Source organism: Varanus komodoensis, unplaced genomic scaffold, assembly GCF_004798865.1.
Source record: "Varanus komodoensis strain SLA01 unplaced genomic scaffold, ASM479886v1 scaffold15, whole genome shotgun sequence".
NCBI classification, from domain to species: domain Eukaryota; kingdom Metazoa; phylum Chordata; class Lepidosauria; order Squamata; family Varanidae; genus Varanus; species Varanus komodoensis.
The window spans coordinates 16,387,261-16,530,452 of record NW_025335440.1 but is presented as its reverse complement, the minus strand read 5'-3'; the positions used below and the strand labels follow the sequence as shown (position 1 = coordinate 16,530,452).

Genomic DNA, 143,192 nt, shown 5'->3' with positions numbered 1-143,192 from the left:
TCCTCCATAGGATAGCTAATCCCAAGTAGGTCCCCCTGCTTCAAGGGATCCGAGGAATCAAGTTTCACCTAGATAACATACAGTCTTGGTTTCTGTTTTCCAAGGGGGCCTCACCTACCATGCTGGACCTGCTGAGGGTTGCCATGGTGTAAAGGAGGGACTTGTCTGCTGGTCTCCACCGTGCGATCAGGCAGCTCTGAGTCCAGAGCTTACTATGCTTAATGCAACCCTTAAGGCGCAGAGGTTTCCCAGACTGCAAGCACTGAACCTGTGGGGCTTCAGTGTGACAGAGAGGGGGACCACACTTGCCATACACTCGCTCCCACTGGGGACGGCATGGCTCAGGTTAAACTGGCCCAGGACCGATGGCCAGCTGGAGAACCAGCTCCTGCTTTATGTTGGGTACTGATGACATCATGGGGACATGGCTGAACCCTGGGATCTTTACATCTCCTGGCCCGTGGACTGCTGGGTGGAGAGCATTTGTCGGCCAACACATTCTCAAATTGTCTCCCCTGCTATAGAGAACAGCCTCTAACTGTGGAGCTGTCCATGGTTGGGACAATTCTGCTTGCAATCCAAACTCTGTCTTTGCTATCTCCCTTCCCGGCAAGTGGCCTTCAGTTCCTACAATGCAGGCACAGTTCCTTGGTTGCACAGACACACCGCCTCCTGCATGTCTCCTGCTTCCATCCCCCACGAGTCAGACTTGGGGCTCCACACCTGCTATTCCAGCGGAGCAAGGAGGAAGGAGAAGGTCAAAGATGAGCTGCTGAGAGCAGGGAAGGAAAACTGGGAGGGGGAAAGGGCAATACCATAGTCGGGAGCTGCAAAGGTAAAGAACTGGATATTGATTGGAATTAACAGCAGGTTCCTTCCCTCTGGGCCTGCAATCAAATGTGGAAAAGGGAGGCAGAACTATTGCAGAGTTGGAGCCCTGGTAACCACCCTTCGCGTTCTGTTCGTTTCTCTCACCCCACACACCCACACGTCCCTTTTGACTTGTCTTTTTACATTAGAAATGACAGTACAGCAAAATTGATTGACTGGAGGAAGCTGCACCATGGGCCTCTGCTTCTGCTGCCGAGAGGGTGGGGAGGGGGGGCTACAATATACTCTCCAGTAGTAGGACAGCCAAATCCTTGAGTGAATTACTCTGTCTTCAATCCAATCATGAGCGAGTCTCACTTTATATATAAGCTCTCTGTGTAAACAGCGAGCGGCAACCAGGATATTAGAGGTGACTACTTTTTAATAACCTGTCCTTTCTACTCTTTCTCTCCCACTGCATAAACAGATGGAAGCAAAGCCAGGAAAAGTGAGAGCGATAATCCTGTAAACACTAATCTCAGATTCAATTACTATCCAGCAATACATTGCGTGTCAGAGAAATCTACTGAAGCCTCTCAAATTCTTGTTTCCTGGAGTAACAAATATACCTATGAAAAGTCATTAAGGGAGAAGTGGCGCTTGGGTGATCCTTTGCCTCAGTGGTGCCACGTCCCTAGCTGGTGACGTAGGCAAGTGCCACACCGGGGGGCCTGCAGGCCCAAGGAAGAAGCGTTAACAAGGCGTGCTTCCACCTCTACGGATTGTTTGGCGCATTATCATACTTGACAGAGAGGCAATAGAGTGGGGGAACATGTAATAATGCACATTTATGGAACTCTGTGTAATGCAGCACAAGTGCTGGATCATTTGAGGAGCAGACTGGTCAGGAGGCCAGTGCATCCAGAGTTTATGTACTCATCACAGACGCTGCATTCACACAACTCGACAAGCAACTCTAAGTGGTTGCCATGGTTCACTTTTTTAACCATAATCTACCCAAAAGATGAAGAAGTGCTTTTTATGTAATCGCGGTTTCCATTCTCTCGTCTCTGTCTGCACCAGCACCAGTTTTGAAACCAAAGCTTGGTTATTCATGTAACATCCAGCAAAGTTTGTTTTTAAATCCAGGAACGATTCGTAGCACTTAGGATGGACATATCTCCAAAATAAACTTTGAGATGCAAGTGGCCAGATGTTTCCTTTACTCCTTTAGCCCAGTTTCTAGAAAAGGCCCCTGTATGAAAAAGCCTTTGACCCACTTCTGTACTGGGTCAGTTGTTCCAAGGTGCAATTTGCCATGTTTTTGTATCTCAGTCCTGGACTGTAAACCTGTCGCATTCGTTTACCTCTTCTTTGCCTACTTCTAGTAGCAATAGCTTTTAGCAGCAACTGCTACTAAATAAAGGTGATTAAATTCATGTCACAGAACAGGACTCCAAACTGTTATCCTCAAAGGAACCCAGCACCTTGCCCTCAGAACTGGAGGCTGCAAATTTGAAGGGGAAGAATTTGACCCTGGAAAGACCTCACAAGGCTTCCATCTGCTCTGCCTCAGTTCTCCAGAAGGACTCTGGAAGCAGAGCATACATTACTGTCCACAGACTCTGAAGACTCTATCCATAAGAGCACTGGTATGATGCAAGCACGCCCGCATTGTCACAGACTAAGATTGCTAGAATAAGCTGGTGGACTTGAAGACACAAAGTACACATGGATACAGCACCAACCAGCCCAAGAGCTGCTAAACTCTTGCTTAAGGCTTCCTCTTGCTCTGCAGCTTGTTGAACCATCAGATAAACAAGCCTGTCTGGCTTCTAGCCCCAGCATCACTCAAAGCCTTCCATGCAGCTGGTCTATCCCCATTCTTGCAATGTGACTTTTCTGGCCATTTCTGACACCTGCCCTTCCTGCAAATTCCAGTGTACAGGAACGCTAGCAAGCTGGGCTTCAGCAGCACTCAAATGATGCTAAGTCCTCATGGCAGTAGATGCAGAACAGAGTAGCTCCTTATGCGGAATCAGCCATGAGATCCACTTTCCTCTGCTTTCTGTCGGTGTGCACAGTTATGTTGACCTTCAGGCCTGGCCCTTTGAACCAGATGTCATCAACCACATCCTGTTCCCATGAGGTCAGCAGTTTGACACATTTGCATATTGATCATCGGATTTCCACTGATCTCAAAAAGTGGTCATGTAAAGCATAAACTTTAGTATTCAGTCTCAGCTCCCTCCAAAGGACACTTTTCAATGGCAGATATTCAATAATTATCCAGGCTGCAAAAGTTCAATTAAGAGCATCACTTCTGAACGACATTCTGTTCCCAGAATGTTCTGGTTCTGACCAAGCAGACTGATAACCATGCAAGTCTGAATCTGCATGATCATTTTAGTCCTCGGCCTCAGTGTCTGTTCATGCAGCCACAAAGTGGCTTTCGGGCTTAGAGGCAGAAGTAGACCACAAATGCGTAAACACGTCAAAAACTAGGCTGCATTAATCCCAATTTTATTGCATTGGCACTTGAAGCAGTGACTGGGGAAGGCAAGTACGCCTGGGGCTTGGGTTACAGAATGGCCAGACTGAATGCACATTGATATACACACCCAGCCTGTACACCATGGCCGTTTGCAGAGGATGCTGTTAACTTCATGTCAGCCTGACCCTGACCGACCTTCATCGGGTGCCCCGTCTCCTGAATTGGTTGACATCATTCTTTGCAAGACAGGTTTTATTATCAGAGTCTGGTTTGGGTGGGTGTGGAGACAGCGTGGTGCAATTTTGGCTCAGAAATGAAAGAGCAAATGCAGAAGGGAGGGGGGCAAGAATCAGCAAGGAATTTGTGCTTCCGAATATAAAGCATCAACAGAAGGATTGATCTTTAATATGCCCATGCCTTGTCTGCCATAGCCGATTGCAGAGGATTAGGCACTGCATAATAATCATTAATAGTCTGATTGATAGAGGGCTGATATGGAGTGGATTTAATAGAGGAAGTGGCATGGTGACCACTTCCTGCCATGTTCCATTTGCATGACAGAGGACCTGCAGGACAGCATAATGGATTTAAACAAGCCTTGCGAAGCCTGAGGTTAGAAGACCTGTACCTGTACTGCACCAGCCCTTCCCCTTCGTGGGCTAATGAAAGCTTGTGGGTGGAGGGTAAGGCTGATCAGAAAAAGAGCGCAGAGGGGAAAGGAACCAATTCCCCCCTCCCTCTGTCTCCCTTGAGCTGTTCCAAGCAAAGACAGCAAGACATGGCACTGCGTGCAGAGTGCTCCTAAGTAGGCCTGCTCTGCTCTGCTCTGTTGAGCTGTGCCTCTCAAAATGACGGCCATCATCCCCTTGGGAAGGTCCACTGGGATCTATCCCAGGTCCCACACAGCCACCGCAACCAGCAACTTCCGTGCTACTTGTTTTTCCCTGCTGGACACAAGCCCTGAGAAATTGTCCTTGCTCAGCATCCTGTAGGTCCACAGCCTGGGTTGGTTGGGACTCAATATGGAACATGTTGCATGGATCTGTTGTATTGAAATCCAGGCTACTACAAGAGATGTTAGCAGTGGAAGGTAGTTCTCGTGTGGAAGAGTTGGTGCGATCCTGAAGATCGTGGGGCAACTCACAGCTGTTGCACTTGACAGGAAGGAGAAACCAAGTGACACACATATCTGAGTGAGAGCGGATCTGTGTATGCAGACCCGCGAGGGTGGGGGGAGTAGGAATCGGTCATTTTTGAGAGTGCCACGTGACCAGTCTGTCTAGCAAGCCGGCTGCCCTTGCAGTTTAGTATAAGAGTTTCACACTGTGGTGAAGATGGCTGTGAAACACAAATTGCGCCAAAGAGGGACAGCGTTCTGCCTCCAAGGCAGAAGGTATGCCTGGTGAATGAATTCATCTCTGCATGTGTGCTCAGTATGGGGACAAAATTCTCTCCCACAGAGTCATCTGTGAGTGGATTGAAATGTTCAAAAATGGCCATATTAGTGTGGCGAATGAGGAAGATTAAGGAGAGGATTTTCACGTGAGGATGACGTGAAAGCAGCAGTGCATCAGTGGCTACATGTTCAACCAAAAACATTTTTGGCTGATGGCATTAAAAAATTGGTATGACACTGGGGAAAATGAATTGCAAGGAAAGGTGACTATGTAGAGAAGTGATGTGATTTGTTTTTGAAATTATTAATAAGAGTTTTAAAAAGTGCGAAAACCTTTTGATGAACTCTTGTAGCTGAAAAGTTTCTCCAGGTTTGGGGAGATGGGCTGAAAATTGCTCTCAGAAGGCCAGCTGAAACCATTCTGTTTATTCAGCAGGAGTCCTGCTACAGCCTTGAAGGTCTGGAAGCCGGAACAGCTCGAGATAGAGCATGTAGATGGTTTAACATGGACATGAAATCAAATTTTTATAGGCAACTGGAACCTAAACAGAAATAAAAAATGGACTTCTAGAAAATCTCTGACCACTGGCCATGCTGGGTTAGAGCTGATGGGAGGTGTAGTCCAAGATGCCTGGAGGGCACCAGGCAGGGGAAGTCTTACAATTCCTCAGTGAGGTAGCCAATATTATCATTACCATCTCCAAATGATGCAGGATGCACAGGCTGACTGATATAAGCCCATAGATTACTGCTCATGAAAGAAGTAAGGGGGGGCGGGTAGAAGAATTTTATGGATCTTTGTGTGACCCCTATGAAATATTGGTACGGCCCGAAGGGGTGGAGCTATGAAAGAGCAGGGCTGTAAGAAATCCGAAGTGAAAAGAGTGGAAAAGCTGAAGAGGCGGGCGCTGCTGTTGCCACCAAGGCCCTTGCCAAGGTGGTTTAGGTACCATTCCTACATGTTTGTGTTGGGGGGCGAATCCACATAATGAATTCATGTATATACAATTGAATGGGCATTTTATTTCAGGGTTTTGAGGTTTCTGCACCTGCAGCCGACTCTTCTGTGTTCAGACCGTCAAAGAGGACATTTTGGATTCCTTCATTTGTGTTGGATTCCGAAAGACGTTTGAACTTCGCTGCTCTACAGCCAGCTTTATTTGTATTTATTTGTTGCCAGGGACTTAGGTGCATGGGTAATAGGATTGATGATGATGATGATGGTTATAATTGTATGTGCTGTTTTGTTATAAAATTGTTGATAAAAGCAGGTTCATTTTGTATGTTAGGTTGTGTTGCAATGTTCACTAGGTAACAAATAGCCCCATAGAATCTACCAGTGGTACATTTGCAAATCATCTGAAAGCATCATGTTCACAATCCCAGATGTGAGTGCAAGCAGCAGATCTTTTGAGACATCTTTGCAAACTCATGGTTCAAAAGAAGACGTGTTTTTTTCCTGCTCAAAATCCATACTTTTCCTTTTGCAAAAGACAGAAGAGGAGCAGCAGGAGAAGGAAACCAGAGTGAGGCAAAATGAACTTGAATCTGCATTTTGGAGAATTTCAGTGAGCTCAAAACTAGCTGGTTCTTCATTCTTCCTGAAGATTCAGACCAGTGGGTTCGTGAATTGTACCTCAGTTGGGTGTGGTACAGTACCATGTGCACATACTCTGAAGTAAGCTGGCCGTTTTCACTGGGGCTTACTCAGTGCTTCTTTTGTAAAAAAAAAAAAAGTGCCGAAACTCACGTCTTGGGGTCACACTTTTGCACAATGGTCACCACCGGCAGTAAGCACTCAGTGTGCGACCACATGACCGATCCCAAGCCGAGCAGCACCCTCACAATCAGCACCAACACACAAGCAGCCCGCAGGCACTATGTTAATGATTTTTGCCACTGATCTGCCACGCCCAACAGGGCGATTCACAATCACTTGGGAAAATCCGTCAAAAAACGGATGTCGGACAGCCATTCCGGTGCATTCTATTACAAAAGAAGCCCTGGGCTTACTCACAGGTAAGTGTGCAAAGATCATTAGCCTTAGCCACAACGCATAGTACATACGTACATGGCATAAATTCTTACAAAACCATTTGAGCATCTCGACTCAGAGATGTTTTTTTCTTTTCCTACCACTTGTTCAGGATCACTGTGGAAGCAAACATACTCGGTCTGATCACAGAAGATCTTCCTTACCCCTTAAAGAAAGAGCGCCACAATATTTTTAAAACTTGTAATTAACCCCGCTGCCAGCAGAACTCAGCAGTTTTTTGAACCCCGTTTGAAATACAACTGCCTCATCCTTTTATTTTGTTTTGCTGCACTGTTAGAGCGACAAGCAATTGCTTTCCACATGCAAGTGCGGCTTCTCAACTATGCACGCAGAGCAAACAACAAGAAAGAACGGTTGGTTATGGGGTTCTTTTATTGTACTCTGTTCCCTTCCCTTAAATGCAAGTTACTTTTTCAACAAAATTAAACAGCTCGGGAGATTTTCAGTCCTAACTATGGTGAGTTCAAAGGACTTTTCCATGCAATAAGAACACCAGACAATTCAGGCCTGGCACATATGTTTGGCATTAGCATCTGATGCGCCGTTCCAGACTGACTCTTGCCAGTGGAGACTCATTGAAGTTGGTGATGAAGTTGGTATGACAAAATTGCTGAGCTGGCAGTTTCTGACTCCCTAAAGCAGCTGTTGTCTCTGAAAAGCCTCCTTCTGTAGATTGGAATACACCAGCCTTGCTCCAAAGAAGCTGCTTCCAAGAGATGCATTTTATGAGGTGGCTGCTATCCAGGTGACATTGCTAGTGCTGTTGACTCAGTACTTTTTTCTTTAGTTGGATAAGTATGATAGGTTATTCCATGCAGGCTGTAAATCACTTGATGAATTGGGTCCACCCACACGTGGCTTTCGGTGTCTTGTTTTCTTTGCAGCCCTGACAAACTCATACAAATGATCGACCTTCCTAGGGAGTGGTTTTGGGGGCCTGGACATGCAAGTTCCCAGCCTAGCCACTGAACTCTTATGCAGCTTCCTATAAAGATTTTCTCCTCAAGTCATAGGCCACAGGAAGGGAAATGCTTTCAGCCCTGGGCCAAATTCTATTTCACTCCAATCATAGACATAAGAATAGTAGAGTTGGAAGGGGCCAGAAGGCCACTGGGTCCAATCCCCTGCTGTTGCAGGACACCACGTTACACCATCCCACTCAGATGGCTGCCCAGTTTCCTTCTAAACGTCTCTACAGTGGGAGAGCCCACCACCTCTCTGGGCAGCTGGTTCCACTGTCGTACTGCTCTGACAGTGAGGAAGCTTTTCCTGATGTCCAGCCTGAATATGGGTTGCCGCAACTTGAATTGATTATTCCATGTCCAGCACTCTGGCATCAACAAGAAGAGATCTTGACCTTCCTCTTTCTGACAGCCTTTGATACACTTATAGAGGGATGTCATGTCCCCCCTCAGTCTTCTCTTCTCAAGGCTGAACATGCCCAGTTCTCTCAGTCTCTCCTCATAGGGCAGTGTTTCCCAACCCTGCATCATTTTTGTTACCCTCCTCTGCACCCTTTCTAATTTTCCTGCATCTTTCTTAAATCTCGGTGCCCAGAACTGGACACAGTATTCCAGATGAGGTCTGACTTAGGAGTCTAGGGGAACTACTACTTTACATGATTTGGAAGTAATACTTCTATTAATGCATTTGTCCTTTTGGCAGCTGATGGGTAGAGCTGAAGTCAAAGAAAGGAGTCATGAAGATACAAGGGTTGGGACCAAAAGTGTGCACAGAAAAACCAGGTTACGGTGGGTTAAAGCTGTTCCTGTTACTAACTAAGCATCAGGAAAGATGTTTCAACCTTTTTTATTATGAAGAGAACAGAGCAACATCCCAAAAACCCACCCAGTGAGAGCCAGTGTGGTTTGGTGGTCTTGAACTGGGGGCCCTGGGAGAACCAGGTTCTAGTGCCCACTCGCCCATGCTGCTCCCCAGGTGTTTTGGGACCAGTATTCACTCTCACCCAGCCCACCTCCCAGAGTTGTTGAGTTGAGGATAAAATGGAGCAGAGGAGAACTGTGTCAGGCACCTTGGCTTCCTTGCTGGAGGAGAAAAGGAGGTATATAAATGTGATTTACTATGGGAGAGGCTGTTGGAGGAAAGGGGTGGAACTAGGGGAGTGGGTGTGGCCTTCTGGAGAATCCTAGAGGACAAGAGGAGAATCCCAGGCCTGCTTTAGACCTTGAGTTTCTCAGATGCCTGAGACCCGAGAGGTTTGGTGGAGGCAGCTGTTCCAACAGAGGGCTGCAGAAAACGGCACAGGAAGGAAGAGCTAATAGGCATCTCATTTCCCTTTGACTCATGAAACTGGACATGGCCCCTCTGGTACCCTGTTCCTCTAAAACTGGACCTATTCAGTGGGGGCTTGCGACGCTGCACTTCCTGCGACCAAACCAGCAAGGACAGCAAACTCCACTGTTCCACCACCACCTCCAGGTGGTCCTCCACATCATTATGAGTGGAGCATGGGGTGTGGCCGGGCTTTCCAACCCCATATGTCTTGCTGCTCCTGCACTCCCCCCCCCCCACATAGCATTTAGCAGGACCTCCCCAAAGGGAATCTAGGCACACAGTGTCCTTGCAGTTTAACTTAACAGAGTTGGGAATCCCAATACCACAGAGTTTCCAGTAGTGTAAAGGAGGGGTGCACAAGCTTTCAGGCCCCCTACAGTTGGGGTGTCTGCTGGGCAGGTGGGGGACCACACATGCATGCACGCACGCACACCTACTCACAAATCAGTCACATGTGTACACACAGACTTCCTATGCTCTGCTCACACCAGCAGCAGTGCACCTTGAGCTTAGAGCACAGCATGTGTTCTGTGTTTGCAGAATCTAGGGGCTGGCGCTCCCTCCCTGCCCAAGCCACCCCACCCTGACCTGCTTCCAAAAAAGTGGGGATATTCTATGGGTTTATCAAAGAAATGCTGCTCCTAGGATGTTCCCCAGGCATCTGAGGAAGCAAGGAGAACCCTTGAGCTTGGCTTCCTAGGATGCTGTAGGAATGAGGCAAGAACCATACAGCTGAGTTTATATTTTGATTAGCACCCAATAGCCAAAGCCACCTGGGCAGTTTTATAAGAGCAAGCACATTTTCCCTGCCTGTTTGTGGCTTATACTTTTGTGCTTCCCTGAACGTGTCCACCTGATGCCGCTGGTGGCAGGACCCACAGCATCAAGGCCGCGTCAGCGGTAGAGCAAAGTATGTGGTGGACCATCAGAAAATGGCTTCTCTCTGGTCCGCTTCTCTCTGATGCACCCACCATTGCACTGCAGACTTTCCATGTTGTAGGGAAGGGAGAAAAAAACAGCACGTGAGAGTTGCCTAGCAACTGCTTGATTCATTTCCACTTTGAGATGGCTTCCAATGCTTAGAGGGTCATTCCCCTGACCCCTTGGTCCCCGCTGGGTGGCCAACACTATGCTTTAGGGAAACAACAAAAAAGCTCATTCCAACAAACAGGTCCGTGCGCACATCCAGGGTCCAATGCATGTCGGCACACACGTTCCATAAAATCCCTCTGTGGATTTGCATTTTTGAAAAGGCTCTTCTCCCATAAAGCATCATGTATTGCACTGTCATTACCTCTGCAAACACCACTGCAAGTTTCATTGCTGTCTGGAGGCTGTCATGCATTCACTCTTACAATATCCCATAACACACAATTTTATGACTTGAAGGCAATCATGTGTTTGTTTTTATAGTAACCTTTTCGGGCACAGCATAGTTGTCCCCCAGCTAAAAGGCACCAAGTATCTTCACCCATTACAAATTATTGTCATCCGTTCTGCCATGGCCTAAAGAGAAAGGAAGGCTTTAGGGGAACGGCAGGGAGGGAGAAAGTGGGTGAGTGTGAAAAAACAGCAGGGAACAGTCATTCTTTGCCGGCTGCTGTGAATTCAGCTGTGTTGTTTCTCCAAGGGCAAAACCATCAGTATGGGTCTGAAAGCATGGAAGGCACTTCAGGAGAGGCAGTGATGCTCCTGCGTTTTGGGTTGCGCTCGTGAGCATCTCCCTGGATCGGAGAGGCACGTCCTTCAATCCTAAAATGACAGGCATGCCTCTCGAACTGCTTGCATTGTTTGCTTAGGAGCTTGAGGGTGGTGCCGCTTTCCGTTCTGGTTCTCCGATGCCTTTGTACCAGGAAGAATGAGAAAGTAGGTCACTGTCACACTGCAGATGAATGGATCGAATGGTAAAAGAAACCTATACGTTTCACGCAAGAGGAAGTCAGAGAGAGGGTGAACTGGGGAGAGGGAGAGGGGGGAATGGGATGTGGGGGGAGAGGGAGGGAGGGAGGGAGAGAGATTTCATTAATTCTGCTTCTGTGCCATGCATGGCCATTATTCTCTTAAGTGGATCAATAGTGTGGAGTCAGGGAGCATGGTTGCCACTCTCTAGGAGACAAGGAGCTATTTGGGTGGTACCCATCGGTTCCAAGATAACAGCACCTGTCTCCAGGTGTTCCTCACCACACCCCCAAGAAGAACTCTCTTTACAGAGCAGCAAGCCGTGAAGCCCAAAAGCACGAGCGGGGTTAGTGGATGGCACTCACAAGATGGAGCACCAGGTGCTTCACCAGAAGCCCTGGAGGCCAGCGGTGTGTCGTCCGCCCCCGGCCCTGCTGCTCATGGGTCCTTGCTGCAATCAAGGGCCAGGGACCCTGGTGGTCTCTGCCACATCTGGATTAGCTGGCTTTTTTCCACTTAGGCATCACCTCCTGCTGCCTTCCTTGAATCTTTCTGAGGCATTTTCTGAAATCCAAGTCCTCATCTTTTTACACAGAGAACTTTCCTTAAGAGACAGGTTCCTTGAAAGACACGTGCAGACAAAGTTTAGACAAATGTGTGCATTTTTCGGTCTTTGGGCCTGAGATGCAGATCTTTTCCATACCTACCCCTAATCCCTTCCCCAGAGACTGCATTTTATTCATTCATTCATTCAATTTGTATGCAGCCCCATTAGCCATAAGGCACTCCAGGCAACAACATATGCACAATAATTAAAACAAATATAACAGCTCAAGTATAACCAACAATAACAATAAAATCAGTAATAAAATAAGCTGCAAGATAAGTAATAAGCTAAAATAAAATAAAAATAATAAAAATTAAGTAAAGTAAACCAAGATGAGGCTTGATATTGGTGGAGTTGGAATGGTTCCTCCACAACTTGTTTCTTTATATAACCTTCCCATTTTTAATCGTCTTAAAATGGGAAGGTTATCATTGATCTTATATTTCATGGTACTTGTTTCACTGCTTCTTCACAGGTTCAGGTAACTGACATTTCTGGCAAGGAATCCAGGCACTGATATGTTGGTGCTTGCTGAACTCTACCACCCTGGGTGCACTGCTTTCTCCCAGCGAGTGTGATGAGCTGCATGTGAGGAGCAATATTTCTTTCTCTATTTATGATATTTCTAGGTGGCTCATTAGCTGAAGCTGCCTTCATGGTTCACAGGAGTTCCGTGGGAGGTTGTGGCCCCCAGTGCTTCACTTGGCATACCTATGAGACCCCACCTCCCACCCACAAGCAAAGACCCGGACTGGGTGCCTTGGTCCATGTTCTGTCATTGCCTGTCAAATGGACTTCCGCATGAGCAGGGCCTTTCCACTGGTAACCCCAGGGGCAGAGAAATCACTCCCCAGTGAAGATCTGTAGAAGCACATGTCTGAAGACTGTAAGAAAACCATGGGAGGATATTTTAGAATTATGATTTAGGGTTTAGGGTTTAGGAAGCCATTTGAGCTGTTTTGAGATGCACAACAGTTTTTAGGTTGGGTTTTTTTAAAATTTTACTCATCAGTAGTTTATTGTTTTCACTAACAGGGCATGATATGATTGCAGTTTAATGATGCTTGCAAACCTCCTTGAATATAAGTTCAGCTAAAATAAAAATATTTCAAATATTTTGCTCTGAATATCTGCAGGTTTATTCTTGGAGTATGAATGTTTATAACATTGTTTGTATCTCTGTATAAGATCTAGACTAACTGCTTTTTAACCCCTTGATTATAGAACCCTCTTCAAATAGACATTAAAATATCTTAAAATGTTTCCAAAATGTTCTAGTCTTGAGAGAAGAGGTGATAAAGATTAAGGACTTCTGCCTACAATGTGGGATGTGATATTTTTGTTATGTGCTATTATTATTATTATTATTATTATTATTATTATTATTATTATTAGAACATTTCTATGCCGACCCTTACCGAAGCCTCGGTGCGGCTTACAACACAATAAAATACAATACAAAAATAACAATATAAAATTAAAATTAATAATATAAAATAAATAAAAAATATAAATGATATAAAAGAAATTATAAAAGAAAAGTTATAAAAGAAAAGAAAAGAAAAGAAAAGAAAAAAGAAAAGAAGGAAAGGAAAGGAAAGGAAAGGAAAGGAAAGGAAAGGAAAGGAAAGGAAAGGAAAGGAAAGGAAAGAAGTCGCCCTGGCCAGATGAATAAGTGAATATTGTTAACAATTAATTAATTGTTAATTAATTAATTAATGTGCTATCAAGCCATCTCTTACTTACGGCGATCCTGTGGATGAATGTCTTGGACTTCCTTTATGGGGTCCATTCATTTCACCTCGTAGTTGATCTTCCTCTTCTTCTTCTGCCTTCAGCCTTTCCTGACATGACTGCCTTCTGCAGTGCCTCTCGCTTTCTCATGATGCAACCAAAGTACGACAACTTCACTTTTGTCATTTTGACTCCCAGGGAAAGTTCTGGCATGATGTGAACAAGGAGCCCCTTGCTCAACTTTCCCTCAGTCCAGAGTATCCACAAAGCTCGCTTCCAGCACCATGTTTCAAATGCATCCATTTTCTTCCTGCCCAGCATTCACACCTATATGCAGTGATTGGGAATGCAATAGTGCGGATCATCCTGGATCATCCTTATACTTGATGATCTTTTCTAGTCCCATCACGGCTGACTTTCCAAGTCTCAGTTGTCTTCTAACATCTTGGCTGCACTCTTCATCTGAACTGATGACTGACCCAAGGTGTGTGACATCTTGCACCATTTCTTTCTTCGTTGCTGACAGTAATTTTTTGGAATTTTTCCATGGTCATTTTTTAAAAAACTTGATACTCTTTTGCAAGAACCACTATTGCAATATGTGCAGGGACTGTAACATAGTGGCAAAACACATACTTCAGATGCATAAGATCACTATTCCAATTCCTGGAATCTTCAGGCAAGGCTGAGAAAGACACAAGGAAAAAAACCTCCAAGACAGCTGATGTAAATCAACATTTTTTCTTGCATTTTATTTTATTATTTATGCTGCTTGTTAGGTGAAGCTCTACCAGCGTTCCCCAACCAAGCATTCTCCAGATATGTTGAATGACAGCTTCCATCCTCTCCAGCATCCCAGCATCCACTGGCTGGGGAGAATGGGCATTGAAATACTTCTGGGTGGCACCAGGTTTGGGAATGCTGGAATAAATGATTCTGACCTAGATAGATCAATATTCTGGCTTAATACAGGAGAGCATTCTATGTCTCTGCCTCCAGTGTTAAGTGTTGTACGTGACTGCAGGAATCATTGGTAGTATAATATGTATATGAATAGTGAACAGTTCTCCATTTGCACAGAAACCAACAGAAAAGGTTGCTCCTAGTGTGGTCCCGAAGAGATTACGAATTAACCTTCCATTCATTGGAAGCCTTCTCAAGCGAGCTGGATGGACTGCAGAAAATAGGCCATCATGTAGAAGTCCTCTGATATTCCACATCCACCAGGGCTGGAACGTGGTTTCCGCCTCTTTCCTCCATCCTAAACGAAAGGCCTTGCTTTCTTCCCTCTCGCTGCGCTCTGCTGCCACCAAGTGTCCTTCTGCCTGTGGAGCCACTTGACACGAATGATTTAAACTACACTGCTAAATAGCTGGAGCGATTAACCGGCAGGAACAGGGACAACACTGCAAAGAGGGACTGGAAGATTGGTCTTTGCAGATTGTCAATATCAGGTATATTCAGTCCCAGGATGTAGAATCACCTTGGAGACTGCAGATTCCAAATGTAACGGCCACATAACATGGAGGGTTTCTATGTCATTTTCGGAAATCTCTGCTCTGTGTGATTCCCTTTCACTGACTCCTGTCCTGTTTCCATATTATGGCAAAATGCTGCTTGTGGCTTGCGACCTTATACAGCTTGGGACCAAGGGGCCTGAAAGACCCCCCACCACCACCACCACCAACTGAGCCTAACCAGGTTTTATGATCTTTAGGGGAGACCTTTTTCTCTACTTCCATCAGAGGCGTGCTTGGAAGAAGGGAAATGCTTTCAGCCCCGGGCCAAACTCTGTTTCAGGGGGTTCACTCCAGTGGTCATAGAATCAAAGAATAGAAGAGTTGGAAGGGGCCACAAAGGCCATTGGGTCCAACCCGCTGCTGTTGCAGGACACCAAGTTACACCATCCCACTCAGATGGCTGCTCAGTTCCTTTTTGAATGTTTCTAGTGTAGGAATTATATGCCTGGAATTCCCTGCTGAGGGAAGACACGTTGGCCACCTCTCTGGTGCTTTTCCACCACCTGGCAGATGTTTTTATGAAGACAAACAAGCCGTTCTGTTCCTGGAGGGGGTTGAAGTTGGCTTGGACTACCTTTTCCTTTATGACCGGATCTTTCTTGCTTTGGATGGTGTGTTTTAATTCAGATGTTCTTTTTAATCTGGATTTTATTATTAGGCAAGGGAGGATAGTAAATGAATCACACAGATCATAAGAAAATGAATTCCCTTGCAGTTTTTGTAGATTTTGAGGTTTGGGACATTAAGGTACATTCTGAACAAAACAGTGGGACAGATATGTAAATTTCTTTCCTGTCCTTAGAAGTGGGATTATGTGGCTAGTCACAGAATGGCTGCCATGGTGGGCTGGTGAGTCCAATGGGGTGGATGGGGCAGAACTGGAAAGGCTACAAGATGGGAGGGAGAGGAAATGGGAAAGAATTGCTTCCTAGATTGGCCCATCTTCTTCCAACACCATAGAGCTTTCCCTATGACTTTTCTGGCCCCACTATTTTTCTCCCCCAGCCTGTACCCTTGCTCTCTCTCTCTCTACAACCCCATGACTTGTCCCCTCTCCTCATTCCTGGCCTTCTTTCTGTCCCTCCCTAGCGTCCAACCTTGTTCTTTCTCTCCCTCTTATCCTTTTATCTTACTGTTTCTCTCTACTCAGCCTTGGGCCTCATATTTCTCTCCCTACCACTCCTGTGCCTCCCTTGCCCAGTCTTATCCCATCCACACAGACCTTTTTCCTACACATGTGCGCTCTCTCTCTCTCTCTCTCTGCCTCTCCATTCCTCACCTCCAGCCCCACCGTGTACCTTCTAGCCTCTAGCTTTGCTCTTTCTCTCCCCATCACCTCTTCGTGTGTCTTTGCTCCCAGCTTCTAGCAAAGTCCATTCTCTCTCCTCTACCCCTTTTCCTTGCTTTGCATTCATGCCCACTGAACAGCTGATCCTTGGCAGGGTCAGGGAAAGGAAGGAGAACCTGGTCCCCCAATGCGTGTGTGTGCATGTGTGCACACGCATATGTGTTAAGATATTTTTAAAGGAGACAGAGAGTAAGGAGCTTTTTGAGTGGCATCGGAGATGTCCAAGGGTGTCCTGGCAGGTCTGAGTGGCTGTCCAAGCCACATGTTCAGCCAAGGGGCTTAGGGGCCCCTGGAAATGTACTTGCAGAGCATGATGCTCTGCAAATGTGCTTTCTGCATTGTGAGTGCTTTTTACCACACATGGATTGATTTTTTCTTCGTTCGTGTTTCAGGATCATCCATGGAAAGAGTGAAAAAGAACTTTTGCTCCACCTGGAGGTATCTACATTCTGTGTGCCTTGACTGTAGCACTCCAACAAGGCCAACATGAGGCATTTTGCTCCCGAAGGCAATGAATAAAATGGCATCCCCTCCGTATGCCACGTGAAAGCACTGACTGTGTTAGCCATTGGTGCTTGCTTCGCCACATCGAAAGGCAGCTAAAGGCAACTGAGGCATTCAATACACGGTGCTGGAGGAGAGCTTTGCAAATACCCTGGACTGACAGGATGACAAACAAGGCGGTCCTGGATCAAATCAAGCCAGAGCTTTCCCTAGAAGCAAAGATGAGAAAAACTGTGGCTGTCATACCTCGACACATCATGAGAAGGCAAGCTTCCCTGGAGAAGACAGTAATGCTAGGAGAAACTGCAGGCTGAAGAAGAAAAGGAAGATGAAATAAGAGATGGATGGGCCCCATCAAGGAAACCACGGCTCTGAATCAGAAGAGCTGAGCAGGGATGTCATTCTCAGGGCATTTTGGAGGCCGCTCACTTGTAGGGTTGCCGTAGATGCCTTGATGGCACATAACAATGAAGGCATCCGGCTAAGACAGTGGAGTGCAGGTCAGGCGGTGTGGCCCACAGTTCTCTCCTGCCAGTACCTTTCTGCTACCTCCTCAGGTGTGCTTCCTCTGGTGATGGCCTCATCCTGTCTCATGGAAGGGCTGATCCTGCTCCATGGTTTGCACATTGGTTCTACTCCCCACATTCATATGCACAGAACTGGGAATGGGAAGGGACGGTTGTTGTTTTTTTCCATTCTCAGGGGAAGCACAAGAAAAAAGAAAGGAAGAAATTGTGTGAGGGCGCCTTCACTTCATTCTTTTCAGCACCAGGCAAAACCATATTTATTTTCTCAATGTTTTAAGACCTGATAATTTTAATTGGGGTTTTGTTGTTAGTTGAATTTTTAGGACGCTGTGTTTTATTTTACATTTTGTATTGTTAAACCATCCTGAGACTTCGGTAATAGGACGCTCTAGAAAAGATTGAATAAATAAATAAAAATGCTGTGGCCCAATGTTGTTTCTTGTCTTAAGTTGACCAAACCAAATTCTTCAGTCAATTTAGCACATATTGGTTTCACTCACTGCTATGATCCATAATGCAACTGGGCAATGTCAGATCCGGCATTCAGGCTGGGACATGCTTGGAAGTGTAGGCCATACTTCTGTGTAAACATGCATAGGATCTCACCTTTAATTGTCTCCCAGGGCCAGTTTTTGACAGTCATGTGAAGCACATAACATACATTTCTCTTCTTTCCCATACACTGCCATTCCCCCAAACACACTTAGAATTCATTTTTGATGTGCTGGTGAACCTATGGCATGTGTGCCACGACGGGCACGCAGAGGCCTCTCTTTCGGCATGCGAGCCAAATGACCCAGCATTGCCCGAGCGGCCGAGCATCGGATGACAGCACACATATGGGCCATGGGAATGCTCAGATGGGAGTAGTGGTGCCAGGTGATGACATCACAAGCTGCGACACATTAGCCATGACTCATACGAGCTTTCGCATGGCTGGTCAGTGTGCTGCCAAGGATAAATATTTTTTGCTTGGACCAGCTGATTTCAGGTTTTATTGCAGGGTTGGCAACTTGCAATCAATAACTGGGTTTTGGGCTGCAGTTTGGGCACTCATTCACTAAAAGGTTCACCATCACTGGGTTGAGGTTAGAAAAACGAGGTGCCCTGGCAAGATTTTGATGGTTGGAATGTGCTTAGAATTCGCAGAAATGATGAGCTGTGCAGAAAAAGCTACTCAATGAAGGCTTTTAAAAAAATCTCCCTCTTTTCAGTGGAACTTTAGCCCTATATTAGGGTTAGGGTGTGCACCAGGGTAGGGTTAGGATTAGAAAAACAAGGTGTCCTCGCATGGTTTTGATGGTTGGAATATGTTTAGAATGGGCAGAAATGTTGAGATATGCAGAAAAGGCTACTCAAGCAAGGCTTTTTCAACATTGCCCTCTTTTCAATGGAACTTTCACCCTCTATTAGGGTAAGGGGAGTGCACCAGGGTAGAGTTAGGGTTAGGAAAATGAGGTGTCCCAGCATGATTTTGATGGTTGCAATGCGTTTAGAATTCACAGAAATGATGAGTTGTTAAGAAAAAGCACCTCAAAGAAGGCTTTTTAAAATTCACATTACTTTCAATGGTATTATACACCTATATTAGGTTTGGGAGTGTGCACCAGTGTAGGGTTAGGGTTAGAAAAAAGTGGTGTCATGGCATGGTTTTGATGGTTGGAATGTGCTTAGAATGGGCAGAAATAATGCGCTATGCAGAAAAGGCTACTCATGGAAGGCTTTTTCAAAATCCCTCTCTCTTCACTGGAACTTTAGCCCTATATTCAGGTCAGGGGTGTGCCCCATGGTGGGGTTAGGGTTAGAGAAATGAGGTGTCCGGGCATGATTTTGATGGTTGGAATGTGTTTCGAATGAGCAGAAATGATGAGTTGTGCAGAAAAAGCTACTCAAGGAAGGCTTTTTCAAAATCGCCCTCTTTTCAATGGAACTTTCGCCCTATATTAGGGTTAGTGGTGTGCACCAGGGTACGGTTAGGGTTAGAAAAACGAGGTGTCCTGGCATGATTTTGATGGTGGGACTACATTTAGAATGGGCAGAAATGATGGGTTGTGCAGGAAGAAGTACTCAAGGAAGTCTTTTTCAAAATTGCATTTTTTTTCAGTGGTGTTATCCCCTAAATTGGGGTTAGTGGAATGCACCAGAGCAGGGTCAGGGCAGTGGTGGTGAACCTATGGAAAGGTGTAATGGCCCCATGTGATGACATCATGAGCAGTGACTCATTAGCTTCCACTCATCTGAGCTTTCACATGGCCCATCAGTGCTCTGTCAAGGATATATATATATTTGCTTGGACTGGGTGTGAATTGTTTTTTTGAAACTGAAACCTCAGTTTTCAGGTTGTATTGTAGTGTTGTCACTTTGTGATAAATACATGGATTTTTGCTTGCAGTTTGGCATTTGGTCTTTAAAAGGTTCGCCATCACTGTGTTAGACCAAGAACAAGACTATTTTCCAACCTTGATTTAATTCATTTCAGTCACAGCACCATCAAGGATACAGTGTTGGTTTCTATGTCTCCATCACCTTTCCTGGCACTCTTTGCCCCAAAATCGCAGCCTTAGTTGCACCACTGGCTGCACTGCAAGGGCAAACTCTCTTATTTCATTCTTCGCCATGGAGTTACAAGTGGGATATGCAGCAAAATGTTGCCAGTTGAAATGCCACTGTTCAGAATTGCACCCATCCTTTGGGAAGCATGGATGCCATGCCCAGTCCTGGCTACCCACCCTATGCCTTACCTGCCACCACCTCCCCAGAAGGAAAACACCACTAGAGAGAAGGATGTACCTGGTCGTAATTTGCTTGCCATGGACAAACTGTGAATGGTAATTTACGATCATAATCTTATATTAATTCAGATGAACAAAGACCATCCAAGGCAACTGCACCGACATTTGATACAGCTGGGAAACACAGTAATAAAGAAAAGCAAATATTAATGCTATTCGCTCAGGGAGGGGGAGCTAAAAGCTATTTATTTTGCACATCTAGCCTCTCGATGGCTGCAAGAAAATATGCTTTTAATATAAAGTTGGCAAACGGAGTGACGGGTTAATATAGTTGTGCATACAATCTACTTATTTAAAGCCATTTTATTCATATTTACAACTTAATACACATGATTCTTTTTAATGGAAATTCATTGTGTGGGCCAGATTGAAATGAGCAAAAGCTACACAAGAGGAGCATTAGGCGCTTGGTAATCGCAAACTGTTCTCTTGGGCAAGGGAAGATGTTTTGGAAAAAAATATGACAGCCCAGCAAAACCCCACTTCCTGATATCAAAGTCTGAGGCTTAGCATCTTGACTAAAACATCCAAGAAGAGGCTTGTAGGTATGAATGAAACCCCCACCCCATCCCACCCCCGTGCCCATGAATCATTTCTGGAGACTGCAGTGTTGTAGTACACACACTCCACAATCCTGTGGCTGTTTTGAAAAACTGGCATGAAAGGCTTTGTCTGGTTTGAAGAGCTGAATGGTGCCGTTTTGGCTACAAAAAGGATTCATGCAGAAAGCCAAACCAGACATTATTTCGAAGATGTAGCTAGCAGCTGCCATTTATATTTCATTTTCCTCTAGAGTAGTTCCAGGAGCTTCATCTTATGGTAGGGGTCACAAGTAAGGGCTCTGATGCAATCCCCCACACAGACTGCAAAGTAGGTGTGTTGATCCCATTTTGGCCCAAGAGCCAAATTCCATTCTAGAGAATCTCTCCAGGGCAGACTTTAGCTTAAAAAACTTACTGCCAGTGAGTAAGGCTTAGAAGAGGCATTTTAACTCTCTAGTATGGGAGGGCTTGCTGCATAAAAGCCATGAAGCCAAATTGTTGGTAGTAGCAGAAAACGGGGTACAGCCAGTGGCGAGGAGCAGAGGCACTGGAGAAACCCCAGACAGCTGGACTGGGACCTCTGGCAGGCTGGCTTTGGCCCCTGAACCTGAGGTTTGCATGCCTGCTGCAAGAATAAAAGCGATGTAGCTCACAGTGGTGTCTTTCAAGCAAGCCCTGGTTTGGCTGTGAGAAATGAGCTTGCTGTATAGAATGGAGAGTCTTTGGACAGCAGAAATGATGCCGTAGAATGTGACCCCCCGACCCCAAGAGCTTCTCCAGAACAGAATTTGGCCCTCGGGCTGAAATAGGTAAAACATTCCTGCTTTAGAGTTAGTGCAGGGGATCCCAACTAAAGAAACCCAAATGTTGAGCTACGTATGTCTTTTCCCTCCGATACAGGGAAAAAACCCAGTGCAGATTGAGCTCCACCATGTACTTTAGAGGAAAAGAAATCTTGCTGTTGACTATATCTTTGAAATTTTACATTTGTGCCTGGCCCAACCCCGCAAGCATGCATTAAATTGCAGCAATTTTATCTTGTGTGTTTCTCAAGGCGAGCATCATAGTCTGAAGCATTGAGATGCACATGCTATATAACCAACATTTTCCACATCTTTTGGTACTGTTTGAGGAAAGGCTACCTGCACGTATATTTTTCAGAACAGCCAAGAGAAGAGTGAATGTTTCCATTTTTCTTTAAAGGAAAGCAATGCTACATCCCACATAATGGCCCTCCATTCTAATCGGTCTTAAAGCAAGGTTTTAATTGAAGGAGTCAGCAAGGAAAATCCAAGAGCTTCTTGGAATCAAAAGGAGATGTTGACAGAACACAGTGTAACTAGAGCAAAGCCCGTGACAATCCCATCTAACCAATGTGAATCCCGCAGTTGTTCTTTCCTGCTTAAACAAGATTAAGTTGGTTTACACTGTCATGGCATTTTGCCTTCCAGGACTCAGGAGGTAATTTCTCCAGGATCGCAGGCATATTCAGAGGTGGACACCATGTTCTTGCTGTAGGCTTACTTCAGTGCACATCAGGTTCATGTCCTAATTTATATTTGCTCACCTTTCAAAAGCAAATAAAGGTCACAATCCTATGCGGAGCCACTGTGGGGTAGTGGACAGAGCATCGAACTGGGTCTTGGGCATCTGGGTTCTGGACCCCACTCAGTCACGATGCTCATTGAGTGACTTTGGGTCCCTCACAGACTCCCCGCCATGTGAATGCCCAGGCTAACATGAGGATACAGTGGAGAGGCAGCGGGCTGTGCCTGCCACCTTGGATTCACCACAAGAGGAAGGAAAAGATGGACTATACAATATCTTCTTCCAGACGCACACACATTTGAAAGAGTTGTGCACTTGGCCCAAGCGCCTGACTTGAATTCCTTTCAATGTTTCAGAAAACAGCCCAATTTGGCTTTGATTTGGATTTTCAGCCTGATTTGCATGCCTCAACATGGTTACCAAATTAGAGTCAAGATATCCAAGGCACGGTGTTTCCCACTGATTACCATACTCAGTAGTGGCACCTTTCTGGAGGGATTCATCACATGTCAAGGCAAGGGGAAAACCAATGAAGGATATTTGGTGCTACATGCCTCTCGCTCCCTATATTTTATTTATTTATTATTTATTTTGCTTTGGTTTTTTATATACCACCCCATTCCTATACACTCTGGGCAGTTTACAAGAAATTAAAACCAATTGTCATTAAAACTGGCTAAAAACAACATATTAAATAAAACTGAAATGAGAACTAATCTGGGAAGCCTATCAGAAGAGACGGATCTTTAATTCCCTCTTAAAGGTAGACATCTCGGCTACTAGACACATCTCTGCCAGCAGACCATTCCACAGTGTAGGAGCAACCACTGAGAAACTTCCGGGAAGCTGGCATTAATCTTGCAGAAGCAGACTTCAGAAGATAATCCCCAAAGGACCTTAGTTGGTCAGGCAGACCATATGGGCAAAGGCACTCCTAAAGGTATTCTGGACCCAAGCCATGAAGGGCTTTAAAGGTAATTACCAAGACCTTGTGCTGTATCCAGAAATGGATTGGCCGCTGGTGCAAAGACTTTAAAATGGGTGATAGATGGGCAATCCATGATGTCCTAGCGACCAGCCTGGCTGCCATATTTTGTACTAGTTGCAGTCTGGAGCAGGCATGAGGATACCCTAGTTGCAGAAATTGAGCCTAGAAATGATCATGGATACACTGCTGTTTAAGAGTCATTATCTTCCAGGAAGGGACACAGTTGGTGTATCACCCAAAGCTGAAAGCAGACACTCTTGGTCACAACTTCCATCTGAGTTGACATCTGAAGGGGCAGGTTCAGAGGCACCCCTGGGCTGTGACCACAGTCTTTCAGGAGGAGTGTGACCCCATCTAGAACCGACTGGCACATCTCTTATCCTGGATTCAGGCCCTTAACAGCATGTCCCTCCATTTTGTCTGAATTCATCTTCAATTTGTGTTTTCTCATCTGGTCTGTTACCAGTTTCAGGCAGCCGTCTGGAGAAGGGACGCTGTCTGTAGAAGCAGCCGCAGATGATGCCAACGTGAAGCAGATCTGGGTGTCATCGGGATACTGATAATATTCAGCACCATTCCTTTGGATGATCTCTTCCAGCAGCTTCATGCAGGATGTTAAATAGCACTGGAGACTGAAGGTATAAGTGGGGGGCACTGATATCATGCTTATTTCTTGGCAGAATTAGACAGAAGTTGTACAGACAGTTGTCTCTCCTGAAAAGATCAAGCCTGCCAAATCTCAGAATGACAGTGGCAGGTGTTCTTGTGCAGGAACAGCCTTAACATTTTGAGGGAATGCTATGAAAATGCCTAGAGGTGGCCCTTAGCAAGAAACCTGCAAAATTTCAGAAGAATCAATCTGGCATTTCATGTGGGGAAAGGGAAGTGATTGATCACTGTGGATTTTGGGCAAATATAATGAAATGCACATGACATAGAGGTATACATTGGCAAGAATCCTGCAACATGTTGGAAGAATAGATTGAGGGAAAGAACAGAAGCAGCTACACTTACTAGGAGGGAAAGGTAAAGTCTGTCTATGTAGGATAGCAAGGAAGGCCTTTCAGGACCCTGGACAGAGCTATGCTGGCTTGCAACTCAAGAGCTGGTGTCTCAGCAACATGCAGAAGCCTTGTGGACGCTGACAGGTGTGTACTTGATATTTGACTTCTTAGAGGATCTTTCCATTTCTTAAAGGGCCATTGACAGATTTAGCAGCCACTAGCTCTTACAATGTAATTGAGAGGAGGGCTATATTGGAGGGGTGTCCTCTGTGTCCGAGCTAAAGCCTGAAATGTCCTGAAGTGACATATAATGGATTCTCAGATGAAACCCTCCACTACTCTGAGTCTTCCTTTGTCTCAGTGGGGGATTGATGCTGAAGAATAAAATATGCAAGCACACCACTGCAACAAGACAGGAATAAACACAGATTTGCTGTACTTCAAAGAGCAATGAGTTGAAATTAATTAAATTGGAATTAGGAATGAATTCCATGAAAAAGCTGGATGTTAGTTTGTTACATAATAACTAATATTAAACAATAATAATATTAAAAACAATAAACAATAAAAATGGAGTCAAGCAGAGCTGGCTGAGTCCCATTTGGCAGAGGAAAATGAGGAGAAGAGGCAGGGTGGGTGAAGTTCAGGCAAAATTGGCCACTTTGGTCCTTTGTTGGAGGAAAGAGAGGGATGCAGATAAGGCTTTGCCCACCTTGCCTCCTTCCCAAGCCTAGCCATTGCTGTCCCTGCATTGGAGAACAAAGGCAGGGACAGAGGTGGCTCATAGTTAGCTTCTCTGACAGAGAAATCTGGTGTGCAGCAAAGTAGCAGTGCAGGAGAATCCTTGCTGTTATCTCTTATCCCTCTTTCTGCTTCCCAGCTGGGGATTCACCTCCTCTTCTAGGATGAACTCCTATAGGGTGGGGCTTATGGGGGTTGAGCATGCAGACTCACAGAATGGTATAAGTCTCCACAGGTCAAATCAGACCCCCAAGCTGAAGGGTCTGTGCTCTTGATTTAGAAAAACCAAAAGATGGTATTTGGAGAAAAGATGGAATGCCTTCATATCTGCAGGCCAAATTGGTAACAAAGCTCTGTCTGGGTTCAGGTTTAGTTCTGCTCACTGCTGTTAAAGAAGCCCATTGGCATTAGAAAACAGCTGATGCCACCCAAAGGGACCTGATTCAGCTTGGCCTTCATCCAATTGGGATGCATATTTTTCAGACTTGGAAGAAAGCTTTTCTGAAGTCAAGGAAGACACTTCCCAGAAACTGTGCCTAAGGATCAGCCCACAAAAAATATATACTACAGACACGTAGTACTACTGAAGTCAATGAGACTTACTTCTGAGTAAATACGCTTCAAGTTAAGCCGCACAGTGGAAATCCTATGCCAGCTTTCTAGGAAATAAGCCGCATTTAACAAAACAGGGTTCATTTCCAGGTAAGTATGCTTAGGATTGCATTCCATGCTCCTTTATTAGGAAGCCAGCCCCATTTCCTCCCAAGTCCACATGCTCAGAATTGGTTCACTTGGTAAAACAGAGGGTTGTGGATGGATCCAGTGCACCCTTCTCTGGAAGTGAGTTCCATCCAATGTTCCTGCACTGTGCTAGGCAGGCACACTGACCGTTTTTCTCCAGTGCCTCAGTATCTACTGCCATCTTTCTGACATTCAGGGTACTACAACACAACTAAATATTTGAATGTTTGGAACAGTTCCTATGTACCCTTCTGTTGCTCTGTCTGCTCCTCTAAAATACTAATTGCAACCTTCTTGTTCCTAATGTCTTGTGCATTTTCTTTCAAGGCATCCTGGACTTGAACTCTGCACTCCCCCGTAGCTTTAGTGATCAATGTAGCACCAGGTACAAGACTTACTATGTTGGGATTAGGACCAGAGACACTGTTGTGCCAGTACCACCTTCCTGCCTTGGTTTGATGCCCTGAGCCTATTCCAGGAGAAGAGCCACAGTGAACCCTTTTCAGCCTTTTAGAAGAGGCATTTTAGAATGGGGAGAGGAACTATGTGAACCCAGGAAACCACCAAATAATTGTCAGTTGGGAACTGGCCTTTGGCAGTCCCAGAACTGGGACTCCAGGTTGGCCACGTTTGCCCCACAGAAGGGTCTGGGGTTCAATGCCCCCATTATTCCGCATGTACATAACACCCCCTGCTGTGCCTGGCCATCTGTCTGGCACAGAAATTTACCTGTAGAATGCAGGTAAACTCGGAGGGGGGATTTTTACTTATTTGATGTATATCCCACTTTTTTTCTTATGAACTCAAAGTAGCTTGCATCATTCGCCTCCTGCTGCTCTCAATCCTATCGCCACAGCAACAGCCCTGTGAGGTAGGTTGGGCTGAGAGTCTGGGAGTGGCCCAAAGTCACCCAATTGTCTCCATGGCCAAGCGGGGACTCGAACCCAGATCACCAGAGTCCCAGTCCACACGCCTAACCACTACGCCATGCTGGGTGAGCATGTCATGCAAGCATGCCCACCATGCAGGGCGGCAGCAGGAACCACCTTGCCCTGTAGGTGCTGCTGCTGCTGGTGGTGCTGGTGGTGATGATGCGGCTTTACTTTGTATGTCACCCAGAGAACATTCCTTACTGGGGAGTGGATAAAGCAGCATAAATATGGGGGGGGGGATCCTATGAGGCAGACCAGGGGTCTCTGGTGTTTTGGGGCCTGCAGGCCCCATTTTGAAAAATGTCCTGGGCATTGACGCAGGTGGAGGGCCAATCACAAAAACACTGGGAGAACCCTCTCTCTCTCTCTCTCTCTCTCTCTCTCTCTCTCTCTCCCTCTCGGTCCACATCCTTCCTTCTTCCAGAGGGGCAGAAGGAGCAGTGGATGTTTTTTAAACCTCTCTATTTTCCAAAAATCCATTTTACAACAGAAAGGGCTCACTCACCTTGCTGCAGCTAGTGAGAAGACTGAGAAGGCTATGGAGCCAGGTTTCTACAGCCTCTCCCCATGCAGTGGCCCTCCCTTTTCCTCTCCTCCAGAAATTCCAGTTGTGGCCTTAGGGGACAAGGCTGCCACAGAACTTTCCGTAATGGCTAGGGGAAAGATCAACAGATGGATTTCCTCCTGCAATGTCAGAATTCTTGCCTCTGGTCTCAGAATAAGAGATCTGCACATCCTGTGCCCCCTTTGACACTGTCTGTGGCACAAAGGATTGTTCTCTAAATGAAATAAACCAAACACCTGGATTTTTAAAAAATATATTGCTAATAGGCCTCAGAGCCCTCTTAACATGTACTCCTCCAGTTTTATTTCCAGATGGATCCAGGATAATAATTAGAATTTTTATATCTGCTCCTGATTCAGCCTACAATCTAACAGAATCTCTCTTTAATAGTCAGTGCCTTTAATAATTAAGCAGCAAAAGCTAACAGGTCTTCATTAGGGAGCAGGATGAAAGAAAATTCTCTACCTTAACAGATGACAGAAAAGACATGGTGCCAAATATAACAAAGCACGTTCTCTGTGTGGAGTACCTCCTATCCCTCCCTTCATTTGAGTATTCTGTGCAAGATGAAACAAGACTGTTCATGCATTCTGAATGTGTCCATTCAGAGCTGCAGCATATTCCTTGTGGTTAGGATTGGGAGGAGGGGGTGTTCCGATTTTGGCAGGTGGCCTTCCTGGCAGCAGTAGCCATGCCTGTCAATATACATGCTTTTCTGCACATTTCTAATGCAAAGAAGACAGAAGGCTGTGCCAACAAAAGTGCTCATAACATGCACTATGCTTACAGGAGAATCTTACACAAGGGACTAGGACTGGATCTTAAACATTGCAGAGTTTTCTTGGGGGCCATTCTGGCAATCAAAAATTTGCTGGGTGCCTTTAGATGCATGTTTTCTATACCATTCACCACAGAACAGGAACAGATGCAAGGCCAAGGTTCTGGGTGTTGGCTGGATAAATACATTTTGAGAAATTCGACTGCCTGTTGAATTGAGGATGACACATTTCATTATTTTATGACCAGTCTCTGCAGAAATATAGTAAGGCATTCAAAGAAGGCATTAGAAAACTGAGAAGTGATCTGTGCAGGCACAGAAGCAGGTAGTGGTTTAGTTGTCTTTGAAAATAAAGCTGCAAAGGGTTTTCTGGTTTGGTGCGTTCTGTATTTCTGCTCCTGAAAGGTTCTGGGGAGCTCAGAATCGTTAGGATCATTGTCACTCAGCTAATTGCTTCCAGTGGCTTCATCATAACCACCATGGAATCCTTTGGAAACATATTAAGATGTCAAGAACCATGTGAGACAAACGCACATCAAAGCAAGTGTTGGCTCTGGATTAGGTGGGAGGGGAGCGGGCAATGTGTTGTCAGGTGACCACCCCACTGGCATCACTGAGTTTCCCAGAAATGCCACCTGTTACTCCATTCTGATTACCAGCAGGCAGCAGCCCGCCATTTTGATTACCCACAATGCCCCAACCTAGCTTTGTCCTGGGGCATTGTGGGTAGACAACATAAAATGGCAGCTGCACACAGCTGTCACCAGAGGTAACCCTAAAACAAAAGCAAGTCCAGCTCCAGAAGAGGGGCTAACTGGAATTTTGACAAATAACTGAGATGGTGAAAAGAGGTTGCATGAACTGCAGTTCTTAATCTCTGTGCCCACTTTGGACAATTTCTATTTGGAGTCAATGTTTCACTTTATCTTTTCAAAGAGTTATCATGTTCCACAGACAGTTGGGTAGGGTGTGGACGGTGAAATATGAACCAAAATGAAATTAAAATAATGATGGAAAATATTTTTATATCAACTACATTCTGTCTAAACGTGTTTACTTGGTAAACACCAAGGCTAGTCCTTCCATGTGTCATTTTCCAGAAAACAACTTTACTGTGCAATTCTAGATGACCTACATGTTGCTTTGTTTATAAGGTCTTACTCCCATGGAAGGAGGCATAGAACATGGAGGCATATTTCTATTTTTATTCTATTTTATTAATCTGTTGTAAACTGTCCAAGACATCTGTGATGGGACAGTATGGAATAGTTTTAAACAAACAAACAAACAAACAAACAAACAAACTGAAGCATTAAGGTTGCTTTTTGTCTTAAGGATGTTTTACTGGGAAAAACGTTATTAGCCCCTTAGATGGAAAAACACATGCTTTAAAAATGCTTTCTTTTTACTTTTAGTAATAGTATTTTACTTTAGCACAGTATGGTCTGAAGGCACATAAGCACCCACCATGTCAAAGCTAAACAGACTGGGGGTGGCCTGAGCTTGGAGGGGAGACCACCTGAGAACCAACTGCATGTGGCCACCTTGAGTTCCACAATGGGAGAAAGGTAGTATATAATACATAAATAAAAGTATCCATGAGAGAGACAGAGAGGAGTGCAGCCAGCTATACAATGTAGCTGGTGAAAAAAGATAAGAAGCAAATGATCAGGCTGAACTTTGACTTTAAAGTATCTCTATTCTGCCCATCACCAAAGTTTTCTGGGCAGTATACACTGGAAAAAAAAGGCTAAAATTCAAGATAATAACTGCTCAAGATAAACGGTTGCAATAGAGTGCAGTACTGCGTTTACATTAATTCTATGACTATGAGCTTACAACAGAAAGAATATTAATACTAAAGGATGCTCAAGCCTGCAAAGAGGCATTTGGCAGCTGTGCCAAACCCAAAGCTTGCCCCAGGTTTTAAGGCGTCTCAAGCTGGTCCTAAAAAAGTTGGGGAACCTTTCGAGAACCTCACCGAACCCTTCTGGGCCTCTTCGGATTCAACCTGGGGGCTCAGAAAGAACACTGCAGAATGCGAGCCCCGCCCCTTCTGGAGGCTACCGCGGTTTCACGCTTTCGTGGGAAACCGCAAGCGCCATGCAAAGGGCAGAGCGGATTCCTGAGCCACGGAAAGCGCACAGGACAGCTCCGTTAGGTCTGCGCCTACGCCGCTAGTCCTCGTGAAGGCTGCGCGGTATAACCCGCCCGCGATGTCCTCCACGGAAACAAGCGAGGCCTGGCTTCCACGAAGGAGGCTGGCGAGCCGCAGCCCCTCCAGCGCACGGCTGGCTCCGGACTACCTTAAGTCGGCTCCAGCCGGCGGGAAGAGGCGGAGCTCCGCAGCCGGGCCAGCTCGGGCGACTAGTCCGCGGCCGCCTGCGCGTGCGCACTTCGGCGGCGCCCGCCTGCCCCATTCGCTCCTGCCGCGCCGCCGGGAAGGTCGCCCTGCGCCATGTGGGGCCGGTACAGCGCCGCGGCCCGGCGGCTGGCGCTCCTGAGCCTCGGCCGGTGAGGAAGGGCGGCAGCCGCTGGCGGGGCGGGAGGGCAAGGCCGGGGCTGTTCGTGCTCTCGCTTCCACCGCAGGCTGGAAACACTCAGCACATGTTCAGAGATCCCCTTCTCCTTCTCCAAGCCTTCTTACTCTCTCCCTTAGCCTCACGTTGTTAGGAATCCCCCATCTTTTGTTCGTACGGGAGCAGAGCTTCTGTCTTCTGTGCGCGCGGGAAAGGAAGGGTATCTCTGAGCATACGTAGAATGGCTCCTACCGCGTACTGATCCGCTCTGAAGCTTGCGTTTGTGCTGGGAAGAGGGGCAAGGCGTTGGTAGGCCGAGGGGGCGTCTTCGAAACGGGCACGAGCAATGGCGCTTCTCCTCTTCAGCAGCTTCGCTCGCGCCTGTCTATTTTCAATCTGCCTTTTCTGCCAAAGTTATGAGAAAGAGAGAGAGAGAGAGAGAAGAAAAGAACGACGAGGGTTCCTTGGAGTGTAAGATTCGTGGCGGCTGCCTTGTGGCGTGTCGCTCAGCTTGCAGTATCAGTCGGAGCAGAGGGCTGCCTTTGTTTCTCCAGCTCCTCTCTCTGCCCCCTTAGTATCCCAGATGATGCAAAAGAGAAGGTGAGGGGAGTGTTTCCACTGTCTCCCCCCACCAAGGTTATTGATGGATGGCTTTAGGGAACATGAATATCACATCTAAGGATGAGAAGCACTCATGGGCCCTTCCAGCCCTTGAATTGACTGGGTTTGGACCACACGATTCCCCACACGCGGGTTGAGTGCATTCTGCTGGTGCAGTTTGTACTCTTGATTTTGCAAATAGCCCTTTGATCTGATGTGTGGTGTAAAAATATAATTAATAAATAAATAAATAAATAAATAAATGTTGCGCGACCTGAACTCAGCTGTGCTAAGAAGCCATGTGACCTACCAAGCAGAAACACCCCGTGAAGAACACCCATGGCTTGTTGCTGGATTGCAAAGTGTGGGTTGTTCACCATAGTCTCTTACCAAGAACAATTTGTACTCAGCCCTTGGAGCTGTCCGAAGCCAGACACTGAGGAAGCTCCTCGCTCCGTCTCACCACTGCAGTACTTAAGGTTTAAACCTCGGGCCTTCTTCATGCAAGGCACGTGTGGCACCGGTGGACCATGGCTCTTCCGCTTTGCCATGGCGATGGGTTGCTTTAATCATGATGACTGTGCATCTCTCTCTCTGTCTCTCTGTGGCAACACCTGCTTTTTCTGACTCTTGATTGTCATGCTTAATTGCTCTGTGGGAACCTCCATGTTCTGGGGCAGTGCATCTCAGCATACCAGAGGTCTGTGGCCTTTGCTGTCCCCTTAGAGAGTGCAACCTGACTCTTGAAGGAAAAGTGCCGGGTGTTCTCCCCAGGATGGAACAACTCTCTGAGACAGTTTGCTCGCCTGAAGATGGCAGTGCTCTCGTTAGGGGGAGAACCTGTCCAAGCTGAGCCGTGGGAACCTGTGGCTGAGCAGGGCTTTCTGCCCTCCCTACCCCTAGCCACAGCCTGCTGCGGGCCATTCGTCTGGTCCTCAGTTGACTCTTACCTGCACAGGGCTCGTTTGTGGAAAATTCTGGGAAAGATCAGAGCCTTTGTTTGTACATCATAGAAGTGGAGCTACAGAGACTTTTGCCTTTGATTCCTCTCCTCTTTGTTTTGTCAGTCATATTGTTTCTGTATTGTTGGAAAGGCAGCCTGCTTTAACAAGCCCTGTGCTTGCATAGCTGTAATAAGGGTGTTATTATTTCCCAGCTTCTGTCTGCTTCCTTTTCTCTGCTGTTTCTCTTGTGCCAAATTTTAGAGCAAGCTGCATGGGGCAGGGACCTCTTTGTTCTTTTTCTGTTGTTCTAAAACAAGACTTCTTTTTTGCTTATTTCTACCCCCCCCTTTTTTTTTTGAAGTATTCATAATTCCAGATCATTCAGTCCAAGATTGTGGAGGTGGAAGGGCAGTTCTGCCAATGAAAGAGTGCTGCAGTACAAGACTGGAGAGCATATTCATGGGTTCACAGTGAGTCAGGTACTAGAGCATCTTCATTACAGTCTCCAGTTCTGATTTCTGTCTTCTTTCCTGGCAACGCAGAATGTTCTGGTGCTGGCGCTAGGTCACATCTCAAGGGTAAAAGCTCCAGTGGCCCTTTCCACAGCAGCTGGTCTGTTAGGAGCCACTTCGTCTTGCCAGTTGCATTCCTTCAATAGCAACAGACAGGTTTTCCTTCCAGGAACTTAGTTGTCCTTTCCTGATTTTCTCATTTCGGGAAGCATTGATAAGTTTCCAACCTAACCATTCCCTGGAACACTATTTGAAAAGCCCTGCCTTAGACCTGCTGGGTGATACCAGTTTGACGGAGTTGGTCAGAAGGTTACTGCGGCTCAGCAGAATTTACTACAGGGCCTAGCTATGTTTCCAGGGGCTGAAGCTTCCAAGAAACCAGTCTGATGCCACTTTTCTTTACAGCTAGCTGTGAGAAAGTTTTTTCATGGTTGATTTTATCCCAGAATCTTCTGGAATCCTGCAGAAGGGTCTGAGCCAAAGATCCAAAAGTCCCTGTCTGGCTAGCCAGTGGTCTTCCAGCTTATGTGTGGGATTCCCTCTTTCTAAAATTAAGAAATGTCTCTTCCTAGGCTGAATTGTTAGGGTTAGAGCTGGAAGTGACACTATGCTACCATTTTCTTTTTGTATTTTTCTCTCTATTCACCATTGGAACACAGTCCCCAACAGCTACTCTGGATGTGACCCTCTTTCAATTGGGCTGAAAGAGGTCCACCACCTCTGGAATAGAGAGTGCAGGCTGTGAAAGATTGTGACACCCTTGAGGAGCAGGGTGTGTCGGTTGTTCATCCTGTTGTCATAGTTAAAGTGCTGGGTGGTGGGTGGACAGACTTGGTCGCCGATCCCGCTTGGCTCCAAAGGTCACTGGTCCAGGCTTAACTTCCATCACTCAAAACAAATAGCTAACATAGACATAATAAACCACTGTGGCCTAGGAATGTGTATTAACAAGAAGGTGTGTGTTTTCCCTACTCAGGTGACGGCGGTACCTGAGTTATTCTTAACTGCTGTTACCCTCAGCCATGATCAGACCGGAGCCAAATATTTGCATGTGGCACGAGAAGATTCCAATAATTTGTTCAGGTATGTGATGATAATGAAGATGGTGATGATGAAGAAGGTGAATATGATGACGGTAGTATCAGTAGGATGCTTTTAAGTATCTCATGTCTAAGTCTTTGGGGCAGCAATAGAAAATTTACTTTGAAAATCCCTTGTTGATTCTCATTAGTTCTTTTCCACCACACTTTTCTTGGAAAGCGCTGTAGCTTTTCATACCATCTCTCCTCCTCTGCCAAGAGCAGCCAGCTGATAAGCACTATAACATCCAGAATCCCTGACCATTGGCTCTGCTGGTTGGGGATGTTGGGACTTGTAATCCCAAGGATCCAGAAGGCACCAAGGTGCCCTGCCTCTGCCCTAAACTAATTGAGTGCCTGTGGGTTTCATGAGTTTTTGGCTTGTAACAGGGAGATTGGGATCTCAACGGGCATGTAGTCATGTTGCACCCTGGGTTTCCTTGGGCTGTCTCGTTCCTGTTGTTGTTTGATACCATTTTACCCTACTGGTCCTTCAAAGGAGCGTCAGGAAGTTCCTTCACATGGTCCTCTCCTCACCCATTTTATCTCTGCAACAAGCCTTTTTGTAGGCATGTGGACTGTAGTTGATAATGGCGAGTTACAGCAGAGTGCGTTAGCCCTTGAAGAACATATCACGTGATTGATTGAAGATGCAGTGCTATGCATGTTTAGATGGAAAAAAATCCTGCAACTCCAGGCACTCCCCAGCTGCCATGCCCGAAGTCTTTCTTCGTTTGCTACAGAACTAAAGCTCCAGCTCTTGCGAAGCATAGAAAATAAATAAGTAATCATAAATATTAACTACCCTATGTCAAGCTACGTGCCCATATAATCACAGAACCTTCAAAGTTGCGATTAAGATAATTTAAGCAGCATGTATAAGTTGCTGTGCTCAAGGCAAATGAAGTGTAGGTTTGGCAATTCCCTTGGGGTGGGGAGAACATCCACTTACGGGATTGTCATCCAGGGCTGGCCTCGGGGTAGAGAAGTCAGACATTTTCTGGGACCCATAACAGCATCAAAGCACACTGTTGTTTTCCTTCTTGTGTGCAAGGATCCTCAGAAGGTCCAAGGTTGGAATAAAATAATCCCAATGTGGCTAAAAAAGCACCATATATGTGCAGGAGAGAGTTACTTGCTGCTATTTGGGGGAATGTGCACACCTGGCTCTTCCAGATTCCTGGATCCTTTGGTCCTCCATCCTTCCTGGAGGATGCTTTGGCCTTGGGTCCCCCAAATCTTTGGTCCTCCACTGCTGCAAATGTTTTTCATCTGCAAGATGAAAGGTGTTAAACTCAAGCTTTTTCTCACTTGCTTCACAGCGTTCAGTTCCGTACTACCCCCATGGACAGTACAGGTGTGCCCCATATCCTTGAACACACTGTGCTTTGTGGGTCGCAGAAGTATCCCGTCAGAGATCCCTTCTTCAAAATGCTCAACAGATCACTCTCCACATTCATGAATGCCTTTACAGGTGAGCAAAGGAGGAAGCCACATCCTGACTTTTCTGCCTTGTGTAAATTGCAGTTTAGTTCTGCAGTGAAGCATATGATGGATCTCATTTCTTCTAATGGGGAACCCTGTGATGAGTGCCGGCACAAATGCCCCCAGGCAGGACCACTGAGGAACAGGAAGAGGTTATTAGCGTGCTTGGAAAAATCCCTGTGCTTGCAGAAGAACAGTGTTTTTTAAAAGGAGGTGATGGGCCCCACGACATCCTAGCAAGGTCTGAGGGTGTTCACTAGTTAAAGCTGGAAGAGAAACAAGACATGGCAGGGCAGGGCATGCCCAGTTTGAAGAGCATGGCTTGAATAGGCCATGCTCTTCATTAAGGCGGGAGAACACACTGCAAAATTCTGTTACAGGTTCTGCATGTATGTTAATTACTATTGAACAGTGAAACACACAGCTTTGTGCATTACACTGTTCAGTGTTTATCTTTTCAAGCAGAGAAGTTCTTTGCATGGTGGTGAGTTTGAGGATGGTATCTCTCCTAAACAAAATGCAGCCCTCTTGGCAGAGAGACTTTTTTGGATGTTGGCAGTACTCCCATCTCTCTGCCCCACTATCTCTTTGGGGCACGCTTCTTGCAGATGAAGGAAGTCCTCTTCAGAAATGAAGGACAGCTTTCAAAACTCTCGGTTTAGCATTTCGGTAGATGGGCTTTAATCTGCAAGTCTTTGGCTTAGATGTAAGGACAGTCGCTGCGCAGATGTAACAGAACACATCCTTAGTGTGCGGAAGATAGTAGGTTTAATAGTTGGCCTTTTCATTTAGAGGATTCCTAGTGGCAGAAATTGGGGTTGGTTTCATTTTGCTTAAGGTAGCAGCATGTGAGCAGCAGTGTATTCAAGGAACCTTGATAAAGAAGCACTATAAAGCAAAGACTTCGTTTGTTTAGTACTACAAGTCATCTTGTAGTAACGAATGAGAAGTGCAACAAAACGCTGCCATGTTCTGGGCTCTTCTTCAGTATCACAGCCAATCTGCCATGTCCCATCCCGCAGTACATTCTTCTCCCTGGTTTTCAAGTAGACCCTACCCACCCAGCGATCCGTCCGCATTCTGCAGCACGCCTGGTCCTCCTAGGTGGTTTGTGGCTTGTCCCATCGCTTTGGCTTCTTTTTTAAAATGCGAAAGCACAGCAGTTCTGCTTCCTCCTGCATGTGCCGGTGCTGTTTTAGCCACAGTGGCATTGGTACTGCCCAGAGAGACCTGCTTGGGACTCTTGGGTGTGGTTTTATAGATCAAATCAAATCAAATAAATGCATTCATGCTGTGTTTCCCCGAAAATGAGACCAGAGAATCCCATAGTGCTCTAGGCAATATCAGGAGACCATAAGATTAAGTCCAAAATGTGTTATAGAAACCATTAAGAATCTGTGCATTTCATTATTTTCTGTACAGCCAGTGACTACACCCTCTATCCATTTTCCACACAAAATCCCAAGGACTTTCAGAATCTTCTGTCTGTGTACCTGGATGCTGTGTTTTTTCCTTGTTTGCAACCGCTAGATTTCTGGTAAGGTCTCACATTTTGGCACTTTGCACAGACACAATAGCATGTCCTAAAGGAATATTGATCCATTTTTGTGTGTCTTTATCTCCTCCAGGCAGGAAGGTTGGAGGTTAGAACATGAGAATCCAACAGACCCTCAGACACCATTAGTCTTCAAGGGAGTTGTTTTTAATGAAATGAAGGGAGCCTTTGTAAGTCCTTTTTTAAATAATAGGTTTGCTTTTGATAGGGAACATTTCAGCTGTATGTTGAAATGCGCATTATAAATGGTGCTGGTTTCCAGGGTGTAAACTCCAAGCCGCAGGTGGGTGGGATAAAATCATTTAAGGGCAATCTTTGAAAAGTCTGGTTTGTGGCCCATCCTCTTTGTGGCGTACTTCTCTTCAAAGGGGTGAGCACTGGGGATTGGACCCGTGCATCAGTGTGAGCTACTGAGTTGGGGGAGGAGGACTTCCTTGCCCCCATTTCCCATGGCACCCTCTCCAGTCCTGTAAAGATGCAACCCAGAGAGTCAGGAGACCCTGCTGAGTGGGCTGAGCTTTGGAGTCCGTCTATGAGGGGATCCCGAAACACAAGGTGGAGTGGAATCCTACTCCACATGCATAGCTGATCCGACTTCAAGTGCAGTGTCAGCCTGGAGAGAAGTCTCAAGTAGACTTTTAATAGATAACTTTTGGATAAGAGCACAGAGCAGAGTTGACAGCTTGTGTCACTGTGGCCACAACCATCATGCCTCACCAGTGCTTATGCTGGCTAGGGCTGATGGGGGTTGTGGCCCTACAGGTCCTACTGGTATGGAGGGTGTGTGTACCAAATCTGCAGATGGCATGAAGCTGGGAGGGGTTGTGAGATCACAGAAAGCAGCATCAAGATTCCAAGAGAACCTGATGGGCTGGAACCAATAAAGTGGAAGTTCAACAGAATGAAATTCACCCTGCGTTAGGTACAAAAAATTGAGTGTGCCAAAGCCAGGAAAGGGAGATCTCTGGTTTGGTAGCAGCATGTGTGGAACGCTGATCACAGGTCCAAGGTGAGTCAGCAGTGGGATGCAGCTCCTAAAAAAGTGGATGCAGTCCTTGGCTGCAGTGCGGGGGTGCACAATTTTGAGGGCTCCTGGGTCCATTCCCCCCACCTGTTCTGCTGCATTGATTAAATGTTGCATGACAGAAAACACAGCAAAATCAGACATTCAGCAGCAAACCATTATGGGGACCTAGAAGAGACAATTTTAGCTTGTTTTCAAGTTAGCTGCTTTTGTTTTTCTAAGCATCTGTACCAGGTTTTTCTTCTTCTTTTTCCCAGTGTGGTGGAGGTGCAGGGTGGCAATGCCATACCAAAAGCCAGTCATGTCTGCATATTGTCCACCCCTGCATGGTATACCAGCTGTTTTGCGCACTCTGGCTCACCTGGATTAAGAGCGCTTTCCAGCTTGCATATGATATAGTCCTGCCTTCAAGGGATTCTTACATCCTCAAAGCAATCTGTCAATGTTAACTGCCATTTTCCTGTCTCGACAGCACGTGCTTTGCAGAAGTGTTTTGTTCTTACGAAAATATTTCTTTTAAGACAGACAATGAGAGAGTATTCTCTCAGCACCTTCAGAACAAGATTCTTCCCGATCATACTTATGCTGTTGTGTCCGGTGGCGACCCGTTGAAGATCCCTGATCTTTCCTGGGAGCAGCTGAAACAGTTCCATGCTACGCATTACCATCCCAGCAATGCAAGGTATCAGAAGGGCGAGAGAGGGGAAGCAAAGTCCTTGCTGTGGTAGTCCTGCATGTGTTCAGTGCTGCTAAAGCCATTTCCTTCTCCAAAGAACATCCTGGGACCTAGCAAATCAGTTAGTCTTCACTGGGTTATGTGTGTGTTTAATTTCCTGTGCAAATGCCAAAGTATTAAAAAGTGTTTTTTAAAAAGTGAGGAAAACCATTTACATGTTTGTGTTCTCTTATCTCAATTAAACTAATTCTTCGGGACATAACAGTGTCTTGGTTTGGATGACCATAGATTGTCTTAATAAGCTGAAATATGAACTAACATTTTCTCCATGCACTCAGTTCATTTCCTCAAGCCACAATTAAAACTCTAATGAACCATAGTGTCCTTGTTTAATCTGAAGCAGAAATGTATGGTGACCAGCTTTGAAGCAAGTCAGCATGTTGCACCATGCCATGGTTTGAGGTGGTTTACAATCGTGGCTTGTTCAGGAGCTGGTAACCATAATTTCCCAGCTTAAAGAAATGGGAAACTGATTAATTGGAGATTTCCTGGTCTTGCCACTCCTGTGGTTCTGTGTATGCAAAAGTCTTACATTTCAATGCAGCCAACGTCTTACAGTGTACTAAAGGAGAGGTAACTTTCCTTCAGGTGTGTTTTAGCTGTGATCTAGCCAGTTGCATCTGGTGGTCAACCTGTGCTTGCTGCTTTTAAGGATCCATTGCCCCACCCCTGTCTTTTGCACTCCCTGAAAAACCTGCTTCTAGAGGTGAGGGAGTCCTCTCGAGCAGGGGCATTGAACCTCTTTTAGGCCTCAGGCCAGACTTTCTTTCAGAGTAGCTCTCTGGGCCTGCTTTCCTGTCATAGATAAGCATATCCCTCCCACCCCAAACTAGCCTATTTTTGCCTACAGTTTTTACTGCTGGTAACTAAGCATTAGGCAAAAGGTTTGGCCTTGTAGAATGGAGAAAGTATGCAAAAGCTAGGAAACCTCTGAGTGGTTGTGGGGCAGGCATGGGGCCCCGAAAAGAGGACATGGTCCTCTGAAAAATTCTGGAGGGCTCTACTGGGGCTCAGGTAATCTAAATCTGACCTGAGACTGCATACCTGTGTTTCAAAGCTACATCTGATGAGCTGAAGGGGGCTGCAGACCAAAGGGAATGGTAGAACCTTCTGACATCTGCCCGCCCTTCTCCTCCATTCATGCAAGCTGGCCTTGCTGGAGTCAAGCTTTTATGTGGACAGTGTTTACTTAGAGGAGGAGGAGATGCTGATGATTAATGATGCCTCAAATTACAGGTTCTTTACTTATGGGAACCTTCCACTGGAGCAACACTTGAAGCAGATCGATGAGGAAGCCCTGAACAAATTCCAGAGAATTGAGCCAAATACTGCTGTCCCACCACAACAGCTCTGGGACAAGCCCGTGAGTGTTTGCTTGTTTGGTATTTGTGTGTGCCAGGATTTTGGCTTCGTGTTTAAGTGCTTAAGGTGTGTGTACAAGATAAAGGCCGTCTTGTCCCATGGGCCTGTTCCCTGTGTAACCCTCTGGCAAAGTTGGGCATTTAATGGCCAGAGCTGGCTTCCAGGGCTCTCCCTCTCATCGGAGAGGCTGAGACTGCTAAGCTTGGGTGTCATGGAAAAGCAGCACATTAGAAGGGTGGCAGTTTTTCTAGGGCCAGGGAGGGCCTGGAGCAAGCCCTGTTTGTGAGAGTTCTGGCATGGATGCCAGTATCACTTGCTGGGCCTTGGGTGCTCCACAGAGGAGGTCCTTAGAAGGAGGTGTCCACAGATCAGGCTGGCCTTTGGTGCTGCACAGAGCAGGCGATACCATTTGTCATTCCACCTCAGGCAGCAAAATACTTTGGGCTGCTCTTTCTGGCTTAGCAGGCTGAACACGACTCTTGGTTTCATTGCACCTGTCTTAGAAGGAGGTGTCCACAGATCAGAGGTGGGGAACCTGTCTTGTACACAGAAGGAGTCTTGGCACCTCAAGTTAATAAAGGACCAGGGAGCAGGTCCTTCCGATAGAGAGGAAGACCCCCTGGCTTTCTACGCACGGAGCAGGCCTTCTCGCTCCCACCCAGATGTCTTAGCTTGGTGGGAGATGGCCAAGCTCAATTCCTCTGTCTACCTCTTAGGGGACTTGGTTGGATGGTGAAGGCTAAAGTTAGTCCTCCTCACTGGGATGAATGGGGCTTAGGTTAGTCATAGATAACCTAGATGCCATTCATTTCAGTGGATCTGCATGGAGTACTACCCAGAGCTGGGAAAGCCCACCGTTAGAGAAGTTAGGACTGTCCCTCTAGTCAGTGGTAGTCCAAGCATGGCTAGTTGAATCAACAGCCATATTGAGAATGAGGAAGTGCAGTCTGTTCACCTATAGCTCGTTGCTCTGAAGACCCCTCTGCCAGTGATACTCGCAACTTGGGAACAGCCCAGCTTCTAAAATGCGGGGAAGAAAATGGCAACCCTCCTGCTGCATTCATTGGTTTCTCCTTCACAGAGGGAGCATCATGTGACGTGTGGTATGGATTCCTTTGCTGCAGACCCCAAGAAGCAGACGATGGTGAGCGTAAGCTACCTCCTGGCAGAGTAAGTGGGTCGGAAGATGAAATTTAAATTGCTTATACTTATCTCATGATTGCTATTTCCAGCTGTGGATGTATTTGGAAGCATCTCCTGGTACAAAGGACCTTGAGCAGTGTTCAGTTCTGTTGATGCCTTTCTGGTGGTGTGTGAGTTTGTGTGTGTGTGTTATACTGCCCTCTGCCAAGGAACCTGTGGAGCTCCATCAACAACAGTTTTGATGTTAAAAGAATTTGACTAGTTCAAGCCTTCCCAGTGAACTTCCTGGCTGGCTGGAGATGTGAAGCTGCTGCCTGGGGTCCCCTCTTTTTGCATGACATCCAGTCTTGTGAAGGGTGTGAAGCATTAAAATCATTCTGTCCCTACATTGTGGAGAAATTTTCTGTGCTCGATTCCCAGGAGACAAGGTGCAATTCTGCCAATTGCCAAGCTGAAATTAAAGGATGCTGTGCACTGGGTGAGATGTCCCACAGTGGTACCCTAAAATTTTCTTTTTCTGCCTTCAGTATTACAGATACTTTTGAAAACTTCACCTTGAACCTCTTGTCATCTTTGCTGGTTGGTGGTCCGAATTCTCCCTTCTATAAAGCTTTAATTGAGGCTGGTCTGGGTACAGATTTTTCACCTGATGTTGGGTAAGTGCAGCCTGTGCTTAACATACAATCAGAACCTAGTGGCTGCAGAAATGAGCAAGCTAGTCTTCAGGGGGGCAGGGCCAAAAGCAGGGTCAGACTGGGCAGCCACCAGAAGGCCTCAGAAGGCCTCTGCATCTTGCTGAAGCAACAGCTCTCCTTTGTGCAGCTGAGAACATTCCACACTGCTCCATCCAGAGTTCCAACTAATGGGGTAGTGCCAAAAAAATACCCAGTTTATTTTAGCTTAAAGCTCTTGTTTCCCTTACTAGAAGCATCTCAGTCTTCTTCAGAATGGAAAAATGCTCTTCAATATTTACCGAGACCAACTTTTTAAATTATTTATCCGCTGCATAGAGGGTTTTACAAGGACAGCATAAATCGATCTTCCATACCCTTTTAAGAGCTGAAAGACTGATGCTACAACATTGGAAATTCAAATCACCACCTAGAGCGCAGTGGATGGAGAACATAACACTACGTTCATATCTGAATGGATGGTTTTGAAACCCCATCTGTAAATGGAAGAACGTGACTATTTTGTCTGCCTTTCTGAACCTGATGCTTAATTGTTTATAGTAGCATCATAGAATAGTAGAGTTGGAAGGGGCTGGAAAAGCCATCAAGTCCAGCTCCCTGCTCAGTGCCATCCGTCAGGTAAAGCGTCCCGGACGGATGGCTGTCCAGCTGCCTCTTGAATGCCTCCAACGTGGGTGAGCCCTCAACCATCCTAGTTACTGGTTCCATTTCTGTACTGCTTTAACAGTCAGGATTTTTCCCCTGATATCTAGCTGGAACCTGGCTGCCTGTAGCTTGAGCCTGTTATTCCACGTCCTGCACTCTGGGATGACTGAGAAGCGATCCTGGCCCCTTTCTATGTGACAGCCTTTCAAGTACTTTAAGAGTCATATCTCCCCTTGGCCTTCCATTCTCAAGGTTAAACATGCCCACTCTCTCCTCACAAGGCTTTGTTTCCAGCCTCCTGGTCATCGTTGTCACCTTCCTCTGAACTTTTTCCAGTTTGCTTGCATCTTATTTCCCTCCCCCCAAATTTTTTTTGACAGGAAAATAACCATAAATACCATACTTCACAACAGTGATAATATAACATAACAAGAACACAATAATTAAGAAAAGGATAAATAAAAAATGATTGAGTGTCCCCACCACCCCGGAGACCAATATTACCACCGTTCACATACTGTAACAATTAATAATATATAATATGCTTCAATTATATCCATATCCCCTCCAAAAATTCATATAATCTTGATTGGGTTTACAGCCTTTGCCTTCTATCAGTATTGCTTTTACAAAATCTTCCCAAATTTCTTTATATTTATTTGCTTTCATTAACCCTTTTTATTTTTCTTTCTGTCATCAGTTTATCATTAATTACCATATTCCATATTTCATTATACAATTCATGACTTTGCAAAACCCAGTTCTGTTTCCAACTTTTAACTATCGCTAGCCTAACTGCCATTATCGTACTTACAATCAGTTCTTTCTTAGCTTCATTTATATCTTGTTTTTCTATCAACAGTAATAACACCATTCTCGGTGATGTGCCGGCATCTTCTTGATAGCTGTGTTTTTATATATTGACTTTATTTATTTATTTATTTATTAAAACATTTCTATGCCGCCCCTTGCCGAAGCCTCGGGGCGGCTCACAGCCCAAATAAAATACAATAAAATACAAAAATAACAATATAAAATTAACAATATAAAATAAATAACTATATAAAAGAAGTCACCCGTATAGTCATGGGTATCCATTTCATGCACACCTATTCAAACCGATCTGCTTTATTATTGTGTGAAAAGTGTCATTTTATGGATTAGCATTTGTTTGCTTATGTTGAAATTCACATTCACAGTGCCTCCCTCTTGTTGAACTGCAACACGTTGATACGATTTGGCGAAGAAATGCAGCTCTTTCTTCTCCACGTTCTTCCCAAGAGTAAACCTTGCATGCTATTAAGACTGTTTGCGTTCCTTTCGCCATGTAGGTTTAACAGCTCCTCACGCGAAGCCTATTTCAGTGTCGGCCTTCAAGGGATTTCTGAGGAAAATATTGACACTGTCAGGCAAATTATCGCTCGAACTATTGATGAAGTCATTGAGTAAGTAAAAGCTGTGTGGTTTTTGGCTCTTCTGTCCTCCCCATATCACTTCAATAGGTGTTTGTTTACATTTACACAACATTTAGGTTCTGTGGTATTCTGAAAAGTGATCCTATCTTTGCATTCAGAGAGCATGAGAAGCTTTTGTTGATCTTGAGGTCTTTAGATAAGTTATATATAATTATTTATTTTAAAGTTTTATATTCTGCCTTTTGATCAATTGCTCTCCAAGGAAGCATACAGTGAAAACCACCTTAGAGGAACCCACAAAGTGATTAAGGCAGCAGAAATTGGCTTCAATTGGCATCTATTTGTGGATCAGCTGTATGGTTATATCCCACTGTAAGATGGAGCAAGCAAAGCTGCTTTTTCCTGGTGCCTAAGAGGAAGTAAATTGGTCAGGGAGGACCCGCCAGGGTGCCGTGACAGAAAGGCCCTGTCATGGGTGGATGCTTCTCTAAATTCCCAGTGCAGAGGCAATGGCTCAGAGCTTGCACAGTAAAGAAACCTATTCATACCTATTCCACTTGTCTTGCTACATATTTATTGGTTGCTTGCTCTGTATAGTTCAGTACATGCAAGACTGTGTATGCAGAATCAAAAACTAGCCTTTCTGAGTTGTTTAAATGAAGCAGATTTGAATCTGCTTTCCTAAGCATATTTCTGCTTCTTATGAGCCCAGCCCTCACCCCCAATCCTTCTGCTTAGCTATCCTTCCTCTACCCATCCCTCAGTATTCATATTTGCAGTCTTAAGGGCAAGAAACATGATTTTTAAAAGGAGAAAACCTAGAATCCTGAATTATTTGCATCATACCAATGTGTCTGCTTGGCTAGCATGGACACAGAATGCACACAGGAAGAGAAGCTATCTCTTCTTCCTTGCTCATGCTGATATTATAAGGATGCAAGAAGAATCGCCAGAACAGAGGCTCATTGCTTTTAGAGTGCCAGAATCTAAGCTGCCATCTTGCAGCAGAGTTACCTGTTGTGTGTCTCTTGAGGAATGGATTTGAGGAAGAAAGAATTGAAGCACTGCTCCACAAAATCGAGATCCAGATGAAGCACCAGTCAACCAGCTTTGGACTTGCCTTAACTTCCGTAAGTGCTCTTTCTCCAGCGGATGGTAAGGACCTGCCTCCAAGCTTTGGGTCACATCCAGATTTAATCACACCTCGAGTGACTGGATGGAGTCCCATGGATTGCACCTAAACCACAGCTTAGTCCAGATTCAGCTGTTGGCATTGCTCAGATGGTACATGGCAGAGTCCCTTGCTAGTTGGTCTTAGCTGCAAAACTAAAACCTTGGTTAATAGTAATTCTATGTAATAGAACAAAACGGCGGGAGATGAGGACATGCATCCCCAGGAAGGTCCAGTGACCTTTCTCAGCTTTTCACACACGAGATAAATCTCTTTGGTTCTGCTGTTACTGGTAGAGCAGAGAAAGGCAACTGTGGCCTTCAGGATGTTTTGGTCTACAACTCCCCTTTGCCTTACTCAGCGTAGCCCGTGGCGAGGAATTGTGGGCATGTCAGCCCACATGTTGGCTGCTTGAGGTCTAAGATGTTGCTCCTCTCCAACCCTCCTGAGATGCGATCCACACCTGTGCCTCCTTCTCACGCAGGGGGTGGAGCTTTGCCTGCTGCACTGTGGGAATTTCTGGTGGCACACCCATCTTCTCCACTTGGTCCTCGGGTCAGATTGGGCACTACATAGGGGGGAAAAGTGAGTCAGAAGCGGCCTCCCAGGCCATCTAGTCCAACTCCTGACTCCAGCCAGCAATGCCCATTAATCCCCAACATGTGGTCGTCCTGCCTCTCCTTGAACACCCACACTGATGGGGCCTCCACCACCCCGCTTGGAATTCCGTTCCATATCCTAGGGGTCCTAACCATCAGGATGTACTTCCTGACATCCCAACTGACACTTGGTTCCTTGAGCTTTGCCCCATTGGAACGTGTCCTGCAGGGAAGAGCAGGCCATGGCCTCACTACAAGTGAAGCAGAGCAGCTGCCTCGGGCAGGATGGCTTGTTGCCCTGGTCCTGCATCTGTCGTATAGGGTGTGTCTGTCTGGATTCCCTTCCCACTGCCTGCCTTTCCTCTCTTTTTGCAGTATATTGCCTCTTGTTGGAATCATGAAGGAGACCCTGTAGACCTGTTAAAGATCGCTGAAAAGGTGTCTCGGTTCAGGCAGTGCCTCCAGGAAGATCCCCAATTCCTGCAGAAAAAAGTAAAGCAGTACTTTAAGGTAAGACTCAGTTAAAGCAGGCATGTGGGACCTTGTTCAGCCTGAGAGCTGCACAGGAGCTGCATTCCAGTGAGGGCAGAGCCAGAGGCAAAAGGGGCAGGGCAAACATATTAAAAAGACAAACATGGTTTAGCTTCCAGCTCTTACTGCCAGTAATGGAGCCTTAGGAGATGAAATTCAACCTTTTAGAATGGGGAAATAGTTCACAAACTGAAAAAAATCTGTGGTGGGGAAAAGCTGTTGGGGACGTGATATGGAGGGAAGAGTCAAGGAGACCAAGACCGTGTGAGGGAAAGCTGGGCTGTGAAATGGGTATTTTGTGAATGACTCTGTGGACTGTGGCAGCCGTTTTGTGACAGCGCCCTGACACTTTCCCAGCATTCCAAGCATGTTCATTAGGCTTGGTAAGCCTTTGCACATTTGGGGGTTCTTTTTATGCTTGCCCCCCTCTGCCTGGCCCCATTGTATGTGTAGTTGTGTTCTTGTAGCATTGTGATTTTGCTTCTGTAATGAGATCTGTAGAAGGCATTGACAGCAGTGCTGGAGCAGGCTTGGGAGGAACGAAGACAGAAATAAATGTCCCATTGATTGGCACCCTTCTGCTTTGGCATGGCTCTTGGCAACAGGATAACCCCCATAAACTGATGCTGTCGATGAGTCCGGATGCAGCTTTCTATGAGAAGCAAGCATCAATGGAAGCAGCAAAACTGAAAGAGAAGGTTGAGGCTCTTTCTGAAGAAGAGAAGAAACAGACCTATGAGAAAGGTTAGTCTCTTCTGCGCGCTCAGTCTTTAAAAACAGGTGCATAAAGGATTTGGTTCCCCCGTAGGCTGAGTCAGGGGCACCTCAAATCAGGTTTCGAAAGTGGAACTTGTCATTTCTCAGGGCCACTTTTGCATCATCTTTCCTCAACTGGCTGCCTTCCAGATGGCTGGACTAGAACTCCCAGTATCTCCCAGTCAACATGACTGACTCCAGTGGTTTTCCCTTTTCTCCCTTCTTTCAAGCATAACAAAACTATAAAAAGAAATCACAATAAACATGAGTACAAGCATGCAAAGCTTCCATCTGCTATTTGAAAATGTTTTTCCACCTGGCCTGCTAACACTGGACCCTGACCAGCAGGGAGAAGGAAGAGAGGGAGTCTCTCCTATTCCTGTAGCTGGAGGCCCTTTAGCTGAAGACTGACCTCCCAAACATCAGCAAGCAAGGCATGCACTCTTCCTCCGAGATGCGCCATGTCCACGGACATTTACAGCAGTGCTACTGTGCAGACTGACCCTTAATTTCTTCCCTCTGGAAGCCCGTTTGCATATAATGGCAAGTGCCAGTTTCTGCTTGTAGAATTTGGTGTTGCTTATTCCAAAACTAGGAACATTTTTGGAATGGAATTCTGTGCCTTGAATACATCACTCAGCTTTCTCTAACCCTGACTGGGAATGATGAGGGTCATAGTGCAACACATCCAGAAGGCACCAGCTTGTGGAAGGCTGATTTCTCTTTTCATCCAGCTGATTCCATAGCTGTGACCATTAGATTATTTTAAATACTGTTTTCAAGCAAGCTACTTTTCCCTCCTGTTAACCTGAAGCAGTAGTTTTCAGAGCCCCTTCTGGGTGCCCTGAGGTGCTCTGACAGCTTTATCAGGTTTCCTTAAAGATAAGCTTGGTCACAGCTGGCAGGCATCAGCTTGGATGATGGAACAAGATAATTGGCCGACCATCATCAATGCTTTTTTCCTTGGCTTTTCTAGTTATTAGAGTTATAGCCTGCCTTTCCTTGAAGGAGCCACACACATGCCTCTGTAATGGAGCACAGGCTAAGGAAGGGTTAAGCCTGGGCATGAGCTATGGGGATGCAAAAAGCCCTAAGTAACTGTAAATTACGTCCAAGGATGGAACCATTCACAACCCCCCAAGGCCAGAGATTTCAGGCCTAAAAGGTATATGAGTTTCACCTGGGTGTTGCCATGAGATGTCACCCAATGAGTCACCTGTTCGATCTCATGGGATAAAAGCAGGGAGCTGGGATGGATTGGGGTTTCTCTTTGAGGAGAGGTTCCCTATTACTGCCAGAAACTCTGCCAAAAAATGCTGTGCTATTCTAGGCGGAAGAAGGCTAAGTTGGGTATTGTATCCTGTGTCAGTGGTAGAAACTGCTAGCCTTGTTATTTTCAGTCTGAAGAGGCCAAACAGCCTGGGGGTCTTGCAGGGAGCCCAGTAGTGTGAGTCCAGTGAAATTCCTGTCTTCCAATTCGCTGTTCCTTTCCGTACCCTCCTTGTTGTGTGTTGTATGTATGTGGTAGTGTTTTAAGAGCCTCCACCCCTGTATTGTCTACCGTGCCTGTTAATAAATCTATTTTCCCCCAAGCTTGGGTTTCATGTGCTGAATCCGGTCTCTGGCCCTGGAATTTGGGGGGTCCAGGGAAGCAGGGGAGAAAAGTGAATCCTGCCAGCTGCTGGAAGTGGGGATCCAGGGGCCGCTGATTGTTACAGCATCTTCGCCCACTCCCCAAGTTTCTCACAACAATCCCAGGAGGTAGGTTAGCGTAAGAGTTTCTGGCTTCGCAGTGAATCTCATGGCCATGTGTGGACTTGAACCTGGATCGTTCCCAGTCTGACTCTACACTTTTGCCACTACTCCATGGTGGCTCCCCTTCTCCTCCAGTGAAAAAGCAAAAACCTGCTTGGGTCCTGGGTGAATTCTGTAGTTCACATAAGGGGGCAGTGATACCCAGTGGTCAGGGTTTGTCAGTGGTCCACAAATTGAGCCTGCTCTGGTTTGAACATGCCCCACTAACCAATGGAAAGCATAGGACTGCCTCTCTCGTCCTGGTGCTCTCCAGGTGCATGGCTGAAGCTGATGGAAGGTGTAGTCCAATACTTCTGCGGGGCACTCTGACTGGGGCGGGCCCTTGAAGCAATTCCATGGTTGACATGCAGAGTTTGCTCTACAAATAGGCGGTGTGAAAACTTCCACTGATTCTCAGGCAGGGGTGCTGATCCTTAGGCCGGTGGGCCAAATCTCTCGGCATGTGTTGTCAGAACTGCACACTATCGCTCTGCTGTTGTCCACTAGGTTTGGAGCTGCTGGACCTGCAAAGCAAGCCTCAGGACCTGTCCTGCCTCCCAGCTCTGAAAGTTTCGGACATTGAACCCACAATTACCTTTACTGAGATGGAGACGGCACTTCTAGGTTTGAGTCCCTGAAGTCTTGGAGCAAGGGAGGTGGGAAGAATGAAACCACAAGGCTCTGCTAAACGTGAATGTACTGCCATCTTCCTGGGCCTTGTGCTTGGCTTGGGAGGATCCCTGGCTGACTGGGGATGATAGTTGCAGACCTCCTCTTCTGGAACAAGGCCAGGTTTGGGAAGGCTGGCGTGGAACCTGCATAGCACCTAGCAGCTTGCTTAGTGGCTCTCTGTTAAAAAGTTTCTTCATCTGAAACTTGGACTCTCCCTCTCCCAGTGCGTTCCCTGCTCTTCTTATCTCTGAGAAGAGAAGGGAACCATGTTTATATAATAAGGGCACAGAAGTCCTGGAAAACTGCAGTTCCCTGGGCTCTTGGCAGGGGAGGGCTCCTGGTGGATTCAGTTTTAGGGCCTCATGAAGGCCCATGACAGCTGCTGGGAGGTAAATTTGGGGAAAGAGTGGCAGAGAGCTCAAAATGGATCTCAACTCTCGCAAACCCAGTTGAAAACCCCCCTTCCTTTCCCCTTCCCTTTACTTTAATAAATTTTCTCGGTTGGGCTTTTGGGCCAGGTTGTTTCACTTCCTTTGAGCATTCAAGGTTTGCTTCCCCCACATTGTCTAGACCATTTGGCTTACACTTTCCAGGGGAGCTGAGATTGCAACTTCTTTGTCATGAGTAAATGTGAGAGATCTGGGAAGGGCCTCCCACTCCACTGGTGAACTGGCTAATTCAACACACCTGGTAGGAATATGGAAGCCAATGCACTGATCCTGGCCTGCAGGGTGGTACTTCCATTGCATGTTTGTGGCGTGGCCACATTGTGTGGCCTGGTGGAGCCAGCATGCTAGTTTTCTTCCTAACAGCTGAGTCCTCAGCCTCTGTAGGTCAACATGATGATGGTTGACATCATCACTCGATGCTCCTGACTTTCTCTTATTGGTCCCCAGCTGAGGATGTCCCGGTCCAGCTCTGTGCTCAACCCACCAATGGCATGGTGTATTTCCGAGCTGTTTGCAGCCTCAACACCCTCCCGGAGGAGCTTAGGCCGTACGTTCCCCTATTCTGCAGCGTCATCACCAAGTAAGCAAGTTTCCTGTTTGCTGGTTATTACTCCAACAAATTCCAAAACCCGTTATCAGCCTAATGCCTTTATTAGGCCAAGCAAAAGATCACAAAACTCATGCAGGCTATTATGATCTCCAGAGTCCTTCCTCAGGCATGACATTCGAAAAAGCTGGTGTCCGATTGAAAGATCTGAAGAGCTTGAACATTTTGGAATCTTTTGGTGAGCCTAATAAAGGTATCACACCAGCTTTAGAATTTTACTTACAGTCAAGCGAGCTGCTTTTGTGTTTTCTTTTGTACAGACTGATAATGGGCCCTTCTTGTAAATCATTGTTTATTCTCAAATAAGCTGAGCTTGGGTGAGGGTTAGGTGAGAAATCTAACGGGAAGTGAAAATCCAGTGGTTTTATTGTTTGGCCCTCCGATCCTGTGCTGTCGCCAATTCAGTACGGTGGGAGTCAAGTGAGCTTGTGGATGTCAGTCTCTAGGATAGGTGGTGGTTTGCACATTAAAAAAAGGCCAAGGAAATTTGTGGAAAATGGGCAATTGATACAAACTGGCACTTGAGAAGCATGCGGTCCTCATATGATCAGCACAAATCATGCGACAACCTCATGCTTTTCATGTTTCACTTTGTGCAAATTTCCTTTTCTAGAAAATGAGCAAATTGTGGCTCATCTAAGAGTAGGAAGTGTGTGGAAACCACCCAGGACTATGGATCAGAAGCATTAGACAAGAAGTCCAGGCACAAGTAAGCCAGACCTTCCAGAGTCAAGCACATCCCTAGTCTGGGGAATCAGTGGGGATGGAGGTCATGGATGCTGTTCTTCTAAATGGAAACTCTGTCAGTCTCGTTCAAGTGTTTCGCAGCCGAAGTGGGTAAGACAGACCAACTCAAGCCATGCCACAGAAATTCAGTGCATTCCAGGCCAATGGTCCTAACACTCAGTGTGGGACTAGACTACCACACTGATGTTTAAAGTTGGGGGCTTGGAAGGACTTTATGAGGGCAGAAGATGCTCCCCTCGTTGCTTCCGAGATTCAGTGTTTCTGACCTCCAAACTGCTTGGCTGCTCGTAGGAGCAGCAAGGAGCATGTGAGAACCTCCGGCCCACATATGCTACCTAATGATTTCCAGGTGTTTTGAACTGCAGTTACCAGAATCCCCAACCACTGGCCATGTGGGCTGCAGCTCGTAGGGGTTGTAATCCCAAATATCCAGGAGGCAGTAGGGTGCCTGCTCCAGTTTGATTCGAAGTGGGAGACCAGCGTAGCCTTTTCTAATGCCATGATTGCATTCCCTCCCTAGGGCATGCCCATCTTTACAAACACAGCAGTGGGCTTTGTACATGGAGCTGCGATGCTCAGGCATTCCTTGTGGGCCTAGCACCCTCTGAGTTGGAGCTCCCAGAAGGAGAACTCTTACTCAAAAGAAAAAGGGACAGGAGCTACAGAGCTGGCTTGTGTATGCTCATGCGCCTGCATCATCCGACTGTGGAAATTTGTAGGCCAGCTTTCAAGGGGTGACTTTAAATACACCAGGGGCTGCTTCCATACCTTTGTGGATTTTCAGATCTGACACCTTCTCTGCGAATTGCAGGAGGCAAGCTGTGGGTTTGTGTGTATGTACACACACATATTTGCTTCTCTTGCTCTGTTCAGAGCTCCTGCATAGTGTCCCTTGCTGATTCTGCCTTCTGCCAGAAATCCATCACAAAAGAGAATGATTCCTCCTGCTGTCTCAGCTCTCCATAATTTGTACAGAATTTCTAGGGAACATGTCTTTGCATTGGCTGTGGAAGACATGGCTTTTGCTATACTGCCTGAATTTGGAGATCTCCAGCCTAAGATAACGAACTCTAAGTGAGGGGGGCAACCCACAGTAATTTCCATGGCAGAGTGAATCATGCTCAAGCATGCAGGAAGTTCTGCTAATTTCACCTTTTCTCTCCCTCTTGCAGGATGGGGTGCGGTGCTCTGAGTTACAGAGAACAAGCTCAAGAAATAGACCTGAAAACTGGGGGCCTTTCCGTCATCCCTCACATCACTGCGGATGACTCCCATCTGGATGTCTACGAACAAGTAAATCAGCTGCCAGTTAACTGGCTCTCATTTTCTTTTAATAACGGAGCTGTGTTAACAAGGGATTGTGAAAGGGTAAACCCACTGAAATGATTGGGACTTAAGTTAAATAAACGCTGGGTAAAACCCACTGGATGAACTGTCATTTTTTCACTCTTGGTTACAAACCTAGTTCAGAATTAGCCAATGTTGCTTGAATTGGACAGCTGCAGGCATATCCTTCCAATGCAACAGATAGGCCAATGCTTTTAAAACATCTTAAAATGGGCATATTGTGACATTTCTCACAGTGGGGTGATTAAAATGAGTTACTAATCAAGAAATCTCTGTCCCTGCTTTCAGTTCAGTCGGAGGCTTAAGCAAACATTTTTCTCTCTCGGTCTCAGTATTCAACATCTTTGATTTATAATATTGGGATAATAACTCTAATCCACTTTGCAGGGCTTTTGTAAGAATTACTGAGATAATGCATGGATATAGCACAGGTCTGAACATGACAAATACAGTATCTTCCCAAGTATTGTTAACTGTTCTTTGGCTTTCCATGAGATTGTATCCTCCGGATAGTTATGACTACAGCTCCCAGGATTTCTGACCATTGGCCCTATAGATTGGGACTGATGGGAGCTGAAATCCAAAGTATCCAGAGAGCTACAATTTGAGAGGGGCTTCTGCGGTGGGAGAATTACCATCAAGTTTGTCTCCACTACTCTTGAACTAGGAAGGAACAAGATGGGAGAACTCTCCCAAACTGATTTTAAGAAGAGGTTTGCCAAACCGGTCCCTACCTCTTAGTTGAACTCTTGTCCTCAGGTGGAGTAGCTAACATTAGCAATGTGTGTGAATTTCAGTTTTGCTCACAAGCATGCCCGATTTAAAGCTCTGCGCAGGGGTGTGAGATCATGTTTACTGAAACCGGTTTCCAATCACCAAGCACTCCATTTTGCTTCATCTCCTCTATTTATTGGTTTTTTTTCAATTTATATCCCCAGTTCTTAATGAACCGAGGCAGCTTATATCATTTTCCTCCTGCTCTCAATCTTATCCCCACAACAGCCTTTTGAGGTAGGTTGGATTGAGAGTCTGTGACTGACCCAAAGCCACCCAGTTGGCTCCATGGCCAAGCAGGGACTGGAATCCAGGTCTGGTGGACTAGACTAGACTAGATTCCAGTGCTCTTCACCACCACCTCACACTGGCTCTGTAACCCATTGGAGAACTGCAAAGAGCAGAGCTTTCTCAAGCATTTTGCTCAGTGCCTCCATGTCTTTTTCACTGAACAAGTCGTTTGAAGGACTTTGTCTTTTGAAGGACACTGAGATGGTCTGTGCGAAACCCCATTAAAACTGTGAAGAGCTGCCAAAGAGCAGAAGTGTGCTGGAGACAATCCCAGTCTAGGACATGGTGAAGAATTTATTTTTACAAAAGAATGCAATGATGGTATTGATGTAGCTTCTGTTTAAAACTTTGTAACAGGGATTAATGGTTTGGGGTGGCACTCACAAGATTTAAATAATTAGCAGTTATTTTCTTTTACCAGATGTCCCAAACGTGGTCACATATAAGTCAATTACATGGGTGTGTCATATTCTTTGTCCAGTGGTGTGATCTCTCTTCTTGTTCAATTTTTCTATTAGGGTGTGCTCTTCAGCTCTTTGTGTCTGGATAGAAATCTACCTGACATGATGCACCTCTGGAGTGAAATATTCAACAAGTACAGTATATTATTGTTCTTAGATGCTGTCTCTGTGACAGGGTTGACCCAAAGAATGGAAGTCCTCCAAAATGTTCTGTCCTTGGCTTATTTGATGGAATAGGCAGTAATTCTGGGAGACATATTTCTTAGTTTTAGCACAGATGCTCATTTTCCTGATAGCTGACTGCTTTTTTACACAGGCCTCTTAAGCTTGGGGACATTCAAACCAGAATACCCCCCTCCCCATGTGACTGCTTTTGGTTCCTCTCAGTTCATTTAGGAATCCCAGTTCATGTAGGACAGATAAAAGGAAGTGCTTCTCCACACAGCATATCATTAAACCGTGGAATTTGCTGCCGGGAGAAGTGGTGATGGCCACCAGCCTGGATGACTTTAAAATGGGATCGGCAGATTCATGAAGGAGGAGCCTGTCTGTGGCTACTGGCCTCGCTGACCCTGTGCTTGCTGCTTTACCAGAGGTGCCATGCATGCTGAGGAGCTTGGGCAGGAGGTCTTGCACCCGTCCTGCTGGAGGGATTCTGCAGGGAGCTGCTTTGCCACCATGTGTGCAGAGCGCTGGGCTAGATGGACCTTTGGCCTCACCCAGCATGGCTTTTTCTTATGTTTTTATTTATGTATTTATTTAGAGGACTTCTATGCCGCCCCATTCGCCGAAGCCTCGGGGCGGCTCACAATCATAAATAAATAACATAATATAAAACAATATAATGTTCTTTACTCCATCCTCCTTGTTCCTATAAACCGCCTTCCAACTTGGTCAGAGAACCTGAAAGTTCCTGTCCCACCTGACATTTTGGTGCCTCCTGCATTTGAAAGAGATATGCCAGGCCAACCTGTGGAAGTTGTAGAGACGGCCTCATCCTGTGCTACGGGGTTTGCTCCCCAAGGCCCCGTTACTCTGGTTTTTAAAAGCTGAACAGGAAGATAGAATCTTCTCTCCAGAGCCTCAAAAACTCTTGAACACAGTGTTTGATTTTTACTAATAGTTCAAGATTCTTCACAGGTTATGCTTTTTAGACTTGCTCCTAAAAGAAATGGCGTGTGGAATGAATAGCCTCATATCAGTGGAAAAATCAGTGGAGGCAGCTGGAAGAATGCATGGCATTCCAGCGCAGTTAGTCAGGAACCCTGTGGTGGTGTGACTGTGCTGGATTGGTGTGGAGTGACCAGTAGTGAAGCAGGATTGGTCTGCTTGGGGAAATTCCTTTTTTTCTGTTTTGTTTTTAATACAGTGGCCATATTAATGGGACAGAGACGTTGGGTCCCTTCTCTCCGTGCCCTTGACTTTCTGGGCCAATGTGCTGGTTGAGGGCATTCGAGGGGAGCTTGCTATCCAATTCCAGGGACCAAAGAGCAATTTGGGGGGGGGGGTTTGAACATCATCTCCCCCGAGATAGCCCAGGTCATTTAATTGCTGTTTTCCTGATCCAACGAGTGTCCCCCACCCATTCTCGAAAGGCTGAAATGCCACTTCTAAGGCTAAATTACTGGCAAGAAGAGCTTTTAAGTTAAATATCTGGCACTGAATCTGGCTCTTGGGCTTTGCCCTGGTGGGCCATTTAGATGGAGCTGATCAAGTTCTAAGCCTTCCCAGTGCTTCATTCCTATGGGGTGTTTGCCACAGCATGGCTGACCTTTCCTCCCTTCCCTTTGTGCCCTCTCCCTTTGCAGCCCCCATTTTGAAGAGGAGGAACATTTCAAAGTCTTGGTGAAGATGATGGCTCAAGAGCTCTCAAATGGAATTCCTGATTCCGGACACCTGTACGCCTCCATTAGAGCAAGCAGAACCCTGACCCTGGAGGGGGAGCTGCGAGAAATGTTCAATGGCATGGAACAGGTGAAGCAAAGGGCGTGGTAGCAGTGTCGGAAGCAGCCTTCTTCCAGTCACGCTTACTGGTCTAGCTAGCCCAGTGCTGGTTTGCTAGAGTAGCAGGCAGACAGAGGTCTTTCCCAGCACCTGCTGGCTGATCTTTTCCACCGGAGAGGCCACCAATGGAACCCACAGCCTTGCCCGTCCAAAGCAGGGCTGCTGCTGTATCCGTGGCTGCTTTTGTGCAAGGTGTAGAACTCCGTTGGAGCCCCTTCCAACATGAGTGCCCTGGCATGGGTTCCGCTGTCGGATAGATCCTTTAGGAAGCATCAGACACTCCAGCTCACTGGGGAATGGTGTGATAGCCCCGTGGGGCATCCCTCGTGCAGCAGCAGTGGGGATGTGTGAGCTATCCATTTGGTGCTCCGCTGCCCCGACTCCAGTCTGCCTTGTGGCAGCCCAGAGTCCAACCTCCGGGCAAAGACGCCCCAGGAGTTGAGCCCTTGAGCTGTTGCCAGCAGCAGCTGCAGTGAAAGGGAGGAAGGTTGGTTGCCAGGTAGGCACCTGGCAAACTCCAGGTGCTTCTTCCCCGTGCGTGCTGCTGCTGGCACCTGCATGCAGAAAAGAAGGTTGCTCGCCACTGGCACGCACGCTCACAACCCCCCTTTCCACATCTGGCAGCCATCCTGGCACGGCAGCTTGGCATTTGCACAGTGAGGCATCCGCAAGCGTTTCTGGGCTTCCGCTTGGCTCTGCTCTCTTTGCAGGACTGGGCTGAGCCTATGGATGCTGGAGGGATGGGTTCTGAAAGTGGCTACCCCAGCCCTAAGCATCAGTACTCCGGTCAGCGGAGGAGAGATGATCTTGGGAAGCTGACTCCAATACGCTAGCCAGCCAGCACCCTTGCCAGGAATTTATTTATTTATTTAAAATATTTATATGCCGTCCTGTCGCGAAAGCTTCAGGACGGCTTACATAAATGAAATAACATAAAATAGAACATGACTAAATTCCTGACCCACACTGGCTGCAGTTAAAAACATATAAGAGACAATATTAAAACTTATTAAAATATTGCAGAAATAAAAAGGTGTTAACCTCGCGCCGAAAAACAAATAACGACGGCACCAGGCAGACCTCTCTGGGGAGCACATTCCATAGGTGGGGCACCACGGCAGAGAAAGCCCTCCTCCAAGTATTTACCCTCCTAATATCCTTCATGGAGGGTTCCCGAAGAAGGGCCTCTCTCACAGATCTCAGGGGGCGGGAGGGCAAATATGGAAGAAGGCGTTCCTTTAGGTATCATTAAAAGAACAGGAGAAAAAAGGTTTGCCTGGCACCCAAAAGAAAAAAGCATTGGCGCCAGGGGAACCTCTCTGGGGAGCGCATTCCATAGGCGGGGTGCCACCGCAGAGAAGGCCCTCCCCCGGGTCCTTTGCCTCCTAATCTGGGCAGTGGGGCTGGTGGTTATTGTTACCACCATTATTCTTTCATGAATATTCAACCAGGGCACAGGTGGCTGCCATAGTCCTTCTCCTGCCCGTTTTATTCTCACAGCAGTCCTGCGAGGTAGGCTGGGCCGAGAGTGCCTGAGTGGCTCCAGCTCCCCTCAGAAGCATCCGGCCCCAGTGGGAACTAGAACCCGGATCTTCCAAGTCCCAGCCCAGTTCTCTCACCCTCACCCCGTGCTTAGAGCCGTTCCTGGTGTGGGTCTGTGAACAGCACCCCCTAGAAACGGGCTGGAAATGTTCTGCACACCCCTTAGTGCTGAGCAGGCTTCATGGCATGGGGAAGAAGCAGATCCATGACTGACCATCAGGGTCTGTGTGGCTGGGAATTGCGCTCCAGCATGGCTTTCTGGAGGATGCTGGGAGCTGCAGTCCCACACACCTGGGGTGCCAGTGTGGGGAATACTGTGGCGAGATTGTGGTTGGGTATGTGCAAATTGCTTTGTGCACTCCAGACTGTAGAGAGCATGTGGAAGTGTCAGCTCGTCTGTGCATGCCTGGGCAGAAGGCATCCTGCAGCTCCGAGCGTTCCCCAGCCAGCGTTCCTCATCCAACACTGCCACATCCATCCGTTTCCATAGTGCTATGGAAATAGCCGGGCCTTTCCCAGCAGCAGCAGCAGCAGCGACAGAAGAACCGCATCCTGGATCTTATCGTCGCCTGCAAGGGGCCCTGATCCACATTTCTTTGACCTTTCCTTTTCAATGACTTGCATTCAGGTGAAGTTGATGAAGCGAATTGCTGAAGCGTCCGACATCAGGCCCATGCTCCGCAAACTGCCGCGCGTCAAGAAGTACCTCTTAAACAGCGACAACATGCGGTGAGCTCCTGTTGGTGTTTCCATGGTGCGCAGCCGGAGCTGGTTTTCTGGGCCCTCTTGCCGGCTTCCAGTCTAACTGCTTTGGGACCAGTCGGGGGACAGAACCTCAGAGTTGGGGCCAAAACCGGCCCACATGGGGTCCCATTCTGGCCTTGCTGGCCATCCCCTTTCCCAGACCTCCTTGCTTCCAGCTAAGGATCGTCTGGCAAATTTATTTATGTATTTACTTATTTAAAATTCCTTATATGCCATCCAATTACTGTAAAATCTCAAGACAGTTTCATCTGCCTGGCTTTCATTTTATTATTATTTATTTATTTAGACAACTTATATGCCGCCCCATCGCATGAGCCTCATGGCGGCTTACAATCATTAAAATCCCGTATAAAATGCAAAAAATTCATCAAATAAATGAAATACATAAAATAAAATAGTGGAAACAGCCTGGTCAATTTAAAATCAACAAGTAAACCATTAACAGTTAAAATAGCGTTTAAATAAAAAGGTCTTGGCCTGGCGCCGAAAAACAAATAACGACGGCGCCAGGCGGACCTCTCTGGACCACCAGGCGGACCTCATCTCTTCCTCCTCCTCCCCCTCCCCGTTCTTACATGCTGAAATGCCTGTCTCAAGGCTTGGTTATGATGAGCGGTCATTGTGCTTGGTAATTTGGCTTTGGCCCAACCCCACCTACCGCTGAAATGTGGCCCTCCAGCAATACTCTGCCCACCAGTCAGTTGACGCAGGTAGAAGTTTGTAAAGCTACATGGATTTGCACTTACAAGTTCAATGTGTGGAGTTCCCAGGCAGCAAAGGGAGAGTTGTCAAAATCATTATCTATCTTGGGATGAGAGCATCTGAGCTAATTCTGAAACAGCCGTGATTGCTGACCTGTGAAATATTTTAAACAAAATTAAAATTAACTTGAAAGCATGGCGCTTCTCTCCTTAGTCAGCCCATCTGCCAGACAGTTGGCAATCTGCCCTACAGAACGAGAAGGAAAGCATTGGACTTTCTGCCTCATGAGAACATAGGAAACTTCCCTTTGTCCAGTCCACTCCATCCTTGGAGACTTCTCAGGAAATACGGTCTGAACAGTCGCTTAATATTTGGGGCCAGAATATCTGCTTGTGATTTGCAATTCTCTTCAGAGGCCTGGTTATGTCTCTCACCACCTAGAGACATGGGGTTTGTTGATACTCAAAGCAGGGCCTTTTCTGCAGTTGCACCCTAATTCTGTGACTCCCTCCCTAGAGAGCTCAGACGATCCAGCTCCCTTTATTTTGCACAGTGAGTGCTGTGACTTCTTCCTGTCTTGTGATAAAACTTCTGGTTGCTGTTGCTGTTGTTTTATTTGTTGTTCAAATGTGTTAGATTTTTGTTGCTGTGCTTCCCTGGAGTTTGCATATTGCCTGGAGTACTGAGCGGACAGGAAGGGCAAGTCATAAATATGTGCACTGAGCAACATTACAGTTTCTTCTCAGGCTGTTACCTAAAAGCTGCCATTTTTTATGCAGTCAAGTCGCATCAGAGATGTGTACAAATTCACTGCGGTTGATCGATGCCAAAATGAGTTAAGAGTTCCCTGTTACGAGCCTTCGCAAGCTGGATTTCACCGATGTTGCAAAGGCTGCAATTTGTATGCAGAACCTCTGTGGCTAAGCCAAATCTGTGGAGCAATTTCCTGCATTAATGTTTCTAAGGAACTGAAGCTAATCTGGGCACTAAAACCAGCCTCGCAAAGCCCAGCAGTGTGTAATTTCAAATAAAGCCTCTTGACTGAGCAGAAGGGGATTTCTGGAGACAGATTTTACAGTTGCATCCAAGATCTGCCCCCAGAAGAAGAAATGCTCCACCTGCAGAGGGGAGGGGATCTCCTCCTACTGGGTGCTTATCAGGAAGTCCCACCCTCACCCCATGCGCCACAGTTCACCCCATTCGGCAGCATCTCCTGACTCTGTGCAGCATTTCAGGGAGGTGAAGAGATGGCTACTGGAAAGAGCAGAGCAAAGAAATCCAGTTGCATCCATGCGGTTGATACAGTATCAGTCTGGATCCAGCCCTTAAATTGTTGCCCTAGCAGAGTGCAGGGAAAATAGCCTCCAGCTGCTTCTAAAGGTTACAGCCTTGGGAGTGCAGGTGGGGGGCTGCAGTGTGTGCCAACTGGAATTCCCCCTTTCATCCACTGGTCTCAGCACAGGGTGGCAGACTCTGGTTGAGGGCATGCATATGTATGGGGGGGGCAGGAAACTCAGCTGCCAGTAAATGGCTGGTAAAGCTCATTCCCCCCCTCCCCACACACACACACACACACACACACACACAGCCCATCTATAACAGGGTTATTTGCAATGGGGACAACCTGTAGGAACCTTCTGGGCATATTTTGCCAGGGGGACTTTTCTTCTCCCTATTAAAACCAGTTGACAGATAGCATTGTTGGCTTTATTAGGGAGATTAGAGAGAGAGAGAGAAGAGGACTCGAATGTGTGGAAGGAAGGAAGGAGGAGAGAGGGGAATGTGAACCAGAGAGAAGGGAGAAAGGAGCCAGACAGAGAAGTCGGAGTGAGTAGTGCACACACAAGTGCACAAACATAAGGGGTGTTGCACATTCTGTGTGCACAAACATGTACAAACTTACGGGGTGGGTGCCAGCATTCTTGCGATGGGCTCCCCACCTCCCTAAGCCAGTGGTGCCCAGAGCCCTTTTCCAAGATGCCAGATGTGCCCACAAGCCTGAAAAAGTCGGGCTCCGTGATGCAAAAGGACCATTTGTGCAAATGCCATTTTTGTGTGCAACTGATCTTGGTTTTTCTCCTAGGTGTTCCGTGAATGCCACACCTCAGCAGATGCCAAATGCTGCAAAAGCCATAGAAAAATTTGTTCTTGGGGTCGCCAAGAGCAAAAAGGAAAGAAAGCCTGTTCGTCCACATGTCATTGAGGTAACGAAGATACAATCAAAATATAATTTTGACTGCAAGTGATTCTCGGTTTTCCTGTGCTTTTGCAAATCCAAAGCATAGTTGGCCAAGGAGCCAGTAAGTCTGAGTCCATTTCACAAATGCAGATTTTGCATGCATTTAGGGAATTTCTCTCTCTCTTTTTGCCTAAGCAAAAGGTTTCTGTCTTCCATGTTTGTGGTGGTAGACCATTCAAAACAGGAGAGAAATTTCCCACTCTTTTGTGACATGGGATTTCATGTTAGGGAAATTTGACTAATGGGAAGACCAGATATGACTCCATAAGAAAAGCCACAGCTTTGAACTTGGCAGAACTGAATGGCGCTGTCCATTCATAGGGTCTCCCTAAGTCGGAGACGACTTGATGGCTTGAATTAAACACACACAATTCAAGAGGTTGCACCAGAGAAAGGGAGTGGACTATGTGACTTCCATCTCTTTTTTTATCTTTAAGAAGACAAACATTCATTTATTCCACCAAAAATCAACATAACCCCAGTCATCTGGTTCATAAGTGGCCAGTGTTTATGGCAAACAGGTACATTTTCCATGATCATGGTGCCCAACATATAGTTCAGCCAGCAACATCACTGAGGCCCTGATCCCCTTGATGGAACTTATCTTCAATTCTTGGAAGAAGCCAAGTTCACACCAGGGGCTAATGGGTGTGTAGCAGCAGCTCTCGGAGTCGCTTCTGCTCTCATGTCATACCTGTTTCATGCTCAAGAGAAAATACTGTCCCTCTAAGGGGTGAATGTCTGTGGTGGGTCAGTGGAAAGAATGCACAAAACGGTTCTCTATTCCAGTTTTGTTTTGACCTAGGCCTTGATTTCAGACTTCCATCTCTATGATTCAGTGTGCTTTTACGCACAAGGCATTCCTTATACCCTCGCAGTAGTTTCCTGATGTAATGCACAGCATTGTGGCATTTCTCCTGTGCTTTCCAAGCACTTCTCTGCTTCTTCAGAGAGAGGAAACTGAGCTGTTACCTTACTATTGCACTAAATCATTTTCAAACAACGGTTCCACGGTGATGCTATAACAGAGCACCACCTTGTGGTCAGGTAATGGAGCACTTCGGAAGGCTGAGAAAGAAAAACCATGGGAAGCAGCATACGGAAAGGAGCTAATCTGATTCCCACAGTGGAACCAGGAGCAGAAGGCCTGGGAAAGTGGTGGGTTAAAAGCTTCATGGACCAAGCCCAGTGACTGTCATTTTGGGGCAGAGCTTTAAAGCACCCCCGGGGAGAGTGTGGCCATATTTGCTCAGAGCAGTCGGGTGAGGAACAGGGGACTGAATTTTTCTCTCCCAAGCTGATGTCCGGACTGCAGAGGGGGAAATCCCTGAAGCATGTTTGTATTTCTTCCCAGCTTGAGCCAGTAGTAACTTCTTTGGGTGTCCAGAACAGGAAAGTGGTGGGTGGAGTCGAAGAGAGAGGGTCATCCTCCTCTCCCACGGCAGAACTTCTGACTTGGCCCCAGGAGAAGGAAGACCGGGGAAAGCACGTGTGACTTCAGTTTCAGCCGTTCCCCTTTCCTGCAAACGAGGGTGGGCAACTCGGAACCCTCCAGGTGCCACGGCCTACAAATCCCATTAGTCCTAACCAATATAGCCAGTGCCGAGTGATGAGGGTATTTGTAGGCCTAAACATCTGGAGGAGCAGAACATGCCCAACCCTGATCCTTGTTGGGATCGACAGCCCTGCGATATCCTTGGCAGTAATGCTGACTGCAGATCCCAGAACTTTTCTGGACCTGACCCCTGTCATAGGTGATAGCAGAGCATTGGGCCCTGGGAAGGTTCAGTGGCTGGATTGCTGGCAGTTCAACGAAGTCTTGCATTTCTAGAAGCCTTCAGATCCCAAACCTGGCAATGAGGCATTTTCTTCCTCCCTGATCAGAAGAAAGCTCATAACGGTGAGTCTGGATTATGTGGCTTGTGTAGCTTTTCTCCATTGCTCCAAAGCCCAGTGCCATGAACTGAGCCTTGTTGGTGTTGCTCATTTTAATAATTCCTGAGGAATATTGAGCCATGTCCCCATGATCCATGAAGCCCTACCTGCTTAGTGTCTCTGAGAGCCAATATTCCCATTTGTTTGGGTTGTGTTATATTGCATGCTGCATACATTTCCTCCAGAGAAACCTTTGAAGTGGTGTACAAGATTTTTAAAGGTCCAAGGAAATGTGCAAAATCTAACAGGCTTTGGGGTACATTTAGGAAGGAATGGACAGGAAAATAAGAACAGAGAAAGAAAGTTGATTGGGATAAACCAGTGGGGAACAGATGTGTCTCAGTGAAATGCTAGATGGTGAGGACAGATGTTGGATTCCAAAGCATCTGGAGGGGAAGGCTGTTTTAAGCTCTGAAAGTGCACACATGGGTGAGCGCACCTGATGCACAATGAGGACCAGTGTGGTGAAGCAGTTTGACACTTGCTTTGGATCTGGGAGAACGGGGTTCTAGTCCCCACTCATCCATGAAGCTCACTGGGTGACTTTGAGCCAGTCTCTCTCTCTCTCTGCCTAACCTCCCTCCCAGAGTTGTTTTGAGGATTAAAGGAAGAGGAGGCCAATCACATACGCTATCTAGGAAGAAAGGCAGAGTCTAGATGGAATGAATAAATATTAATAAACATAAGGTTAACAGCCTTCCTTTACTACCTCGTGGTCCATAAAAATGGCTAAAGCAGAATTGATTGCTAATTTGGACCGAAAGCGCTCCTTTGGGTGCTGCCACTGTTCTGATAAATCTGTGCCAGAAGGGATTTAATCTAAGATGTGGTGCCTTTCCCCCCATCCAGGATCCTGCATTCCAGCCTTGTCAGATGAAGACGCACTTTTTGCTTCCTTTCCCCGTCAATTACATTGGCGCGTGTGTCCGAACTGTTCCCTTCACTGCTCCAGAGCATGCAAGGTAGGACAGCAGAATCGATTTGCTGCTGTGGCGCTACTGAATCTGTTTGAAAATGCAGCACAAACAAAATCGGGCAGCCGGCAGGGAAAAATTCCTCGGTGCCAGTGGAAGCGCTGAGGATGGGATTCCGACGCGGTCCTGCTCTGTTCATGGCAGAGGGAGCCCTCTGGACCCTTGCATCTCACTCTGCTTTGTGGGAAGGACATTGACAAGTTAGGGTGCTTTCAGAGAAGAGCCACCAGGATGCTGAAGGGTCTGGGGACAAGTCTTAGGATGAGCAGTTAGCCAGGAGAAAAGATGATTAAGGAGTGAGGTGGTGGTTGCTTTCAAATACTGAAGAAGGAACATTGTTGTTTGCAATTATATCCCACCTTTTTTCTTCTTGGGAGAAATCCAAGGAAGCTTGCATGGCTCTATTTGATCCGTACAACAACCACCCTGTGAGGTAGGCTGGACTGAGACTCAGTGACCGGCCCGAAGTCACTTAGCCGCGTGGGGACTGAAACCCAGCGCTCCCAAACCCCACTATACTCTTGCCACTATACTGCAGCGGGTTCTTCTTGGCTAGAGCTATTTAAGCGTGAGCTGGACAATCTCTCAAGGATGCTGTGACTTTACCCTGCACTGCAGAGATTGGGTAGTTAAGGAGGTCGGAACAGCTAATCTTCAAGGCCCTTTCCAGCTGCTGGTTCTGTATAAATGATGTTGCCACCCTGAGAGCTTTGATTACAAGGCTACCAGGCTGGTTTTTTGCGGCGAAAGAGGGAGGGCGTGCAGGCCTGGACCCACAGACAGTGCGGCATACAGCCAGGAGTTCCCCTGCTGCCTGCCTCCATCTTGCTTTGCTGTGTGCACCACCTTGAGAGCATCTGGCAGGGCACGGGTGCTGCTGACCCAGAAGCGCCACACGAGGGAGCGATGCTTCCAAGCTGCCAGTGGCACCTAAGCCACCACTGAGCTCGACTGCTCCTCTGCCTGCCTTCGGGGGTGGAAGAGCGGCGCCACTTCTGACTGGGAAGGCAGTGGAAGGCCCGCTGGGATCCTCCCAGGGAGTGCAAGTTGGCATCTGTTTGAGGGACATCTAGAGACATAGAATGCTGACAGGTGGGAATTGTAATACGTTAAACTCCCAAGAGGAGTAAAATCTCCGCCTGCTTGTGTAAGAGACTCTTGTGCAATGGGAAAGACCAACTTGCACTGGAAGAGAACACTCAGAGAACCTGACTGCCCACATTTGCTGAAAATCAACCACAAGTCACAGATATTACCATTGTGAGCAGCTTTTCTGAAGCTGAAAATGTGTGGATTCATTGGATTTTCTACTGCAGGGCTAATGTTCCTTGTTGGGCATCAATCCCTCTTGTTTCAGCCTCCGCATTCTTGCCCGGTTAATGACAGCCAAATTCCTGCATACAGAAATCCGAGAGAAGGGAGGGGCGTATGGAGGAGGTGCTCAGCTTGCCCACAACGGCATATTCAGTTTCTACTCCTATAGGTAACTCTTGGGCTGACTGGGGTGGGACACAAGCTGTAACAGTTGTTCCAGCTGTGCTTGAAGAAGCTGGACCTTCTGCGTGCCAGCAGGTGCTCCACCATGGAGCCCCAGCTGCTTCCTACTATGGGATGTGCTGACTGAATGCATCTGTTCCCAAGGACAGTTGATGTCAAGGAATCCCTCCCAGGTTTCTGCTGAGGAGCCTCTGCAAGTTGCAGAGGGCTCTGGGGAATGGGTTTGTGTGCACCCTCGGCAGAACTGGAGATGTATCGGATCTTCTGGGCCCCTGCATGCCTGCTGCTGGACGCGTCTGGCGATCTTAGGCAAGCTGCCTGCATGACACAGGACCCAGGGCGTAGGTCATTCCCCAAGGCATCTGTTGCATAGATTCAGTGGATCTTCTCTGCTGCCAAGCACCGGCTCTACTTCAGCACCCATCTGCACTGTTGACATCACAGTAGGAGAGTAGCAGCCCTCTCATGTTAGAAACAAAGGCAGAGTCCCCTTGTTGTTGTTTGTCGCGAAGTCGCATCCGACCCATCGCGACCCCAAGGACAACATTCCTCCAGGCCTTCCTGTCCTCCACCATCCCCCGGAGTCCACTTAAGCTCACACCGACTGCTTCAGTGATTCCATCTAGCCACCTCATCCTCTGCCACCCCCTTCTCCTTTTGCCATCTATTGTTCCCAGCATTAGGGTTTTCTCCAGGGAGTCCTTCCTTCTCATTAAGTGGCCAAAATATTTGAGTTTCTTCTTCAGTATCTGGCCTTCTAAAGAGCAGTCAGGGTTGATCTCCTCTGGGACTGACCAGTTTGATCGCCTTGCAGTCCAAGGGACTCGCAGGAGTCTCCTGCAGCACCAGAATTCAAAGGCCTCAATCCTTTGGCACTCAGCCTTCCTTATGGTCCAGCTTTCACAGCCATACATTGCAACTGGGAAAACCATAGCCTTGACTACACACACTTTTGTTGGCAGGGTGATGTCTCTGCTTTTTAGTAGAGTCCCCTAATGCTATTTAAAAGATCCACCCATTTAATGGGAGAGGAGATTTTGTAGGCCAGAAGCTACTTGGTCAAATGTGTCATTGAGGCTGTTTTGCTTCAGCAATGGCCCCTGCTTTCTAGTGGTTGGGTTTCCTGAGATTTCCTTCTGTGCAGTGGGAGGAGCAGGCAAATTTATAAAGAGTATAACCCCCAAACACAGACAAATCCTTTTGTGGTGGCTTAACTCTGTAAAACTGGGCAGTATAAATGTGTCCTCTGCTTTGAATTTTAGGGATCCAAATTCGGTGAGTACTCTGGCTGCTTTTGAAAGAGCTGCCGAGTGGGCCAGGGCAGGCAAGTTCACTCAGCAAGACATTGACGAAGCCAAGCTGGCTGTGTTTTCCGCCGTGGATGCCCCCACTGCACCATCTGACAAAGGTATGTCCCCTTCACTGACGTGAGCACAGAACATGCTCCCAGGAAGGACCCAGATCACTTCCCACAATGCTGTGGTTTTATTTCTTGGTTTAAGCCATGCAGATCTTCAGGAGATGCAGCTCCTCCAGTATTTAGTTGTGTTTAAGGAAGCTAAAAGTGCGGTATGGAGAACAGCACTAGGTGAAAGTGCAGCATGTCCTTAAAATTCACAGTTATGTGTGGGGGAGACATGATCCTTGCACAAGTGGAGTGCTGAGAGAAATAAACTGAGTGACAAATAAGCCGGGAGCTTTCGGATTACACTTATTAAACCAGTGGAGGGCAACAAACAGACCCAAACTGCATCCTTCCACCCGTGGCCTTCCTTGCACTTCCCACTGCCAAACTGCTTGCAGTGGCAGTCCCTGCTCACGCTCCCTGCACCCGTTTCAGAAGGAAACAAGGTGCTTGGGGAACACACACGTTCTTCCCAGGTGCTTCCTGTGTGCCTTGTTTCCTTCCAGATGTTGTCTCCACTGTTTTGCTGAAGTCCCAGGTATGTTTCAGGAAAGGTAGGATGGCCCATCAGGTTGCTCACCCCTGCATTTATGCGTAGCACTGAAGCCGCAATGACTGAAAGCCATTCAGGAGTCAGCATAATCTGTGTATACAGTGGATCAGTTTAATTAGAAAGGGAAGAAGTGGGGCGGGGGGGCTTCTGCCGCTCTAGAGCTCACCTGGACTGATCACACCTTGCAGGGATGGGCAACTTTCTGTATGGAATCTCAGAAGAGATGAAACAGAGGCACCGGGAGCGTCTTTTTATGGTCTCCAAGGATAACCTGATGGATGCAGCGAACAAGTGAGTCTGTGGCTGGCTGAGAAATGCAGCAATGATTCCAGAAACCAGAGGTGGGGAAAGGGAGGAGGTTGCCATGTGGCCCATTGAAATTGGCCGTATCCGATTTTAGTTTGGCCCAGTGAATCCAGTGGCTTTGACATTGGATTGACAGCAGGTTTAGACTCTGAATTACATCAGACTTCAGTTTATTATGGCCAGCTAGCACTCCAGTTATTTCAGTGGGCCTTCTCTGAGGATAAGCAAGTCTGGATCCAACCCGTATTTCCCACTGGCTTGTTGAGAAGCCCTCCTGCATGTCCCCAGAAAGGGGCAGCCTGGATAAGGGACTGGCAACCTGCTTGCACAAAGAGATACTTTGTTTGGAACAGAGGTGGGGAACCTCAGCCTCAAAAATCTTCCCCAGTGAAGCTGCTTGCAGGCCGAACTGTTCTTTTCCCCACTCTCTGCCATGCGCTCCCTGGGACGGACCCCACACTCCGTCATTCCACGGGAGAACACGCCCGAGGCATCAGCAGTCCTGCGGGTCTGTTGGGTGTCTTGGCACAGCCATCGGTGGTGCGAGGGGTGCGGCGTCTGCCCAGCAGGAAGGGAGTCTGAAAGCATTGCTGCCTTTGTGAGTGGCGGATGCCTTCCAGTCTCCCCTTCTGTCCATTCTGCCTTTCCTCAGCTCTGTTCCTTCCTCTCTGGTGTCTACGGTAACATCACGTACCAGACAAGAGTCGTAGTAGCAATCCGTGCCATGCCAAGCGACCTGCAGGGGATGCATTTTGAACAATCCCGGCCAACCATTCTGCAGAATGTATGATAGCTGTGCAAGTGATGCTGGAAGTGAAAACAAAACGTCGGCTCCAGACTTGGTTCTGCCTAAAAATCAGCAGGACTGAAATTGCTAATGACTAAGAACTAACTGGAGTCCCATTGATTTCAGGGGCATTTGGCCAAGGGTGGTCCTAGCCCGCAGGTTCCCCCACCTACCCAGAAGGGATCGCTCGCTGTTGCTTTTCCACTGGGCACTCTTTTGTCCTTGAGTCTTTCCACGGTCCCTCACTAGGGGTGGGAGGAATGGAACTTTATCAGTGCATCTGCCCTAGACCTGACTGGAATCCCCAGTCATCTCCAGGGCTTGTATGCAGCAGAATGGGCTGCCCTGTAAGGCTGCTTTGAACGTGCCTCCTCCCAGTCCAGAGGCATTCTCCTTGCACAGCCTTTTCCTTCTGCAAAGGGGAAGGGAATTTTCCCGAGTGTGAATTGCTTTAAATTTACCATCCCCAAAATTGCAGTGTCTTGGAATAGGAGGAAGGCACCCTTCTCTCCGCTGGAGCGCAGGGGATGTTGTTCTGACCTTACTTTCGCCCTTTGGGTTTTGAGAATAGGAAAGTCTTGATGTTTCCCTAAGCTGGTGGCGGGGAGCCCCCAGTCTGCCAGCTCTCCTGCCAAGCCATGCTCTTTTTTGCCCCAGCACTTCTTTGCCACCTCTCACTTCCCCGATTCCCACCATTTTATGTGCTTGTCCACCTTCCTCAAGTGCTCAGAGCCCCTGCCTCGTATTCCCTGCTCGCCTTTCTGTACTCTGCTGTTTGGTACTAGCAATTTGTCATTTGTTGGCTGTGCTTGGCCCTTTTGGGAATGTGGAGCAGAAGTGCAGTCGGGGGCTTCAGATGGACCAAACTTGGCATTTGTCCATCAGCTGCATGCCCACATGTGTCAGTTAGGGATGGGCAGCGGACCCCATGAGTGGTGGCCGCAGGTCTCCAGCAGGGTCTGCCGCAGAGTCCTTGGCACATTTGCCATCAGCCTTTCCCTGTACAGGGGTAGAAGGGCACGTGACAGCCCTGTGCATTAAGATTCTTTTTTCCCTAGCTGGCAGAGTGCCCCCCACCCCAGAATCCCAAATGACGCACCAAGCAAGACGCTCCTCCTGATGAATGGACTTCACTAACAGCCGGTGGTTTCTGCCTTTCAGGTACCTCATTGCTGGGAAGAGCACGAGAGGACTGGCTATTCTTGGGCCGGATAACCCAGAAACTGCCAAGGACCCTTCATGGGTTATACGATAAGGCTTACACGAAATCAGACGCACCAGCTCATGTGACACATACCAAAATGACTTTGAAACCTCCACCTGTCTCTGAAAGTGCTAGTGGGACAAGAAGCCGTTTGCAGCGTGGAAGCTGTGGTAGTATTTTTATTGTAGAGAGACTTCACACTCTCTCTCTCTCATTAATGGAGCCCCGAGTCTGCCAGGCCACCCCCCCCCCACCACCACCACGCACCCACACACTAAAGCCCCAGATATTGGCCGATCCGTTGGGACTAGGTCCTACTGGAGCCGTAGTTTGGGCTGACTAATGGGCCACAATATTAGCCAGACTATGCATAAATACCCCAAGTATCCAAATAATATTTTGTAGGAGGGCAGATTTGAGCTTTCACGTGGTTTACTTTAAATCATGCCCACTGAATAAAAAACCCTATTTTTTAAGTAGCTGTGTGATTGACATCATGCTTTCTTTACTCAAATACTTTGTATTGCAACTTTGTGCCATTAAATGGTTCCAACTCTGATGAGCAGCTTGTCATCAGACTTCCGTTTTGCATAAGGTGATGCGCTAAAGGCACAAGGGAAGTGAAACATCGGTCTGCCTGTACCGTACATTTTGTTTGGGTGAGCGCACGTTCGATTGATGCAGCTGGGCATTAAATGCAAGCACGGCTGTGTGTGGCATTTGAACACCTGGTTGCTCTTACCATCTGATCGTACGTGCTGCTCCCGGAGGTACCTTCAAGCAAGATGCAGGGTGACCATTTTGAATAGTCTGTCTGCCTGTGGGCACCGCGTAGCGTCTCTAGTTATCCTTCCTTTGTAGGCATTCTACAGAAGGGGAGAGCGCGCCGTCTCCGGACACACGGCGTGGCCCTTCAGCTGCTTGGATTCCAGAGCATGGCTTGCTGCTCAGCAGCAGCTGAATGATGGGTGGGTGGGGATATTGCAGCGAATCATGGGAGCCCTGCACTGCTTTATCCCCTCTCCTTGGAAAGCTCCTTCAGCATTCAGGGGAAAGGTGGGGGCACTGGAGAAGTGCTGCTGCTGACAAGTTGCAGCACATACGGGGTCTCCCTGCCCTGTTGGGCTCCCAGGTTTATGCAAGCATCACCTGCACTGCCTTTCAGACAGGCGCTTTGCCATTCCGCGAGGGGGCGGTGGCGTGCCAAGACGTGCAAGCACAGGATTACGCAGAACGGAGGACTCCAGACCTTCCTTTCAATACAGCATTTTATTCCAGCTGGGGTCTATATGTTTCCTTTTAGCGTGACACAAAACTAAGCCTCTGAAATATGCTTTTGAGTGTAAACACTGTCTGGTAAAAAGTGCAAGAGATGAATAATGTCAGCAGAGTGCATAGAACCGGTTTCGGACAGGCTGTTGGTAAGGAACACGTTGGTAACGGGGCTTGCTTTGCCAAGGTAGGTGCTGGGGTGTTGAGTGGCACATTAAGAGCCCTACAACAATACGAGGCAGAGAACTTCTGTGATGGCTGTTGGGGGTTCTCCCCTCCCCCACATAAAGTGCTGGTACAATAACTTAGATTTTACAAAAGAAGCTGTAATAAGGATTCTAAAGCACTGTTGACAGAGAACGGGCAGCTATCACAAACTTGAATGGTGTGACGTCTTGGGATCGCCAGCTCAGGATTCTTCTGGATTTGGTCTATGCACGTGCTCCAGCTGGCCTGAATCCGAGACATCGTAGCTGGTCTTGTATTTGGCCAGAATTTTCATCAGGGGGCGCAGCTTCAGCCACCACTGTTCCTTGGGAATTCGGTGCCTGTTGGTCAAGAAAAAAGGAGGCGTCACAATTGGTATGTCGGCTTGATCCGCAGCATGGAAGCGGTGGAGGCTGGTCCTCGAAAGAAGCAGTAAGTCCATTTGCACTGTCCAGCTGGGCTAGAGCACCCAGGCAGGTGCTGCTCCTACAAGTTGCCCACGTAAATGGGCGATTCTAACAATGTATTATCAATTGACTTGCATTTAGCATGCAGCCTGCCTACTTCCGTACGCAGTACAATGACGGCGCTCACAGCCCCTTTCTGCGTAAACAAAAAGAGCAAATTACCTGCAGCTCAGGTAAGTCACTGGATCCAGTCAGACCAGTGGCTGAAGCTCTGGGAAAGTGCCCTCCCAGGCCCTGCTGCACAAAAGCAAGCCAGGTAAGATAAACTCGCAAAGCAGATGCTTTTCTACTCGGATATATCAGCGAATTACAGGCTCCGCACCCCGTCTGCTCTGGGCTTAGAATTCAGCAGCCATTTCTGCTGAAAACTTTGGACCCAAGAATGTCCGCTAGATACACATGGACTCCTAGTAGGCCCTTAATTTTAATTTTACTTTTGGATCCTGCAGGCAGGATAATCATTTGTGAAAACTTCCTCTGCACAGGACAGATCACATACGCCTCCAAACACCTTCACGGGAATTGCATCTGAAGCCAAATGGCTGCAGGGCAAAGAGTATATTGTGATGCTACCTCATCAGCGTGCAATTCTGAATTTTGCTTTCCTATCCCAATGATACTCTGGTGACCTCACAATTCCTTTTAACACCTGTGTACGTACTCAAAGTCCGTATCGTCCTTCAGCTTGGCCACAGGCTGGAACAGGAGGTTCCTCCGGCGCATTCCCAGGAGACAGACAGAATCCTCAGTGTTGGCAAATACCCGTCCTTTCAAAAGAAAACACATTTCCTGGTTTTGCTATACAAAAAGCCGTCTAACTTAGCTATATGCATCAACGGGAATACCAAAGGGAAAAAGAAAATGAAACGTTAAAGCATTCCCTGTGGGAATTAATGGGGTTTGGTTACTGAAATGATGTTGTTATCATGTGCATGAGTGATGAACTCTTCTCTAAAAAGTGAGAACCAGCGGTGGTGATAGCTCCTCTAGGTGGTCACCCTGGACCCTACACTGCCCCCAGTCAAAACTACCCCCTTCATGGGGAAGGTTCCCCAAAGCGTCATGGCAAGATGCTTAGAGGACGCTGTCTATCTGGACTTGTTGCAGCCTGGCTTCAGGCCTGCCTTGGGGACAGAAATGGTCCCGATTGCCCTGAAGGGTGCTACTTGCTGGGAGGACGGGGAGCACTGCTCATTGCTGTTCCTGTCTCAGTGACTTTGCATGCCTTTGACCCTCGGGCAGCCTTCATGATAGTGCTATTGGAGGCACGTAGCGCTGGGGAAGTGCGACAGCCCCCCAGCATTTTCGCCATGCCTGCTGCAGGGTCCTGCTTGATCCCTGATCGTAATTAACACCTGCATGGAACCACTGGGAGTGGTCCTTTGGGGATGTCCAGGAAGGTGCTTTGAGGATGCTGGTGACACCAAGCTCCATTTCTCTGTAATGTCTGAAGCTCGGCAGACCTTGGACCAGTATCTGTACACTGTGGTGGGCTGAATGAAGGGGAATAAGTGGAGAAGAAGGTGCCTCTGTGCAGGAGCAGCTCCCATGTGGGTGGGCCAGTTGCCAGATCTGGATGGGCTCCATCCCATCCCCTCCAGTCCAAGGGAGTAGACATGGAGTGGCTCGTGGGTTCAGTGCTATCACGGCATCCCAGGTGTGCCTTTTAGCAGCTCTGTTGGTTAAAAGAGCTGGACAGCAGTAGCTTGACCACTGTGGCCCAGGCACTGCTGGCCTCAGAACTGGGCTGCTGCAAGGTGCCTCCTGTGGAGCTGCCCTTGATGTTGGTGCAGAAGCTGCAGCTGGTGCAGAAAATCACAGCCGGGTTGGAAAGGGGAGCAAGGTGTTGCCAGCACGCCTCACCTGCCCCAACCAAAGCGCCCTTACACTGCAAGATCCAAGCTCTGGGCCAGAACATGGAGGGGGTCGCCTGATCCCCAGCTGACCTGCTTGGGTGCTACACTCATCAGGAGGCAGTGCCTCATGGTGCCCAGGTTTTGGGGAGGGAAGTGGTCCATGACAGCTCGGAATGAGGCCTTTATTATCTCAATTCCCACTCTCTGGAGCTCCCTCCCACTACCGATTGGACAGGTGCCAGGAACGTCTTGCTCTAACAGTACAAAGGCTGCTTTTTGCACATTACTTAGACATGTCTTTAATGTAATTCATAAATATGATTAAACAAACAGATGCGTGATCTATTTGGGTCAGTATGAACTGTGTATCAAAGCCAATAAAATTCCAAAAGAATAAAGCACATTACCTTCATCTGTGATCCATGCAGCCACCAAGGAAAAAAATGAGAAAGGAAGAATACTTGTAACTACAACACTGTGTATTCCTATAGCTTATAAATTACAGTCAGGAACTTACAGGTGTAGGGAGAAGGGGCAGAGGGAAGCCTGGAGGAGGTGGAATTCTAATATATATTTAAGCACCACCAAAGCAGTTATTCTGCAAATGCAAGAGGCAGAATGTTTGGACTAGCAGGTCCAAATCATTGCAAGCTTGCAGCTTAATTCTGTGCATGTTTCCCAGCAATAAACCCCGCAAGAAAACCTTAGGCCTGCTTCCCAAGTCTGCTTACGATGGGAGACTGTTGCTTTGAGACAGTCAGAGATCAGCAAGCTGAAAGTCTCCTGGGTAAGCAAGGACACAGTCCAGTGCATGGGAAGGGGGGAAAAGCCCTACACACCCCATAACACATAGGATTGTGTCTTAATGAGTTTTGACTGAGCTGTGTTGGAACCACTTCAGTGTTTTTGATCTGCAGTTCAGATCAACAGCAAGGAAACGGACAAATGCTTTAAACTTTGCATATGTAAATATGGAACTGCGGAAGAAACATTTTGCAGTCATCTGCCTCAAATTCTTGACAGTATAAATTTGTATACTGTGCTGGTCCTAAGCATATACATTTGGAAGTCCCACTGACTGCAGGATCTGCGCTAAGCAAGGTCACCAGCAGAAGGCATAAATGGCGAAGAAATATTACAAGAACTAACAGCAGCTACTAAATAATGCAAAGACATTTTAATTTTAGGAAATGTCCATCCCTGTCTTTCTGTTCCTGAAATAAGCATGCGGAGCCGCTTGCAAAGAACACTGGCATCTGAGAACAGCCTTCAAACTATTCAGAACTATTCATACCTTCCCAAAGTATGGAAAGCAGCAAGCACAATTAGTTATCTGCCTTCTCCCATCACAGTCCCGAAGGCACTTCAGAAGGAAGCCTGCTTTCCGACCCACAGCGAGGCAACACCGCACCCTTCGAATGGAAGGCCCTGCTCAAATGAGGTGCCGTTCTTGCATCAAGTGCAGCCAACCTGATTTCTAGCCAGAAAGCATCTGGCACAGGGCCCTCTCCTGACCTCTCAAAATTTCAGGCAGGCAGTAAAGGCGCTTTCTCAAATACCCTGGACCCGGATCACCACCTTGATTATAGCCCGCAAATGAATGGACAACCTGTGCAGCGCTTCTCACATTAATGTAATACAGTCCCAGTGTCAAGCACCATGCAGCAAATTGCAGGGTCCCAAGATCTTGCTTCAGTTTCCAAAATGAAATCTAATGGCTCCCTAACCCCACGGATAAAAGTGCTCTGAAGCCGTAATTCTGCGGCAGCTGGGACTTTGAAGTTAGAAGCACCTGGAAGGTGACAAGCTTGGGAGAGACCTGGCTTAGACCAAGCTTTCTTTCATAGATGCGATGACTGATGAGACACGTACATTTGGCTTGACCCAGGTGAGCTACCAATTCAGTTTGCTCTATTTACCCATCTTCACAAACATGCCAATATTCTGTAGACTGATGCACTATGCTAGTTAATGCTGTGAGAAATGCAGTTAATGTTTCCTCACCTCTTCGATAGCATTCTTTCAGTTTCTTGGAGAGCCATAGAACAGCCTTTGCTGAAATTTTTGTCCCAAAGTTTCTATCAAATGGAGAAGGAGCACCACCCTGTGAAATTCAAGTGGAAGTTTCAGATTTTTTGGGGAGGGGGGAAATGAATCTGTTGTTGTAAATTGCAGAATGTGCACAGGATTTGGATTTTCTGCTTTACATTTAGGCACAAGTGACACCACAGTCATGTGCAAACAGTGATGTGCAGCTGGTGATCCAGGAAGTGAAGATGCATCACTTCCTAAATGAACATCACAACAAACAAATGGCTCTTCTCCACAGGTCTTGCACCCTAAACAGACCATCTGCATTCATCTGAACATATTCATAACTCGACTCACGAATGCTTTGGTTCACGGCCAAATCAGGTCGCGAACAAAAATTTCATAAAAATTTTAACTCAGGTCGCGAACTCCGCATTGGGTGGCGACCATGACCGCAGCCGTCTCCCCCCCCCCCCCCCGAGTGTCTTTCCTGCCTGTCTTTCCTGCAGGAGCGCAACCACGATCTCGGCCATCTCCCCGCACCCCAGCACAATCGCACCCGTCTCCCCACCCAGTGCGCCCGTGTTCGCGCCCATCTCTTCCCCCCCAGCACACCCACAATCACGCCCCCCCAGCGATCCGGGATGACGGGCACGTGCAGGGATGACAGGCTCAATCGCAGTCGTGCTGGGGGCAGGGAGATGGCCGTGCTCGTGCTAGAAGTTGGCAGAGGGGGAGATGGCCGCGAACTTGGTTGTTCTTCGTCACTTTGCTTCAAATTTTTCTGATTAAAAAAATTGCTACAGAACGGATTAACCTTGTTTACATTGAACCTTATGGGGAAATTTAACTTGGCTCACGACCATTTTGGGTCACAACCAGAGTCCTGGAACAGATTAAGTTTGTGAGCCAAGGTACCACTGTATTCCCAATGGGGAATTATTAGTCTCTTTTCCAGAAATCTCAGGTCAAGGATATAGGTAACCCTAGATCATGTATTGCCAGTTCTGCGCAATCTCCACTGGTTACCAGTTGCAGTCCAGGTCTGCTTCAAGGTGCTTGAATTATCATGTAAGGACCTCAACAGTTTAGAACCTGATTATCTGAAGGAACATCTCCGCCCATAGGTACCTACCTGTGCCTTAAGGTCATCTTCAGAGGTCCTTCTCCAGGAAACACCTGGCTACTCAGAGGAGGGTCTTTTTGGCAGTGGCACCTCATTCACGGAATTTGCTGGGGCAGTCAATGTATATGTTCCAATGCCAGGCAAAAACTTTTCTATTCACTCAACATTGTAATGTTTAAGCCATATGTTATTAATAACTACAGTCAAGTCTTTGGTTTACTTTTCTGCTCTGGTTCTTTTTATTTGTTTGTATTTAATGAATACAGGATCCCATTTATTAATGTTTAGCTTTACTTATTGTTTAATTGAAATGTTTTATTGATTGCCACTTTGTTTTAATATATTGTACTACGTTTGGGAATTTATTGCATGCAATCATTCAGACAGCCAACATGGCTGAGTGAACAGTATACAATTTAATAAATAAACAAACAAACAAGCCCCAGCATTTGAATGGAAATTTAAATCAGAGGTACTGACAGACAGAACAAAACTTTATCTTGATGGCATTTGACTGTTAATGCTAACACCTGCATGTCTAATTAATAGCTGCCCCTGAATTAGCATCGTTGCTTGTTATGTGCCATCAAGCTGCCTCTGCCTTATGGTGATCCTATGGAGAAATGCCCTTCGAAACATTCTGTCTTTAGTAGCCCCGCTTTGCTCAGCTCTTGCTAACTCAGGGGTCTGGCTTTCCTTATGGAATATGTCCTCTCATATTTGCTCATCTTCTGCCTACAACCTTCCCTAGAATGACCGTCGTCTTCAGTCCTGGAGTTCTGCCTTCTTAGCAAGGTAAGAAGGCATCATGCTTCCAACACATCTATTTTCCTGCCAGCTTTCTAGTCCAGCTATCACACCCATACACAGTGACTGAGAATACAATAGTGTGGACTCTCTTGGCCTTGTCACTCTCCAAGCTCCTCTTCATGTTACGGGATGCTCCCAAGAGGAGGAAATTCGTATTAGGGCTCTTTGAAACTGTATCTAAGGCTCACTTGGGGGCAGCAGGCAGGTAGCAGCTCCCTGGCCCCAGGGAGCAGATGTAGCAACTGAGCTTCTGCACTCAACAACCCTCACTGCATTACAAGAACTGCTTGGAGCCTCTTGCTTCAACCTGAGCACCTTCCCGGCCCTTTTTACCTGTTGCATGTGACCCAGCACATTCTTTCTGCAGTCGAAGACCCCTCTCCCTTCTTCAGAATACAGCTGGTAAATGAAGTCGGTTGTGTAATTCTCATTACTGTTTTCATTCCTGCACGGCACGAAAACAAACAGGCTTTATGGGTTCACTCATCTGGCAGCCCGACACCACGCTGCTCGTCCATCATGGAGGTCAGGCAGCACACAGAGGGGAGCCCTGGCGCATCGCTAGCCAGGCACTGACCGAATCTAGCCATTAACTCAGCTCGGGCTTGGCAGCAACGGCCAAATGCCCACAGATGCCAGTGCCTGTGCTGGATCGGGCCCATCGAGCTACCCATTCACCCCCGCTCAGTTTTCACCCACCATTTTAATATTTCCAGAAACATGCATAACCCTGAAAGTTGCAAAATTATGCATGGCAGGCTCTTCCGCTCTGCCCGTCCCCGGGAACAAGCCCAGCTGCAGTGGGGTGGGGACCCACTGGCAGCAGTGTCCCAGGGCAGCCTTGGATCCAGTCCAAGATTGTTCTGCTTTTACAGTCTTTTTGGCTGTGGGCCCATTGGCAATGTGGGAGCCAGAACCCCAAGATGACTGGCTTGGGAAGGCCAAGCGGTTTGTCCCTAAGACTGGACTGCCGGGCCGAGGCGAGGTCTGAGCCATGATGCACTAAGAAATTCTTCCGAATCCACCACACCAGCATCAACTTATTTCACAGCTGTCTCAGCTGGTGGCAAAAAAAGTTACATATACCGGTGTAGAAGGTGACTCCCATATAAGATGAGGTCAATCTTTTGGGCTGTTTTTCTGGTGTTTGTTGTATGTCAGGCCTACAAGACAACCCCCAATTTTTGCCCTACTACTTTTGGTTTCAAGGGTCCTCTTATATACCAATATATATGGCAACAACATGTGGAATAAGCACCCAGAAAGTACATGTCAGAAAAATACCATATGTATCTATGCATAAGGTGACTCATACCTAAAGTGAGGCCAAGATTTTGGGCTGTGTAGAACATGACCCCCAGTTTTTTGGTTTCAAGAGTTGTCTTAAAGGCTGGCCCTAATCTTCCTCCCCAAAAAGCTACTGGCCATTCCTCCCACTGCCCCAGGAGGCACAGCTTCTCCTGCACGGCCACCTGGACTGAGGACCTACCTCAGCACCAACCCCCGCTGAATGCTCGTTTTCATCTTTTCTGTCAGATGCTCCACGTTGGCCTAGGGGAAAAACAGCACGGTTCAAAATGGATCTAACCGTGTAAAAGTTGCCAACATCCCAAGCTTGTCTTTGAGTATGTCGTGGACGACCTTGGAAGGGGCAACCTTGAAAGGTGTCCTGTAAAGAAAGAAGAGCTCTGAACACCTGATCAGTGCTGTAAGAGAGCTACTGGGAATATTGTTTGGGAAGACTAAAGATTGGGAAGGTCACCTTAGGCTCCACGAGCTTGTCCCAGGTTTTCTGAGTATTTGGGGAGGAGCCTAACGAATGAGCCCACCTGCTCCCATTTGCTGCTCGACCCATGGGGGAAAAGACAAAAATGCCCCTGAAAATGACCAAAGTATGCAAGTGCGAGGAAGAAAGGGCAGGAGGAGAAGAGAGAAGGAGGGTTGGGTGAAGCCTTTATCTACCGATTACGCCAAGGATTCCCGTGATCAGTAGCAAAGCTTGCAGCAAAGAGCATTCGAGGGCCTTCATCTATCCGGTCTCCAGCAAATGTTTGCCATGGCCAGATCTAAGGCCCTTCAAGGGTTTGGAGAGCAGGAAATACTACAAAAACCCTTTGCTTTTAAACCTGAAGCTTTCTTGTTAGGCATCATACCGGAAGACATTAACAGACAGGAAATGTATTTGATGCTACACCTAATCACCGCGGTGAGGATCGCATTTGCTCAATATTGGAAAAGTGAGGAGCTACCCACCAATGAATTGATTTTAAGAAAGATTTTGGACTGTGCAGAAATGGATAGACTGACTTTATCATTGAAGGAGAAAGAGGATACTGACTTCTATCAAACTTGGAACTTTTTCTATAATTGGCTGGAGAAATGGGACTTGGAGTAAATTTAGAGATGTTTTCAAGTTATTATAAACTGATGTGAATTTGACTATAGAATGGTAAAAAATATGTAGTAGGGTGTTGACCCAGTAAATCCGATGTATGTGATGTCTGATGTTTTTAGTATTAGCTTAAACTTTAATAAAACTTAAAAAAAAACGGGTTTGGAGAGCCAACTACAGACTCAACACACGTCATACAAGAGCAGTTTCTTTAACTTCTGTACACTTGTCACAAAAGAGGAAGAGGAAGGTGGGTGGCAGCTGTGAGACGCTCCATAGGTCGTATTATCCAGCCCAGGTACAGGACAGTTTAAAGGCATTCAGCTGAATGAAAGCCATTTATTGATATGGTTCACACCTGGAGGCTGAATTTGATTGTGGATTATTTAGTCCACAAGTAGCTGTGTGTGTGCTGGGAGCAGGCAGCCAGCATTTGGCCATTTGGGGGTTCTGCTGTCTCATCCAAACCTGGTCATTGTGAAGTATCTGAAGACTGAACAACCATCGCTTGATTCTCATTGCAAATCATGGTTCAAGCAAGGGTCGTTTAACCTTTAAACAACCAAGATAAGTGGGTTCAGAGGACAAGGCACAAAACCTGATTGACCTGTGCAACCTAGATATTGGCCACCACACCCTGTGGCTCAACCCATGATAAGTCAGCCACATCACACAAATCAGGCCACCCATTCATTCTTTAGAGTGTCACCTGATGATTTGCACATGTGAATCAAACAAAGAGGATCAAACAAAACACACAGAACTTTCCTGCTGTCTCACGGCACCTCAAGACAATGGAGAGAATTCAAACATTTAGACATAAGTCATCAAGCAATGACAAATCAGTTGATGTGCATATGGAAATGAATCAGCTCCAGGCACTGCATGCACACCACAGTAATTAAGATATAGATTATAGATATATAGATATGCCTACCTGGAGCTCCCGTATATCGAACTTCTCCTCAAAGATGTATGCTGCATCAGCCCCCGCAGCGAGGGCCCCCATATTTGCCAGGTAGCCACAGTAGCCACCCATGGTCTCGATAATGAACACCCGGCGCTTTGTCCCGCTTGCAGACAGCTTGATTCGGTCGCAAGTCTAGAAAAGGATGGTCTGTTAGCACCTTGTTTGAAAGGTATCACCTGGGTTACAGCTTCTCTGTTGCTCACACTGACAACTACCATAAAACAGGAAAACTAAAAGGCTTTTTAAAAATAATCTTCTCTTGGCCTTCCTGGTATAATGTTTCACACCACAGGCATAATATGAGCTGTATAACCCTTGGCATTGACGTAAGTATGAAAAAAGATTGTAAGTCTGGCGTTTTGCTTCAACAGAAATCCAAAGCTGCTCCTGATTCCTGGTTTAGCCAACCGCACAATATGAAGTAACACCAACCCAAGCTCCAAAATAATATAAATACCAAGTAATTTGATGACTGTTCAATTCAAGCTTCTGGAAGCCAACTCAAACAAGAACCTCTTGGCTTCTGGACAGTGTTCAGGGACAAACCTAACACTTTAAGAGAATTTAACTTTATGGCAGCACTGAATCTTGCTGTGTCATGGAGACTTCTAAAAACCCTTAAGGTTGCTAATTGATCATGATCACACTTTAGGGCTGAGATCTGAAGAAGGGACATTGACCGAAGGTCTGTTCATCTGGAGCAGCTCTCCAGCAGCTGTACAGCCCCAGTGACTTGTGGTGGGGTGGGGAATGTGCCCCAGGAGGGGCACACTTTTTCCTCATGTAATGAAAACGGAAGACACCTCACTAAAGGAGCAGGTTATACCTCTCAGGTAGAGAAGCTCTTAAACAGCTGAGTTTAACAGGACACCTTAGTTACGAGTAACCAAAGTCCCGCTGATTATAACAGGCATGCTCTAAGGCCCTGGTGATGGGAGCAATTGAAGGCAAAAGGAGAAGGGGATGGCAGAGGTTGAGGCGGCTGGATGTCACTGGGGAGGTGGGTGTGGGGTTGGGTGGGCTCTGGGAGATGACGGAGGACAGGAGAGCCTGGAGGAATGTTGTCCACGGGCTCACAAAGGGCTAGGTGCGACTTTGCAACTAAACAAGAAAACATGACCAAAACTGGATCAGTTCCTCTGCAACCAGTGCAATCATCTGTCAAGAGGAATCTGCTGTGGGCAACTCTGGGTCATTTTCGGATTGTTTCAGCAAAGTGATCCTTCCTGAGGGTTGACGACGAAAATTGTGATTCAGTCTCAGGATCCAAAATCAGTGGCAGGAAGCAAACGGCTTCCGAGAACGTGCACGGCCTCCGAACCAGACGTGCGCTCGCTCGCTCGCTCGCTCAAGGGCTTGCTATCTTACCTCTACAATGGCATTCAGGGAAGTGTCAGCACCAATACTGAAGTCGGTGCCCGGCACATTGTTGCTAATGGTAGCAGGCACAATGCAGATAGGGATGCAAAATTCCTCGAAGCGGTCCCGTGCTTCAGCTAACTGCAAGCAGCTCTCAAACCCCTGAGCGGTGGGACAAGCAACGGTAAGCAACAGACCCTCACGCCCTCTGCAAGGCATTCTGCCGGTGGCTCCTTGTGTGTGGCGACGGACGTTTGGCATCCCCGGGGGTGCAAATGGCCCAAAGTGGGTGATGAGCTTTCTCACGTAAATCCAGAATGGCTCACTGGATTTGCATTGGTGCAGAGGAAAATCGACAGGAGTTAGCAGAAAGGTGGAACAAGCAGAACGTGCAGACGGCAAAGGAGCCTGAGTGTTTAGAGGGAAATAAAGGCCAACAACTCCCAGTGGCCTTGGCAGGGCATGCTGGGAGCTGTAGGCCTTTTTCTGCCTAGACTTGCATAGGATCACACCCTTAAGTAGTTAGTAGAGGAGATGAGAGACTGAATTAAGAGTTATCCTACATTCAGAAGGATTGAAGAGGATACACTCATTTATACCCCACTTTTTGTTTTCTTAAGTGGATTAGGAATCTGTCCATAAGTGGAAGAACATGCTATTAGCACAGCACCATCTGCGGTCATCCATGAAGCCCAGCCCTTCCCACAGTCCAAAGCAGCAGGCAAGAAGGTGGGTCTGCCAGAACACAGTAGGCCTTGGAGCAGCCTGAGCTAAGCGTGCCAAAGCCAAGCATGCCGTGAGAGGGCTCTTCTCCTGCCTCCTGTGGTTGGAGAAGGAAATGCGGCCAAAGCACAGGCCCCTTGCGAGCAGGTCTGCAGCGACCAGTCAACAGGGATGCTATGCAAGGTGCATTTCACACCACTCTTAGGAAGAGCACCTTCAAGGTTACCTACAATATACCTGCAGTACGCGCTGCGATTGCTAACAGGGCTTGCAACACGTTTGGATTTGGCCACCAACTCGTAAGAGAAAAACTGAACTCTGTGCTTAGGCAGCAGGGTTTTATCATGGGTTCCTTAAGAGTCCGTGAGTGCCATTTTCTTTCCTTCAGCCTACTTGAAATTATTGTTCTCGACTATAGTAACACAGTCACTTTTACTGTCCACCCTCGTGTGCTTCAGAGGGTGTCTCCCCGCTTCACACTGGATGGACTGAGCTGTTTTGGAGTAGGCCGGCTGCACCAGGGCGACTAGTCCTGGCTGTGTAGTGCTGCATCACACTGGGAAGTGTCACGACTGGTACACAGCACCAGGTTGGCCGCATCAGTTTGCCAAGGATCAAGAAAAAAATGGCCCGGTGGCCCGAATCCTTAAAAAATAAAGCTATGCAGAACGGGGCTGCAGCATCCCAGACTGGACCATCATGGAAGGCATAGATAGGTTCTTAGGTGTTAAAATACCTGCTTGCCTTAAAAGAAAACCCTCTGCTCCCATGAAAAGAGAGCGACATGTAAAATAAACAAACAGAAATAGTGAAAGACAAAGGGTGCGCTTAGCCATCCCCACTTCTTTCCAGATTAAAGGATAGGGCATGCCTGTACTCGCCATCCCAAACAGAGTCCAGCATTTATACTTGACTCTTCATAAGGATGCACTCCTTAACAAGGACAAACACTGACAAATCAACAACCCGGTGATCCGTTTTTGGAGAGGAAGCTGATGTTAGTCATTTAAATTTCAAAATGTAACAATCCTTTCTGTTGCTGCCCTACAAGGATAATGGGTGTAAGACACAGAGGTGTAAGTTGACAGGGTGAAAACAGCCCTAACATAACCCATAGCTTGTTGTTGGGTTGTCTGAGGGTTGCTTCTGGCATCTGGGCAAGTAAAGGGCAGCCAGCATGCCATGTGACTTAAGCCACCGTGGTCTGGCTTAAGTCACCGTTACTTTATGAACCAGGTCACTGGGAGACTGGCCTAAGGTAGGACTGGGATAAAACCCTGCTGAGTCCAGCCCTCTAACATGCATGGATGCCCTCTCATGCTTGGCCTCTTCTTAGAAACTGAGCCAAGCCAGTCCACGAATGCTTGCAGATGGAAGGCTGAGCAACTGGCAAGCTTCTTCCATGGCATGTGAAGCAGCACAAGCCAAGGCTGCAGCAGGTTTGCACGGCTTTTTCATGGGACTCCATTCCTGGGGAGTGCTGTGTGAGCAACTTTCTCCTGCGTCACGTGCATCAGCCTTTGCTTGTGCTGCTGTGTGTGAGGCACAAGAAGAGAGACACTGCTTGTGCACTGCATGGGGTGCGATTCCTGGGGAGCATCCCATAACATTGGCTGTCCTCTCCAGAATTTGGACTCTCAGCCATGTCAAGGTGGAGCAGATTGTGGGAAGCTGAGTCCAGGGAATTCGATGGATTTCCCCTCTCAATACAGATTCTGAACAGATTCCTATCCCAAGGCCTGACAATCAGCTTCATGAGAATTTATAGCTTTGCTAACTAACTTTACGTTATCAGCTTCATTGCCAGATTTACTAACAAAGAGATGGGAAGAGGGGCAAAAAGTCTGTACAGTCTACATACATATGAAGCATTCCTAAGAAATTAGTCAAAAGGAAGTTTGAAAGGAAAAGTCAAACTCATAATATTATCAGAAGTGTGGTTAGATGATATACTACAGAGAAGGAGCAGGATTCAGGACCTGCACTCTGCCAAAGGGAAAACCCAGCTTGTGTAGGATCCCCCTGCTGAATTTTGTGGGATCTCCCAGACACAGTGGCTCATCCCATTTGGTAGGGCCTCCTGATGCTCTGTGTGACAAAGAGGGGGAGAGCTCGGGTGGGTTAATCCAGCCTAAATCTGGCTCCAACCCAAGGAAGGTGTGAAGCACTCCAAGAGGATGCTGCCAGGTTAATGAACACTGTCAAAGAAGCTAAGGAAAACAATAAGAATAATAGATTCATTTCAAAGCTGAAGTCTTTTGCCAAAAAGGGAAATAAAGAAGAGTACAAAGTCCTTTTCAGGAAAAATAAATAGTAGTTCACAATATGGCAAATAAGGTGATGGAAGATGAGGGTTCTAGGGTTGGCCATTAAAAGGTCCCTTGATCTAGATGGCACAAACCCAAGGGTTCTTAAAGGACACAAATGCTGATCTAACTTAAATCAGGTTCCCTTGTAAGAAGAATCAGAAAGTAGCCAAAATAGCTCTCCATTTTAAAAAAGAAATTGGGCGGGCTGGTGGATGGTTTCCAGACATCATAATACCCCAGTTAAATTGGTGTAAAGTGTTATTAAGGATAGAATACAGAACACAGAACAGGGGTATCCCATGAGGCACTGGGCACCATTGTACCCATAAGGTCAGGCTGAAGGGCCCATATGCTCTTTTCTCCCTCTGCAAAGGAACAAACCATTCACTTGTATGGGGGAAAACAGAAAAATGCTGGACAGGAGACAGGCCTGCCCGCCCACTCCCAAGGGTCTTCACAAGTGCTGACCACCCCCGCTCTAGGTGTTTTTTTCATGCCCTGTACAAATGGATAGAGAAATTGGTCTATTCACTTGCATGGGGATGGGGAGAGAGAGAGAAAGGAAGGACCAGAAAGAACGAGCAAGACAGAGAAAGAGATGGGGGAGGAGGAGGAGGAGGAAGATGGATGGATGGATGGAAGGAAGGACGGACGGACGGACGGACGGACTGAAAAGAGCCAGGCAGAGAAGCCAGAGTGAAGGGCACAGAGATAAGGTAGACATGCAAACACAGATGGGGGTTCTCCCAGTATGGCTCACCACACCACCACAGCAGCCAATTTCCATGATGCTCAGGGCACTTTTTCAAAATGGCTAATGTACCCACAGGCCACTAAAGGATGGAACCTTCTCATTAAAAAGTCAATTATTGCTGAAGAAAAATCAGTACGGCTTCTGGAAGGGGAAGTATAGCTCCAGAAACTTTTGAGAGCTATCTGACTGCCAAAAAACACACAGATAACTTTGATCAAGTGGCTATTCTATATCTGGATTTCTAAAAGCTTTTGATTAAAGTCCCTCCTGGGCTCTCCTGGACTTCAAAGTGCTCCTGAAACTTCTCATAGAATTAGGAAACTGGACAACCAGATGACAACTAAACTGGAAATGAAAAGTGATGCACGCCGAGATAAAAATTCTTAACTTACATATACACTGATGGGGTCAGAATTGGTAGTTACTAACCAGTAGAAAACTTTTAGTCATAGTGACGCAATCAACAAAAACATGAACTCAGTCCACAATAGCAAAGAAAAATGCAAAGTCTATTGAGAGAGTATTTGGAAAGGGACCAAAATAATATTGCAGTGCTTCTATATAAATCTACAGTGTAGTCACATTGGAATACTCTGACCAGTTTTTACCACCACATCTCAGAAATGATTGTGCAGAGCTGGAAAAGGGGCAGAAATGGGTAACCAGAATGATCAAGGGGTTCATGTTTATCCAAGAAGAAAGACAAATGGAGCAACTTTTTCACATGTTTAGACAGAGAAAGCCCTAGCCAGGGCCTACTGGACATTATAGCTCTCTTTTCTCTCCAAGCATGTTGAAGATTGTACCCTAAAGTGCTCAGGGACTTTTAGCCCAGACAATATAACTGTGGGTGAGGTGAGCATCAGTGTGGTTTATACAGTTCCAAATGGCTTCTAGAAATGCAGAGACCTTGTCCTTCTCTCTCATAGTGCTAGAATCCAGGGTCATTAAATGACTGGTAGTAGAATGGGAATAGATTCAAGGCAAAACATAAGCACCTTTTCACACAGCACATATTTAATTTATGGATAGACCACTCACAAGAAATGATGGGCACTGGCTTAGCTGCCCATCTAAGGAAGAGGAGGAGAATATGTTTCTGAAAGATGATTTCCTTAGAAGCGTGGCTGGCTCACGTTTAGCACAGGATGCACGATCAGATGAAGAAAACCCCTCAGGTTGGGGGCAGAGGCATAAGACACCCACATTTTAGAATCCCTCAAAACTTATGAAACGAAGTTTTTCCCATCCCGTACAGATTAGCTTGACACAGCCACATAAGCACCCACTGAATGTTTCATGATCACTCTGCACGAATGAGTATCAGCTACAAATGCCACGGATATTTGCTCAAAACAAGAAAAAAAAAAACAGATAGTTTAAGGTTAACATTAAATATGGACAGAATAAAACAAGGTTGAAATGTTGACGCTGAATATCCTTTTGGACACAATATATGCATCAGTGCTTCGAGAACCTCCTGGCCAAGCAACATCATCCATACTGCAGAGCACTTAAGCATTCTTAGGAAATGCAAGCCCGTTTGCATGTGCTTCGAGCATCCGTCCAAGCGTGCTCCCTATACTTCCCTGTGGCTGCACTTGGTGGCAGAAGGTCAGTGGTGGTGAGCCGCCTGTCTGTCAGAAATACCCACCGTTATTGAAACACTGTTGGGAAAGTATCTGGTCAGCACGAACCATACAAAACCACTCACAGGGCTCATCTCGTATTGAGACCAGCATGATTTTAAGATGGAGCAACTACTCTATGAAAAGCAGTCTAAGAAGGACCACCTATCTACAATCTAGCCAGCAACTGCATTCTAAGTATAAGGCAAAGGAAGAAAAACAAGCTACAACTTCTTTAGGTTTGCAAGTCTACATGTTCTAATGACATCCATTGAAAAAGACAGGAAAACCCATGAAGCAGAGAAAGGATAGCAAGAGACATACATTGCTCACCTTAGTATGTCTATAAAAATTGAGGTGGGTAAATTTTTGTACCAGAAATGGAAAATCAGTGGCATGTGCAGATAATTTATGATATATGAGAAGAAGGCTTAAAATGGCTATAAAAAGTTCAATGCATGTCCAGCCAAGATCAACATCAGCAGGAAAAAACAGACATCCATTTGAACTGCCTGTTGTATTTTGGCATCTGCTAAAGCAAGCTTTTTCCCATTAAACTTTTATGCCTCAGCCAAGCTTTTAGATGTTACAGGATTTTTAAAGAGAGGTGTATATGTCATCCCATCTTCTTTAATAGAGAAATCTTAGGCTGCAATTTATGACTAGAGGCTTATGCGAGCCCAGTAGAATATTTTATTTTGGTTTGGTTATGGTTTGGTGGATGGGAGTTGGACTTTCACAACAAACAGAAAATTTTCATGACAAATCAGTGCATGTTTTTGAGAAACCAGTGGTTTAAAAAGCAATTTGCTGCATGGAACTGAGTCAACGTGCTGCTTGAGGAACATTTGCACACATTCCCCTTGGGCATGGAAAATTAGCTGTACATGTTTTTTTCTAATTCATATTTTAACAGTCACTATAAGAGTCTAGAAAATTCACCTTGCCTAAATGGTGAATGTATTCCATGGGATTTGTATTCCATTCATGAATACTTTGGCTATTGCCTTCTGCATTTAATGGTCTTGTCTATTTTCTCCTAAGTTTTGTGGTTTAGACTGGTTAATCTGATCCAAACAGATGCATTTTTGTAGACCCATCTCTCCACCCAAGCTTTTCCTGAATGATTGTGCTACCCTGATATTCTGCTGCTCTTTTAGATTAAAATATTTGACACGCTTTTACTAATGATTTTTTCCTATTTGTAATTATGTATTTTAATGTGTGTCTGTAGCTACTTAGAGATAGTGCTTGCTATGGTAAGTGCTATAAAATTGATAGGAATTTCTTATCAATTTGAATGTGATAAGAATTTATTAATTTGATAAGAATTTGTTTGTAAGTGGCCCTGAAGACCGCAATTTTAGAAAGATGGAATACATGCTTTCTGAAAGGCATTAATAAAATAAAATGGAGCTTTCATGTTTTCCAAAACATATTGTCTGATCAAGACATTTCAGAACTCATTTCTTCTTCGATCGTGTTTCCTGGTGTTCTGGTCCAAGAAAGTCCCCACCTCCAGTGCGTTCATCAGCGACTAGGACAGCTATGTTAGTAAGCTTGCAGGCAAGAGGAGAGAGACTTACATCAGTGATAGTGTTCAGAGCAGTGTCTGCACCAATGCTGAAATCAGAACCTGGTACATTGTTGGATACGGTTGCAGGAACCATAACCATGGGAATACAGAACTCATCATATTTCTCCCGGGCAGCAGAGAGCTCCAAAAGTCCCAGGTAGGCCTGAAGGGCACACATGGTAATGTATGCAAAATTAGAGGGGACAAAAAAAAAAAGATTGTAATTACAGTAACACGGATATTAATTTGGCAGAGGGATTTGTTTACTATCACACACACTAGATTCAGATGTTATGATTTTTCTCCCCCAGAGATTCAAAAGTGTTTTGAAAGAGGGATCTCACACATGGTGTGTGCCCATTCTTTGTTGTCCCTGGTAAACAGGCTTTTGGGTCATTTCAAAACCTGCTGGACTAAAGACAACAGTGGCACAGAGGTGTGTGTTGCATTGGAGCAAGGCCTCTCTCAAACCACATTTTCAGCACTCTTGAAAACCGCAGTCAGTCTCCAGCCACAAGGAGACACGAGCGAACACCACACATAAAATTGAACAGTGGATAAGACAGAAACAGTGACAAGCAAAATAACTCTAAGAGCAAACAGTTAAGGTAACATTCCTGCCAGCTCTGTGTAACACTGTAGTGTAGCACTCCAATGGCACAAAGAAAACAAATCTCACACCTGCACGTTACTTTTTCTGTTCAAGCATAGATTACATCAAACATGTGATTAGCTTCATTAAAGAACTGGTTTAGATACCTAAGCAGAAGCTGTTTAAGCAGTGGTTTCTTGCTGTGGAAGGATAATAAAAGAATGTTTTTTTAAAAGCTATCCAGCACATCATTCTAGGGGTAAAAAGAAATATTGGGCTGCCACAGAACACAGAAGGGTAGTGTAGTGTTTCACTTCTGGGTCCATGACATGGATTATAACTTAGCGTCTGCATATCATGTCAAACTTTCCCTCTCTCTACTCAATGTATTAATGATTGCTGTTGGGGATATGGAAATGACCATGCCTAGTGCTGGATCAGCCTCCTCTCCTACTCACAGGCCAAGAAAAGCCAACAACAGTCTTCTTAGAGTGAGTCCAATGATAAACCTTCTACCTGGTTCACTGTCAATGAATGCCATCAATTTCACTAGGCAGAATCCAATAGGGCACTGAGCCCCTACTCATTCCATTCCTCAAGCAAGACATTGATTAAGCATTTCTGGGACCAACCAAAACCAATCAGAAGCACTTGTTTCTGGAAGGAGGCAAGTCAACAGAGCTTCTCTGAGCTCTCCCTGCCCAGAAACCAGTGTTTCAGTTCCTTTTGGGGACTTCCTGTAGGAAACATTAAATCTCTGTTGGGCAAGTGATGGGTCCTGCTTGCAGAGTGGAATCAGAGGGAGAGAGGGAGGGGCCTCCTGTGCAGCAGCCATATTGGATTCTGCCCACTGGGACATTCGGCAACATGAAGTCTTGAAGCAGAAGGGCTGAACTTTGATTCCACAATCTCAGAGGTCTTCACATCTGAACCATCACATTAGTGCTTGATAGCACACACAACTGTAGTTGTCAGAGCTTGCGTATTAATAAGAACTCTCAGAGGAAAGAAAACAAAGTGATATACCTCGAATCCACCAATAACTAGGAGGGCATTGATGTTATGAGCTCGCATCTGTTCTGCAATCTTCTCCAAATATTTTCCAGGGAGGGTACTAAAATACAGATGGGTTGTTTTTTAAGACAAAAAAATCAGCAGTGAAAAAAGATTTAATGTGTGAATCCACTAACAGCACCATTCAACATCATGAGTTTTACAAAACTGCAAGGGTTACATGCAATTGCTAAGCTAGGAGATTGTTACTTTAAACATCATAAAATAAAACAATTATTTTCTTTGTTATGCCATTCTTTTTATCTTTCAGGTTTTCCTTTATTTTCCTTCACCAAAATGGGTAATTTTCAGAACAACTTTGGATAATATTATAGACATTCAGGGTAGTAAGTAACCATAATTTCTATGGGTCTATGCTCATTTATGAAATTTCAGAGAAATAAGTATTTATTGTCACAGACACCTGTATGCCCCAATCCTAAATTCTGTAGACAGTTCTGTAGACACATCGGTCTGCAAAGGTGTGTGTGTCACCCAATTTATTTCAGTTCTGGGCTCTAGATATGTATTTGGCCACGATCATGCAGGAGGTAACCAAGTAATCTCCCTATTCTATGTATAATTCACATTACAAATCTTACTAGAATACAGTGATATGGGACATAATAGCAACTATCAGGCCTAACTGTTCAGAAACAGATTCACAATAGTAATTTCTTTCCATTCGTAATATACATTATCATATAAAATTACTGATAAATATAGAAGTTCTCACTATTATTTCTTCAGTCTACTAGAAGATGAAGAATGCAATCTTTTAACATTACCGTTTTGTGCCCAGGATTGATCCTCCTTGGCCAGTCCAACCTCCAACATCTCCCCAGCTGATTTCTTTGATCTATAATTTAAAACCAAATTGAGAGGCTGATTGAGCGATTTTCAAATTACCATGCCATAGTTCAGAACAAATGCTAACCTCTTCAAACATCGAACTGTGCACAGCGACCAGAAAAGCATCCTCATGGCATTCAATTTCACCTTGGTTTGATTCTCAGTTTCTCACTGTTCACATCTCATTTACACAGATCACATCCTTTAGAACTGTGAATTCAAGAGTTTTTCCATCCCCTCCTTGAATCTCCGGCAGCTGAATGTGCAAACCCATAACTACATGGCACATTTAATAAAATGTGGTGGAAAAACTGAAATGGGATTATGAAACAGCTTTGATTATGAAGCAGAGCTAGGCAGCTTCCAATGAAACAGGCTGGTGGTGTTGGTGAGAGGGAGAAGATTCAAGACTTCTGTCCAAAACAACTGAACCACTTTAATTTGGGGACAGAACATGTGAAGGAACAGAAGTGTCCTCCACTTTTGCATTTAGTTCTGGTTTTTTGGGTTATCATGAGACTATATCCAGAGTATGGTCTGAAGGCACATAAGGCACCCACCCCATTGAAGCTAAGCAGGTCTGGGGGTGGCTTGAGCTTGGAGGGGAGACCACAAGGGAACCACATGTAGCCACCTTGAATTCCACAATGAGAGAAAGGTGGGATATAAATATAATAAAATAAAGCCTTTTCAGTTTCTTCTCTATAAAAACATTTAATATGTTCATAACCATGTCACACTAAAAGCATCAGAAGAGAACACACTTTTTAATTTTGTTTCCTCAGTGGGAAAAAACCCCCCAGGAACCAAATGTGACAACTGTGATAAATGTGCTTTTTGTCTGTCTTTATTAGCCTCTGTTCTTATCTCCAGATAGTTCATACTGCCATTGCTATTCCAGGCCAGGCAAACTGCCAACCAGGGTCCCTGCCAAGGTCACTTAAAAGCTGCCCTCGGAACAAATACATGGAATCTGAAATTGAAGGGTCCACATGTGGGGTCCATGGAGCAAATGCTTTTAATATACATTGTATGGATCTTTATTTATTTATTTATTTATTTATTTATTAAAACATTTTTTACAGCATGTTTCTAGAAGTACTATGGGAAAATTAGCTGTGGTCCAAATAAAGATGGACCAGATTTCAGTCCTTTGTGGATGGGGGAATAATATAATATGTTTACAATAACCTTGCAGATAAATTATCCATTTTATTATGTATGACACTAGACAATCTTGCATCTAATAACAGAGCCTCTGGAAGGAAGGAAGGAAGGAAGGAAGGAAGGAAGGAAGGAAGGAAGGAAACCTCCATCCATCATAAGGAGTCTTTTGTTTGTTACTCTGTTGTGCTGTAGGTAGCAAGGGTTTAGTTTTTAGGGATCTGCTTAATTCCCCTAACCAAGAGATTTAGCCAAATTTCTTTCAGAGTTTGACATTCTGCCCAATGAGTCTCTCTCCCCCTTACACATATACCCACATGTGTACACTTTCATATTCCCCTTTAATAATATTTCACTAGCAACTCTGGCTCGGGTCTTTTAAAACTCTACTTTTGTATGCAATTGTATTTTAAAAGAGGGATACCTTAAATCTGCTTCTGCGTCTTAGAAGGTCCTGGTCAGAAGGCACATTCAATAATAATCACAACAACAACCAAACCATGGTACTATCGTAAAAGGCAATCTTTGGAATATACTAACCTGCCCCTTAGAAAACCCTTCAAAGCCATCGGTGACGGCAAACATTTTGTGTCCTTCAGTTATTCCAATTCTCACAGCAGATCGAACTGCTGCATTCATTCCAGCTGCTGGAGCACCTACGTTTAAAACAGCTACATTGAAGTTACTCTGCAAGAAAAAAAGAGACAATATTCTCAGGAATATACTGTACACAACTGATTGCGATAAAGCAATCTGAGAGAGAGAAAAGAGAGAAAGAGCAAATTGTGGACTCCAGGTTTTAAAGCAATGCTAAGTGTAAGCAAATCGTTCTTTCTTTAACATATTTACTCCCAAATTTTGTGAGACCTAGTGTGAACAAGATGGAGATTTTATACTAATGACCTATATTTCATATGCCGCTGAACATTAAAAGAATTAAGCATGCCCGTCCTGTACATGCTTAGGTAGAAAAAGCTCCTGCAACTTCCAGTATTCCTCGGCCACGTCCATTCTTTCATTTTTTTCAGTGCCCCTGCAGTCACACCTCTCTGAATACTATCCTAATTATACTGTCACAGACAGTATGTTGCAAAAAAGAACGGACAAAGAAAAGAAATCTAACGCAGTAGATATGAATGTGTAGTTGATTTTGTCCAACTGCAACCTATATGGATAAACAAATGCAAATGCACTAAAAGAAAGCATGGCATGTACCTTACCTTCTGAAGGTGATCGCATCAAATGCCATAAATACTCTATGAACCAATGTGGGATGTAACCAAAAGACCACCTGCTGATCAAAGATTGCAAGTCCACCATTCAAGGCCCCAGGGAGCCACCAGCCTTGTACCATCAGCAGTGCTTCCAAACGCCATGCATTGTGCTGGTGCCATACGGACGCTGATGTACAACAAGGCAAAGCATGCATTGCTGATTGCAACCACTTTTCCCAGAAAGGAGTTGCATTAATAAAACCCAAATAATCATTTGCATGCAAAGCGATCGTTGTGCAAGGCAACCAGTGTATAGGATACTGCCTGCCACCTAGGGCTATGTATTAAGTAATGAATTATTTCTATCATCTAAAAGCAGGAGGACCTTATTAGTTTTGCATCTGAGGATCACTCTCTTCAGAATTACAAATTAACAAGCATGCCAACGTCCTTTATTTAACTTTACTGATTTATTTAAAACATCTATATGCTGCCCAGTTGTGCTGCAGCACTTCTGGGCAGCTCACAATTATGAGGCTCACATCATGTTTCCCATCAGCCTTCCAGTGAAATATAAGAATATTTTACCCCCTCTTAAGAACTTTTGATGCACCATCGGGCATGACGTGGATGATCAACTTCAAACAGCCTAATGGTTTATCACAAAGACCTGCATGCTGAGCAAACACTATGGATTCAAAGGCTTTGGATTTCATGTTAATGTTTTGTTCCCCCATCTGCTCCTCTCAAGCATGGCATTGCAGACATTTGAGACAATGGTCCCTAAGAGAAACTATATTTGTGGAATTTTCTGGAACATGGTGCTGACCCCTTATGTACATAATACTCAGAATCAAAACTTTAAATCCCTATTTTAAGCAAGAAAGAAAATATTAACTATGCTCAAACAGCCATGAACCATTTTTCTAATCCAAGTTTCTTGACTTTCCAAAATGATAGCTATCTGCTTAAAGAAGTAGTTAGGACGTAGCTGGTCAACGGAACAATACTCCTTTCATGCTTTCAGATAAATTGCCATGAAACAGCAATCAGAGAAGCAAATAACAGCAAGGGCAGGGAAGAATAGGAGAAAAAGAGGAGCACAGCATGTACTGGTGCTGTGCCCATTCTGGGGGTGGGCAAATTAGGGTACAAATCTTCTTCCAGCCGAGTAACCAATTGACACTCTGGCTCTTACTTCCATTAAAAAATATTTTAATACCCTAGATCCTGGACTGCATGTAACAGAAAGAGAGACTAGATGTCTGCCTTGTTCCCCAGCATTATTTTATAGCTATGGAACTGTAACAGAAAGAAATCAGGAGAATCTGAGAAGCTCCGACACAGTGGGTCATAATGCCCTCTGGGTGTGACTTGGTAGAGAGAGTTACATTGAACAAATGGTTAGTTAGATGTAGGTTTGTCTCCTTAAAGACATATTCTCCCATCTTGTTGGAGCAAAAAGCCCCAACAACACAGATAGAAGAGAATAAATTGAAAAGACCAAGGAGATTAGTGTGCAGTCCTATCTGTTTTGTTAAGTTTAGGAAATATTTTAGTTGAATGAAATCAACTAAAATACATAAATATATTGCAGCCAGAGAGGGTCAATAATTTATTTATGTTGATATTTGTATTCTATTTATGTAAGCCGTCCTGAGGCTTTTGCAATAGGACAGCATATAAATATCCTAAATAAATAAACAATCATTTTCTTCTGCCCACTCACATTCTTAACAGTCTGCAATAACTTGATACCCTTGGTGTTTTCTAAGGGATTCTGAGTCACTAACTAAAATCAAGCCTGTGGCAAAGCTGAAGAATAAGGCCTGAGCACATTTGTTGTCCAGCTTAAAATAAAAAGTGCACAGCCGATAAATACTCAAATAGCAATTCTTGTTGCCATGCAAAAATAATAATATAGCCTCCAAACCTAGCAACCAAGGGCTTGCTAAGATTAATTGCTTTGTGCTTATTTATGTATTTATTTTTACATACACTACATGAGATACCATCCTGTTAAAAAGAACAGAGAGATTTAAAAGTAAGATGGTGGCTGGAGACATTTCCTTCTTATCTTGTCATTATAAACAACCAGCAGGTGCGTTCTTTTTGATATGCATAATACTGAACACAATTCAGCTACATGGAATAGTCAGGCTAACACAGTTAGGGGTGTACGGACATTGTAAAATTTATTCCATTTTGTTTTGCAGCTTGTCAAGTGGCGTTGCTCATATCAGCCACTCACTGACTGAACTGGATTTTTAAAATAATCCTTCATAAGGCCTTGTGGAAAGAGTCTTCCAGTAATAAATACCGTGTTTCTCCAAAAATAAGACACTGTCTTTTTGCTCAAAAAAAAACACATTTGGTCTTATTTTCGGGTAGGTCTTATTTTTTTTATGTACAAAATGTACATTTAATGTACACCCTTCTGCTCTGCACGCTTCTGCTCTGCACGCTTCTGCTCTGCACCTTTCTGCTCTGCACGCCTCTGCTCTGCACGCTTCTGCTCTGCACCCCTCTGCTCTGCACCCCTCTGCTCTGCACGCTTCTGCTCTGCACCCCTCTGCTCTACACCCCTCTGCTCTGCACTCCAATTGCTGCCAAAAGCTGTATACACCGATCCTCTCCAGCACCTGCTACCGGTACCATCACAGGCAGCGGAGGAAGCAGAGTGGCATGAGCCGATGCTTCCTCTATAGTGCCGGCTCCTGTGACAGGCGGATATCACTCCGCCCTTCCAGGAGCCAGGACTATAGAGGAAGTATCGGCTTAAGCCGCTCTGCATCCTCCCGCTGCGCCCTCTGCACTCCGCTGGCACTCTGCAAGTAAGCAAAAAAAAGACCTATTACCAGTAATTTTTGGTAATAGGTCTTACTTTCAGGGTAGGGCTTATATTATAGGACCTACCCCGAAATAAGACTAGGCCTTATTTTTGGGGTAGGTCCTATTTTCAGGGAAACACAGTAGCAAGAGATGGGCTTTTGTGGAATATTTCCAAAATTCACACCATTGCCTCTCATGCCTCGACAGATCATTCAGGCCCATGGCCAGTTATACCAAGCTTAATTCCAGGTATTTCCGTGAGGACAGTTTTTGCAAAAATTCTAAATAATCTGTTTCCATAAGATTTTGCTCAACAAAAGCATCCAGCAACAAAGAATGAAGCCATCAAGGAACGAGCCAAATGACTTAACAGGAAGTACCTTGGGAAGTTCAGCAGCTGACTTTTTGGTAGACAATAGCTTGTATGTATTCAAGTTGTTCTCAAAACTCCTGTAGAAGAAGACAACATTTTCGGTGTGTTGCTATTTTCAACAATAAAGCAATTTCACATTTTATTAGCGAAAATGTCCATAAGGGATTTTTGACTTAAAAGACACGGAGAACATCCAGGAACCAAGCATCTTTTACTTTTGCTACTCTTGCTAGAAAATTAACACTTTCGGATAAGCCTTCCATTCAGGCAGTGAATGTTGTTGCTATTGTGCCTCTTGTTCTGCTGTGGACAGGACTGGAAGTTTTCAGTGTACTGCTATCTTCAACAACAAAGCAATTTCTTTTAATGTAGTAACACAACATGTTCTGTTAAACATCAATGGAACATCTGAAGGGTAACATACTTTTGCTGTACTCTCCCAAACTTAACTGTAAAACAAGGAAATTTAACACCCCATCGATACCTCTGGCAGACTCCTGTGAAACTTGGCCCACAATTCTATGAACTAAGGAAAAGAGGAAAGATGTCTGGGCGTATTTCATGTACACTGTTTACTATCACTATCTTGTGTATATTTGGGAAGGGCAATGGCCTCTGATAAACTGCCTTCCAGAGGGCCTTCAAGAAACACTTTCATTGCTCAGTGGGTGCTCCCACAGTCGATAGCCACATACAGCTCGTACGTGCTCTGCGATTGTGAGGTCTCCACCTCAAGGCAAGGCCAGCCATTTTAATTAAAAGGCATTTCAGAGTCAGGAGAGATCATGCTCAGGGCACATTCTTCTTTCTCTGCTGCTGGGCTGACCCAAGAGCCACTGCATAGGTTTAGAGCTGTTTTGTTAATGCCGAGGTATTTTATTTCACATACATGCCACATATAGGAAAAGTAATCTACTTGTTCACACTTCTTAGCCATGAAAAATAACATGATTAGGCAGAGTTCACTGGATGCAACAGGGCAATCTCAGCCAGTGGGAAAATGAAGAGTAGCGTCGCACCTTCCACGGAGTTGCACAGCCTCACTGAACCTTCTTTCGTCCATGCATTTCTGCACATCTTGGGTCTTTCGAAATGGAAAAAAAGAAGAGAATAGATAATCACACATTAGAAAATGATACCTTCTACCAGCACAGGTCCTAAAGCAGGGAAGGAATTCAAGACAGATGGCAAGAGCTGCAACTTTGCTCGTGCAATTAGATCATGTGAACCCAAGTTATTTCACTGGGGTTTACAGTGTAATCCTATTCCATGTGCACTCAGAAGCAAGCCCAGTTGACCCCCTTGAGGCTTATTTATGAGTAAGCATGTCCAGGGTGGCATCATTCAGCCCCCAAGCCCTGTTCAGGATAACGTCGGTCGGTTGGTTATGACATTGCTGACTTCATTTCTATAACTTACATAGTTAATAGGATTCACTGTTTTAATTTATCTCTTGTAACTTTAGTGAGCTGCCTTGATCCATGGCTTGGGAAAGGCAGGAAAGACTTTAACAAGAAAAGAAATAAATAGGCTTATTGCTTAGGTTTGTGGACTCAAAGCATGGATTCAAAGACTGCACCATACAGAATGGTTCAGTGTAGCGATGCTGCAGAGGCTTCGGGAAGCCAGAATTGTCTCATTTAAGTGGCGTGTACATCACCAGGCGTGAATAGTGTCTCTCCTCAAACAAGCAACTAGAAAGGCAGCAAGGGCGCTGCCACGAGAATCAGCAGGCAGCAACCATATTGCAGGTATTTGCATGCCAAAAGAAACCCACCACTGGCTCTTCAGAGCCACATGGCATCTGCTAAGCCCGATCACGGCCACTGGGGGATCACTGGAGTTCATTGTACTGAGTGCGGAGAAACGCTCTCCTCCTGTCTTGCCAAGGCACAAGAGCCCATTGATTACAGCGGGCAAGCAAGATAGTGCTGGAGCATTCGTACAATGGCTTCTTTTCAGCAACTCACCATCTGCACACACTCCATTAAAGGCAGGCGGACGGATTGGTTTCCAGACAGTGAGACCACGCAGGCGGGAGTCTCAGGTGTAGCTTCTAAGAGGGCCAGGACTGCCTCCACGCCCATGCGGCTTGCCTGGAGATGCAAGAGAGATGCGCGAGCTTTTAAGCACACCAAATAATTCTAGAGCGGATATCTTGACTTTGATGTGTGCCAACAAGCAACTGCATAATGCTCTTTTTGAATACCAGTTCCATAACATTAGAAGGAAGAAGAGAAAAAAACCCCAATCCCACCACTACAAATGTCCACAGCTTTAAAATCCTCTGTGGGGCCTACAAAAAATCAAATAAATCATATACTTCGCATGGGTGATCCTCTGGTTGATCAAGAGTCTGTTTATTTACCTATAGGCCTCCACTTCTAGCTTGAGCATCCAAAAATGCCCTTTGTAAGATCTACGTGCTAAACACAAGGTGGGGCAGGAGAACTGCAGCTGTTGATTCTGCTTGGTGTCGCTCTGGCTTTTGACTCCGCCCACCAGGGGATCTGCTGGCGTGGCTGTGGGCCGGGCGCTGGAGAGACTGCATTGCAGTGGTTCTAGTCTGAGTTGTGTGGGTGATTTCAGAAAGTTAGATCGGGTGATTATTCCTCAACCCCGTGAAAACTGAGCTATGGGGTTCCACGGGTCTCATTTGGTTCTCAGTGTTATATCTATATGGAGAGATGCTGGGAGCAGTCAGCAATGGCTTTGGAGCCAAGTGTCACCAGCAGGCTGCTTCCTTATGGCATCTGAATCAGAGAAGGCTGTGCTAGCCCTGGATCAGGGCCTAGATCCAGGGATGGCTGAGATGAGAGCCAATACTTCTAAGCCGAATCCTGGCAAGACAGCATCCCTGAGCATGAGGGGTTCCTGAGTCCGGGAGAAGGCTCATGGTGTGTTCTGGCTGGGATTGCACTCCCTGTGAAAGAGCAGGCTTGTAGTCTGGAGATACTCCTAGGTCCATCATTGGGGCTGGAGTCCCAAGTGATGGGGGCAGCACAGAATGCCTCGGTCTCTTCTGGACAGGTATGACTTGGCCACGGTGGCACAGATGCTTGTAAGATGGGTCACTGCCATGTTCTGCATGTGGAACTGCCCTTAAGGCTGCTCCAGAAGCTGGAGTTCCTACAGGGTTTAACAGCTCAGCTGTCGGCAGAAGTGGCCCCCTTTCAGCATGCCACTGGTTTGTTGAGGGAACTGCACAGGCTGCCTATTTGCTACTGGGCCAGGCGCAAGGTTTTGGTAGGAGTGAATAAAGACCTAAATAGCTTGGGACGAAACTTGAGATAGCACCAGTTCCCCTTTACCAACCTCCTGGGTCACAGAGGTCATCAGAAAGCATGACCCTAGTGGTTCCACACGGATCTATGGACCAACTGAAGAGAAGAGACGTCAGAGTGTTGGCCCTCTTTCTATGGAACTCCCTGCCTCTGGAGTTCAGGAAGGCAGAAACACTGAGGGGGTTTTTCGGGGGGGGGGCACTTTCTGAAAACATCTTTATTTCGGGAGCCTTCCTTGGTTCACCAGACACAGTGTATTGATTCTTTCTTAACATACTGTTGTATCCTTTGATCTGTTTCTATCTTTTTATAGTTCACTGCTCCAGAATCTATTCAGGCACAGAACAGTATAGAAATGTTGCTAAATAGAAAGATAACTGGCAGGAAATAGCTGTGCTGGAAAATATATCCAGCCAGGAGTAGGGAGCTGGGCTAGATCTTCACACACACACCCCTAATCCCACAACCAGCCCTCCTGTCAAACCTATTGCCAAAGCAGTTCTCACCCAACCTTTCTTTCCTACAGCAGTGCCAAGGAACATACAGCCCACAGTTCAGCGGACCGAAAATGATGGCCAATTATGCAATGTTACATCATACAATATTGAACAACCTGTCATTCTTCTGGTATTCTGAAGCTGGTTGGTCGATACTCACCAAAATCCTATCAAAAGCTGAGGGGGTCCCTCCTCTTTGAACATGTCCAAGGATAGTTACACGGGTGTCATACCCTAAACGCTGGACCACGAGCTGCAAGAAAGGCAAAGTGTGAAGTTAGAAAGAATACACCGGATTATGAGATATAGCAACTGTATGAACATCCATGAATTATTTTGTGTAAGCAATGACCTGAAATTCTAGCTTAACTCTACAGCTCTTTAGGAATGCCTACAAATGTTTGTGACGCATTAAAATTCCTTTGTCGGCAAAATTAATTTCTTGGCTTCTCACACAGAAGCAGGAGAAAGACAGATGTTTTTAAGAAATAAAGGTGGCAAAGTTCAAAATCCAGTCCGACCAGAGGCAACAGCGGAATAATAGGAATGTGTGCGTAAATCAAACTCCCACTTCGGGACTTTATCTCCTACCAGTATGGCCAGTGATCGTGCATACTGGAAGCTGTAGCCTAAAAAATCTGAAGGGCGTCTCAGGTTGCAGAAAGCTCATCTGCCCCATTGCCAATAATGGCTCTACTATCCCACCTTCGCCTCTGATAAACTTCCGATTGTCTTCAGCCTGACAGATGCTTCCCTTCCAGTTTTGTGGTGGAAGTTACTTAACTGCACTGCAGAGAAATTACTTCTAAATGAAGGAAAGGGTGCTTCTGGCACGTCTGAGGGGAAAATATGTACCGCTGCATGTAAAGGCAGAACAGCAATGCCGAGGAGGAGGGAAGTGGTGACGCCATTCCACTCCTTACCACAATTGAGCCCCATGCCAAGTCCTGATCTCACACCTTCCTGTCTGCCCTCTTTGCGGGTAGCGGAAGATTCCTGGAGAACCTGGCTTGCTTGACGGCAGCCCTTCCGGCCAAGAACAAGACTTTCAACTGGCAGTGGTGAACCTGCACCTCAGGCACTGACTGGTAGCTAGGCGGCCCCAGAGGGACTCTTGAACCATAACTCCTTCCCACATCTGTGCAGCCCATTGGGAAAAGGTCTCAAGTCTTCTGCTGAGCTGTTCTTCTCCCCCTCTTCAGCACATATAAAAGCAACAACCCAGCTGAGGAGACCCTGAAATTACTGGAATGCAGGATCTCTCTTATCTCTGGATAGTAAAGTTATTTTAACAGGCATGAATGTGGTGACAGGCAAAATTAGTGATAAAAGCTAGGAGCTGTACAGTTATGGGGGAGCACGCATTTCACCCACTCCTTGCAAGCATAAGGAACAATTTGGCAACTCAAGCTGAGTCATTGTCTGGCCGAAACCCACAATTCAGTATAACAGTTTGTTCCAACAAGCCTAGCTGACAGATCATGCTAAAACTGCCAAGTTTGTAGCATAGCACATAAAATCCAAACTGAGCTTATACAATGATGTTAATTAGATTTTAATAAATAGGCCATAGAGAAAGAATCAGATTGTGCAAGATACATCCCAGGCAGCAAAATGAGAAGAGTATTTTCCATAGAGTTTCTAGGGGTTTCAGTTAATAGTGCTTTCTCTGGAATGGGATGAAGAGACACCAAGTTGACTCAGGCTGCAGACAAAAACTGAGGGCCAAACTATTCTGGGAACGTCATCCACAGGTTGAAGTGCCTGATCCTGCCTAATCTTGGAAGCTAAGCAGGGTCAGGCCTGGTTGAAATTTGGATGGGTGACTTACTGCTGTGACCCACCCACAGAGCTTCAGCTACGGGCAGTATAAAATGTAATTAACAATAACAACAACATGATACAAGTTTTTCAAAGGGACAGTGCCAAGTTGTGAGTCAAACTGGTTGCTCCATTTCAAATTTGATAATAGATTATGTCTGTCCAGCATCACTCAGAGCTCAAATCTAATGTTCACTGAAGAAGGGAAGATCAGTTTAAGTTTTCTCAGACATCCTAGGTGTGTGTTTCAAGACCTAAGTGGCAGAAATATGGAAGCAATTTAGTTCCTTGCTTCTGGGCTTGCTTTAAAAGGAGATTTGGTGACGGAGCCTCTCAGAGCTGAAGAACCGACTGCAGCTCCTGCAGTGTGACCATTCAGCAGTCATGTGCGAGATTAAGCCCCTGGTTTCCCTAAGAACCAGCAAGCCTATGCTGCTGATCCACAGTGCCTGTCTGAAAACTGAATTTCAGCAATTGCTCCCTGCATCCACATACTCTCTAATATGAATGCATATCATCAGCCCTTGCCTTACATTTAATGTTCTGAGAATCCCGCAGAAGAAAAATCCAAGAACCCTACTTTCCTTAACAGTAAGCATACTTTCTCCTGGCCTTCCTCAGTTCCTTCTTCCTCCATTCCCCTTTCTTTCAGTCCATCTGCGCCTCCCTCTTTGTCATCCCTTCTTCTGAACTTCCTCCCTCAACTACCACCCTCCTTGCTCCTATCCACCACTGCCGCATCAGTCCAGCTAATGGAGCCAGCTGCAAGCCATTCTGTAGTAATAATAATACATTTAAAGCACGATTCCAAACCTTCATGAATTTTGACAGAATATCCTATCCTACTAGTACTTATTTATGGATAGCATCAGTACTCATCACATATGAGAAAATGACTTGAAAGAGACTTTTTGGAGAGTTGGATCTTCTCTTTAGCTTTTCGTTTGTGTGGGGTGCTCTGAGCTGCATGCAGGTGTTTGGGACTTATTTTAAAGGAGGCATTTACTTACCTGTCCACATTTCTAGGACTTTTTTAAAGGGCGCCTTGTTCAGACAGTGTTTCGTTGCATATATCCTCAGTACAAGGTATGATTGGCAGCTTGATACTCACATCCTTAACTTGTTCTGAAGTTATCGGCTTGTTATGGGAATCAATGGCACCTTCTGCTACAATTATGATATTCAACCTTTTCTTTCGTGCCCGGTTCTAGGATAAGAAAAGGGCAAGATGCACCATTAAAGCTATGACAGTATCTGCAACTGGAGCGAACAGCTGGAAAGCAAACTGGCTTTGCTGGAAGCTTTTCAAACAGCTTGCAACTTTGCAAATGTGCTCTGAATATTCTGGTATGGACATAAGTTACCCCAGATCAGATGCCATTTTTCTGGCCATGTGGAAGAGGTCACAATGACTCCCACACTGGGCTAGTATGGAACCATTTTGTGAAGCATGAAAGGAACAGAAGAGATGATAAAGCCATGCTTTCAAGCTTTTCTGCCCACTCAACATTAGCTCTTGCACTGAAGAACATCTGTATGCCACAAAACCTCAGCACAGGGTTCTGAGGACTTGCAAATGGGGCTTTATCTTTACGTTGCTTGCACTGAGAATGCCAAACACTTTGCTAAAGCTGGCTCTTGCTAGGGAAGAGGACTTGGTTAGGGCTGAGCTTCGTGCTCTCCAGTGATCATTTCCGGTGTGAAAATGGGACTCCAGCAGCTTAAAACATTTTGTGCCAGCTCATTGCTATTGGCAGCCCCATTCAGCTGTAGACCTGGAACCATTTTGTGTTTGCTTATCTAACAGAAGTAGCAGCATCTACCAGCCAATCCGATTCCATCTGGTTACCCCTTTTCCAACACTTTCCAATGTGGGAGAAAACAATTCACAAAGGCAGGGAGAACGGAAGTTCACTAGAACATTTTGGGCAACTATTCCACAGGGACAGAAGCTTTCACAGAATATTTCACATGTTGGCATGACCCCAGTGTGGTCCTGACCCTGCGGAAATGCGGTCTGTCAGGGCTTGGAACACTTTCCCACCATGTTTGAGCTTTTCATCAAGGAAGCTCAAGGGTTCCTAGGTCAAAGGATTACCTCAGAAAGCTTAGAGCACATATGATCTTCCCAACCTTCCTCTGGTGGATATTCAGGAATAAAGACATAATCTGCTCCACAGGCTAAAGCACTAGCAAGAGCTAGGTACCTAGGAGAGAGTGGCAAAAACCAAATGAGCACCGGAACTAAAGTTTCTGCGACTTTACTAAATACGGTGTTTCTAGACATACATACCCACAGTGTCTTCCCATCACTTCCAGAACAAAAGTCCTCTGATGGCTATGAAAACCAAAGGAAAGATCAGCATCACCACAAGAGAAACAAGATATTAATGAAATCTGCATGGGGTACAGAGGAAAGGGAAAACTTAGTTTGGCACTGCAGGGGTAGTATTTAGCATTTTGCCTTCTTCCTTCCCCGCACCGCCACTTCATGATAAACTAGCTGCTTTCAGTTTTACAGCCAATCCTATTCTGACATTATGTCAGAATCAGCAAATCAGATTTTGTGCTTCCTCCAGAGCAAGAACTGCAAACACTGCACCACACTAAATTGGACCCAGCTCTGTTGTTTAAGTGGGGCTAGAAGCTATTCCTCAAACTATGTGATGGCTACTTGGTGATGGCTACTGACTGTCCAGTTGCAGGAAGCTGGATGCAAATCTCATTCCATGGTTTCCCCTCCGATTCATCTGCCCAGCTAAGTATCAGCCAACAAAAACAAGTTCAGCCCAACTTAAAAGGCACCTGATCTATATATGGACATTTCCTCCTCCCCGACACCTGCACGTCATTCCCATACCATGGCATGTGTCCAGTGACAAATGCCAGAGAAGGTGAGGACAGGACTAAGCTGCTGCTCCTGGGAATCCAGAAATGCCTCCTGAAGCTTTATTTCCATCTAGCTGCCCTGTGCCAAAGGCTACAAATCTCCAAAGAGACTATTTAAATCCCATTCCCCAAGAGCATTTCGGCAGACTGAAGTTAATGCATCTTGCTGTTGCGCCAACTATAGCTAAGGATTACATCCAAGCTGGACCTAACAGCAGAATGTCATAATGCCCAACACATTCCTCCCTGTCATCCACAATGACTCATAGTATCATGGTTAATTTAATGTGGGTTTCTACCTCCAAGAAAAGCACACTGAGCAAGTAAGGGCTCATCAGCTGTACCCATGCCTTCCATGAGGATAAGAACATGTACTAACCCTTGCCACACGGGCTTCTTTTAAGTGTGCAATCCTATGCATGTTTAGACAGAAAGAAGTTTTACAACTCCCAGCCCTGTGTCACATCTCCCCCTCCTCTTCCTGTAAGTGAAACTAAATATGTGACATGAAGTCACTAAGTTATGTACCACTCTTTTAATCTGCATTCTCGGCTGACCCCAGAGGCAAAGGGGGAGCACGAGCCCACACCGATGGTGCTGAGCCACGGAGGGTGTCTTTGGCAGGAACTCTCATGTTTCACGTATCGTCTAAATCTGCTCTGTGACCTAATATATAATATAGGCAGTTCCGTTGCATGTAGTGACCCCTCTTGGAATTTATCAGAAGGTTATGAACCCAACACCAGAACACTTTTGTGCTGCGAAACAGAAAGGGATAGGGTAATGAATCTCCATGTGCCTTCTTCAAATCCCACCATGCATCCTCTGAAGCCAAGGTACCTTTGAGCAGTGGTCATGATGGCGTCCACCACTTCAATGATTCTGTGCAAAGCTGAGTCGGTGCCAACGGTCATATCTGTCCCACAGAAGTCATTATCAATGGAGCCAACCATCCCCACAATGTTGAGGTAAGAATACTTCCTCACGGCCTCTTCTTCAATCTCACCTGCCCAGAAAGCAAAAGGAAAGTCTGATAAACACCCTCCATGATCCTCCGTCAAAAGCTAAAGCCATGCCATTTTGCACGTATAAAATGCAAAATGGAAGTTGTGGCCATGAGAAATGAGTTAACAGCTTCAGTGAAGAAAGGATAATATTATTCAACACTGCATGGAGTTTCTGCCTGCATTCATTTGGGAAAGGGTAGCAGATGGGCTGAAGGGCCCAGAGGTGCCATCCCAGTGCTCTACTTTGCTTTCAGAGTGACTCTTCAGATACAAGGCCCACAGTTAAGCAGTTGAGGGCCTGTGCTTTGCTTCAGAAAGTTCCAGGTAAGTTGGGCCAGGTAAGAACACTGGGCAGCTGCCCTCAAAGGAGACAGCTTGTTGTTCGGATGCCTGCCTGCGGCCAGCAGCTCTGAGCCCTCTGCAAGGAGATCAGTGACAAACTGAACAGCTAGCTGATACTGGCTGCCCACGTTGAATAATTCCTTCTCTGCAGATACCTGCAATATTAGAAACAATGTCAGGGTTCGTAAAGCACACTGCGTTACGTACTTTCCCAATCACTGATTTCCTAGAGCAATGAGTCCTGGTGTTCTGAACAACAAATATATCATTTGTTCTGGCAAGTGCGTATGCAATAAATCGGCTACCTTGAAGCTGAATACTTTAGAGCCATCAAGAAAGAGCTCAAAAAAGACGAGTTATTTCTCATGCACCACTGGGTCCCAGAAAGCAGCTTTGTTAATAGCCACAGAAACTGAGGCTTTTGCTGCAAGAGCGCCTAATGCATTGTTTTCTCCCTTGAACAGTTACGTGAGAAAGCACAACCAATCTTGGTAATCTCATAGACTGATAATCTTCCAAGAAATGAAATTAACGGAAGGAAGAAACTCTAATTTGGCACCAAAAACCAGTGATTCCAGGTACACTAGCCAGCTTCAGCTATTGGGTGGTACAGAAATAGAATAAATAAATACAATTAGATTGAGTTGAAATGTGCACAGCTCCCCAGTGTAATGCCACGTCGTAGCCTTTGCATTTTGGGGTACTTTGACACTGAATAGAATGCAATGGTAGTGAGGTGTCTATACCCCATTACTGGGGTGGGGATCCACTCTCCCTGTTGCTGTGCAGCACCATTTTTTCCCTAAAAATCTTTCCTCTCTGCCCGGACAAGGAGCAATACTCCTCCACTTTTAGGGTACAAAGGTTCAGTCCATCACAAGGCCCCAAATCCAAGCCCCAGAAGTTCTTTTAAAATCCCTCCAGATAGCACAGAATCAGGTAGTAGACCTCTTCACCATCCCACGAGATTGTGGTGGAGAGCGGATGCATACTGTGAATAGTCCCAGTGGTCTGCCTCCCCAGCGCAAGAGGCAAGGTTTTTAGCTTCCTCTTCCCCTCTGCCTGGCTCAGCTGCCCAGAGCTTCATCAGGCCTGAGCTCAAGGAAAGAGACGCAGAAGCCTGAGCGACTGGAAAATGGAGCGGTCTGGTGATCCCCACCTCTTGTGATCCATTAAGGTCGCAATGACTCCTTTGGCAGATGAGTCACGCATTTGCCACAGTAATTACTGCAAACCTAGCAGATCCCGGAAAAATCAAGGGCTGGGGATCCCCAGCAATCTCCACTTTCATTGCCTTGATCACTGTTTGGAACCGTGCCCTGAACTGGGAGAACGGCTGCTCTGTTCCTCCGACTGAATCATGGCTGCACCTGGCTCAGATCAGATAATACCCTGGGACATGTGCTCGAGGACCGTGCCACTATTTTCTCAGCCAGCAGGACAGAAAGCTACTCCCCCAGGCAGAAGAACAATGAGGTCACTTGCCATTTCTTGCCAGCTCCTCCAGCAGTCCGCTCCACTCCTTGCGAAACAGGTTAGCACCCGTTAAGCTGCCATCTCCCCCAATCACGCAAAGGTTAGTGATGCCACACTTTACCAGGTTGCAGGCTGCCTTCAGACGACCCTCCCGTGTTCGAAAAGCTTTGCAGCGCGCACTGCCGATAACCGTCCCCCCCTGTGAGAGAACAGCAAAGAATTAGAAACTCACTCTTCCCTTCCCATGGAAAACCTGCAGTGCTCGCGTTGCCTAAAATATAAGCAGCACACGCGCGTGCGTGGATTTCCACACAGTGGCAGCACGTAGGTCCACCTGTGGGAGGGTTGGCCCTCTTCTCTAGGCTTTGGACTGCCTACCTCTGCTGTTCACTGATGATCAGATGGTCAAAGTAAGAAGCAATGCAAATAGTTTCCCTTGTCTAGCATGCATCTGAGGCTAACGATGCTTTCAGTTACCATGTCCGCTGAGCAACTCAACGGGGATAATTAATCCTTTTTTTCTAGTGACAAGGTGATTGACCCTGGGGGTCCAACAACAGCACCCTCCTCCAGGCCAAGAATCAGAGGCAAGGCCATTCTCACAGACAGCAAGGCATGCTGGTTGCTTCTGAAGCAGAGCCAAAGCGAAGGCCGGCCAAGAGGGTGAGCAAGATGGCAGCTGGGCCTGGCTCCATTCCTGCAGCCCACAAGCACATTTTCTCTCCCGCGAAGAGTCATGGTGTGCATGGCTTGGGAACTGGCCAAAATTTTTACAGCCATCTGGTTGCCAATGGTGATTAGAAATTGATGGCTGTCCATGGCTCATATACAAACTTTATTTGCACACAGCAGGTGTGAGGATAACACGATTGCCACCAAACAGGGAGCAACATTTCATGGCATCCTCCTTGAAATGTTACACGCTCCCTATCCTAGGACAAAGTAGCATTTCACCCAAGAGGGAGATTAGCAGATTGGTTCCACCCAACTTGACTGATGGACCGATTTTCTGCTGGAGGTGGTGTTCTCCTCCTTCACACCCTGAGAACAGCTACTGTTTATGCAAACATGGTGCTTTCACAGGTCAAGAGGAATCAATGAATTAGCGGGGTCTTATGAAACAGAAAATCAGCTGGGTTAGGGTTGCATCTGATCAAATCACGCCGATGCTTATGTTGAATGTTCCATCCAATGCATTGTCCTCAAATGGAATTCTGTCATCTGTCAGGAACAGCAAAAGATGTTTCTCTATGCTAGAAAAGTGTGTCAATGTAAGAGAAGGCTGTTATGTAATTTCCTGTTCTCCAAATGTGCTCACTATTGGTTACATAGTAGTAGTTCCTTTCTTTCTTTCTGTCTCTCTCTCTCTCGTTTGATGCAGAAAAAAGAAGCAAAGCTATGCCCAAGTATTGCCCTTAGAAACTGTTAATTTGCTACAGAAATGGGCTCTTCTACTTCAAAGACATTTGTTGGCACTCTAATAATCAGACGTGATGCAAATCACAGCAGGCAGGAAGGGTCAGTCAAAACAGAGAAGAGGCATGGAATTTGCCTGCAACTGGAGGGCTCAAACCAACATGAAAGCCTCTATTAGCAAGCAGCCAACATAAAAACTGTTTGCAGAATGACTCATCCTGGGCAGGGGAATAAGGAACAAAAAGAGGAGGAACCAGACTCCAGGCGTTTGCCAGCATCCTGATGCACAGATGCAACTTCCATTTCGTTTTCCAGTTTGTACACAGGAGGAAGTGAGAACACGGCAGCCCCGTCATGCACTGCATGTCAAGCAGGCACTGAAAACACTGGATGGCGATGGAATGCAAGGTCCTAACTATGCATATAGGGAACTTTTCAAAGAATTGTGTTTAGCAATATGGTTAATGACACTGTTTGGTAAAAAGTGGACTGCATTATTGTTCTGATCTTAATTATTAAACTTTAGGGACATCTTATAAACCACACACACACACACACACCTCCTTGCATTTTTAAAATGAGTTCTTAATGCAGTACCTACCACTTGGAGGATGCTTGAAACACTTTCCCATGTGACTTCAACAATATTTTCACCTCCATCAACCATGCCTTGGTAGCCCTGCAGGAAGAGAATTGTTTTTTAAAAGTCCCCCATACCAAAAGAAAGGGGTTAAAGCACTTTCAAGGTAAAACAGTAATGCAAGGCTAAGTTATATATGCAAGCAAGAAGAGCAGGTAAAGAGTTAGTGCCATCTCACAAACTCCATGCCAGAAGTTTTGAAGTGAAATGTCATTTATGGTCATGAGCTGAAAAGTCACTGCTCCTCTGGTTCTTTCAGCTAAAGTAGGAATTCCCTACTAGTGATGTGAAGAGTCTTGAGCTTGGACTGGGGAAACCAAAGTGCACGTCCTTGCTTCGTGTAGGGTTTCATTGTGCATCAACCACCAGAAGTTACTACTTGCGAGAAAGGTGTGATACTAACACAGTGACTCCAGTTGGTAGATTAACCATGATAAGTTGATCAAAGAGTGATCCTTTTGACATGTTCAGATACAGATAGATAATGGTACGGAGACTTCCCGCATTTACGCTCCTTCAGAGCATGAAACAACAGCCACAGTTGCCTGGTTACCAACAGTGATGGGAGATGGTTATCTGGCAATTACAATGTCTCCCTAGCCATGCAGGAACACTGCAATATTTTTTCTGTGACAGCTTGCCTAGGCCTCTGAATTAGGAGCTGACTGCCCCTCCAACACCTTCTTCTGCACCAAGTCTCCTCAAGAACAGCTCTGTTATCATATATTCAGTACCTATAAGTCCAGTCTGGAAGCTAACTACCCCTCCAATGGCTTCCAGTTAAGCAAGCAAGTACTGAATTTCTAGTTGCCAAAACAACTCAACACTCCGTGAAAGACTGTTTATCTAGATGCTGTTTTACAGATCCCTTGGATATTCAAGAGCCAAGAAAACACAGGAGTGATGCTTATCAGAGATAAATACAACTTGTAAGGAAAAATAGCTACCATTAAACATGCCCGTCTGTTATTCTTCCCCCACTGCTCCCACCACAGGCTTGTTTGCTTGCACAGGAAATGGAGGGCAGTTTTAAAACCATACCTTCTACCTAGCTAACCCCTCCTGAGGACCCTCTGTGCAGTCCTTCAGGTGGGAAAAAATCATCAGAAAATGTCCTTGTGGAGGAAGGGAACAAATTAAAGAAAAGGTATTTCTCCAGAAATCTATATAAAGCCTGGAGAAAGGCAGGTTGCATATTTTAGGTCCCTGCTATTTTCTGAGAGGTCTGCTTTTCTGCAGCAGTTGCCTGTATCCTAACCACACGTTCCCATCTTTTATTGTATTTTTGCTGGTTTTAGCAAGCTACCCTGATCATACCTCATTGAAGGATGGTGTAGAAAGTGTAATAAATGCTTTCATTCCACTGGTATGTGTTCCCTTCTTTTTATTGTTAGAGACTGCTGCACTGTACTTTTGAGTGGGCAGCTGTTATGAGGAGAAATCCTTCTGCAATCTCAGCTCCAACCCTACAAACCTCCTCCAGGAACAGTTCTGGAAGAGAAATGGAAACAGCCCCCCTTTCCCCTGACTAGCACGGAAAGAATGAGTCTGTCACAATGTCAAACTAAATGAAGCCTGCAAGAACCGGTGTGCCATAAGGGCTACACATTTCAAATAAGAATGTGCCCAGTTCAAGGCACCTGTGGCAAATCGCAGGAGGCCTCAACCTTAATCTGTAATATAGGATCATCATCTTGATCTACCTAAGAGGGCTGTCCTTTCCTTCACTTTGGCATATTTACAGAGTTCAGTAAAGACATGGCCTTAACAAATTAGTGTATGTGAACACTCTAAACCAAGGATCCCCAGCATGGTACTGGCCAAGCTTTTTACTCCATCTGCAAATGAGTGGAGCAGTTTCTCCAGTGGAAAGGGCTGGGGTAGCTGTACAAAGCTCTCCCTGATTAGCTTCTCTAAACAGTGTTGCTTTTGGAAGATTCATGTTGAGCAAAGTAATTCACCTTTGCTTGTTGCGAGGCCTTGGGTTTAAATTTGTGCCCTTTCCCCTCATAATTTAATTTTATTTCCTTCCAATTCAAGCCAAAACATTTTTTCTTTCATCAAAAGGAACAGATAAATAACAGAATGCCACTGTGTTCACAAAGACGGCAACCGCACTGGGATAAAAGCATGTCACACCAGAAGTTCAGAAAATGAAATGAAATTCTCTGCTCATTACGAACCAAAGCAGGCTAGGGCAACCCTCGGCATGGCTGTGCGCCATGGCAGGTGGAAGGCGCACGCCTAGAAGGCTGCTGATGTGGAACAGGGACAGGGCTGTGCTCCGGACAAGTCCTTCTGTGCTACCTAGCCTACGTGCCATGGCACAGCTCACGCCTGATTATATCCTGGTACCCACAACAAAACCCTTCTTTGTAGCAGCCCCCTGGTACAGCCGTGTTGGCTGAGAGCGATCCTTCAATTAACGAAGCATTCAAGTAATACAAAGCAATGTGACCACATCCTGAGATCATATGCTCCAATTCTCCTTGTTCACCATGATTAATCCCCTTTTTTTTTTTTTTTTTTGAACCTTGTTCCTGGCCTATTTGGTCAGTTTTGCTTTTTAAGAAAGAGGAGAGGGGACGTCTTAATTTTAATGTTTACATATCTAAAGAGTAGAGTAGAGTAGCCATTCTTTCATTGTGGTGGCTTCCTCAAAATCTATGGCTTGTAAAAATGCCATCCTCCTACTCTCTCAAATGCAAACAGCTTTAAGGATCCCATATGTTGCTGTCTGATGCAATAATCCCATAGCAAATCCTGCCAGATGCATGAACTTGCATCTGTGAACTTGCACCTCTGATACGTATTGTTATTGTTTAGGACAGGGAAACTGGTGCGTTCTCAGTGGATCCAGCATGCAACAACCTTTAGCAGCAGGTGCACTGAGGTGCTGGAGATACATCAGGGTGGCTGCTGTTGTTTTTCACCACAGTTGGTCTGGCATGTCCTACAAACCACCTCGTGGCATTTCAAGCATTTGGTTTTCAGAACAGCCTGTTCTATCATTTCTCAGAACCACAGTGGGTTTTTGTGTTCTCTGAACCCAGAAAACACAGCTCAGCGTGGTACCAAGACCAGAACCAAAGGGCCGCTTGGCAAAAGCAGCCTGTTGTCGCTCCGGTGTGCACTTGACATGCAGAGAAAGAGTCAGCCGAGCGGCTCCTCCGAGTGTGGATCAGGCACCCTCCCAATCCAGCTGTCCCCTCTGGAGCAGGAGGCAAGGATGCCTGCTCAGCTCCCTTGCCCTGTCTGCACAGCCATGGCATAACGAAAGCCAGCCAGTCACAGTCCCCTCCTCGGTGTCTCCTGGGATACCAGGTGAAGGATGGAGATGGAAGGAAATGATGGGAGGGAGGAGAGTTGCCACCATGAGCCTCATCTTCTCTCAGGCACATTGAGCTAAGAAGAAGTGCACTATGGCAACCATGGAGAGACGCTTGGCACAAATTGTGAACCCAGCCACTATCCTAGGAGAAGCATTACCCCTTTCCCCACACACAGGAGAAGATGCCTCGACTCAAATTCCATTTTTGCCCAACAGTGTTTCTTAGGGTAGTCCGAGGCTTATTACATGGGTATCTTAGAATCATCAGAGGCCTGGTGTAATTTATTTGCTGGGCACTTCCAGGAAAATATCTTGCAGCCACCAGGCCCTACACTCTAAAGATGAAGCAGTTAAATCTGTTGAGACACCCAGGGCACAGGATGGTCCGATTTTATTGGGTGAGTTCCAGGTGGTACTTCTTGAGGATGCTCAGAAGGTGTTTGCCTACCCTTGACGACTGTCCAGAAACTACAGCTTGTGCCACTTGCAGAAGACAGACTAATAACTGGGCTCAAAGTCCAAACACCTAAGTTCAGTTCTGGCCCACTTGCACTGGCCGAACTTGCCATCTTTATGGTGCCAGGGTCAGGCAGCCCTTTATGCTCAGACCTTACAGATACACTTGGTTCTTTAGGGACATGAGGGGATTATCTATCTCAAGCATTTTTCTTTTCCAGGGTCATTCTTCACTATATGCTTTTAGAGGTTTTAAAATTTCTCATTATGTTTCCTCTGATAAGATTTTATGCTATTTACTGTACGGTTTTTATGCAGTGTTATAAACTGCCCAGAGAGCTTTCGGCTATTAGGTGGTACAGAAATGAAATGAGTAATAAAATGGTGTGTGCTATCAGCAGTGTGTTTTTATGTTTTGTATTAGCCATAATTAATACATTTAACCTGCTGCTCCATTAATCAGAGACACTTTTTAATTGACCAAAATGGTGTAATTCATGATCTAATCCATTACTGAACAAATACTATACAACATTCACACACAAAATTATTGTGTCATCCCAGTGGGCTTTCAGATAAATGTCAGTTCTCTGGTAGGCCCTTCTTACATTTCAACAGAAAAGAGCTTGAACACAACTAAGTGCGTGGACACAATTTATTCACTGCCAATTTGCATTTGCAAAATGCAAAACTTAGCACTTCCTAGCAACTTCATCCTGTCAGCTCTGAAATCTCAGCTGACACAGTGCAGCTGCTTTGCTGAAAGGGGAACTACTTTTTCCCACAATCTTAAATTCTTTGGAAGAACAAATAAATCTCTAGCAAGGGGTGATGCTGGAAAAGGATGAAAAAGAACCAGAATAAAGATTATGGAGCAACTAGAGCTTATTCCAAAGAGCAGCTTAATATAAAACTTCCAGCACCTTTAATTCCCTGCTGGGCTCGCAGAGTCCACAGAAATCTACATGCAATCAGGCTGCAATGCTATGCACATTTTACAAAGGAAGTCAATCCCACTGAAATCAGTGGGAAATCAGCTTGAGGCAAACACGTGCTGCTAACGAAATAGGTATGGATAATGCTCCTAAATCAAGTGTGAAAGCTGAGAAACAGCAGATCCTCCTAATCTCATCTTCCTGTGATCTACTGAGCCTCTGGCCAATTCTTGCTCATGGTGTGCACTTTAGCTAGGGCTCCTCTACATTTGTTGCTCTATGCAACAAGGTGTCTCTGGCTTATGGCAACCCTGCCAAAGAATGCACTCCGAAATGCTCAGCTTCCTCTGTGGAGGCCACCCATCTCATATTTGGTCTTCCTCTTCTTCTTCTGTCCTCCACTTCCTTAGCATCACTGTCTTCTCCAGAGAGTCTTGCTTCCTCCTGATGTACAACAGCTTCAGTTTCACCATTTTTGCTTGCAGGAAAAGTTCTGGCTTGCCTTGATCTGGGAACTATTTATTCATGTTTCTGTTAGTCTGGGGTCTTGGCACTGCTCTCCTCCAGAGCCATGTTTTGGATGCATCCATTTTCTTCCTGTTTTCACGCCCTGCGTAGTGACAGGGAATACAATACCGTGGATGATCTTGGCCTTAGTTTCCAGTGAAACATCCTTACACTTGATGATCTTTTCCAGTTCCTCCACTGCTGTCCTTCCAAATCTGTCGTTTTAAAAATTTCTTGGCTACCGTCTCCCTTTGTTCTGATGACTGGGCCAAGTTATGCAAAGCATTTCATGATTTCAGTTTCTTCATTGTTGATATTAACATGGTGTAATTCTTCTGCAGTCGTGCTTTTATTTTCTTTTTCTTTTTTGCAGCAGTGCTGCTTTTGAAAGTGCTTCTTTCACTTTCATCAGGAGTCATTCCGATGCATTGCGGGTCATGCTGGGAACAAGCCCTTAATAGGCCTTTATCTGTGTTTCAGCTCAGGGATTCAGAGATAAGCCATCATTCCTTGCCCTTCTGCCTTTGCTTAGTTCAAAATATGGTTATAAGTATTGTTTTAAAGGGCCAACCAGAGTTATAAAAGGGCAGTCCTAGGAATGGAGGACTAATTTAAGACCTAATTTAACACAATCATTTCCTTGTTTCGCATTTCAACAGAGATAAGGGAAGGAAACATTCCATAAAAGCACTCTGTTTCTTTCAAGAGAGGTGGCACAATACTTGTGAGAGGAAGAGAAACTTTCAGGCCTGGCATAGCACACTAAATAAATGTTCATTCCGTTACTGTGGCAATCCCACAAAGACACTCTGTGCACTCTGCTCTGTTTGTTTGCATATTCATGCGTTTTACAGCTCTTTAACAGATGAGTTACAGGAGTAGGCAGACACTGGCTAGTGCTGGATGAAGAGACTGACAGGAAAACTACATATTTCCAAAGGATCAGGGAAAGGAGAGAACTCCTTGATGTGTTTTGCACATCTAGAATTACATTCGTTCAGATCCAACTTTATCAAAAGCTGGAAAGGGGCTTTCGTATGGCTCCCACAGAAGCAGCTCCTCAGTTGAATTCATATATGCATTCACTGCACCTTTTGCATGCATATATGTATGCATGTTATCCTATCATGCATAGAGACACACATCCAAATACATCATTTCCTGTACCACACATAAGGAAGATCTCTTTGGGAACTACTAATGCATAGTTTACAGGTTCAACAGTAGAGAGTGCACAGTGTAAATGTGAACACTCACCTCATAGACAAAGTAAACTTTCGCTTCAACATAGATTCCCATACGTACTACTGCACGAACAGCTGCATTCATACCTGGAAAGAGGAAACACAGCGAGATCAAGTTACCATTAGTACCAAATATCATTACAAGTTCCTTTGGCAACAAGTACACTGTGACGCTTTAGAATAAAGCATGACAGAAAACTGAGTGTGAAAAATGACTCCCTGCAAAGTGTGCACTAGAATGCTGTGCTTTGCTGCCACAATTCCACGGATACTAGTTCATTAGACCACGTGCACATGAATGTCACTGGAACTTCACTTGCCACCTTCCTCCGTAATCCACCAAGTATCAAGGCATGACTGAACATCTGGTGCGCCTTGCTGGAAAACCCCAGTCAAGAGGCTCAAGAGCATGCCCTTGCACAATTGCTACCTGCATGGCAGCAGCAAGGACAAAGGAACAGAAGAAAGCCGCCCAGATGTGACGCTTCCTGGGAGACCCTGATCTCATCATTACCTCTTACCCTCAATTACTCTGACTGCTATTTGTGATGATAAAATTGAGACATCCCCACGTATACCACCTTGAGGTCCTGGAAGGAAGACAGACTACATGATGGGAGAATCCTCCCAGACTGTCCCATTGTCTTCAATTTACAAAAAATGATCTAAAGAAGAACTTTGCTGGATCAGATCAAAGTCCTTCTAGTGCAGCATTCTGTTTGCAGTGGCAAGCCTGTTGCCCATGAGAAACCTACAAACAGGACGTGAGTGCAATATCACCTCCACACCCATGTTCCCCATGCCTGGGTGCATTGACCTGTATGAAGCATAGAGCCATCAGGTCCAGTACCCATGATAGCCATATCCACCATGAATTTGCCCAGCCCCCCCTTTTAAAGCAAGCCAAATTAGAGGCCATTGCTACACCATGTGGATGTGAATTCCTTAACTCTGCACTGTATGACGGAGCAGTTCTTTTTAGCTGCCCCACATCTTCCACCAGCTGCGTCCCGGAATGACCCCTTTGATGGAGAAAAATGTCTCCCTATCCACTTTCTCCAGATCATGCGTAATCATGTCCACCTCCATCATACCTCCTCTTTCTCACCTCCTTTCTAACCCAAATAGCCCTGATATTGCACTTGTTCCTTGCAGGGGAGTTGTTTCGGCCATACGAACATAGTTTAGTTTCCCTTTTCTGCACTTTTTGGGACCATGTGCCTGGAGAATGTCTGTGCACTTCAGAGCACAGCAGATTTTTGGCTCATGTGTTCTTGGCTGAAAATTCCATAGAAAGCCCTGCTAATTAAGGAGTGAATGTGAAAAATGGGAAGCGTTTGTAACATTTACAATGAAGAATTCCCTGTTTCTGCTCTATAAACTGATGCAGCTTTGCACTGAGGAAACACACAACACTTGCTGTGCTCCACTGATGACAGCGCAAGTGAGTAACCAGGAATTTGGAAAGGGACACACAAAGGAATTTACTCCTGGTAGAATGAGTGTTGCAGATAAAAGAGCCATCTGCAACTGGCATACTGTGAGGTCTACAACCAAATTAATCTGTTCCTTAAATAAAATCTTCAGGGAAAAACATTATTCTGGTTTTAATGGCATCCCCAAACACCATACCTGCCTCACTTTCTCGGTAAGAGCTTTCTTAATCTACAAATTGCACTGCTCCTGAATAAAACAGCTGTGCAAAAAACTACCATAAATTCTTCTTGGTATCTGACTTCACAGTCACACGTTCTTCAACGCAACAGGCAACATAGGTCAGTGGTTCCCAAACATTGCATTTCTGCACTCACAACACACCAGGTAGTTCCCACCCCGACATTCAGAAGAGAAATCTTTCGGGCCTCTGCATTGCATCCACTGAACTAAGCTGCTTGGGTCAAAGGCACTTTCTGTGCCAATGCAAATATTATCAGAGATCCTGCAGCTATGATAATCTCATGAGTCATTATTAAACCAAGTCAGCTTGTTTCCCAAAGGGAATTCAAGACCTGCCTTTCACAGCAGTGTTCTCACTGTAAGGCATTCACTCCACTATTTTTTTTAAATAAGTTTCCTCCCAAATCGCTGCGAGGCATTTGTTCCACAATCTTTTACTAAGTTTCCTCCCAAATCCCTTAAAGAAAAAGAGGAATCCATAAGTATAAGCCATGGTAAACAAGTTAATTTTTAAGGTGCCACAAGAAGCTGTATTTAGTTATCTGTAGTAATGAATTTCAGCAGCTGCTTGGGGTTATTGTTCTTGTTTGCCTACCATTCATATCAACTAAAGATGCCTGATCATATCTTAGAACTATCTACTTGTCTACTTGCATTTCTTTATTTTTTGCCTACCACCTTTCGCAGTTTTGCAATAGTCTGGTTGCCAAGCTCAGGCCCAATTTTTGAGCTCAGCAAAAGAGTGGCTGCAGAAGAAAAAAACCCAAATGCACTGTCCATGTTTAGAATATACCCTTTTCATGCTCAACAACTGCACCTGAATCCTCTGCATCCGGGACTAGAAGAGCTAAGCAGCTACACCGGCACTTGCCTGCCTAGAAACCATACACTGTTAGGCCTGGATCTCACCGTGAGAAAAGAAGAAATACTGTATACAAGGAAAGGTCCCTCTGGCCCAGCAGCCTGTTTTCAAGGGTAGTCAATCACATGTCTCCAGAAGGTCACAATCAAGGCATGGAGGTGACAGTTTCCCCCTGCTTGTTTGTCATCAGCCCCTGTTCAGCTCCTGGCCTCCCGTGGGATACTTTCTTTTTCCCTCCACACGCTTGGACACACGGATAGACTTTGTGTGGGATGAGCAAAGGGACAACAGCACAGCCTCCCTCACACACATCAGTTTCACTTTAACAACCCTTGTCCCTTGGTTGGTTGCTGATGTGGAAACTTGGGAACTCTGGGCTCTTTAAGCCATGAACTTCCCTTGGTAATGTAACCCTTCAATGACCCAGGGTTTCTGGATTTGTATGTCATGAAACAACCCAGAAACTGGCATTCCTGGGCTGTTCACTGAAAGCAGAAGCGATCGTTGTGCAGGAGGAAAATGAACGCGTTACTGACCCCCATTTCACCCAGAGATTGCAGCATGATGGGCAAACCTGCTCACACAGGGTCCAATTATCCATTTTTCTCTTTCCAGCTGACAGGAGCTATAACTGCTGGACATACGCGGTTCTCACGTGGCTGTTCACAGGTCCATGGGAGAGGGTTTGCCCCTTCATTTTTAAAAACATCTTTCTTGTGCAAACTTTAGGCTTCCCTGAACACGCCTGTACCTCTCGTCGTGCCGCAGTGCTTCTGTTTTTGCTCACCAGGTTTCCTATTACAATTGTAGGACATGCCCTCTGCATGGAAGTTCCATTTACCTGCCCTGCCATAACTAACAGCCACTCAGACATGGGCCGACATGCACACACTTCATTGTCAATAGGAGCACATGCGTACATTTCCTCCCAATGTGGAGAGCAGGGGGAAAGTGGGAAGAATTGCAGAAATTAGGCACTGCACAGAGATGCATACACCATTCAAGTCATCCCTAACGCAGAAGACGAATTTCACATTTATTATCACCTGCTTACTTGCGTCTTTCAGACTGCTACATCCTTTTCCTCTGCGCAGTACAACTTGTACCGCATTTCTTTATGTGGTCACAAAAGAATGTCTGAACTGTTGTTTCCATAGGATCCTTTGCCAGTGCAAGATCACACAACCCAAAGGGCTGGATCTAGACTGTGTTACTAGCATTTCACTCCCACTGAAATGAATGAGAATTAAATCAAGATGAACGATTCATTTCAATGGAACCTACGGTGAACTAATGTGCAGCATATTCCAATACAAGCCTTTAAAGGTACACATGAATTCAGGGGGTCTTACTGCAAGATAACAGTGTCTAAGATTACAGCTTTCAGCCTGGGGTCACTGGTCAACCCTGTCAGTATATTGTTATTCAGGCAGCCTATGACTTTCGTTACTGTTCTCATCTCCCATTTAAATCTGAATGCTCTAAGCTGGCTGTAAAGGTGCAGAGAAATTGTCTTTCTAGCACAGATCCAGCAGCAAATGAGAGGTCATGCAAAGCAGGGTTTTATTTCATTATCTATGGCTTCTTCACTGGCACAACAGAAATTCAAATTCTGTTTTTAAAATTGTAGTTATGTTATTTCTGGAAAACTGATGTTCTCATCCAGTAACAGTGTCCAGTTCAATAAGGCTACGCACAACATATTTAAGCAGAAACTTTTGAGGACAACTTGCTCTAACATTTCGTAATCCAGTGCTTCCTTGTATATTTTCTTGACTGGGTTTGGTTACAGGGCACTGCATACCAGGGCGCAAATGGCAGTGCTAGTCATTCCCAGTGAAGCCTTACAAGGGTTAGGAAGGGCCAGGACTGCATTCTCCGGCTTGCATCTGCCTAAGCTTTAAGGCTTCTGTGAATAGCCCTTTTCTCCATCCCACCATCATCAGAAGAACATTCTGTAGAGATACAGGAGAAGGTCCCCAGGCTCTGGAACTCCCTGCCAAGGGAAAAGAAATGGGCTGCCTCTCTGGCATCCTTCCACCGGCAGCCAGAACCGCTTCTATTCTTTGGTATGTAAGTTGATTTTCTGCTGAAGGTAATTTTAACTGGCCCAGTGTGGTTTATTTCCTTAGTGTTATGGCTTTGTGTCCTCAACGGAGCATCATTTCTAGTGAGAAGGTGGGATACAACTTTAATAGATCAAATAAATATTGGTTGCATACCATCTGCTAATAACATTGCCCACACATGAAAGTTCAAAGGAAGATGGAAGATATGGGCCATATAATGCCTACCCGCATATGAGTAATTTAAATGGATCATAAATGTGCATGCCGTTTAACTGAGATCATTCAGGGATGCCCAATCCAACCCAGGAGTGCCTACCAGCCCTCATACTGACTGTGGGATTTTGAGAGAGTCAACGGCCTACTTTTACTCACCTTCAAAAGGCTGCTGTTCAGGAGCAAATTAGTTTTATGTGCTGACCTGTTTGTCCTTATATTTACAGGCAAAGTTCAGCATTTAATTTTGTCAGTAAAGGAGTATTTAGATGGGTGCTCTATGATGGAAGCAAGTACCTTCATGTTTTGAATTTGGTCAGGCCAATCACAGTTTTCAAAGACTGGTTACTGCTGCTTTGCAAGTAACAGATGCGTGAGAATTTCATTTTGATAAGAATTTACAAAAATTCACAAATGTATTCATATTTGGGTCCAGTAAGACTTGGCACCTCTAACTCATTTTGCATGTTTGTGGAATACTGGTGAATATGTATATAGGTGAATATGTAAGCGGCCTATGGCAACACTAAAATAAAAGATTTAACAATGTCTACTTGTTAAATACCCTGCGTTTGGAAATATTAACCTTTCACCAAAGCTATCAATACATTACTAGTAACATCTGCAACAACTACCAAAAGAAAATGTATTCTGTGTCAGTGTTAACCATGTTGCCAAATGTTTAATGTTAGCACTCCTGACTTCTGCCAGAATATGCCAATCCTTGCAACATTAAACAATATTTATACATTTTCAGTTTGAAAATGTTGGACTCAAAGACCAAACCCTGATCACTTGCAAACGAGGATTACCCCATACAGTGTAAAGTTAGGGCAGGAAAGTGACACTAAAAGAAACAAAAGACCAGTCTTTTAATTAATTAATTAATTAATTTAGAGCTGGAGAGCAAAAGTTCACTACCTCAGATCTCATCATTTCTCAGCTCATTAAGTAGCCTTCCAGACACTGATCTCCTAGTCTTGTCCCCGGTCCTGCTGCCCTTTGCCACCACTCGCCCACTGCAATGTGGACATTTTATTACAAGGACTACAGAGATTATGCACTGTACACCTGGCACCCTGAACATGCAAAAATTGCTGCCATAAATGCTAAGTTTTACTGCCAAGTCTTACCACAGACCACATAACTATCAGGAATCCACACACATCCCAACACGCTCTGAGGAATTGCGCAAGGTGACTCGTGATGCAGAAGCAGCGGGTTTATCACAACAACCTGTCCCCTTTAATTTTACCTGGCAGATGAAAAGTTGAGCTTTGATGTGGGAAGCAGCCCCAGAAAATGGCTTGCTGCACAGAAGAGCCTCTGCACAACAGGACTTGAAGTGGACAAACCACACAGTGCAAGGCCTTTTCCCCTTAAAGGGAGCATAAAATAGTGTTAAATAAATTCAGTACATGAGCAAAGCCAGCCTCGTGAGGAAAGCCAGGATACAAACGGGACACTTAAGCCTACAGACCACACTAGCTCGCCTCTTCCCTAATCCATTCAAGGCTGCTACCCAAAGGTGTACCTCGTCACAATCACAGTGAAGTAAGCTCAGGAGAAAAGATTAATCTTCAAATGCACAAGGACAGAAAGATGCTTGATATATATCACACTCCAGCAAGCCTGAAAAAGCTCAGGGACGGAGACATGAAGAGTGAATGGCAACGTAAGTAATGAAGACGGCACTTTGAAATTATAAGCAATGACAAGCAGGGGAAAGATGGATTTATCCTTAAAGGGGCACCACAAGCTGGTACAGACTGAACTTAAATGCACCGTGCATGACTTTAAAGCAGCTAACACTGAGCAATGTATTTTCACACTGGAACCTCCAAAGTTAAAATTGCCTGGCAGTTTCGCTGTAAGACGGTGACACCAAACAGTCATTGACCTGCATACAATACTCAGCCCGAATGATTTGAAAATTCCTAATCACAGGCTGCTGATTCCCAGGGACTCAAGATCAATCCAGCGGTTCTTCCTAGCTGAGTCATCAGGTTTACAGGAATGAGCCCAAGAGTCACTGCAGGCCATCTCTAGGCTATATACCGATTTTACAGAAATGAGTGGCACTTCCGTCACAGTATGAGGCAGCTTCAGTAGTCTGTGGATGACACAGGAAAGCCACCCGCCCCCCCGGCCGCAATGCCAAACCAGACTTTAAGACCACAATCCATGACAGAAGCAGAAGGCCAGTGTGCTGTAACAGATGGTGTTGAATTGGACTGGTCTGGGACTGGGAAGATGTGGGTTCAAAGGTGTTTGTATGGCCACAAAGCTCATAACCTTCCTACTCATCACCCTGTGCTCCCTGGGGGAAGGAGTCAACTCATGAGATTTTTGAAAATCATGGCCTTGAATAGTCTTGTTCTCAACCCAAACAAACTTGGAGCAAATCTAACAATGGCTATTCACTGAGGAAATATATTTTAGTATAGGAATCCTTAATCTGAATTAGTGAAAGTTCGACCCAGGGCTACAGATTTGTTCCCGTGCAACAGGTGAAATCCGTAATATTCCACTTGACCTTCCTGATCATTCAACCCCCAGTCTGGCTGATCAGGTGTTATGATGTGATGTCCAGACTTGGGCATTATAAGCTCATCTGGGCGAAGCCAATGGTTTTCAACCACCGGTCAGTGGACCAGCGCCAGTCCGTGGGAAATTTCCTGCCAGTCTGTGGAGGGGCCGCATCCTGCTTGCCACAGACCAGCACAGGGACTGGCTGTGCTCCACCACCTATTCCTTGGTTGGCATCACATTCAAGGGGGAGGCTGCAGTGCCATGGGGGGGTGGGCAGGGAGAGGAGAGATGGCTCAGTGGGAGCCATGCTGCACCAATGTTGGTATTTTGTTCTTTTGTTGGCATTTTTTGTTGCTCTGGTTGTTTTGGAGGACTTTCATTGTACTTTTTGCTATTGTGTTTGGAAACTAATACACAGAACACCATATTATGTCTATGGTGCTTTCTGTTTCTGCCTGGGCAGTCCCAGAGGTGATTTTCCTGGTTTTGCCACTCCCCAGCTGTGCAAAGGTTGAAAACCACTGGGCTAACACGTGGGTTAACTATGAGCTGTTGATGGACCGACAGTGTCCAGGTTCAAACATCCTATCATAATCCCAATGCAGCTGGATTGGGGTCAAATGATCAAAATGGCAGCAGAACACACTCCGCATGCATCACTGCAAATTAGGGTTAATTAACTCTCAATTAGCCTCCATGATATGCAAGGCCAGTCTAGCTGCTGCTGCATCAGGCAGAGGCACCACCACTGCATTCCCTCCTACGTGGGAGCGATGCGATCTACCACCTCTGCCCACAAAGTCTTAGGTGCAGGCCATGGTGGTTCGCTCCTGCCCATCCCTCAGTTCAGGAACACCTGCTGACTCTGGGTGCTTCCCAGAGCATAGCCCAACCTTGTCCAGAATTTTCTGGGGGTTGAGCCAGCAATAACGTTGCCACCAAGTTGTTCTATTCTTCCACTATTTTTCAAAGATATGATGGAGTAGCTGCACTTGTGCCATTTGATTGTTGGTGCTAAAATCCACCATCTGGAAGCACCCTGTGATGGGGGAAAGATGCAGGGGAAAGGTTGGGAAGGCTCATTTTGTCCTAGTAACATTTATTTATTTATTTATTTATTTATTTATTATTTATTTATTAAAACATTTTTATGCCGCCCCATTCGCCGAAGCCTCGGGGCGGCTTACAACATAGATAAAACAAGTTAAAATCCATATAAAATAATCTTAATTAAAACTCACATTATAAAATAAGCCGCCCTGGCCAGATTTACTAGCCCTACTCTTTCTCACTTCTGTAATAAAAACACAAGGCTCATTTGACTATAATAGGATTTCTTCTGGGTAAACATCCTTTGGGTTGGACTAGTGAACGGGAATCTCAACTCTTATTACTTGGAAATCCTACTAAAAGGCAGCAAGCAACTCGCTTGTACGGATCCAGTGAATAGTGCCACCAATTCAGTTCAAGACGACTGGAGAGTTGCAGTAGGTACATGTGTTTTCACCTGCTTCCAGTTCCACGGATAGTTCACCGAGTTATTCCTGTTAATCAGTGAACTCTAGTTTGAGCAACAAGAGCTCTCGGAGATGGCAACACACCAGTGTTCCCTTCTAAGTCACTACTTAAATAATTAACCTATTTATCATACAATTAAGAGCTTATAATATAATTGCGGTTATCAGCAAACTGATTTCGGTCAATCTTGTGTGTCAAGGGCCCTTGATAGAGGGGAACAAAGTTCTCCAGCCTTAAAGAAGCATTGTTTCCAGTAATGAACCTGTTTACATGGAGGGCATGGCCACACCCCCTTCCATGTCATTCAGCCCAGAGGTCAAAGGGTGTCCTTTGGTCCCCCATCCAATTTTGGTTGCCCTCCATGGTCTACACAGAAGTAAACCATAGTGAATTCCATGGGACTAGGCAGGTAGAAGTGAAGCCTCTGTGATTTTTGCAAAATTGAGAAACACTTTCCAGAGATACCGGTGAGAAAAGGTACATTCTCATTAACTGTTTTTCAGTGTGATGTGTCGCAGAATTATCACAAACAGCTGATAAAATCCCAAGACCTGCCTTGACATGCAGCTTCTTCCTTTGCAGAAGGGCTGTCGAAGTACTGATAGCCCCACAAAGTTTCTCACAACAGCGGTGCATCATAAGGACACAGTTCCCCATCTGAAGCAATGCACTGTTGCACTTACAGATGTACTAACTCGAGAGCAAATGCTGCAATGTGCCACACAGAAAATGTCTGCAGCAGCATTACTTCAGATTACGGCTTAGATCCAGCCATATCTGGAGCAGACAAACTGAAATCAATGTGACTTCAGGCAGCCCCTACCTGTGCAATCCTATACATGTTTACTCAGAAGTCCCACTTTTTAAAATCAGTCTTACTCCCAGGTAACTGTTTGCAGGATTAGACCCCCTCCCAACCCCCAAATCAGTAAAATCTACTCCTAGGTAATTCTGTTTAGAACTGCATCCTTAATCCCTATGGATTTAGAAGACAAACAGATGAACAAATATTGGTGAGTATGCTTCAGTCTATTTAAAAAAAAACATGTGAATGTGCACTTGGGCCAAACTAAGAAAAATGAATATTCCAAATACACACATGAGGAAGAACACAGAAAAAACTGATGTTAGAGTTGTTCCTGTGACATGCAAATCAGTAACTGCACTTTTATTGCAATCAATAACAGAAACTCTAGCAGAATGGCTACACAAGGTGTAACACACAAGCATTTTCAAACTGACACCCTTCCATTGTCTGCCTCCTGGGAATAATATGCAAAAGGAGGAGTTCTGGCAACAGAAGTGTTTATTAAGGCTTCTGAAAACAAAATGCAATACAAAAAGGGCTTTTTTCTCCAGTTGTGTGCTTGGGCACGAGGTGCTCAGCGAATCAGGAAATCTGGCAGATTTGCCACCTCCAACTTCTGAGCCTGAAGTTCCTGCTTGGTCCCACCTTGCCTCAATGACCTTGAAAAAGTATGAGTCACTGGCAACCATGATGCGTTTGTCCGCCTCATGGGTTCCTAATAACAGGGATATCACATTTCCCTCTTTCTGCAAGCAGGCTTATAAAAAATGGTCTTCCAAAGGCACCACTCCCTCCAGACAAAAAATAAAATAAAATAAAAAATAAAGTCTTTAGGCTAGATTTAGGTCTTTCTCTCTCTCCTCTTCCCACCTCTGAACACAGAGGCATGGCTGAAGTCCAAGTTCCAGCTTCCAGTATTTACAGTGTAAACTTCCCCCTTGTTCTCTTCTCCAGACTCTTCCACCGGCTACGGTGCTTAACTAGCTCTCCAGGTAACCTTCTTTAAAACAATGGATTCGTTTTCATAAGACCTGTACAGGTTGCAATGGATTCTTCTTTGGCAAAAAGTATTTTCCTCTCTCATGCGCAGCTGCTGCTTAAGATTACATAAAGCCCAGCCATGTAGAAACCCGTGCCAGGGCTCAGCCCTTCCGGATGATGGGAAAAAAAAGAAAATTCAGGCAGAGATTCTCTTCACCCAGCAGCTCCAGAAATGTGCAGCCAGGTCAGGTGTCTACCTACTCCCAGCAGTAGCATCGTAACACTTAAAAAAAAACTTTGTAGGAAGCTTTGCTGAGCTTAGTGGGGCAACTTTCATGTGCTGCACAGGAACTCGAGAGACTTCAGTTTTGAGTCCCCATCCAGCCATGAAGCTGAGTGGGTGAATTTGGGCCAGTGGCTGATTCTCAGCCTAACCTACCTCAGAGGGTTGTTGAGAAAATAAAATGGAGAAATAAAGGGGGCATAAAGCCTCCTTGGAAGGCTTTTCCATGCAGGAAAAAAAGGCAGGATGTAAGCATAAGAAAGAAAGAAATTGCCCTGCTTCAGCATGTAGCTTAAAAAGCAAAGGGTTCCGACCACATGGGTCGCAAAGGGTGATGTAACTGCCCGGTCTTTGCACGCTCTAAGGCTCTCCCCACCCCAACCCCCTTTTCTTCTTCCTTTTCACGTGTGCCGAGGACAATCCCTCCAGGGACTGATGACCAGCCCCCGTTCCAGCCCTGATCCAGAGACATCCGAGGGGCCTCTGCCCCGCTCGGCTCCGCTCCGCCCCTCCCCACACGCCTGCCGTGCCCGGCAAGCGGACCGGCGCGGGCGCGGGCGCGATCATCGCCGCCGCTTCGAGCGAGCGTGACGTTGCGAGGCAGCATCCGCGGCTACCCGCGAAGGATCACGTACACACGGGAGGCGGGGCCTGCCGCGACGCGCTCCCTCGCTCCGACGAAGGCGGGGGGCGAGGCAGGCGAGGCCCGGGGCCGGGCACGTGCCTGGGCCTTAGGATCGCGCTGCGTCGGAGCGGCGCACACGCCCGGGCAGCGAGGTGCTCGGCGCCGCCGCCCGTTCCGCCGCGGGGGCCGCCGCTTCCCTGACCCCTCGCGCAACGGGGCCTCCCCCAGCACGCTCCCTCGGTGGCGGGGCCGCGGCAGAAAGAGGGGCCCTGCCTTGTTCCCCCGCGGCTGGCGGTGGCACGCGCCGCCGCCCGCGGCTCTTGCGGCACCGCGCTTTCCCTGCCGCACGGCCGCGGGCGAGCCGGTCCCGCACGGCCCATCCGTGACCCGCATGCGAATCACGCCGGTCCTCCCGGTTTCCGGCGGGCTGAGGAGCACGGCCTGCGAGCTTCCCCGCGCGAGCGGACCACGCCAAGGGAGCCCGCCAGCTTGCGACTCGCAAATCCGCAGGCACGCTTCTGAACGGAACTTGATCCGGGGCGACACATTCCGGACATATTAACAAGTCGGCAGGCCAGGAACGCGGGCAAAGTTGCCCCTGCGGGCAGCCGCCGAGGCAGGGCGGCGCTTCCCTGGCAGCCGGCCCTCCTTACGAAGGGTGACGACCGATCCACGCGTCTAGCAACCGATCGCGACCGCTGGGCGAAGCTGTGCATGAGATGCAAGATGAGAGCTTTCTGGCCATCATGGGCACGTGTGTGGTTTCTGGGGGCACTTCTTCCCGGTTTGCACTCGACGGGAACAAAGCAAGTCCTCGTAGGCGGGAGCGCGGTCTCGTGCATGCATAGCTGGGAAAAGGTTCTACAACTTGTGGGACCTTGTAGGACTTTTTCCTGCCCAGAGGCTCGGGATTGCTCGCCTGGGGGCATCGCTGATCACCTGATTCACCCTTGCAAGGCTCCGTCCATGCGTGCCTATGAAACAGGACTCCCTCTTGCCTAGCTACAGTAACCAAGTCGAGTAGTCCAATCCGAATTAAAGCCTGAGCTTCTCTTCTGCAAACAGCCAAACCCCCACAATGCTCAGGGCGCGGGATTTACCCGGAGCAAGGGGGTGATGATTTGCAGTCTTTCTCTCGCCCCGCAAGGAGACCTCCCCTGCCCTCGTTGGGCTTTCAGGATGCACTAGAAAGTGATGTGTCATAAAATGCTGGCACGAGGAGAGGCTATCAGCGCTGGTGGTACTTCGACGGAACAGGCACGGTTTCCTCTTCCCTCTGTTGTGTGGCAGATGACCTTATCCCCCCCACCGCGCCCCACCGCCTTGCATTTCACGAATACCACCCCCCTCCTTTCCCGTGGCGGAGAGCATCCGAGCGAGCCACGTTCCCAGCGAGCCTGGCGATGCCCGGTCCGGGGGCCCTATTCCCGCCCTTTGCAGTGAGCTGGTCATTTGTAGCTCCCTCAGCTAGAGGGAACCCTCCCTCCAAGTCCCTTTCGCTCTCCTCCTCCTCTAAAAGTTTCTCTCCCTCCTCAGCTCTTTCACTAGCCGCGGCACAGGAAGCCGAGCTCTCCCAAGAGGGGCAGCCCGCTCCATTTCTCCGCTCGCTTCATCTCGCCTGCCGCAGTGGGATCCCGTGCGCCTACAAGAAGCCTCGTCGGCGCGCCTGCTGTGAATCCCCGTGGCCTCCTCCGAGCCCCGCACGCCAAGATTTCTCAGAGCGCAGTTCCACCTAGGCAGGGGCAGCAAAGGGCGCGCACTTTCAGGTGTACAGGGAGGCCCAAGGGCACAACTGCACGCGCATGGGGACGCCCAGGAGCGCAACTGCACGTGAAGAGGCTGGTTGAAGGATGCTGGCAGGTGCCGGGGCCTTTCCCTGTCCAAACACACAGTGGATCGCGCCCTGAGGTCCCCCGCGCACGTGGAAAGCTCCTTTCCGACACCCACACCAGAACGGAAGCAGAGCCATGCCCTTCGAGTCCCGCTTCCATTTACCCCCGGCCCCCCAGCCATCAGCCGCACTACCTCTTGGTCCACACAGCCCTTCCCGCAGGGGAAGGGAAGCGCAGGAGGCGCCGTTACCTTGAGCATCGCCGCCGCTGGTCAAGACGCCGATGGCCTTCCCTCCTCCGGAGAGGTTCTCGAAGAACTTCTTATCCGGCATGCTCACGGCGGAAGCGACGGCGCCCGGTGGACCTGAGCGCGAGGCTGCTGCTGCTGCTGCTGCTGCTGCTGCTGCTGCTGCTGCTGCTGCTGCTCCGGTGGGTGACAACGGCAGGCCCCGCAGGGGTGGCGCTCCTTCCCGCGGCGAGAGGTCAGCCGCTGCGCCTTCCCTCGGCGGCGGAGTGGCCGGTCCTTCCCGGGGCGAGGGAGAGCGCGACGCGTCCGGGGAACGCTGGACGGACTCCTGCGCCGCTGTGGGGCTGTGCGCGGAGCGGTCGCGGACGGTCGTGATCTGGACGGCGCAGAAGAGGGCACTCCGGTCTAAATCACGGGGGGAGAAGAAGAGCCAGGCGGGGAGACGCTAGTGCCAGCCCTGCCAGCGCGAGCCGCCAACCAGCGCCTTCCGCTGCCGCCGCCGCCGCCGCCGCGCCAGCCTTGCCCTGTGACAGCCCTGCGCAAGCGGCGGCCGCCCCGCCCCGCCCCGCCCTGAGGAGAGCGGCCATTCGGCATTTTGACGGGCGGCGCGGCGGGCCAATGGGAAGGAAGCGGCGGGGCGGGGCGGGCTCTACCGGGAGGGGGCCGATGGGCGCGGAGCCCGGCAGGGAGGGGGCGCCCCCCGGGCTGAGCCCGCATCTCTGGCGCGCCACCTGCCCCGTCGCCTCGCTCTCCCGCCCACCTGCCGAAATGCGGCAGAGGGGCCCTGGGGATCCCCCTTGGACCAGCCGCTTTCCCCCCACGGGCGCGCCTCCCGCAGTCGCCCACAAAGCTTCCTGCCTGCGGCGCTCCTGGAACGGAATGCCCTGCCTTGCCCGAAAACCCGCTCTTGCCGTGCGAGCGTCTTGAGGAGCCGGCCCTTAAAGGCACACTTACAGAGAGGCGTTAGAGCATGTGAAGACGAGCACATGCAAGCGCTCGTGGCTGCTCTTATTTTCCAGTGAGCTGGACCTTGCCCGTCCCTAGCACTGCTCCTGCCCTTCGCCCCTACATCATCTCTGCATCCCTTCTTCTGTGCAACTCATAACCCCTGTCCTGCTTTGCAGCTAACCTCCCTCGATCATCAGCTGGAATTTATTTTGTTAAATTTCTCTACTACTCAACAGCTGAAGCTTTCCAGGCAATTCACTAAGCACATTTTTAAAAGGGTAAAAAAAAAAAAAATTGAAACATCATCGAAGTTTACAATACAAAATTTTAACCATGTATCAGACAAGTTAAAATATATAAAAGCAATAACTTAAGAAGCAGAAGAGGAAGAAGAAAAAATAGCCAGCAGCTAACAGGCCCCCCAGAAGCTACCTGAATGTCCTACTGTAGAAGGCCATCTTTACCTGGTGCCAACAAAATAGTGAGGTTGGTGACAGGTGACCCTTAGTGGGGAGCTCATTCCATAACTGGGGTGGGTGGGGGACCACTGAAAAGACCTCCTTGCTGCCTCCAACTGAGCCTCACTCAGAGGTGGCAATTGGAAATAAGCCCCAGAACTTGAATGTAGTACCCAGGGGGAGGAAGGTCAGGACCTCGAGGCGTTCCTTCCCAAGCTGTGTAGGGCTTTATAGGCTGAGACCAGCATCTTGGGTCGGGCTCAGGATATAAGCAGCCACTGTGCCAGAATTGGTGTTATATGATCACATTGTCTGATATCTGTTACTGGTCTGGTTGCTGCATTTTGCACAAGCTGCAGCTTCTGAACAGTCTTCAAGGGCAGCCCCACGTAGAATGCATTGTAGTAAACTAGTTTAGAGATCACAAGGGCATAGATCATTGATAGTTATGTTATCTGTGTCTAGTTAGGTGTGTAGCTGAGCCACCAGCCAAAGCTGGTAGAAGATGCTCCAAGTGACAAAGGAGCACACCCAGATTATAAACCTGTTCCTTCAAGGGTAGTGCAAACCCATCTAGAACAGGCTGAATTCCCTCCATCTGATCGGAAGAATCACCCACTAACAGCATGCAGTCTTGTCTGGACTGAGATCCAGTCCTCGCCCAGTCCATTGTCACAACCAGGTACCAGTTCAGCACATCCACAGCCTCACTTGCTGAAGATGAAAAGGAGGGATAGAGTTGCGTGACACCAGCGTATTGATGACAATGTGCTCCTAAACTCTGGGTAACCTCACTCAGCAGTTTCACGGGGATGTAAACAGCATGGGGGGCAAGACTGATCCCTGGGGAGCTCCATACTGGAGAATGAAATCCTGAGCATGGATGTTGGTGTTCTCCAGAACAACAGCCTCAGCAACTTGGCAGGGACAACCACAGGCAGGGAGACTGTTGGGTTGAGGGCGGGGTGGGTGGTGCACTAACAGAATGCCCAGTTTATCCTCATGGCTGAGCACAAGATGCAACCACTCTAGATTAGGAGTTAGACAGGGTGAGTATGGTGATAATGCACACTAAGGTGAAAATAAATCTTAACTTTGTGCATACATTGATGAGATTTGTCATTAGGGTTTGGGAGGACAGTTAGATTGAAATGCCATCCTTTGTGCAAAAAAAAAAAAAATCCCTTGTTGGGAACCGAGACTAAAAATACCAATATCATTCTACCATTATAAAAAAATTATCCCTTGAACACACTCTACAAACTTTTTCCTTTTCAGGTCACTGTCCCTCCAAAAGCATATTGTAAGGCTGGAAAGAGGACAGTAAAGAGCAATGAAAAATACAAGAACTACAGAAACGTTCATATGAAGAACTATTAAAACCTTCCAGGTGTTTTAGCTGAAAAAACCAAGTAAGGTACACATGATGCATGTTTTCTTTAATGCAGTGCACAGTGTGCAGAAAGTTAATAGGGATTTTTTTTTCCCATTCCCGCATAATACTAGAACCTGGAATGACTTTGCACAGTGTATAAACTATGGAATTTGCTACTGTGAGAGGCAGTGACAGCCACCAACTGGATGGCTTTAAAACGAGATTAAACAAATCCATGGACGAAAAGTACGTCTTGGACAAAAGCTTGGACAAGTACATCCCACCACCTGCCTATTGGACCCTTGCCCATCTTGGCTACTTAACAGCACCAAGCACGGGATAGGGACCTGGATCCTGGAGGTTGTCAATGCGTCTCTGAGGGACGGCCAGGTACCTGCCCCTTTAAAGGAGGCGGTAGTCTGACCAGTCCTAAAGAAGGCATCCCTGGATCCAGAGATGGCCACCAATTATAGACCGGTGGCCAACATCCCGTTTTTGGGCAAGGTGTTGGAGCGGGTGTGGCAGGACAACTCCAAGCACTCTTGGATGAAACTGACTATCTGGACCCATTTCAGTCCGGCTTCAGACCCGGGTATGGTACTGAATCTGCCTTGGTCGCCCTGTATGATGACCTGTGCAGGGAGAAAGACGGGGAGTGCATCCCTGTTAGTTCTCCTGGACCTCTCAGCGGCTTTCGATACCATCGACCATGGTATCCTTCTGGATAGGCTTGTGGGATTGGGGGTTGGAGGCACTGCCTTGCAGTGGTTCCGCTGTTATCTCAATGATCGTTTCCAGAAGGTGGTGCTGGGGGACTATGGCTCTGCGCCATGGCAGCTATGCCATGGAGTACCGCAGGGGTCCATTTTGTCCCCGTTGCTGTTCAACATTTACATGAAACCGCCGGGAGAGGTCATCAGGAGGTGTGGGCTGCGGAACCATCAGTACGCTGATGATACCCAGCTCTACCTCTCATTTTCCACCAATCCAGGTGAGGCAGTGGCTGTACTGAACTGGTGCCTGGTCAAGGTAATAGGCTGGATGAGGGCCAGTAAACTGAAGCTCAATCCAGACAAGATGGAGGTCTTGTTGGTGGGTGGCTTGGGCTTCGGGGAAGGGGACCTTGTCCTGAATGGGGTTGTACTCCCTCTGAAGGACAAGATCCTCAGCTTGGGAGTGCTCCTCGATCCAGAGCTTTCGCTGGAAGCTCAAGTAACAGCGGAAGCAAGGAGCACTTTCTTTCAGCTTTGGCTGATTCACCAGCTGCGTCCCTACCTGGAGAACAACTGCCTGGCAACAGTGACTCACGCATTGGTAACTTCCCGACTAGACTTCTGTAATGCACTCTACGTGGGGCTGCCCTTGAAGACGGTCCTGATACTTCAATTGGTGCAAAACAGAGCTGCCAGGTTGCTGACGGGCACTGGACGTTGTGCTCACATAACTCCAGTCCTCCGTCAGCTTCAATGGCTCCCCATTGAAGTCCGGGCCCAATTCAAGGTGTTGGTTATCACCTATAAAGCCCTTAACGGCTTGGGTCCTGGTTACCTAAAGGAGCGCCTACGTCCATATATGCCCTCCCGCCCCTTGAGATCGGCGGCAGAGGCCCTTCTCTAGGAGCCCTCCGTGAAGGATATTAGGAGGGTAAGTACCCGGAGGAGGGCTTTCTCTGCGGTGGCGCCCAACCTATGGAATGCGCTCCCCAGAGAGGTCCACCTGGTGCTGTCGTTATTTGCTTTTCGCTGCCAGGCCAAGACCTTTTTATTCAAATGTTATTTTAATTGTTGATTCTATTTATTGATTTTAACAACTTTGGCCAGGATGTCTCCATCTGTATTTTACTGTATTAATTATATTTATTTATTTGTAAGCCACCCTGAGGCTTAGGCGAATGGGGCTGCATACAAGTTTGCTAAATAAATAAATACATACATACACAGGACTCAATACTGTTTGTGTTGCAGGAAGAAAAGTGCAGCTAGTATGGTCAGCTGGAGAATGCTGGGAATTGTAGGTCTTCCTTCCATCTGAAGATGCATAGGGTTGCACCCTAAAGCTTCCAATGGCTATTAGCCTTAATGGCCAGATATTACATTTGGTACTAGAAGTGCTATGCCTTTGCATACAACTTCCTGGGGGACCTAGGCAGAAAAATATTATTGTCCTCATGTCTGGATTGTGAGCATCTCTGCGTCTCAGAGGGATTTGATTGGTCTCTGTCAGAACAGATAGACCTGATCCAGCAGGGCTGCTCTTCCATTCTGCAGAGGGATTCCTTCCTACTGGCCCGCATTGCACCATTAACAAATCTCTGTTGCCCAGGTTAGCGACAGCAGCAAGGTCTGGCTTAAAAATTAACACCTCTAACGACAAATGGGGCCTTCGAAGCAGCGACACTCGTTTATTAGTAGCCTGCCAGGAAGTGGCAGTGGGCTCAAGTGCATAATAGGATTTTCATTAGTTAATCTAGTTCATAGCCTTCCCGACTGCACAAGTCTCTCCCGTCCGTACTCACAAGTCAGGAAGAGCCCTTGTTCCATAGGATGACCTGCTGTTGTTACTATTTTCTTACATGGTCTTTTTCATTGATGTTTTGGTAAGAAAGGCTGCTTCTGCTCTTACAGAAAACAAAGCATCTGTTCTCCTTCTTGTCTACAATAATATTATTTCACCAAAGAGGTGCTCATGATTTAAGAAGGTTAGTTCTAATTAAATATAGCAATTACTGAGAGAAACAGATAAAGTGAAAAAGATCAGACAGCATACTAATAGCCCCACTCTGCACGTTCATTGATTACCCTGTGCTGAATAGGGCAGTGGTGGCGGACCTATGGCATGCGTGCCACAGCAGGCACCAAGAGCCCTGCCTGTTGGCACGGGACCCAAGTCGCCCCACCATCACCCCAGCAACCAGTCATCGGATAACAGCGGCCCTAGGGGGCATGCGCATGCTCGGAAAGGAGCAGTGGCACCAGGCGATGACATCACGAGCCACGACTCAGCCAATCATCCTATTTTGAATGGAAATTTAGCCCTTTATTGGGGTTGGTAGTGTGCACCAGGGTACGGTTAGGGTTAGATAAATGAGGCATCCTGGCATGATTTTGATGGTTGGAATGTGTTTAAAATGGGAGGAAATGTTGAGCTGTGCAGAAAAAGCAGCTCAAGAAGGGTTTTTCAAAATCGCGCTCTTTTCAATGGACCTTTTGCCCTATATTAGAGTGGGGGTGTCCACCTCGGTAGGGTTAAGGTTAGAAAAACAAGCCGTCCTGGCATGATTTTGATGGTTGGAATGCGTTTACAATGGGAAGAAATGTTGAACTGTGAAAAAAAAGTAGGTCAAGAAGTCTTTTTCAAAATCTCCCTCATTTTAATGGAATGTTCGTCCTGTATTAGGGTTAGGGATGTGCCCTAGGGTAGGGTTAGGGTTAGATAAACAAGGTGTCCTGACATGACTTTGATGGTTGGAATGTGCTTAGAATGGGCATCAATATTGAGCTAAGCAGAAAAAGCTATTCAAGGGAGGCCTGTTCAAAATCGTACTCTTTTCAATGGAACTTTAGCCCTGTATTAGGGTTAGGGGTTTGCAGCAGGGTAGGGTTAGGGTTAGAAAAATGAGGTGTCCTGGCATGATTCTGATGGTCGGAATGTGTTTGGAATGGGCTGAAATGTTGAGCTGTGCAGAAAATGCAACTCAAGGAAGGCTTTTTCAAAATGGTCCTATTTTGAATGGAAATTTAGCCCTTTATTGGGGTTGGGAGTGTGCACCAGGGTAGGGTTAGGGTTAGATAAACGAGGTGTCCTGGCTTGACATTGATGGCTGGAATGTGTTTAGAGTGGGTAGAAATGATCAGTTGTGCAGACAAAGCAACTCAAGGAAGGCCTTTTCAAAATTGTGCTCTTTTCAATGGAACTTTCACCCTATATTAGGGTTAGGGAATGTACCCCAGGGTAGGGTTAGGGTTAGATAAACGAGGTGTCCTGGCATGATTTTGCTGGTTGGAATTTGTTTAGAATGGGTAGAAATGTTGAGCTGTGCAGAAAAAGCAACTCAGGGAAGGCTTTTTCAAAATCATCTTATTTTCAATGGAAATTTAGCCCTGTATTAGGGGTAGGGGTGTGCACCCGCTAGGGTTAGGGTTAGAAAAATGAGGTGTCCTTCATTATTTTGATGGTTGGAATGTGCTTAGAATTTGTAGAAAAATTGAGCTGTGCAGAAAAAGCTATTCAAGGAATGGTGCAATCCTACACAGCAGTGGCAGGCAATTAAAAGCGTCTCGGCTGCTCGCAGTCCCTTCTAGGGAGTTTGGTGTCCCCCATCACATCCTGTGCCTAGGCTGCATCACTGTTTTACCACATAGCCTATTTCCTAGTAGATACCATGGATCTGCAGAGAAATTAGGCGCATGAGGTTTCTCTGCAGAATCACCATGAGCCCCACTTTTTGGTGTGTCGACGGAGCACAGTTCTGCCGTGAAAGAAGGAGTGTGCCTTGTTTCCCAGATGTTCTGAAAATGAAGCCACACAGCTGCTCCTGGTTGCAGATGCTGTGGGAGAGGCTACAGCTCCTAGAGGGTTCCAGGAGCTCCTTTGCAGCACACTTGTGCTGGAGTTAGGTAGAGTTTATTTCAGTGGGTTTAGGGCAGGAGAAAGCCATATGGGGTGAGAATGAGGGAACTAGTTCTTTTCAGCCTGGAGAAGAGGAGTCTTTGAGGGGCTCTTTTGGTGACATATAGGTATTTGAGTGGGTGTCACATGGAGCTGGGTAGAGACCTGTTCTCCCTTGCGGAGGAAGGCAGGATGTGCTCCAACGGAGCCAAGTGAAAACAACAAAGGTTCAGTTTGGATGCCAGGAAGTACTTCCTGACAGTTAGGACCCCTAGGGTATGGAATGGGCTTCCACGGAAGGTGGTTGAAGCCCCATCAGTGGGGGTGTTCAAGGATAGGCTGGACCTGCACATGGTAGGCATGTCGTGAGCGGAGCCGGCTGGAGCCAGGGGTCAGACTAGATGGCCTGGGAGGTTCCTTCTGACTTGTTCATTTTTTATGTTTCTATGTACTGCTATCTGCCACCGAACTCTGTTGCAGTTATTCCAAAATCAGTATGCTTAGGCTTGGGTTCTGTCTCAGCAGGTAACTTGTGGCTCTTTGGATTTTTTGCCTACAACTCCCATCAGCCCTCACTAGCACAGTCAACTGTGCAGGATGATGGGAGTGTTAGGCCAAGCACCTGGAGGCTGCAAGTTGCCCACCCTTGCTCTCTGTTTGTTTCAATTCTTTTGTGAGAGTTGTCTAGCAGGAGAGACCCCAATGTTGCTCACCCATGCCTAAGCACCACTGAGGTGTTTCTTTCCACTAAAATAGATGCCACTTTGAAGTACAGATCAATGGGTATAACTTTCAATGGGGAAATCATGCAATCGTTGACACAGAGCCAGGCCAGAAAAACCCTCTTTTCTAGAAATCAGCATGTTTGCATCCTTGAAAAGTAGCTGAACTTAACCAGGCACGATACCAGAGAGGGCCAGTTGACTCTTTACAGATAACAGCAGGGCAATCAAAGGAATTCACACCAACCTACCCCATCCTCCTCCCCTCCTTCCCAGCATCTTCTTTTTGCTTTGGTATGCAGTCAGGAGAGGTCATAGAACTTTTTACTTCTGTAATCTATTAGAAAGTGTTAACTGTGTTACATGTAACCATTTAATGATCATTGCATAACAGGGCCAACAGAGAACTGCTCAGCTGCACCCACCTCTGGAATGATTAATTGGCAGCTGGCTATTCTCAGGAATAAATTTTTTAAAAGGAAACTTTCCCCTGTTGTGTATTTTGGGAATATAAACAACATGACATAAACCATTTGGTCAACAAGGCGGCCAGGTGCAAAACAAGAACAGTTTCCTGCACCTGTAAAAGGTAAAATTTCTCTAGGTGCAGGTTGCAGAAAGATAGTGGAAGAAATGACTCAGATTTAGCCTGTAATCCTCTTTTTACTATTCCTGCTGGAGACCTGGGAGATCCAAGAACTAGTCCTCAACTGGCCTCACTCATTAGATCTATAACCCACCTTTTTCCTTTCAAGGAACTCAAGGCAACTTACATCATTCTCCTCTCATGGTTATCTCCACAACAACAACCCTGTGAGGTAAGTCAGACTGAGAGCAAGTGACTGGCCCAAAGTCACCCAGTTGGCTCCATGGCTGAGCAGGGACCAGAACCTGGCTCGCCCGTGTCCCCAGTCCAGCACGCGAGCCAGTACCCCCCACACATACGAAGCCCCCTGGACCTTTGTTGTAAAGATAAAATGGTGCTATGCAGGCCACCTTCAGTTCCTTACTAGAGGAAAAAAGAAGGGATAGAAATGCAATATGATGATAATAAAAACTAACAACTGTTCACACATGGCTCCCATCTTCCTGCGGTGCTGGCTACATTTATTTTTCCCACAGGATGTCTGTCTGTACTCACATCTATAGCTTTCTATTTCCTTTGTGTAATGTTTGTAACTTCAAACAATTATAATCTGCTAAACTCAGGCACCTTTTAAGTAATAGTCGCCTCTTTTCTCCCCCTCTCCCTCCCACCTTTACATATCTGAGGGGTTCATCTTTCATTCTTGTTTAGCTTATTAGTTGATTCTTGCTCTAGGTATCATTTTTTCATTCTTCCTCATGGACTTACATTCTGACATCACTTGGTTGCTCCGCTCGGTCTCAAAATTGAGTAAATAAATAAAATGCGATTCAGTCTGTAACCGTCTTTTCTCTCATAACCAAAGTCTGAAAGAGCTTTGAGCTAATAGCTGTGCGGGCCAACTGTCACCAACTGCCAATTCCTTTGATTTCGTTCATGTCATCTCTTTTTAACTTCTTAATGTCCTCTTCTTCCCAGGCAATTTGACTCATCAGAATGTTGATTGTTGGGTAAATTTATTTTATTTTTTAATTTTTTGGAGGGAGAGGGGGGAGTTAGTGTCCTCTTTTATTTTTGCAAAGTAATACTTTCCCACATAACCAGGGAAGAAGCAGGGCATCTATCGAAATGTTTTTCTTTTCCATGAATAGCCCTGTCCCCACCCCCATACTAGAGGGCATGGGGGTCACTAAGGTTCCTATGAAAGACCATGAGTATTGGTCATTCTGACTTGTATCTGGTGTGAATTTTCTCCCCCCCCCCCACAGAAATTTATGTATGCTTTAAATAAATTTCATGGGATTTCAGTAAGTTGCATGGGATTCTCCAGAGCAGATATGAGGATATGTAAGGGGCTTCAGGAGTCAAGTGGAAAGGAATATTGCATTGCATTTGTGAAAGCCAGCTCAGGGAACTTTAAGATTTAGTCCTCTTAAATGGATTAGTTATTAAACATTTTAATTAGTGATAAAACAGATCTGTTGTATTCACTTGCATGCATATTACATATATATTTTGTGTATGGTCCATCCTCATAGCAAGAGGAATCAGTCTATTAAAGACTGAACCCAAGTGTCTCCTTTGTAGTTTGGGGAGTTTGTTACTTATGACTAATAAGTTCTACCTTGTAGGCAATCTAGAAATAATTTTGATTAAATTGGGACATGACTTACATGAGCCTTTGCACCCCACAAGTAATATTACTTTATCACATTGTCTTTTTTGTGTAGTGAAGAAGAAATTTCAGCTCCCACCAGGACTGCGATAGAAAACTGAAGACATCTCTTTATGAAAAACAACCAACCAACAAGACAGACAAACCATGTGCACAGGAGAACAGGTTTCCACCAAAGTTTCCACTTAAGTCTGCCAGTGTACATGTAAGCAAAATAATATACAGAATACAGATAAGGAGCTAGACACCCATTGAAACAAAACAAGTCCTATGAAAAATGACATCAGCTGGACTTATAGAAAGCACATCCTAAATTTCATGCTGTACCACAACCTTATCACACTCTGCGCCTTCTTTATCTCTAGCAACTACTTTCTGTTCTCGTTCTGCCATATGCACATTCTTTTCTTGGGAATGTTTACTCAAAAAGGGTTAGTTTTCCTTCCTTCCTTCAACACTTTATACACGTGTGTGTGTACACATGCAATTATAGTTTTAAAATAGTTTTCCTACACACTGTGCAGGAAGTGTATTAATGGACGGTATGAAAATGTTACAAATGAACAAGTTATATCAGTGAGAATAGAGTGTGTATCTGGGAATAGCTGGAAATAGGGTTTATGGAAAAGGAAGGTAAGGACCCTGCCTTGTGAACACTTTCCCCTCAGGAAGTCTGTTCTCTTTCATGTCACTGTGCTAATCCTTCCACAGATTTGGGATGTTAATAACTTGTTGAACCAAGTTTGAATGTCTGCAGCCTCACTGCCATCTCTGTTTAGAGGATGAGCCTATCCAAACTGCAGAGCACGTGGCCTCCCATCTTCCCAGACACCTACCTCTGCACTTTTTTTGAACTGTTTTGACTGTACCATCTAGGAAACATGAAAGCTTTGAACTTGTGCATGTGTAAAATTTGGGTTTGTCCTATTAAAAAGTATTGCCCAACTGTGAATTTTGGATTTCCCCACTCTTGATGTACCAGCATGGCTCTCTTTGCTTTTTCAGATATGTTGCATGTTTAACATTTCCCCCACTCCCTTCAGCTTCTTGCTTTATTTACCATCCTGTCTGATAAAGACCTCTGGAGTTCTCAGAACCTTGCAAAGTATTTTATCACCCCAGAGTTGGCCTAAGAAGGTATTCCTGTAATATCAACATTACTAATCTTATGTTTGCAAGTTTCTTTCAGCCAGCAGAACTACCTTCACGTTTTATGTTTTAGACATAGTTGCAGTAGAAAGGTTTCAAAGTTAAGCACCTTTTTTGTAATTGGTGAACCAGCCTGGAGTGAGGAAGAGGGTGGAATTAGAGAAAAACTCTTCTCTCCTTGACAAAGACAGGAAACAAACTCCTTTTGCGTTACACAGACTAATGTGCAGGATGGAAGTGGAATGCTCCAGAAATGGTAAAAAAAAAACACCTTCACTTGATGTTAGTTCAAAATTATATATATAACCCAAATCCATAGGTCATGAATCTGGGTGAATTTATATAAGCACTCACAAATGCATGCACACACTTATAAATATAATTAAAGTGTATTTAAATTTCACAGGAAGCAAAGATAGCCAATTAATTTCAAAAAATAATCTCATTTTTTCACTTAATTTGCCACCTAACTCAGATCACCAGAAACCAATGGGATTTTTAAAAGTTTCCTTGCCCTGCAAGAGGGAAGTTTTGGAACAGTGTTGCAGCACACGGGAATTAACCCCAGCCCTTTCCAGTAGCAATTGACGATTGCAGCTTCACCACCCTCAGCACGGCCTGAACCTGAGTGCGGGGAGGCAGCTTTCTGCTGACATCAGTGGGCACTCAGGGCTCTGAGGAACAGGTGCAGGGGACTGACAAACAGATTCGAAGCCTAAGGACACCTGTGCTTGGGAGAACACAGCAGAGGGGGCAGGTGCAAAGGACCACGCATTTTGAATAGCTGGGTAGAAGAAGGAATTTCCACAGATGCTGTTTCTCATGCAAGCTACACCTGCTGAATTTCCATCTTCCGCACTGCTATTAAAGGTGCAGGGGCCTTTCCTGTGTTGATCTGACAGTCCCATGGAGAAGCTAAGAAACATGACTCGGGTTAAGAAAACACAGTCTGAAAAGCAAGGACACTGACAAAAG

At 46.2% G+C, this 143,192-nt stretch overlaps 2 protein-coding genes and 1 long non-coding RNA gene across 11 annotated transcripts; 2 read left to right on the top strand and 1 right to left on the bottom strand.

Annotated features, from left to right (window-relative positions):
- The first annotated feature begins 30,237 nt into the window (after positions 1 to 30,237).
- On the top strand, positions 30,238 to 70,120 carry PITRM1 (pitrilysin metallopeptidase 1). Of its 5 annotated transcripts, XR_006414215.1 has the most exons (28): positions 30,238 to 30,335; positions 32,246 to 32,363; positions 33,373 to 33,479; positions 34,798 to 34,949; positions 36,383 to 36,497; positions 36,589 to 36,685; positions 38,061 to 38,221; positions 39,512 to 39,638; positions 40,719 to 40,807; positions 41,308 to 41,436; positions 43,449 to 43,562; positions 44,566 to 44,662; positions 45,678 to 45,812; positions 46,439 to 46,577; positions 48,891 to 49,007; positions 49,952 to 50,084; positions 52,031 to 52,151; positions 53,789 to 53,865; positions 55,540 to 55,705; positions 57,906 to 58,006; positions 60,828 to 60,948; positions 62,815 to 62,883; positions 63,768 to 63,880; positions 65,250 to 65,375; positions 66,652 to 66,797; positions 67,301 to 67,332; positions 67,536 to 67,638; positions 69,602 to 70,120. XR_006414215.1 is itself a non-coding variant. In XM_044425161.1 (27 exons), exons 1-27 carry the CDS (start codon positions 30,280 to 30,282, stop codon positions 69,693 to 69,695), a joined length of 3,123 nt encoding a protein of 1,040 aa, XP_044281096.1. In that variant the 5' UTR covers positions 30,238 to 30,279; the 3' UTR covers positions 69,696 to 70,120. The 5 variants fall into 5 exon arrangements, 4 of the variants coding, with proteins under 4 accessions (XP_044281096.1, XP_044281097.1, XP_044281099.1 ...); XM_044425161.1 differs by lacking the exon at positions 67,301 to 67,332; XM_044425162.1 differs by lacking the exons at positions 67,301 to 67,332; positions 69,602 to 70,120 and adding an exon at positions 68,306 to 68,437.
- Positions 70,121 to 70,894: 774 nt separating this feature from the next.
- LOC123020912 (phosphofructokinase, platelet) lies at positions 70,895 to 131,123 on the bottom strand. Of its 5 annotated transcripts, none has more exons than XM_044425167.1 (23): positions 130,700 to 131,121; positions 117,063 to 117,136; positions 110,538 to 110,615; positions 108,530 to 108,719; positions 106,536 to 106,701; positions 105,100 to 105,144; positions 104,905 to 105,013; positions 103,918 to 104,013; positions 101,146 to 101,238; positions 99,175 to 99,300; positions 98,224 to 98,288; positions 97,212 to 97,281; positions 93,326 to 93,472; positions 91,558 to 91,628; positions 90,743 to 90,830; positions 89,135 to 89,287; positions 80,743 to 80,907; positions 78,903 to 78,964; positions 77,747 to 77,858; positions 75,451 to 75,550; positions 73,854 to 73,859; positions 72,252 to 72,357; positions 70,895 to 71,464 (listed from the first exon to the last, which is right to left on the bottom strand). In XM_044425167.1, exons 1-23 carry the CDS (start codon positions 130,779 to 130,781, stop codon positions 71,326 to 71,328), a joined length of 2,343 nt encoding a protein of 780 aa, XP_044281102.1. In that variant the 5' UTR covers positions 130,782 to 131,121; the 3' UTR covers positions 70,895 to 71,325. The 5 variants fall into 5 exon arrangements, with proteins under 5 accessions (XP_044281102.1, XP_044281106.1, XP_044281101.1 ...); XM_044425171.1 differs by lacking the exon at positions 73,854 to 73,859 and adding an exon at positions 82,144 to 82,296 and having other exon boundaries at positions 130,700 to 130,924; XM_044425166.1 differs by lacking the exon at positions 89,135 to 89,287 and adding an exon at positions 82,144 to 82,296 and having other exon boundaries at positions 130,700 to 130,924.
- LOC123020913 lies at positions 130,800 to 142,706 on the top strand. Its single transcript, XR_006414216.1, has 4 exons — positions 130,800 to 130,878; positions 133,381 to 133,519; positions 141,124 to 141,257; positions 142,693 to 142,706. It is a non-coding gene; the product is annotated as an uncharacterized LOC123020913 (long non-coding RNA).
- The last annotated feature ends 486 nt before the right edge of the window (positions 142,707 to 143,192 follow it).

Coding starts and splice junctions, on each gene's coding strand:
- PITRM1 (XM_044425161.1), top strand. CDS start 30,280: ATGTGGGGCCGGTACAGCGCCGCGGCCCGGCGGCTGGCGCTCCTGAGC. Junction 60,949..62,814: donor TTCGTCCACATGTCATTGAG/GTAACGAAGATA, acceptor TTGCATTTCTAG/AAGCCTTCAGATCCCAAACC. Junction 65,376..66,651: donor TTCAGTTTCTACTCCTATAG/GTAACTCTTGGG, acceptor TTTGAATTTTAG/GGATCCAAATTCGGTGAGTA.
- LOC123020912 (XM_044425171.1), bottom strand. CDS start 130,781: ATGCCGGATAAGAAGTTCTTCGAGAACCTCTCCGGAGGAGGGAAGGCC. Junction 101,239..103,917: donor CTTCAGAACAAGTTAAGGAT/GTGAGTATCAAG, acceptor CCTTTCTTGCAG/CTCGTGGTCCAGCGTTTAGG. Junction 78,965..80,742: donor TCGATATACGGGAGCTCCAG/GTAGGCATATCT, acceptor TTTTTCCCCTAG/GCCAACGTGGAGCATCTGAC.